Raw genomic sequence first — 144,179 nt, forward strand, 5'->3', positions numbered from 1 at the left:
CTTGTCCATGTTGATTGAGAACCCGTGGACTTGCAGGGCTCTCATAGTTATCTGGAGGTCTCTGACCACTTGCTGGCGGAATGGTGATTGTATGATGATGTCGTCCAGGTACGCTTGAAGTCTCACTGGACATGACCTCAGGGACGCCACCACAGCTGCTAGGACCTTTGTAAAAGTTCTGGGGGGCGATGACAGGCCGAACGGCAGGGCCCTGTATGTGTGTTCCTGCATAGTAGAAGTGTGTTCCTGCATAGTAAAATCCCAGGAACCTGCGATGCGTGACCCGTCAAAACCGCGCTCAACTAAGCTGCGCCCGATTAAACCGCGTTGCTGATGTCATCAACAGGGTGACAACAGCCAGCGCAGAGAAAGAAGGGCGCTTTAAATAGCGCTTTGAAAGCAAGCCGATTCAACTTAAGGTAAGGGTTAGGTTTAGGGTTAGGTTTAGGGTTAGGTTAAGGGTTAGGGTTAGGGTTAGGATTAGGTTTAGGGTTAGGTTAAGGGTTAGGTTTAGGGTTAGGTTTAGGGTTAGGTTAAGGGTTAGGTTTAGGGTTAGGTTTAGGAGTAGGTTTAGGGGGGTTAGGTTTAGGTTTAGGGGTTAATTTTAGGTTTAGGGTTTACAGCGTGCTTCTGTCTCCGTGCTGTTGTCGCCCTGTTGATGACGTCAGCAACGCGGTTTAGTCGGGCGTGGTTTAGTCGAGTGCGGTTTTGTGGTGGAACCCCTACGATGGGCTTTGCGAACAGGGATATGAAGATATGCGTCTCTGAGATCTATTGATGTTAGGAGATCCCCTTGCCTGATGCAGCTCAAGATAAACTGGAGGGACTGCATTTCAAAGCGTTTGTACGCTAGGTGGTAGTTTAACCTTCTTAGATCTAATATCCCCCTCCATCATCTGGAGTTTTTCGGGACTAGGAACAGGATTGAGTAAAAACCTGACCCTTCTTGACCTGCTGGTACGGGCTCTATTGCCTTTATCTCCCGAAGGTGCTGGATCTCTTGCTCCATTAAGGACCTCTTGGCTGGTGAGCAGGGAGTGGGACAGTGGATGAAGTGGTGGTGGGAGGGGAAATGAAGTATAGAGTCAGACCCAGACGGATTGTCTGAAGAACCCACTGGTCTGACGTTGTCTGCTCCCATCAGGCCTGAAATAGTTGCAGGCACCCTCCGATGGGAGCCATCAGCTGGCTGTCACTTATAGCGATGGAAAAGCCTAGAGCCTGATCCACCACGAAAGGGCCACTTGGAGAAGGGCTGTTGTCTGGCCCTGTCCCGAAAGGGTGATGGTCCTGTGACCGGTCCTGTCCCTGATTATACGGACGGTGGTACTGACCGGTGCTAGTGGATGGTTTTGAGGAATGAAAGGATTGCTTCCTGAAATAACCAGAACCTTTGCGCTCTGTCTTCTTAGTGAGAGACGGCATGACTTTCTTTTTGTCCTTATTTTTGACTAGGACAGGTTCTAGGGCCTCCCCGAAAAGCTTCCCCCCCTTAAAGGGGGCAGAGGCCAACTTCCACTTGGACTTTATGTCTGCATTCCAGTGACGAATCCACAAGAGCCGCCTGGTGGTGACATTAGAAGCCAGAGCCCTGGAAGTGAATTTGGCAGAATTGAGGGTGGCATCTGCAGTGTATTCTGCTACCTCTAGAACCTTGTTAAACTCCTCCCTCAATTTGGTGTCCCCTGCTGGAAACTGAGCCGAAATCTGTCTGAGCCAGAGGAGAGAGGGCCTGGACATAAAGGACGCTGAAGTGGCTGTCTTGATGGCCCAGGCAGCCGCCTGATGGGTCTTGTGACAGGTTCCACCACAAAACCGCGTTCGACTAAACCGCGCTCGACGAAACCGTGTAGCTGACGTCATCAACAGGGCGACAACAGCGCGGAGACAGAAGCACGCTGTAAACCCTAAACCTAAAATTAACCCCTAAACCTAAACCTAACCCCCCTAAACCTAATCCTAAACCTAACCCTTAACCTAACCCTAAACCTAACCCTAAACCTAACCCTTAACCTAACCCTAAACCTAACCCTAACCCTTAACCTAACCCTAACCCTAACCCTTAACGTAACCCTAAACCTAACCCTAAAGCTAACCCTAAACCTAACCCTTACCTTAAGTTGAATTGGCTTGCTTTCAAAGTGCTATTTAAAGCGCCCTTCTTTCTCCGCGCTCGCTGTTGTCGCCCTGTTGATGACGTCAGCGACGCGGTTTAATGGGCGCGGCTTAGTCGAGCGCGGTTTTGTTGTGCCACGCTTGTGACAAGCCCTTTCAGATCTCTTGTCCTCCGCTTTCAAGCCCTATAATAGGTCAGGAGGTAAGACTGAGGAGGATGTAAGGCCCTGTACCGGAGGATTTACCTGAGGCAATTTTAACAATTCCTCCAGGGAAGCATCCACCATATAGAGCTTTTTATCACTGCTACCAGCCTTGGCTAGAGTACCCGGTTGAACCCACTGGCGCTGCACAACGTTCAAAAATAATTTAGGAACTGGCACAATCTCCTGGGGAACTACCAGTTCCTCCAAGAGATCTTCGTTAGGGTCTGACGGGTCTACTGTCACCTGATCAATGGCAGTTACTCCCATACGGGTGGCTGTTTTAGCCTTATTCAAGATTGTCTTGAATGAAACATGTTTAAACAAGCCAGTGAAGGCTGGTTTATCTATGACTGTTCCCTCGTCCCCTTAGAACTCCTACTCTGGAAGGACTTCCTCATCTACAGCTGAATCTTCGCTTTCCAGTGAGGAATGGGGAGAGGCGGATCCCTGGGGAGCCTCTGAAGGAGCTGTCTTAGAGGAAGAAGACCTGGCCCTGCAATGTCACTTGACACATTGCTTGAGACCTTCTGCAATACCCTGGAATATGGCCTTGTGATAACCTCCTGCATTTCCGAGGAAAGGGCTGGCCTTTGGTCTTCCACAGGCCGCCTATGCTTAGTGGCCCGGCGGGGCAGAGGATGTTGTGGAGCCAGTGATAGAACTGGAGGAGAATCCTCTGCTTCCAAGAAGCACTGGAACAGATCAGCATTCTCACCCATGGATGGCCTGAGGGAGTTGGCTGGCTCAGAGTATTCATCTGAAGAAAATTCATGGCCCTCATCCTCACTATCTGACTGTGATGGGCCCTGATAAGTAGGAGCTGGGGCCTCTGGTAATTCCTCTGCAGGAATTGGAGGACTAGCCACCGGTTGTTGCTGGGCTTGTTCAGGTTGTTTCTCTGGTGCCCTTTGGCTTCTGGGGGCAACTTGATCCTGGGACTTTGATCTTTTCTTTCCCCCTGCCTGGCTCTGTTTGTAGATGGCCTCTGAGGCTGCTTTGCTAGCCTGTCTGGTAAGGCTCCTGCTGCTAGAGGGCCCTGGCTGCATTGCCTCCTGATGGTTGTCTGCCACTGTGTTGTGGGCAGGTGCATTCTGGTCACCACTCACCACCTGGAACACAGTTGGAGTAGCTGTAGCTGCTGGATCAGAAGCGGAGAGGTCACTGGCTAAGATGAGTCTTAAGGGCGCCTCCACGAGGCAAACTCTGGCACTAGATCAGATCCTCCAAGTGCCTGCAAATTGAACAGCTGGAGAGAGGCCTCAGGTATGGACTAACACCTCGTTGTTATTTAGTAATTGCCACTTTGTAGGGGGGGAGACAGAGAAGTCATGCTGCCACCACTCTCCAAGGCTCGCTCCAAAGTGCAGGGAAGAACGCGGCAAAATTGCAAAACAAAATGGCCACCAAAAGTTTTCCCTCACTCAAAATGGACGCCACGACTACTACAGCTGACAAAAAACAGCGCTAAATTCAAGCCTGCAGAAACACTGGCGTGAATGGTTGGGTCCTCGCACCACTGACTGTTGCACTGAACATTTCATTTAGTGACCGGCAATGGTGCAATGGCTGGGTCCTCGCATGACTCACCGTCATGCCACAACACTGAAACAAGTGCCAGTGGCTGGGCCCCCTCACCACTGACCGCTGCGCTAATACAAAAAGCGAATGCGGTGGCTCCCAAGCCGGCTCGCATAGCCCAGAGAGTCAGAGAAACCACACACGCCTGGAGAAGCCCGGAACAAGCGCCGGCAACAAGCAGAAGCCAGGAAATTAAAAGCAACTTTGACAGTCCTTATTTCCTTGCAGGATGAAAAAACATTTTTTCTGGTTGGAAAGTCCAACTAAAGGTTAAATTTCTGTTGATATGCTGGAACCACTGAAAACATGTCCTTTGGGCTAGAACTGAATTGAAAAATCTGAAGAAGCGGAAGAGGAGACGTGGCTAAAGATCTTTCAATTCAGTCCAGGGCAGTCAGACATAATTTAACCCTGCTTGGACTCTCCAAGCAGCGTACAGGAAAACAGTTGATTTCTGAAGCTATGAAATCTCCATCTTGCTAGAATCTCTACCAGTTTCTTCCCATCTAGATTTTTATAGCTTTCAGACTTCGAGACTCCCATTAATCTCCTAGGCACCCTAGGGTAAAGATGTATCACTGTGCATTACTAATGATACTTATCCCTAAACTGCTGGATGAGGATTTTGTTCTTTACCTCTAAGCCTCACCATATGTCATCAGTCATAGTGACCAATGCAGTTTCATGTCTGTGCTTGAACCCTGATTAAAAAAGATGAAGATACTCTGCTTCTTCTGTTCTTTTTGCAGTAGTCAGTTCTCCTCCTCCTCCTCCTCCTCTTCCTCTTTTACCGTTTCGGGTGGTGAGGGAGACACAAAGTTCTGGCTCTTGCTCTTCTGGCAGCCTCAACCATTCTTAATTCATGTTGTATTGTGTCTTTGATGTTGTCTCTTCATCTTCTTTTGGGTCTGCCTCATCTAATGTTCTTTGACCTTCTTCTCTTTTGGTATATGCCTTGTACGTTATGGAATGACATCACTTCCTATTTCCCTAAAGGAGCAGATTATAGACCTAGCAACAGTTGTCCAATATGGCTAGATTTAGGATCTATTGAGGAAAGGTCACACTAATATCCTCTTCAATCGTTCCACTACCTGTTCCTCTCATAAGATAAATCTAACTGGTACCATCTCCCTACAGAGGTTTGTGGTACCAGTCAATCCATAGTCACTAGAAAGTGATTTGTCCATGAAAAAGGTGAAATTGTTATATTTCCTACCACCAGGCCATATTTTAACCATTCCATGGTGTAAAATAAGTGTAATGTGTAGCCTGTTTTGTGTATTAGGGGTATGATGATTTGGGGCAAACCAAGGTTGCTATAAAATCCCAACTAGCCTAAGTAGCCCAGGCAGATTAAATAGAAATCACCCAGTATTATCAACCTAGATGTCTCACCTAAATCACCTTACAACTAGGTTGTTCTAATTATAATTCAAATCATATAATTGGAAGCAAAAAGATTTAAATTTTTCATTATTTGTTTATAAACACTAACAGAGCTGTCATCAACAACATCAACGGGAGTGAAATAATTGGAAATGGAGAAGGTAATGTTTTATATACGGTAAAACTCAAAAACAAGTTGATAAAAAGAAACAACATGGCTTGATGATGAGCCAAGGTGACACAGTGGTTAGAGTGCAGTACTGCAGGCTACTTCAGCTGACTGCTAGCTGCAGTTCAGCAGTTCAAATCGCATCGGTTCAAGGATGACTTTCATCCTTCCGAGGTGGGTAAAATGAGGACCCAGATTGTTGTGGGCAACATGCTAAGACTGTAAACCCGCTTAAAGAGGACTGTAAAAGCACTATGAAGCAATTTATAAGTCTAAGTGCTATTGCTATTCTTATTGATGCTAGCTCTTGTTTGTAAGGCACTGCATTGAACAACATGAAATACTGCTCTTGCGCGTAAACAAAAGCTGAGAACCATTTTCTGTATCACATGGATAATACTTAAGTCATTTGCAAATGCAGGAGCATTAAGTGGAAACAATTGTGGGCAGTAGGCTTAACACATAAGGTTCCACCACAAATGCGCGAATGACAAAAGCGTGCCTGACTAAACCGCGGTGACAAAACCGCGCCGACGAATGAGCGCTGAAGCGCGCCAACAACAGCGCGCCGACAGAAGCGCGCTGTAACCCTAACCCTTACCTTAACTTAAATCGCGCTTTTGTCGGCGCGCTTTTGACATCGCGGTTTTAGCGCCACGGTTTTGTCGGCGCGCTTTTGACGTTCGCGCATTTGTCGGGTCACGAACACATAATACCAAGGCACATCCTTTACAAAGCAATTCTAAAATCATTTCTTCACAATGAGAGATGAACAGAGCATTTTTACATGGCATTCTTATTGCTGTTTAATTTAAACCAGGGTTTGTGGAATTAACTATTTTGGGGTTAGCATGAAAGATTGAATCACCAACTAAGCACCAGGGTTGAAAGCCATTCTACAATACACAAGAAAATACGTGATTCAATTAGGCCTATGGAAATTCTCAGTCATCCGGGTCATGGTTGTCCCGAAAGTGCTTTTTACATCAGGGCTGAAGAAGCGTCATAGATGAGAAGACAAACGTCTTCAAAGAAAAACAAGGAAGTCCAGTTGCCTCTTGAAAAAAGCACCTTTGCCATTCAATGATCTTTGTCACAACTAGCTACTATTGTAGGGCTGACTTCCAGCAAACTAGCCAGCCACATTTTAACCTCAGGCATTGGGTGAACCCAGACCAAAGGTTAGCTACTAGTAGCTCTGATGTAAGCCTAGACCACTGTCTGAGCTAACCAGGAGTAACCACGCCAAGCCACACTTCAGCTTCTGTCCATTTCTCCTGCAGAGCCTTCGCGGGCACACGCGAGTCTTTTTAGCGGAAGAAACAGCAAGAGGGCCGAGTAACCTCTCTTTCTCAGGGCCCACCGTCGGCACATGAGCCGGCTTGTTTACCAGCGTTTCGATGCCTTTTCCCGCCCAAAGCCTAGGCGTCGCCCTAAGGACGCCTCCGGGCGGGCTCACGAGCGACTTGCCTTCCGGCAGGATGAAACCTCTCCGATCGGCTGAAGGTTGTCTCGGGCGGGGCCGATCAGAAACCAGCTCGGTGGGGGGGGTGGCTGTGGGGGGTGGCGGGGGGAGGCGAAAAAGGCGGAGTCTGACCGGCAGAGACCCCACCTCCGGAGAGATGCCAGAACCAGTCAGAAGGGCGCAGCGCGGGCTCCTCTGTTTCGCACCCGGCGTGGGGGGTGTAGGTCTTCCTCCGCCGGCCGTTCTTTGTGCCCGTAGCCGCTATGCGGGATTACGACGAGATCATCGCCTTCCTGGGCGAGTGGGGTCCCTACCAGCGGCTCATCTTCTTCTTGCTCAGCGCCAGCATCATTCCCAATGGCTTCAACGGCATGTCCGCCGTTTTCCTAGCCGGCACCCCCGAGCACCGGTGCCGGGTGCCCGCCAACGCCAACCTGAGCGCGGAGTGGCTGAACGCCAGCATTCCCCTGGAAGAGCGCGACGGGCGGCAGGTGCTGAGCCGGTGCAGCCGCTACAGCCTGCAGGCTCTCATCAATTTCTCTGCCTGGAACCTGGTGCCCGGCCGCGACATCAACCTCAGCCAGGTGAAGAGGGAGGAATGCCTGGATGGCTGGGAGTATAGCCGGGAGGTTTATCTTTCCACCATCGTCACGGAGGTAAGCGAGTTGCCCGAGGCTTCGGGACGGGGATGGCGGGGAGAGGAATCGGGAGGTCGCGGCCCGCTGTGTTGTTCCGGGGTTGAACCGCGAGGCGTCGGAGAGGTAGGTGGGTGGGCGGCCGCGTGGACCGGAAAAGCGGCGGCAGAGATGCAGATGCACGCATGGCCGTGTGAAAATAGGAAGCCGCCCAGGTGGAAAATGGAGTAGGTAAGGGTTGGGGTGCAAGGCGAAGGAAGGGAGGGGCTTTACTGGGGCCATGTTGGACGCGGGCTTCCCAGCAAGATGATGTCCCCGTCTCCAAAAAGGACCGCTTGGGCTTCTCCTATCTTTTCCTTTTGCAAGAGAGAGAGAGAGAAAGAGAACGCGGGGTTTGTTGCCAGAGTGTGTTTTGAGAGCACGTGGCACGCCTGCGATTGCGTAGCTACAGTGCTGTGGTTTTCAATTCGGCGGTGCCGATTAATTATTGCCAACTTCTCTGAAAAGGGAAGGGTTTCGGAACTAAGATCCTTACTTAATAGAACGGCTTTCTTGTGGTTTGGGGGGAAAAGTCCTCTCAGTTAGAAGCATTTGTTCTGGCATCGCTCGGCGGTTTTTTTTAAAAAAAAAATCTTGTAACTTAACGGGTTTTTCTCTCTCGCTCCTCCTTCAGGAATGGTGGGTTTGGAAATTGCGATGCTTTTGTAATGCCTGTTATGTATTTGAACATTAGCCTGATGAAGCCTGTCTGAATGAGGATTTCATACCTCAATGCTGGCAGATTGACGTTATACAATACACATAGTAATACCCGCATTTCTACTTACTTGGCCAATAAAAACATCAAAATTATTAATAGTTAGTATTTTTCTATTTAACCGTACCCATATGAGCAGAACTATATGATGCTTTTGCATATAACATACATATCCATATACAAACATGCTACTTATACAGAGAGAGAGAAATAAATACGGTAATCAAACATAGATCAATCAACTGTTCATAAATTTCCAGATGAACAGAGAAGTCTTGACCTTAACCAAGATATGCCAATTGTCAGTATTATGTCAGGGCCTTTTCTCACTTGACCACTGTTATTTCTAATGGTAGAAACAGCTCCGTGTGCAGGGGGAATCACCAGTGTCAAAATAGCAGTGTTAGTGGATAATTGCACCTTCATCTCTTTTTAACATGCATCAATCTGTTGTGCTTGCCATTTAAAAGTCATTGGCACAAACACATCCCATAAACATTCATGGTCCTGAGATGGACATGATATTGTTCTAGGTCCCATTTAAAGTAGAGCATAGTATTTGACATGGAAAGGTTGACCGCTATCATCCTTATGCTAACCAAATACATTTCAGTATTTTGAGTTTCTTTATATACTTCTTATTTATTGGACCATGACTTAAATAGACAAAGAAGTTACACTGATGTAAGATGTAGTAACAGGTAGCAACAGAGTGGGAACTTTGGCTGTTGGCAGAAGTTAAATAGTTAAATAGAAGTTAAAAGTTAAATGGTCTAATTACCATAATTCTTTGCAAGTAGACATTTCTGGAAAGCATATTATGGGACTTTAAAGATTCCTGATTGGATCAGTGAAGATGCTGCTAAGTTTCTTCAACGTCTTATTCCTATACAAGGGAAAACAATGATGGATGCAGCTCTGCAGTAGACGGGCTGTATCTTCACAGGTTACAGATTGACAAAGATATCAGAAGCATTGATGTTATCTCGTTCTGTGTAGGAAGAAAGGCGCTTGGTTAAAGCCAAAATATATGTCCTATTTGCAAAGTGCTTGATCAGAACGAAGTATAAATCATCTAGTAGATGCAATCCTTGATGATTTAGTATCTTCTCTTCTGACATTTTAATGTAAAATTATGGGCTTAATTGATAAGCGTAAGAGACTTTAAATCCGTCTCTATACCATTTTTTAAAAAAGGAATGTTATAAACAGTTTCTGTACTGTTGTTGCGAACTGGATATCTGGCTCATTTTCTAAGGTGTGATTCACTATCTGGAGACTTCCGAAGCAAGTTAATCTCATACACTACTTGCATGTCTCAAGGAATCAAGGAGTTTATTTTTTACTTCTTCTTACCTAATTTTGATTATGATTAAATGTTTCAGTAACATGAAATGATACAAATAAAAGCATATAGATTTCTAGCCCATGGCTATCCCTATAGTCATAGGAGAAGCTGGAAGGTTCAATTTCTTCTGACAGTAATGATCCCAACTGTAATTGCACTATATGCAATTCCAAATAGTGATGATGATAATAATAGAAAAAATTGACACACATGAAAATTTCTTTTTGTTTTATTTATAAGATTTGCATGTCTGCCACCCTCTGGACTTCTCACAACAACAATAAAAACCCTGAACCATAACATTACACACAAGCATAATGTTACACACAACCAAAACCTAGTACCTATCTTGTTGGTGCCCCAGCAACCAAGACCAATGACACTCACTCTACCCCAGCACCTAGTTAAAAATCCAGGTCTTGATGGCTTTTTGGAAGACTGCAAGAGTGGGGACTGGTGGATTACTAGTAAGAAGCTGTTCCATGAATAAAGGGAATCTCAGAAAAATCCTGCTTCAGAGATCCAATGAGATGGCAACATTTTAAGGAGGAGACCTACAGCTTGCCTACCCTATTCAATCTGATATTACAAATAACCTGATTCCATTCCTGGTAGTGCTTTAAAGCTGATAATTAGCAGCTTGAATTACAACTGAAATTAATAGCTAAATATATGTCAACCTTTCAAGGTACGTCAGGTAAACAGATTATAATAGATTCTTGAAACCTATCAGAATTTCTCTCTGTCTCATATATCAAAGATAATCAAGGGAGGGTCACCTTGAGTTTCTTTCTCACCGCCTCCACTTTCTCTGAATTGAATTAGTATTTTCATAATTGCTCTCGCATTCCTTCTTCAAGGTTATGTCCACACTATCACATAGCTTTACATGTTTTTTAAGAAGATGACTCTAAACAATATCTCTAAAACATTTGCTTTTCAGTAAGATTGAGAAGAGGTAAACTCTTACCAGCCGTAGGTGTATCTATCCCCTTACAATACTCTCTCTAACAGTAAAGACAGCATTGCTCAGTTTTAGCACATTGGGTCAGTGTGCTACAAACATAACCAAAGCTCAGTTGTCGCTCAGGAATGCAGGTAGTCCTTGACTTACAGCTGTTTATTTGTTTAATAATGGTCCAGAATTATGATGGCCACCCAAAACATAGCATTACTATCCCCATGATCATGTGTTCATGATCTGGATGCTTGGCAACCTGTTCGCACTTGCGACTGGCTGCCAAATGTCCTGGAATCGTGTGATCGCCACACGATCTTTTCTGCCAGCTTCCCTAGAAAGTCAATGGGGAAGCCAGCAATGAAGGTTGTAATATGCTACTGCCTGCTGATAGGATTTCCTCTTGTCTCTGGGGGCTGACTGAAAGAAGTGCCTGTCAAGGGGAAGTGAACTCTTTTGATAGAGTGAGAAATGGAGCTGAAATCCTGAAGATATTCAGCCGTGTTTTTGCACCGTGCTTAAGGAGTTCCCTTCGATGCACAGAGGGGAACTGGACTCTCAGGAGGCAGCTCTTATCAGCCCAGCCCCCAGGGATGAGATGGAGCCAAAATTCAAGCAGAGAGGCAGCATGATAAGGAGTGCAGGATGCCTCAGGCGGACTTAGGAAGCCTAGTACAGGCCACACAGAAGTGCCTCTTCGTTCACGGACTGAAAGTCCTACTTGGATTTTGGCAAGGAGAATTTTCATCTCCTGAGTGGATCTTCCTAGGATTTCCCCCATCTCTGAGGCACCCTATGCTCCTTACCTTGCCATTTGCTTCATGACTCTTGGAATCATTTAATGGCCACAACTGGTGCCAGGATTGTGTTTGTTGAATAGCAGTCACATGGGCATTGTCAGCACCTCTCCATTAATTAATTAGGAAAGAAAGACCACCAGACTCCATGTGTGGAAATCAAGTGTACTTTTACTAATTAAGAATGATTAAAGGCATAGCAAAGCGAAATCTGAATATTTAGGCGCGAAAGCGATTGATATATAGAATAGCCCATTCCCCACCCCTTGGCATCACAGTCCCAGTCCAATCATAATTCTTCCAAGTGTCAGGTGTGAGATAACTTAAAAAGGCATCACAAAGATGGAATGTCGGTGCCGTTAGTCCTGGCGGGAAACACCCACGCATGCGTAGTCCGATCAGCCGGTGAACTCCAGAACCTTCCTCCAGCACAATGAGTAACCCCTCCCAGCACAATGAGTAACCCCTCCCAAATACCATGCCCTCCCTCCCCGTTTCATGGCAACCGAAGCAACAACAAAGGAGAGGCTGATAGGCATGGAAAGGAAAGGAAAGGAAGCTAAAATGAAAGTACACATCAAGGTATATATGTATCAAGAGATTCATAGATCATATTTTTAATTTTTTTAATACTCATTTTATATGTTAACTACTTTATAATAGAGTCACTTTTCATGAGATGGGGCAGCCATATAAATTTGATGAATGAATAAATGATCAGGTAGCACAGAAATGATTGTAGTTGGTATTCTAGCTATAATTGAAACAGCTCTGATTAAGGAATCTGCAATTCCATCCAAAACAGGCTTCAGCTTAATCCCTGACTCTAGTGTTGTCTTTTCCAACAGCAGCTCTATCTTGCATGAGTTTATTTCCAAGATAACGAGTTTAAACAACAGAGTACTGATTGTCTGAACTTAGGCAGTAGGGAGCAGTAATGTGTATCAGAATACTATTAGATCCCACTTTGAAACTTTGGATGAACTTCTCCAGTAGTTTTAGATAGTTGTTTAATAACATAGGAGACAAGGTAGACCCTCTCTGAATGCTCAATGATTTAGGTGAGAAATTGCAGTTCCCTAACAGTACCATCCAAGCACATCCTGATAGAAAGGACCAGAACTGCTCAAATTGGAAACTATTTCTTTGGAAACCTGTCCTATTTTTAGACAAATATGCATCCAAATAACATCAAGATTTATGCCTTTGGTCATCTTTAGTGTTTCAAATTTGTTTAGCTATTCAGTCAAATTATAAGGATATAATAATAAGGCAGTGGTGGGTTGCAGGCGGTATGCCCCGGTACGGGCATATCGGAGCCTGCCTGGAGCACCAGATACTGTTCTGGTACGATGCTCTTCCTTAATTCTTTGCTCATATGCACTTGATGGTCCCTTGAAGATTATCTGGAAATTATAACCAGTATAGAATGCAACAGCATGTGCAGTTTGGGGTGTCCCTCAGTTTGCCAATAGATATGATCAGGTGCTGCCTTTTGCTGTTGCAAGTTACAATGGAATGTAAATTTCTGTGCTATGAAAGGACTTTAGTATTAAGAAAGAAATGTTGACATAAAATCAATGTCTATGGTGACTATCTTAAAAAGATAAAGGTAAAAGCTCCCCTTACACATATGTGCTAGTTGTTCCCGACTCTAGGGGACAGTGCTCATCTCCATTTCAAAGCCAAAGAGCCAGCGCTGTCCAAAGACGCCTCTGTGGTCATTTGGCTGGCATGACTAAACGCCGAAAGTGCACGGAACACTGTTACCTTCCCACCAAAGGGGTTTCCTATTTTTCTACTTGCATTTTTACATCCTTTCGAACTGCTAGGTTGGGAGCAGCTGGAACAAGTAAGGGGAGCTCATTCTGTTATGCGGCACTAAGGATTTGAACCGCCAAACTGCCAACCTTTCTGATCAACAAGGTCAGCATCTTAGCCACTGAGCCACTGCATACTATGTGACTATCTTAGGTTGTGATATAAAAGCTAAATATTTATTTACCTTTCTATATTTACATTAAATATACATATTTATATTTATTTTCAGCTGCATTGTTTCAGTATTTAATAATATTTGATCTAGAGTCCCGAAAACAGGATCAACACTATTGTATTGGCTAAGTGCACAGTAACTTAAACAAGTATTTTTAAAGTCATTTGGACTGTTTATAATGGTCTGGTTTCTACAATGATGCAAATAGATAAATTTTTGTTCCCACTTGCAAAATCTACTAAAAGTTCTGCTGAACTGAAAGAAATACCTAAAATACATGAAACTCTGTTTTTTGACTGATTTGAATGAGTAGCAAACTCTGGATTTTAGATGGCACCCTTTGTACTAGCCTGCATGGTGTTTAGGATTCTCCTTAAAACAGGTATGTTGGAAGCACCTTTTGGTGATTTATTAAAGCACTTTTTCAGAAACAGAAATCCAACTGTTTAGTGGAATCCCGTATGGTTGCAAATCATTTCATAGATTCAAAGACCAGAAGCATGAAAGCAAGTGCCTTTCCAGGTTCATGAATCCAGTTCTACTTTGTCTTGAAACTAATCATTATCTTCATTGCTGCAACTACAACACATTCTTTTTAATTTTAAACAAATGGATTCATAATTCTTAATTGTCACGGTTCTTACTGAAATCATCTATGCAAGACCTGTCAAACTGATACGGCCCATGGAGCGCCCCCCCCCCCGCTCCACAAAGGCAAAAGTCGTTGCGATCCAGCCCATGATGCGATCGAGTTTGACACCCCTGATCTATGGTACATCACTAATAGTGTATGCAAAGCATAATGTGCTTTATTCACTGTAAATAAAATAAAATAAAATCGTTATTCATACACGTGGATGCAAAAAAAAGTGAGAAAAGCTCTATGTGAACCTTCCACCTCACACGGATGTTTTAATAATGTGCACAGATGCCTCATTCATACTCCTTCACATTGTGAAGCTCTCCATTTGAATACTTTGCACAATGCTATTTATAATTATTGTACAAAGCAAGAATTGTTTGCACAATACCAAAAAGAAACCAACTTGCAAGAACTCAGTACAGTGGTTTCCTATTATACAATAGTCTTTTAAGCAACCCAGAAATTATTTGGTTGACTTGGGATTTTGGGAGTTATGTTCCACTGTTGCTGGAGGGCACAAAGTTGCGAAAACTGTCTTTACCTAACTGCATTTAACCATCATTTTGATAAATGTATTTGCACTTTTGAAAGAATAAGAATACTAAGCCTATGCGGCTTGCTTGGCTAAGTATTCTTTGATGAATTGTTGAAATAATGTTCAGGACATACAAAATTGGAAATGGATTAATGTTAGGGCATGTCAGTCAAAAGACAAGAATCTGCTATATAGAGGTTTTTATAATAACAATAAAAGCCTCTAAGTAATGATGGGGGAGTTGGAGTGCATTGCTTTCCAATAAGAATAGTGTTTGTGTGTGTGTGTACAAAATATCCTTAGAGAATCGATATAAATTCTGTTGAAAGGGTAGAACAGTAAATACTATGTTTATAGGAGTCATTTTGTCAAAATGAGTATAAAATCTAACAACATGACTGTGAGTTAAGCAGATCATGGCCATACATTCAAGGACTGGTCATAATTACCATTAATTCAACATCATGGTAAGTTCAAATAATCACTGAATAAGTGATCAGTAATCAAGGACCCTGTACAACTGCTGCATGCTGTGTTGACATGTTAATTAAACTACTGGTAATCTGTGATGAAATTTTGGAATGCTAATCAGAAAAATATTAGTCACTTGCAGTTGCAATATTTGGCACAAATATCAATCGGATGTAGGAATATGCTGTTACCCACCCAAATAAAATGCTTAGGGCAGGGGTGGGTTCCGGCAGAGACGCAATACAACTAAAATTGCTCTGCACATGCGCAGAAGTAAAAAAAAAAAAAGCTGTAAGGGCCGCCGGAAGAACTGGTTCGGAGGCATGGCAGGCCTGGGTCGCTGCCAGTTCCAGCCACTGGCAGTTCCACCACTGGTTTAGGGTAACATTTGATACAGAGAAAGAAATCAGGGAGGCATGAAAACAGACACTATGAAGGGTGTTGAGTGGTTGCCATCATAAGCAAAAAAGCATTGGGAGAAGGAATTGTTAGCAACCAGTCATATTGCTATTTAACATTGGATAATCACTAAATAAGTGATCATGTAAAAGTATATGGGAAAGACCTTGGGAGACTCAGCCAAGAGACAGAGTAGCCTTCATCTGGATAATATGCCAGGCAAGAGGCTTAGAAGCTACTCTCTAGAGTTCACTGGGCTGTCAAAGGAGATGGGTGGGGTGGAGGGGAGATTGTACTTTCAGAAGCAAGATTCTGTCAATATAGCATTACAATAATGTGGAATTAGCTCATCTGGTTGTGATTCTTATCTGGTTTATCTCATAAGCCTGACAAGTCATAACCCAAGGATTACCAGTAATCCTGAGTGGTAACTACGGCCTAGTATAAGACGTAAGTGTTGTGGAACCAATAGCAATCAGTGACCATACTATTGTTAAATTGAGCATGCATGTGGGTCAGAGGGAAGTAGCTGATGGAACCTATTATTACACAGTCACATTTTATTACAAAAGGGAAATTTCCAAAATGTGGATGGGATTGATAAAAAAATACTGAAAGGTTAAATCAAGAAAGACATTTCCCTCTATAATGCATGTATAATTCTATGCAAAAGGAGGACAAAAGGAAAAAAAAAACTATAATATGCCTATGTAATACATAACAAGCAGAATCGCAGTGCACGTATAAAATGGTAGAGGTTATGCTGGATGCCCCAATACACATTTTGTCATTTTGATGTCATTATAGTTAGGAATGTCATTATAGTTAGGAATCGTCATGCTGGCCACATGATTATGAAATGTCTTCGAACAGCACTGGCTCAAAGGCCTCAAAATGGAGATGAGCCCCCCCCCCCCCTATAGTCAGCAATGACAGAACAAAATCCATAGGGACTTTTTATAGTTAGGGATGGATGCCTATTTTTAGAAAGTAAGAACATAATCTAAAGATCAGATGTTTCTTTGCTAAGAAAGCTGTAAAATCTAACAAACTTTTCTTTGGTAAACAGAACTTGCTATAATAAGAGAACAAAAAAAGCACTAATTTTGGCATAAGCATTTTAAGGTGAGCAAAAGGAATGATAAAACTGAGCAGATGGTAAGTACCATTTCAGGAAGCAAGTATAACTTTTTAAAATATATCTTTTATCTTCTTCACAAGAAATATTTAGAATGCTGTGGGAGTCTTGTGCAGAAAAATAGATGTGGAAATGGAGATACTCAAAACAAAATTAAGGAATCATCCAATGAAGTTGGCTAGTCCCTTCCAAACAGTCAAATCACAATGCTCAATTCACCTATTAAAAAGATGACGATAGCCACAAACTTGATGTCATTAAAGGGAGACCGGACATATTCATAAAGGACAGATATGACTATTGGTCTTAAAGAATCATGTTATATATTTAGATTGGGGCCGCATTCCTCTAATTGCTGATTGCAAGAATATTAGCAAGAGAGAGGTATCTAGTCAGGGAGAATATTTCTGTCTTACACATCCCCCACTTCTGAGCTGGTCTGCCTCATCCCTCATCCCTCACCCCTTGAAATCCCCTTCCTCCTGGTTTCCAGCAGCTGCTCCATGCCATTAATAAATGAATGCAGAAGGATATTTTACTGAAATGATCTGCACACGTTAAAAATAGTATTGTAAAATACTGTCACGTTTATATCCACTTACATTTGCTCTACATGCTTCTCACTGTATGTATGCATGCATGCATGCATGTATGTATGTAGAATTCACTGGTAAAATATCCCTCTAAGATAATGCTTTGAGCCAATGATACACAAAAACAGTTAACATTGGACATGTCCTCCTCCTAGTTCCCCCCCAAAACAATATTGTTTAGAGTAGGTGGGAGGAGCTACCATTCCAAAAATTTGGGGTCCAACATGAGTGTCCTTGCTTCTTATTTTTGAGTTGGGGTGGCTGCACTCAGATCAAAGTCATAATCACGAGATTGGACAAAATCACTTAGCAAACACTAGAAGGTATGGAACTCTGGAATAACCTTGCAACTATACTGACTCTATAAGGAAACAAGGAAATTTCAGTTTCAATATCTAAATTATCTTATTACAAATACTCTCTAGAGCAGGGGGAGCCCAACCCCCAGTTCGTGGACCTGCACTGGTCTGCAGCATGCCAGCAACTGGGCCTTGCGAACAAGGGAAGCCCCTTTTGCAGGATGCAGGCAGTATGCGAAACCATGCCGCCTCTGCTCTGTAGAAAAACATCTCCCAACCGAACCTGTTCCTGGTGCCCAAAATATTGAGGGCACACATCAGGTGTCCTTGTCTCTGCAATATGCTCTATTTGCACAAATGACCCTGTGCCCTTGATGAAATTGAAACTAAAGCATAACTTTCTGTGGTGTAGATTTTATAACAAATAGCACTTCCAAGTCAAGCCTTAAGATATAGATTGCCTAGTCATTTAAACCAGGCATGTACAGCCCGCAGGCTACATGTGGCCCTAGACAGCTAGTAAATTGGACAGGTTCATAAACTTTTAACGTTATTGTATGCATTTATATACATCAACTAAATAATATATTTTATATACTGCCAAAGACAATTCCTCTGCACTCAGGCCCAGGCAGGTCAAAAAGATTGGACCTACCTGGTTTAAATCAATCATATTTCATTTTTTTCCTAAAAGATAAGCGTGAGGAAATTACTCATACAATAGCTAAACTCTGTGCCCAAGTCCTAATATTTCACTGGGTTCAGACCCAAAAATAGCATAGGTTATTTATATAAATAATGATATTTTATTATATTCTCAAATTGTATTTGGTTGTTTTAACTTCTTTAACTGTAAGAATTTTTTTTCATTCCTCCTTTTATAACCTATACAGATTCATGAGCTTTGAGGTTTCTTTAGTGCTTGTCATTCCAAAAATGGGAAATTAGTTTGTTTCTCCCATTGGAAGCATGATCAATACATGTTCTTACCGCAAGAGCAAGTAGCGAGATAGATCCACTGTAGGATGACCCATCTTTACTGTAGCAACATTTGCAATCAATCCCATGTACCATTTCTGTATCAATTTTCAGAACAGAAAAAGGACCGTTGGCCATTCCATCAATAGTTAAAAGTTTCAGAGGATCTAAAAAATAGATCATTCTAATGTTTGGGGATATACATTAGCACTAATCTTGGGATAATGATGTTAACAGTATTAGATTACCAACTAATTTTCAAGAAGTATCTTTTGCAAAATTTTATAACTACAGAAATTTCCAATAGGAAAAAAAGAATTTGATCAAATTTATTTCGCAGCTTCTCCCCTTTTTAATAATTCAATTAGAGTATCTTAATTATAAGTTGTAGTTAGGCAGCAACCAACATTGAGATGAAGATCCAGAGAATATTGTAGTTTCCAATGCAGTCTTGTGTTTTCTGCAAGATAATATTTCAAGTGAGCTTTGAAACTTACAGGATAATTAGTTTTCTAACATGTCATGCAAATCATTTTTTTTAAACTGACAAATCCCATAGAGCTAATGATAAGACTTAAATTCTTCTAAAGTACAGTTAGTCCTCACCTTATGACCACAGTTGGGGAATTTTGGTCACTAAGTGATGCAACCATAGAATAGGACCACATTGCTTAATAGTCGCAATCCCAGTAATCCCTGTTGCTGTTGTTAATCAATTTTTACCAGTTTTTAACCAAGCACTTACCTCAATCCAAACTATTCTAGACTTGGGCCTCACTCTCCACTTCAACTCATCTTTACCGTCTTCTCTCAACCCTGAGCTTCGGTAAGCTGTTTCCCCACTTGCCTATCTCACCATGTCCATCTCTGCCCTTTTGGCCACCAAAGCCCTATCCACGGGATTCAGGCATCATGTGAAACCACACCCCCTCCAGTCCATGGAAAAACCTCTCTTCACAAAACTGGTCCCCAGTGCCCAAAAGGTTGGTGGGCACTGGTTTAGACAGTTACTGAATGAATGGTCATAAGTTGAGGATACCTGTCCTATCAGTTTTGTCCCCAGAACATTGAGTATATATGCTGTGTAATGTAAAAGTGTAGTTAACTTTGGATTTCATTTGTCCTTTCAATTCCCATTAATTTTCAATATATAGTCCAAACATGCTGTATTTTGAAACTAGAATTTCTGCAAAGTTACATTATTCATCCTGATAAGACGTCAAGCTTGTAAAAATGTTTTTGCAGGTCAAGCTTGTAAAAATGTTTTATTGAATTCAGTGAACTTTAGCAAGTTTGTGTAGGATTGTTGCAGATGGCAATATTTGAGAGGTAGGAGCTGTAACTCAACTTCCCAAATTTCAGGAAACCATCTGGCAGCCAAGAAAGAGCAGGCCCATCACTGGTGATGGTGAGATAAGAGTAAGGGTAAGATAAGAGTAAGAGGCCCAAGCAGGGTAAATCATTACTATGAGCACCTTTAAAACACGTAAAAACAACCTGAAAACAGATACTCAGTGGCCATTCTCCCCCTTACTTCTACAAAATAACAACAAGGAAAAAATGCACTCCATTTGTAAAGCAGAGAGAGCTTCAGTCTTTCTGAAGCTAAATTACATTCCTGGTGATTTCATTGATACAATTATATTTTCTTGGCAGCAATACAGAAATAGTGTGCCACTGGATTCTCCAGGTTGTTATTCCATCTTTCCAGTCTAGCCTATAAACTGCGGTACCTTGCGGTCTCCCATTCAAGTCCAAATAAAATTCAACCTGGCTTTATTTTTAGAGATAGCTCCTCCTATAGACAACATGATTTGGAAAAAAATCATATTCAGTTGGGAACTGATGTTGACAGCAAAATATGCAATGCACAGAGGGCTCGTAATTCTGGGCTGGCCTAGAATCTGGATCAAGTTTCTGTTCCACAGTGATATCATATCCCTCACATCTCTCCACATTTTTAAAATCTTGCTACTGCCTTCTGTGGTTCATTGTCGAAGTTCAAACTGTCTATCAAGGAGAAGAAAGGCTTTTCCTCAGCTTTGGATCAGATGAGGAGAGGATAGAGGTTGTCATTCTTCCCTTTAGCTTCAGATATTAAAATACCGTATTTTCACGACTATAAGCCGCACTGAAAATCCTAAAATTTGATCCAAAACCGGCAGTGCGGCTTATAACCCGGTGCGCTTTATATGTGGAAAAAGATCTCCCAGCTGCTTTCGCGGCTTCCTGGAGCGCCAAGAACCTTCGCGCTCTTCTCCGCTCCTCGCGACTGCAATAGATGTCCAGAAGCGGCTTTTGGGGCTAATGGGGATTGGATTTCCAGCTCGATAGCCCCTGCCGCTTCTGGACGTCTATTGCAGTTGTGAGGAGCCGAGGAGAGTGTGGAGAAGAGCGCGAAGGTTCTTGGCACTCCAGGAAGCCGCGAAAGCAGTTGGGAGAGGCGCACGGCTTGGTTTCTCCTCCCTGGACGTCGCAGCAGCAGCCCCAAGCGCACCGATCTCTGTGTTTTTCGCATTGGGGCATGCTCTTGCAGCACACCCCGATGCGAAAAACACAGAGATTGGTGAGTTTGGGGCTGCTACTGTGACATCCAGGGAGGAGAAACCAAACCGCGCGCCTCTCCCAGCTGCTTTCGCGGTTTCCTGGAGCGCCAAGAACCTTCGCGCTCTTCTCCACACACTCCTCGGCTCCTCACAACTGCAATAGACGTCCAGAAGCGGCAGGGGCTATCGAGCTGGAAATCCAATCCCCATTAGCCCCAAAAGCCGCTTCTGGACATCTATTGCAGTCGCGAGGAGCCGAGGAGAGTGTGGAGAAGAGTGCGAAGGTTCTTGGCGCTCCAGGAAGCTGCGAAAGCAGCTGGGAGAGACGCGCGGTTTGGTTTCTCCTCCCTGGATGTCGCAGTAGCAGCCCCAAACTCACCGATCTCAGTGTTTTTCGCATCGGGGTGTGCTGCAAGAGCACGCCCCGATGCGAAAAACACAGAGATCGGTGCGCTTGGGGCTGCTGCTGCGACGTCCAGGGAGGAGAAACCAAGCCGTGCGCCTCTCCCAGCTGCTTTCGCGGCTTCCTGGAGCGCCAAGAACCTTCGCGCTCTTCTCCGCTCCTCGCGACTGCAACAGATGTCCAGAAGCGTCGGGAAACATGCGGCTTATAACCCGGTGCGCTTTATATGTGGAAAAAGTTTGAAAAATTAACGTTAATTGATACTGCGGCTTATAATCCGGTGCGGCTTTTGGTCGTGAAAATACGGTACCATTTGGCTTTGTCACATATCCCAGTAACTGACTGAATAGTCATCATGGCTGTTGAGATTGTCAAATATATCTTTTTTTGTATTTCTGTCAATTTCATTTGACAATTCAAACTTATAATTAGAACTACTCTTCCCAAGCATAGCTGAATATTTGCCTGAAACCTTAATACATATAATAAAAAGCATTGAGTTTATTTCTCTCAAAGATCTGTATCACTCTATAAATTATACTATTTTTACTTTATTATTATATTTTACAATATTGTGTTTCTTAAATAAGGCTGCGTCTTATTTTCTTTTGACCCCTGAAATAAGTACTTGGCCTTGTTATTTTTGATGTGCAGGAGGCGGCGAACGTGGTGACCTCATGGCTGCTGCTGTGTTGCAATATTTTCGGGGAGGGCTTATTTTAGCGCATGCGCTGAAAAGCCCGATTGGGCTCATTATCAAGGGAGGTCTTATCTTCGGGAAAACAGGGTATACTAATATTTTACTTATATTATTATATAAATAGTGATTAAATTATATTTGTAGAATGGCAGAACTTGAAACTTTAAATACTTTGAATTGGAAAAATATACATTTTTATTTATTTTTCATTTGGTAAGCTTTGAATATATCCAAGTTGTTAAACTTGATCCAGATGGAAATATTAGTACAAACTTCAGGAGATCTCCTTTCTCCTATTAGAAATTAAGCACTCATTCTCCTGAGTCAGTGGATACAGCATCCATGTGTGGATTATTCTCATGTACCATCCAATAGAGTCTGCAACGTTTAAGTCCCACCTCTTCCTGCTGACTTCCCCAGTTTTTGTGACTCAGCTACCAATTGAAGCAGACATGCTTTCAATTTCTCCTTGAATATTGTTATTTCTTGTCCTTTTTCCTTTCCCTTACCTTGTTTTTCCTTTAATCCTAGGTTTTTCTAGTTTTTCCTTTGGTTTGGTTTCTCTTCAGTCAAGGAATTTGTTTCCTATGGCTGCCGATTGGAGGCTGCTGATCACAGGAGTGGATCTGCGGCTGCAGATACCCCATTATGTCTTTTAGCAAGTTCCGGGGAACGTGGATAGCCGGGGGAGGCTTCTTTTTGGCGTTTGGAGCCTCCGGGGCCCCTTTAGAGACATGGATGCCATTTTGGTTACAGTTTGGGCACGAAGGGGCCACGGCTGCCATTTTGGATTTTGTAAGAGTGGCGGCTGCCATTTTGGGGACCTATTCAACCTCCCAGTGCTGCAGTTCCCTATAGGGGCCCTTCCACAGTATTCCTCAGACCACCAGGCTTCTGGCAGGACCCAGGGAGGACTAGACACCCAGCTTCACTTTACCACCAGCGTGGCTTTTGGCACAGGGCCCTTCCTCTGTATTCACCAGGCTTCAGGCAGGACCCAGGGAGGGATAGACAGATCTCCTTCAGGTCAGGAAGTAGTCAGCCCAGACTTGCCTTATCACCTGTGCCTGTCTATAACAGGGGCCACCTCTACTCTTTCATTTACCCAAAATCTGGGCCCTGGTGTGCTCTTTAATTGGGTTAGCCACCTCTATAGCCTTGCTCCTCAGTATACCTTCAGTTGCTACCTTGGAATTTTAACTGCAGACAGGCAGCTGGAATCCAGGATGGAAGGAGGTGATAGGGAGGTCACATCCCCTTTGTCGGATAACCTTCTTGAAGGACCTTGCAGGAGCAAATCCCCTCGCTCCAAAAAGGGGGGTAGAACCAAGGGCAAGTCAAAGGCCACGCAGAGAGCAGAACTCACGAGACAAAAGACGCTAGGCCTAGACAAACAATTCACTAAGGGCCAGAAAGAGGCACAAAACAATCAGAGGCTGTGGCCCAGCTGGGGGCAGAACTCTTTCCTTTTGAGACTCCTGTCCAGGCCGAAAGCCCCTGCCCTGCTCAGAGGAGGACCTATCACCAGACAGCGAGGGCTCTGAGTTAGGGGACCAGGACATGGAGGAGGCTCAACAGCCCTCTGTTCTGTAAGGGATGGACAGCCCGGACCCGGCAGGTTCTGCCGTCTCCCCTATGGCACGGGTCGCTGCTGGTCTGCGTAGTGGTTCATCTCCTCCTGACATGGCGTCCATTGTATCTGAGGCCATTAGGCAGGGAATTGCTGCAGACCTGCAACAAAAGACTTCCTCTGGCTCCAAAAAACACAAGAAACGAAAGAAGTTTGTTTCTAGGGAACAAACCAGGGGGAATCCTGTCCAAGAGGAAAAGGATTCCGAACTATCTCAGGGCGAGGATTCCACCTAGATCAAACTCCCTTAGCCGGCCTTTTCAAGCCTTCTATCTTTAGGTCTTCTTGATTAAAGCCCCAAAAATAGCCAATCTCAAGGCAGCCCAAGCCACTAAATCCCCGACAGCCAAGAGGGACTCGGCCGGTCTAGTATTCACCAAACTCACTTCAGAAGGAGGTGGTTCCTTCTCCTCATCTATTTCTGGATATAGTCCAACAGGGAGAGCAGCCATGTTGACGTCACCATCCACCTTTATTAGGCACTATCGGATTGATAGGTACGCATCATCCGATGCAGCCTTTGGGAGGCGAGTCTTACAACAGGTCAGTATCAGTTAGGTGGCTTCGTCCCGGACAGTTTCCCACCCGTAATTCTGGACAAACTTGGATATGTCCTACACATGGATGCTGTCTCCACTGACTCAGGAAAATGGAGCATTAGCTTACCTGATACGCCCATTCTCTGGAAGAGTGGAGACAGCATCTAGCCCCACCCTTCAGGCCTGGTCTGTTATTTAGGGAGAGATCATTTCTATTTGAGCACGTCTGTCTGCATATTAGTCTTCGTCGAAAAAGCTGGGGAAGTCAGCAGGAAGTGGCGGGACTTAAACTTTGCAGACTCAGTTCTATTGGATAGTACATGAGAATAACCCACACATGGATGCTGTTTCCTCTCTTTCAGAAAATGGGCGTATCAGGTAAGCCAACACTCCATTTCTTGGGAAATTGTTTTGGAAATTCATCTGGGGAGAATGTTATTGTGGAATAAATCCCTGTTTTTGCTTCTTAGTTTTCTTTGTCAACAAATGCTTGTAAAAGTTGAAGGCTAGCTACTTCTTGGAATTTGTCCTTCCTTGCCATAAACTAATTAAATTCTTACCAGATAGAGAGCCTCTCAGAAACCGAAGAACTTCCTAGAACCCTTTTGTGAAATATTAATAAATAGTTTAATGATGTAACACCTTAAACTTTGCCAACATGCATATGCCTATGTAACTAATGTTAATAAATAGAAACATCTCCCTTCTGTTGTGTTTGAACATGTGTATGTATGGAAACAGACAGAAAGAGAGAGAATGAGAATGTTTTCATGGTACATAATGCAATGTTTATTATGTAAATATATTTGGTAATATTTTTTTCTTCTTCCCTGACAACTGACTACTATTAAGAGTTTCATGTTGCCTACATCACAACTGCTGCTTTCTTAGACACTGGATGTTAACATTATGTTTCTCCCGTGAGCACAGGTTGAATGCAGGGGTGAAATCGACTTACCTTCGCTACCAGTTCCCAAATGTGAGTGTGCGTGTTGGCTTCACTAGCACGTGCCAACCTCCACACATGCGTAGAGCGTCAAAAGCAGGATGTGATGATGTGCAGGTGGGCGGAGCCTCCCACCACCACCATTACCATTTCGCCAGAACCGGATAGAACTGTCTGAATAGCACCTCTGGATGAATGATTATTGATCAGTCACTCTCTCACAGCCCAGCCTACCTCATAAGGTTGTTGTGGGGAAAGTTAAGAGGAGGGAGCACTATGAATGCCACCTTGTAAAAAAAAGTTGTAAAAAAGTAAAGGCAGGATAAAAATCAAATGATAAAATAAAAACAGGGTTTTGACAATTCACTGGCTAATTGGAATTTTCAGAGTTATATTTAAGTTTTACCTTTTTTGTGCATGTAGTAATTTAATTTGAATATATAAATTTAGAAACTTATTTATTATTAACAGTATTTTGCAACTGCGGCTTGTGAGATCCTTGGGCAAAGAAGTGGGCTAATTAGTAACATTTGCTTGAGAAGCAAAATGCTGTGCTAAATAGATTGAGTCGAAAGTAGAAATACTGTGCTAAGTAGAATGAAGTAGAAATACTGTTAGAAATAGATTGCGCTATATTGAACATGGTGCTAGTGGAGAAACTTCTGTTTGTTCAAAAGAATGATAACATATTCTGGTTATCTCCCATACAATGTAAGAACCCATGGCACAGTTCTTACAGTCAATTCAATTCAATTTATTAGACTAGTATGCTGCCCTATTCCGAAAGGGACTCAGTCGTCTATCTCCTGTCAGTGCCATCTTCATGGCTAATAATCTCACATGCAGCTGAAACAAACTTTTTTCTTTCAATTTCCCAGTCCTCACAATGAATGCATAAAGGCATATATAAGACACCCCAGCAACTTGTCAAGATACTCTGAGCAATTGGGAGTTATTAAAAATATCTCTTGCTTACATGCAGTCCTTCTCTGCTCACTCAGGCTAGTTAAATTCCATAACTTGAATAATTTGAATGAATGATGAAAGGGGAATTATGGGACATACGTGGTACTCTCCTGTTCCTGAAAGAAAGAAGACACAAACAGCTTGCCGGTTTGGGGGAGGGGGGGTGGAATCAGACCTATTATTTGCAAATCTGAATCGTTTTTTTCTAAGAAATGCCACAGCTGTATAAGTGCAGGTCTAAAACTGCATGGATTACTTCAGGAGTCCAGATTGGAATCTTTTATCTGTTATCCAAAATACAGTAAACAGGCAATGTTCTACTTTTCATGTTTCTGTGCTGGCTTTCATATATATATGTATGTATGTATGTATGTATGTATGTATGTATGTATGTATGTAAGTAAGATATTAGTTTGTGTGGATTCCATTATTGTACCCTAAACAATTAGATTTTTTGAAGTTAGTACTCCATAATTAAGTTCATATTACCCAAGCTGTAAATAACTCCATCCTTTTCATAATGTGAGGTGTACGCTGAACAATGTGAAAATTAAAGTTAGTCTTCAGGGTGCCCACAAGTGTTGTTTCCTTTTGCTCTGACTGAGCTACTGGTCTCAGAAAATACTGTAATTCTATAAACAGACCAATTCCAGCCCTGCTTCCACTTTAATAAGGGTACAGTATCTTTATTTCAGATTTCTAAAGACTTTGCCCTATGATAATAAAAGAAATCTTCTGGTTAATGACTAACACACACAAAACTCTGATACTTCACAGGAGCAGTTTACAAGTGCACTGTAAAAAAGTAAAACTTTTACAATTTGTATGAGATAATCATTTGAAGATTTACAATGAGCTGGATGGGATGCACATATTAAGAATTCATTTATAAATTGGTAATTTAGAGAAGTCTTAAACTGGATGCGGTAAACTATTGCTTCTAAGGCTAGCTGGCTGATTCTAGATAGAGCAGGAGGTGACAAGGTAATTTTGTTGAACTTTTCAGCCTAACTCAGAGTGGTAAATTTGAGGTCAAAGGGCTGTAGATCTTCCCAGTCCCTACTGTTTGCATTCCTTTGAGTCTTCTGAATATCACTGGCAGAATTTCCAGATATTTTTAGCAGCAAACAAACCAAAAACTGTAGCATAAGTTCTGAAATAGTGTCACCATAATTAAAGTGCAAAAATGTCCCCTTAAATTCCTCCCAAAATCATTTTTAAAAACCCTCAAAGCCATGACCTTGGCTCCCCAACCTGCTTAATGGCTCAATCCTCATCCTTTTTAACATAGGTTAACTGCCACTCTAGCTACCAAAAAAATGTTTGTCTTCAATTTTACCGATGGAATATGGAATTATTCTGTCTGTCTGTGGATACATATAGCTACCTGCATCTGTATGGGAAAACTAGCTATCCATGGGTATATTTGGGTAATGAATATACTTTTCAATAGAGCAGCTTCAATCCTTTTACTACCCATAGAAGCATGCAAATTGGGGGCTTAATACAGTACCACAAAAATACTTTTGGAAATTGCTACAAGTTTTCAATGGGATCCCTGGGTTTTGACATGTCATTAACACTGGTGGAAACCCTGTCTACTAGCAGGCAGGTGCCGGTCTGTCATCATACCCAGTTCCAACAAGTCGGAAGTTAAAATTACTGTACCTTTTGTTCAATTGGTCTTGTTCAGTTTTTGTTTTATTTTTGTGGGAGATTGCACTTCATCAGGGCAAACTATTAAAAACCAGCAGCATTGACAAATTCAAGTTCTAGATTTGCAGGTTTAAACCACAGAAGTAATTAAGGACATAGTTATGTGAATTGTTCCAGAGGCCTGGCCCAATCCTAGGAGTTCAGGAAGATGCCAACAAAGAACTCACAGATTGAAAATAAGTAAGGTAGCACCTTCTCATCTAGGTTTCTTAGTAATTACTATTGAGGTGCTTATTGTTTCTGCTGTAACAGCCATGCTTATATGACAACCCATATACACAGTTTGTTGACCTCTTTGCTAGCTTCCATTTTCCTCCAAGCAGCACCACAAAGAAAATCACCATTTAGTCCTATTGTAATACTTGATGTGTTCATCTGGGCAAAGATAACTGGTCATCATCTTGGGAATAAGTCCATAGTAAAACTATAGTTAGTAAAAGCTGTAATTAATCTACAGGCAATGTAAACTAAAAACAAGTTTCCTAGACAGAATACAGAGGGGGTGAGTAAAGACTTAACTTGAAAGTGATGCTTATCATTTGTCTTTCTGTCATGGGTGCATTTCAAGTATATAGTATATGAGGAGAAAGGTCCTCCTAGATCCGTCACCTTATGGTTTCATTGAATGATTCTAGCTTCTAATTATGGGTTTTCCATTTTCTTGTTTTTATGGGGCTATACAGTATTCACTTTTTCATTACATTATTTTTCCACAAGGTAAAGCTTCTCAAACCTTAAAGTCTTGTAAGAGAAATACTCTAGATTAAATTTTGGTTTCCTTTTATTTACCTTGTTTAAAGTTTAACTGTGGCTAAGGTATACTGACCAAAATTATTCAAAGCATTTCCACTGCTCTGAGAACATAGATTTTTATGAACAATTCTTTTGTTAGCAGCTTTTTTTCTGATTTATTTTGTAATGCTCACTAAGATTGCCTTTTCACAATAGCTATACACTTGTTCAGAACTATTCACCACTTGGAGCTATTCACTGCCAAACATCAAACCACTGAATAGAGTTCCTTTAATTCATTATTACCAGCTCAGTTCTTATGTACATAGAAGTAGTTTTGGATTTTTTGCTATAACTGGTTTACAAATTGAGCCATTCTATTTTTCATCCAAATTCAGATTGTTTATGGACAAATGAAAATACATGGTCGGTAGACTCTTAAGTGATTCCACTGGTTCTGTTCTCCATTATGAAACCTATATTTTTATTGATATTTATTCCTACCTTATGTTTTCTATGCTTGAATTTATTAGCAATATGGAAGAGATTTTCTCCTCTTATTCCATGACTGTTATGGACAATCAAGAATCTTGAGTGAGGGACTTCATCAAAAGCCTTTGAAAGTTCAGGAAAACTGTGTGCAGTTTTTTCTATTCAAGGAGTGTTGGCAGTCCAAGAAGGAAGAATTTATATTTGCATTAGCCATGTTGATTCTTTAGAAAAAAAGTTGAATTGGATACTATACTAACAGAAATATAATACTTTAGATTCCCTCAGTTCCTTTTAAAATAACAAGTGCACTCCTCTGCTGTTGACGCAAATCTTGGGCAAAGGTTTTTTGAAACATGCTAATTTTTAAAGGACCAGATTTTGAAAACAATTTGGTTTTAGTTGGAATTATTGTCACCAGTTATTGCGTTAAGCATTAAATCACTAGGATATGTAATAAACTAAAAATAGTCACAGTTTCTTTCAAGAAAAGGTTTTTGAAATGTGTCGGCATATTATTTTATGAAACCCGGATGCATATTATCTTGTGTTGATGGCACTTATGCTCATTCTACAGATAGGCCTTGTTTAAAAATTCTGGGACCAATATTTTTGTTGTAACAGTGCGGTCACGAAGCCCTGTGCTCTGAAGCCTCTGCTGCCCAACTGACCTTCGCTGTCATTTTCCACTGCTGATGTGGCATGCCTTCTTGCCAAGGCTGTGCCCGGCCGTCTCGAAGTTGCTGGTGGCCTCCCTGAAGCATCTTCTTATGAAGGTCAGATGGGGCAGCAGGAGCAGCAGAGCTCTAGGCATCTTGCACACCCTCCTACCTTGGCAGCAGCAACTCCCAGCCCAATTGTACTCCTAAAGGGCCGGGCCAATGCATTCCTTCAGTAATGGGAGATACAAGACAGCAAAGCGACAGCAAGGGCAGCAGAGCATAGGGCAAAAAGTGATGGGGACGTATAGGGCAGCCAAAAGAGAGATAGAGGGAAATTGAAGCATGCACACTCAGTTGTAAATGGAGCTGGGTTGCCAAGCACCCAAATTTTGATCATATTGCCCTAACTTTGAGAATCGGTCATAAATACCATTTGTTCAGTGCCGTTGTAACTTCAAACAGTCATTGAACCAGTAGTCATTGAACACGGGTTGTCTGATAGCATCATGACCCTAAACTTTTACAATTGATCCCTGGTATCAGATGCAAGTAGTTAAGTCTTGTAGTTGTATTGCACTCTTGGTCATTTGTCTCTCCAATTCCACTTTATCTCACTCCGACCCCATGGCAGAAGTTTATGACTAAGCCAGGAAACTCACAAGGAGCCAAGAAGCTGTGTGATCCAGATGTCAGCCTTGCGAAGTAGACCAGACAGGAAGAATTTCATAAACTAATTCTACTTTATTGAAAGGTTACGTTAATGGAATCTTGCAAGTCTAAATTACATTTCTCCCCCACCCATCCCCCTCTTTCAGTCTTCTCAAATATACCAGACAGGAAACACACTGGATTTAATAATTATATTTTATCACAAGGCTACATTAACAAAATCTTGCAAGTTTGAACATTAGATACTTTTACGCAATTAGAACTTCCTGATGTCTGTAAGAAAGTTACTTATTTATCCAAAGCTTGCCCTTGAATCTCTTGCTAAGGCCATTAATAAATATTCTATGTTCCATCAGTTTCCACAAAGTAAATGGCTTCATTTTAAGTTATCAATCTGGCCAAATAAACCTACAAAATAGGGTGGACACTTGTTTGCTTTGCATGTTTTCTATTTCAGCCTTCATCTTGGCAACAATCAGATCTAGAATAGGGATAATTAAGTGTTTTTAGTTCAATTGATTATATATTTCTTGTCTCCTGCTGGCTGCAAGGGCACAGGTATGGACATGTAAATGCTTTGGATTATTTTTTTTGTGTGTGATGGGAGTGTCAGTAAATAGTAGGATGCCAAAAATACCACTTAGATTTGAGTAGTTGTAAGCCTATAAACAATTTTCATTGCTAGTTGTATTATTAACACAGTATTTAATAGGCTTTTCCATTCATCCTTGACAATGTAAGCCAACTTCAATTTGGTCAGCTGTTTATTTGAAACTTTCACTGTTTAAAGAATTAAAACCTTGTTTCATTTTCAGATTAATGCTGCTTAATGTACAGTTCATTTGTTTGTTTTTCTGAGATGGAAATATATGTGAAAAATACTGTTCGTTATGGGACAAATCAACCTTAAACAACTAAGGGGAAACATTTTAAATGTACAGTACTGGGATGCACTCATTTTAGATAGTGACACACATCTCTTTTAGCCAGACACTTGATAACCTGATAGAAAGTTAGGAGTTGATTCGAAAGTCTATATGTCTTTACTACGAGAAGTAGTAATATAGTCAACGTTTATGCCTCCTTAAAAGTGAAAACAAACTACATGGGTGGTAGCCAAGGCTACATGCAAGCTATTGCTACTTTACTGAGAACTAGCCAATAACCCGGCATTTATAGAGGGAAAATGACCAGACCAAACATAATTTCTAATGTTGGATTTTCCCCATTACCAGAGTGAGCCCCTTTGTGGAATACTGTGAATGCATTACGATGGCAACTCCACTGCGCTGTACAGTAGAAGCCAATATGGCAGTACAGCACAACAGGCTGTAGCTTAACAAAACACACACACCAGTATTTTTCTCTAGCGAAAAAGTTTTTCTTTGTGTCAAGTTTGGTTGAAATTGATCGAGGCGTTCCAGAGTTATGCTGGAACACACACCAGGGGTGAATTGCTGCCGGTCCCCACCGGTTCTCGTGAACTGGTTGGTGACTGGACTCGGAAGTAAACCTGCCCTGCCCCCAGCCCTGTATACCTGCCCGGCTGGCCGGTTTTTTGTTCCTTCTGTCTCCCGTTACACAGAAAAGCAACTTCAGGAAGGTCCTTTGCTAGCAGGCAGGTTCTAGGACGCCTGCTGCCACGAAAGACCTTCCCGGAGTTGCTTTTCTGAGCAATGGGGAGACAGAAGGGACAAAATACCAGGAAGTCGAGGAACGTGAGGGGGATCCCTCCCCCCGCAGATGGGCTCTGGACCAGCAGAGCCGCCTCCTCCTTTTTAACCAGGCGGCTATCAGAAGACAGCAGCGTGTGCCCGTGGGCTAGTGCAGCAGCCGAAGAACAGGAGGCAAGGATTCGGCTGCTGCAGAAACCCACATGGCGTGCGCTGCCCTCTTCCCTCTGATAGCCGCCTGGTTAAAAAGGAAGAGGCGGCTCTGCTGGTCCGGAGCCCATCCGGGAAGACGAGGAATGCGAGGGGGATCCCTCCCCCCGCGGATGGGCTCCAGACCAGCAGAGCCTTCTCCTCCTTTTTAACCAGGCAGGCAGCTAGCTATCAGAAGAGGGCAGCGCGTGCCCATGGGCTTGTGCAGCAGCGGAAGAACAGGAGGCGAGGATTCGGCTGCTGCACAAGCCCACATGGCATGCGCTGAACTCTTCTCTCTTGACAGCAGCCTGGTTAAAAAGAAGGATGAGGCTCTGCTGGTCTGAAGCCCATCCAGCAGTAGCAGTAGTGAACCCGTCCTCCGCCCAGTTCACTGCCCCCTCCTTTGCTTAGACTCCCCGCTGGGTTTGGGGACTTATGCCCCTCCTGACGTGCTTTGCAACCGCTGGAGCCCACACGGACCTCTTCATGGTGCTGGCTGGGCAACCTGGTTCTGGGGATACCCCCCCCCCCAAAAAAAAGACCGGCTGCCCATCTCTCCAGATTGGTCTTTTCAGGATTTTCTTTTTAAAAAACGCCTCTCCGGGTGATCTTGAAAACCTGCGAGGTTGCTTTGGAAGGGGAGAGATGGGCAGCATTTCCCCCTGCCCCCCCTCCCTGGGTGCCTGCAGCCTCGGAGCCTGCAGCCTTACAGCTAGCCTTGCACAGTAAAGAAAATCTTCTCATGAGCGAGAGAAGTTCTTAATTGCCTTTACTGTGCAAGTTGCTGCAGGCACCCAGGGATGGGGTGGGGGGAATGCTGCCTGTCTTCCCCCTCCTAAAGCAACCTCACAGGTTTTCAAGATCGTCTGCAGAGGCGTTTTTAAAAAGAAAACGGTCTTCTTGGGAGGGGGAATGGGCTGTGCTCAGAGGAGCCGGCACCTGGGGCACCCTGAAGCAGCACCAGCCAACATGTCCATAAGAAAAGCACCAAGGGCAAGTGCGGCAGCGCCGCACCCACCTCCGGCTGCCCAGCAACGCATCCCTGCCGCCTCCTTCTACTCAGCAGGCGGGCCGGGTAGGGGCGCAGGCATGGCCCAGGAAAGGGTGGTTAACGGGGGGCACTGCCCAGCCAGTCCTCACTCAGCAGCAGTGGCGAGTTCCACGATGTTGCCTTCAAGGTGAGTGGTGGGCACCACGTGGCCAGGGCAGCGGGGCTCGCCTGGTGCCCACCCAGCCACCACTCAGTGGGCGGGCGGGTGGGTGGAAGGTTGCCCTGGCACGACCGAGGTGGCACGTCGTGTGGAGGCTTGGTGGGCATGAAGGGCTCCTGTCTTCCCTGGCCAGGCTGGAGCATGGAACGGCCTTGGAACAGGCGCGTCTGCCACTTGTGGAGCGAAGATGTGGCACTCGGAAGTGGCGGTGGGCTTGTTTTCCAGTCGTTCCTGGCCCTGCAAAGGTTCCAAAAGTGCCTGGGCTCTGGGACATCCCGTGCTGTGCCTGCTTCCGCTGCCGCCGCTCCCAAACACAACTATCAGCTGCGAGCAAGTGCCTGAAGCTGCTGCTTGCAGTCATTTACAGCTGCAGATAGATTGCACCTGTAACGGGAAGCTCTTCGCCCTGTGAGAGCTCCTCTCCAGCACTCCTAGTTTGGTAACATCATCAGTGCTAGAAGGGAGTGGGGTTGGGGGGGAAGGAGGAGAAAGGACAAAAAGGAGAAAGAGAGGGAAAAAGAGGAGGTGGGGGATAGTGTGATCCTTGCTGCTTTCTGAGCTTGGTGGTTTTCTTACAGACATTTCATTACCAAACTAGGTAACATCATCAGTGCTAGAAGGGAGTGGGGTTGGGGGGAAGGAGGAGAAAGTTAGGACAAAAAAGATACGGAGGGAGAGGACTGTGGGGTCCTTTGGTGTTCTCTGAACGTGATGGTTTTTAATTATTTTTAGGGAAATTGTATTTATTTATTGTTTGTAGAATGTTTATTACAAGAAATGTTATTCCTTTTTGCAAATGTTTTATTTGTGATGCAATATGTTGCTTTTAAGTGTACAGCTTGGTGCATAGTTTATGTGTCTCAAGGTGGCTGCTTTTCTATGGGCAGGCCAAGTTGATGCAAGGCAACTTTGCCAGATTTTGTGTGTTTCTGTGTGATACCTGGTTCATTGTTTAGGTAATTGTGAGGTGGTTGCTGGTTCTGTGAGTTTCCTGGCGCTGTCCTTTATAATTTCCCACAATGCCTTGATGGTTTTTATTCCAGTGGCTTTGTCTTTCCTGTTCTTAGGGTTAGGGAAAAAACTGGTTTCATCAGCAGTCTTTGCAAAGTCCCCCACTCGGTCACATGGCCGGCAAGCCACTCCCACTCAATCACATGGCCGGCAAGCCACTCCCACCTGGTCACATGGCCGGCAAGCCACTCCCACAAAGGAAGCCACACCCACAAAGTAGGTTCCAATTTTTTTGGAAACCCACCACTTTCATTTTTTTTCATTTTCATTTTCCCTTTATTTGTATGCCGCCCTTTTCCCTGGGGGGACTCAGGGTGGCTCACAGTTCAAAAAAGGAGGGGGGAGGACAAACAATGTTCCAACATGAAGACAATACAACATATTAAAAAGAAAACACAACAGTCACACAATTCGAGTGGGGTTAGAATCTTAACCCCAGGCCAGCCGGGACAGCCAGATCTTTAAAGCGGCGCGGAAGGATTGGAGGGTGGTGAGGGTCCGAATCTCCACGGGGAGTTCACTGACACACACACACACATTTTTAAATGTATAGATGTCGAAAGTGGACTTGTGATGCAACCTGCACATTTTGAGGAATACATGCAATGTCTTGATGCCTGTATAAAAGGAAGGAGGCCTATAGGAGACGTTATGATGCTGACACAATGCAACTATTCTTGCCTAGAAGCCATCTGCTATAAACAGGTTGTGCTGGGTTTTTTTAAACAATAGGACTAAAGCAGCAAATGGAAATTATTTTGTTCTAATGCTTTCTTTCCTCCCCACCATTTCTTGAGAATGAAGCAACTTACGTAGATTCATAACAAACTGTCCACCTGCACTGATAACTCTTTGTAGAAGTTCATACAATAATATCCTTTTAAAACTTTAACACAAAGTAAGAAGGGAGTCTTAACACGCCATTTACCCATTCTATGGTAGTCTCTTTTATAATACTCACCCGAGAATGCGATCTGCTTGGAAGATAAGAGATCATCCTTACGTATGCAGGTAGTTTCTTCATCTTGGTTGATAAAATCAGCTACATACTGTACATACTAGTTGTATGAATTTACGTAATGTCTCTGTAAAAAAGCGGGGGGGTATCACTCAGTTTGGAAAGAAATAATGTATGTGTGTGTATAAGATATGTACCCAGATAATACTTACTCAAGCCAGTTTAAAGGGCTAGCGTTCACCTTAAACAGCCTAAAGGACTATAAGCTTTGGATTGTTTTAAAGGCAGGTCTCCTGGTATGAATCCATCCAACACGTAAGATGAGAATGATCACAGCTTCTGATCCTTTTCATAGTAGCGTGCCGATAAGCGGTTGCCCCATGATTGTAGAATTCCATTTCTGCTATGCTCCCTCTTTAAATATTTTTAGAAAACACTAAAGACTTGTTCCAGACAATACTGGTTTTAATTTCCTGTTGTTGGCTTTAAAATGTTTATCATTGTCCAGTCTGCTTCTCATGTGTACTTTGCTTTTTTCCTGTTTTCTGGTCCCTTAATTGTTTTCATCTTGATAGGATTTTTTTTTTTTTTTTTGCTACGTGTTTTTAGGTTTGGGAATCAATTCCCAGCCTCCCAAAGGCAAGAAGTTTTCTTCCAGTCTACTGAGTTGATTTCAACTAAAAGAGACATTTTGTAAAGAAAGGCAGAGACTACTTAACACTTGCTGCCCTGCACAATCTTTTTTCATAAATAGCCGTTTGTTAGTTTTATAGAACATGAATATGAAATTCATGTGTAAGACCTAGATCTCTACCTGATTCCCTAGCACAGATTGATTCTTCTTCTTCCACATCTGGGTCAAACTTTAAACTGCTAAAACCACCATCCTGGTTTTGTTGTTGGTCAAAAATCAGTCATTATCGGTACATGTTTCTGGTAGAAGCCAACATATCAGCAGATGGGCTGGAGTCTTTGTCTCTCCACATTCATACAGCATATTGTTACCTGCAAAGAGCCTCCACTTGAGCATATTGGTTTTATACGTAGGTATACCAACTCTCAAACTATCCATGTGTCAGTATAAGAGAGGGCAGATGGGTTAACAAAACATTAATTTAAATAATTTGACATGAGAATTAATATGTAAGACCCTCCCCTTTCTTTTCCTTTGAGTGATATCCTCCATCCTGAGATCAGATATAGATTGATATCTATATCTGGGTTTCTGCCTGGATGGTCTTTTGTGACAAGCTGAAGGACAGAGAATGGAAGTAGTGATCTTCCTCCCATATTTGGGCATACCGGGGGTTGTAAAATCTAATATATGCAAGCATATATTTGCAAGCAAGCAAAGTATGTATGTATGTATGTATGTATATATATATATATGTAAGTCTCTAGTTGTTCGGGTTTTCTCCCGCGTAGAATTGGAGATGTCTTGGCGACGTTTCGACGAAGTCTCATTCGTCATCTTCAGGCTGCTTCAGGCTACTTCAGGCTTGGTGTTTCCAGGAGTAGTGTGAGATCTCAGCTGTTTCTTCCTTTTAACTGCCAGAGGGGGTTTGAATTGATTGGGTGGGGGCTTGGCTGTGTCTTGATTGGGTGGAGGTGTGTTCTGTTCTGATTGTTTGGGGTTTTTTGTTTCATGTTCATGTATGTGTGTGTGTATGTATATACACACACACACACACACACACACACACACCAATAACTAAGAAAGAAAACTCCCAACTTCATTGTTTGTGGAATTAATGATACTTTTACTGGTCATGAAAAGATAGCAGCGAAAAAAAAGCAAGATCTGAGCCACAAAGACACGAACAAGTGCATATCAAACTTATACCCAGCACCCTCCCCCCACGCACCCCAACCCAATAAGCAATATGCAACCCCCTAAGCTGTCATGTGAGTTGCATCTTCAAAACTTCTCATTCAATTGGTATGCAGAGACGGTTGACCTTGACCAAGTCCAAACACAGGCCATCAGCATGCGCAAAACATGGTGAGACCCAATTTTCCCTCTGATAACTCCTCCAGCACCAATCCCAAATGCCTCAAGCCCCCACCCTTCCCGTTTCTATGGCAGTCGATAGCAAGCAAGCAAAGTAGAAGTTGACAATATATTTATTCTGATTACATTTCTGACTTTTTAAAAAAAATTGATCTGGAATCTGTGAGGTTGTGGAAATTGGAAGCAAACCCATACTTTTTCCTCCTACAGTACTTTTTATTGCATCTGCGGAAAATTCTGCAGGTGGAATATCCAAGCAGGATATTTATCCAAAATAGAAAGGAGTGGATATTTTCCACTTTGTTCCAAGTTGACCTCTGGTTGATATTTCCAGCTGTATATATTCTGCAAACAAGATTCATGAAAGGTTGTAATCCAAGCTCTATGGGAGTAAAATCTGTGGGTCAGCATTTCTCTACTTACTCTACTCCTATTGAAATACATTTGGCCCAGATTCCTGAAATATTGATTTCATCTTCACGGATGTAAAACAGGCAAATAAATGTTAATAAGGAACTCTCTTTAAAAAAAACATTTAGGTGCTGATTATAAAATGCAGCAATAATCAAATTATTTATCTGTTCAGCATGATATCTTTATTTCAATAACATTATTTTCCCTAGCTTTCTACTGCCAATTCATACTCTATTATTGTACTTTTTAAATAATTTCAACCATTGCAAAATGACATTAAGTTTGCTTTGTTTTGTTTTCTTACAGTGGAATCTCGTATGTGACAATGACTGGAAAGCTCCTCTAACTACATCTTTGTTCTTTGTGGGTGTGCTGCTTGGATCCTTTATATCTGGACAACTCTCAGACAAGTAAAGTACACATACTTAAAAATAGCATTGGGGTGTGTGGGTTTTAAACATATTTTTGTAATGCTCTTGATGCAGAACCATACTTAACTTGATGGTTAATTCCAACTTTGAAAAAAAGGATCTGAAATCAAACATTCATGGGAATATAAATTAGTAGACAACCAAATTATATATGCATCTTCATAAACTAGTAGCATTCTACACATTTATAAAAGTGTGAGATATTTGTACATCTGTATGAGATATGTGTGCTCCTATGTGGGAAATAAATGCATGCATTTCAATATTAGTACTAGCAATTAAGATCAAATAAAAGAGATTGCTATAAGCCATTGTCAGAAATTTTTCACAATCTGCTTGTCACTTTTTATAGGGAAGCTGTGAGGATAAAAAAGCATTAAACATTTCTGATGTTTTTTGTTCCGATTGAAGAAGAATCTTGGAATACTGGTTTTGGACAGATGATTAAATAAGAAATATATGCTTAACCTTTTCCCTATTGCACATTTTCTTTTTTTAAAAAAAAAGCTGTTTTCCTCTGGGACATTAGTACATTTATTTCAATATAAAATATAGTTTTCCCTTTAGGTTTCTGGTAGAGGGGACAATCAGTTTGCAATTCTAATACAAATGAAGCAAATACATTATATGCTATTTATTTCTAAGTTCCAACCAGTTCTTTGTAAGACTGCCTAGCACAGAACAGTCTTATCAGAAGTAATGGACTACAGCTTTAATCTTTCCCATCTAACATAGAGATGGGAGTTCCAGTACAATGCTTCGGGAGGTTAGATTAGTTTGACTGTTGGAAGTGCTGGATGATTGAACCCTCTACCTAAAAAACTAATCATGTGAACAGTGAAAGTAATATACTGCCACCATGTGTTCATCTCAATACATTTCAGGTAGTCCTCGAGTTACGAATGTAATGGAGCCTGCCCATTCCATTCGTACCTCGGAGGATTCATGGGAGTGAATCTCATGCCTTGAATGAGATCACTCCCTGCTTTCGTCCATGCATTTAATTTAATGCGTGGGTGAATGCACAGTTCGTTAAGTGCACATGAGCTATCTCAGGGTGGGGAAGACCATGGGGGGGGGGGCTAGTGAGGGAACAGGCCCCCAAGGCCTACCCAACTCACTAAGATACCCCATGCTTCCCACTCCCTGCTGCACCAGATTCATCTTGCAGAAATCTGTTTTGTTGCTAAAGTAGAAATCTGTTCACCTAATAATGGGAATATATCTCTTTGAGATCTATTGTCTACTGAAAATAAAGGGGAGATTGGGTGGACCTATTTGCTCTCCCTAAAAGCAAACAACAATTATATTCTGATTTCATTTATAATCTTTTGGCTTGCTTGTTTTTTCCCCCCAAAAGGTTTGGCAGAAAAGCTATTCTATTTGCAACCATGGGTGTACAGACAGGTTTCAGCTTCCTCCAGATCTTCTCAACCAGCTGGGAAATGTTCACAGTGCTTTTTCTTATAGTTGGCATGGGGCAGATTTCAAATTACGTTGTGGCCTTCATATTAGGTAAGATTTTTTTCACTCTTAAACTTTACTTGCCTGTTTCAATATGTTGGAGCAATCACATTTCACAAGAAACAATATTCCCACATATAAGTATCAAAACTATATTTAGGAAAAATAGCTAAATTAAAAGAAAGGCTGATAGAACCTGGGAAAATCTAGAAGTTAAAAGAGAATAAAATTTGCCAAGTGAAATAAAATATTTTGTCAGTTTAGCTAGTTGATTCAATGACTTAAATGACCCATTCCCATTGTATAGTTATATTGTTTTTGAGGTTTAACATAACTTAACAGAATATAACAGAATAACAGAATTGGAAAGGATGTTGGATGTCTTCTAGTCCAACCCCCTGCTCAGACAAGAAACCCTTTACCATTTCAGACAAATGGTTGTCCAATCTCTTCTTAAAAACTTCCAGTGCTGGAGTATCCACAACATCTGGAGGCAAGTTGTGACTTGTCTGGACAAACATAGACATTTCAAAAATTGATTTCAGATTGCTACAGAAGTAACTTTCACTAGCTATTCTGAAACCTTTGTTAATTCATCAGCAGCCCGAACTTGCTTAACAGGGAAAGCAGAGGGAATATTTGAGAAATGGGTGAGTAGACTGAGGGATATCATAAATATGAAAAGGGGGCACTTGTAGCATAAGCAGCAGGATTCTTCTGAACTCCCTTAGCCATCTTGCCATGCTTTTTTTCAAGTAGCGCCCCCCCCCCCCCATCTTGAATAACATGAATGGTTGACATATACTGGAACTCCCATCTTTCAGCAATCATGGTTAAGAAATTCTTTCTTTGCTAGTATGATATTGAAGGCTGCCAAGAGACTAATGTTGAAATCAATAGTGGCACTACTTAGAAAATCTTGGTGGCCCAGCAAGGGGAGGAGAGGAACCGACTTACGCAAATTGAACTGCACATGTGCACGTCAGACCACTGCTTACGCAAGTTGGTTGTATGTATGCACATGCGCCGACCAGCCGCTTGCAAGGCCTGGTTCCAAAAAGACCACAGTAGTAGGCCACGGCCTGGGGATTGGGGACCCCTGTCATAAAGTCTGAGGTAAAGTATATCCCCATCATACTTTTTATGCAGGCAGATCTACATAGTATCATACTAAGCTGTATGCAGGTCACCAGTTTCCGATTGTTGCCTTCCTGGAGCCTGATGATAATTATTTGGCTTCATGGTGGTTTGTGAGTTCAGAGTTATGTTTAGATACAATAGGGAGTTAATTTCTTGCTGTTTTAGCTGGATCTAAAACATGCTCCTGGGAGTTGAATTGGCTCACTAGTTTTACTACAGCTATTTCTTTACTATGGCATTGCTTTTTTTAACGCTCTCCTTATCAGATACACTTAATCCTCTAAATTTATGCCTAGTCATCAAAATAATGCAGTTTCTTTCCCTTGCCATTGATAGAGAGAACTTTGAATCTCAGCAGGAGCATTTTTTTGTTTTTTGTTTAAAAAGCAACAACTACCAATTTGGCCATGAACTAATTAAGCAGCTACTTATTAAAATAGAAATATTTTAGTAACTTATATTTTGTATTACTTTACGTATTGATATTTAATAATGGAATATTTTAAAGATATTGTTTGTCCTGGAAAATTTGAATGACTTTTTTTTAAATCAAATTTTCCCTTCTTGTTTATGGATTTTTAAGCTATAAATATTTACCAAAATGTGTCAGCCCTGTTCATGAAGTTCTACAGAATTATGTAACTATAATGGTGAGGAGCCAGAGAGGAGGTGAAGGGAGGACATTGAGAGGATAGTGAAATCAATGGCTTACTATGCAGAATAAGTGTCCTATGAAGTAATCTGCAGGTGGCTACCAGATTGTGGTTGTTTACAAGCGATTACCCTCAGACTGGGTTATTTGGAAGTGTTTGAGAAAAGTTTTTAATTGTAAACAATATTGGCCTTATGAACTTGGTCATAGTTTTGCTAGTAATTCATTTAAACTTGCAATTAAAAAAATATATCTTGTATTTTAGAAACTTTGACAGAAAATATATTTAAATACATTAATCCTTTTGGGATGAATAAACATGTTGGATTTATAATATAGAAAGGGCAAACTGATGATTTTTCTTTTTCAAGTGCAATAGCCAAATTTTATCTTCTTGAACTGTATGACACTATTTTTTTCCACAGGAATAGATTGCAAAGAAAAGGCAATGTAAACATTTCTAGAATACTTTAATGAATTTTAGCACCTTCTGAAAATATACATATTAACACACTTTATATTTGTTTAAGTAAAATGTTTATTTGGAGACATTTTTAAAGTGTTCTCAGTGAATTTAAATAAAATATATTTAAACTATTTTTTATTCTCTAATTATGAAATAAACTGTAAAACAATACACTTCTCTTAATAACAAATCCCTTGTATGGATTTTTCATATATTTTTGATGACCTTAAATACCAAGCATCGTAATCAATAATCAAACAGATGTGTGATATCCTTTCCCCAAATGGGAGAAAATACATATATAGAATAAAATCCCAAGCAAACAGGCCATCATATTAATACTTTTCCCTACCATTTCTTATAATAATGAATCATATAATAATTTACAGTGCCTTGCCTCAACACCTCTGATATGCCTGCTGGGCTGTACACAAACATGAGTCATAAGTAATTAGTATACAATAGGGTGCAGCAATGTTTAAAGGAAGGTGTGTCTATAAACAGATTAGTAGTGCTGGGACAAGAGCAAGATCAATACAAGTCAGTGAAAACTAATAAGGAAATTATGCCACTTTCAGAAGTTTGGAATTTTTGGTATACAGTATAGGTCAAATTGTGCAATTTTATAAGCATGTTAAGTAGACAAGAATTATCTTTAGTTTCTTTTATTTGGATCATACATAAATTTATGACTGAACTGGCTCATAAACTTTATTATGCTAATTTCTTTAACACTGTACCGTATCTGAAAAGTATATTGTACTGTGGTGTTTTTCCAAGAAATCATTTCCAGAAATTATGAAGTTTGTACTCTGTAATGCAAAATAATATCTTTCATAATGAGAATGAGTGAGAACATTCAATATCCCTTTATCATAGTTGAACAGAGGACAATCCTGATGTTTTTCCTGCTGCCCTGCCATATAGGAATGTTTTTCCCTATACATGAACAAAGTGCATTGTACAGTTTAGGAAAAAAAACAACTGAAAGGTTTCCAGGAAAGGGAATCATGACACCAAGCGCGCTATTGTTTAGTTGGCTTAAGTATGTTGCAGTAAATTATGTAAGATTTTGATTACTTTGATTTGTTTCCAAGTCCAAAACCACATTATTTTCTGATGGGTTAAACATACAATAAAATAAGGGAAGCAATATCTATATTCCTGGAAATGCTTCATGAAAATTAAATGGAATTCTAAAATATTTTAAAAATACTATCCAGTGAATGTAACATCTCACGTATTCTGCATGGTTGTTCATGGCTTTCCAGTACAACCATATGATTATGTTTGTAGATACTGTAAATTATTAATTACTTAGTTTAATACTTAATCGTATTTTTCGGAGTATAAGATGCACCAGAGTATAAGACGCATCAAGGTTTTGAAGAGGCATTTTTTTAAAAAAAGTAGATAGGTAGATAGAGAGGGAGAGAAAGAGAGATAAATACAGTAAGTAGCTAGGTAGGGAGAAAGAGAGAGTAGTTAGGTAGATAAAGGGAAAGAGAGAGAGATAAATAGAGATAGAGAGATAGCGAAATACAGTAGGTAGGGGGAGAGAAAGAGGGTAGGTAGGTAGTGGGATAGAGAGAGAAATAGAAATACAGTAGATAGGGAGAGAGAGAGTAGGTAAGTTGGTAGGTAGTGGGATAGAGAGAGAGAGAGTAGGTAGGTTGGTAAATAGAGGGGGGAGAGAGAAATACAGTAGATAAGTAGGGAGAGAGGGAGTAGGTAGATAGGTACATAGGTAGAGGGGGAGAGAGAGGGAGAGAGAAATACAGTAGGTAGGTAGGGAGAGGGATAGAGAGAGAAATAGAAAGAGATAGAGAGAGAAATACAGTAGATTGGTAGGGAGAGAGAGAGAGTAGGTTGGTTGGTAGGGAGAGGGATAGAGAGAAATAGAGAGAGAGAAATACAGTAGCTAGTAGGGAGAGAGAGAGTAGGTAGGTAGATGTTTCCAGGTGTATTTATCCATGTGCTGGAGAAGGAAATCGCTGGAGCATCTAAGACTTTTGTTTCTGCTGGCAAACACTTGATCAATGTAATTCTCATCAATCAGTTAAAGAGCTTTCCAAAAGGGAAAAAAAGGGTTTTGCATTCTGCAAACCTCCCCCAAATGGCCCGTTTTTCACGAAAATGGGTGTGTTTTTTTAAAAATAAAAGACATGAATAGCCTTGGGGGGGCTTGCAGAGTGCTCCGGGGGGGGGGGGGGCAAAAACTAGCAAAAAAAATGGCCCGTTTTTGTCAAAAAAATGCATGTATAGCCTTATGTAGGCTTATAGAGTGCTGCTGGGGGCTGGGTGGGCAAAAAAAGCCCATTATTTGCTAATTTCTACCCTCTCCAACCCCCAGGAACTCTGAAACCTTCCATAAGGGTATGCATGGCCATTTTGGTGAAGGGGCGGGGCTTCCAGAAGCCAAAAAATAATAATGCTGTATTCAGTGTATAAGACGCACCCAGATTTTCAGCTTCTTTTTTGAGGAAAAATGGTGTGTCTTATACTCCGAAAAATACGGTATGGAATATTCCCTAAATAACTGGTCCAAGTGAGCATTCTCCTTCAAAGAACTCAGGTTTAGTATAGATAGTCATTGACATATTTCTGTGAAATGATCTGATATGAACATTGTTTTATTGGAAGGAGTTAATTTCTTTTCCTAAAGATGGACGGACGGACGGACAGACAGACAGACAGACAGACAGACAGACAGATAGACAGACAGATAGATAGATAGAATGAAAACATATGAGTACATCATTTAGGCTCAGAAAACATTCTCTTGTTGCTGAGATTATTATTTTGTACAGCTTTCTATAGAGATAATGCTCTCTTCTAATTAGTCATAAGATGGCTAACTAAACAGTTTAATCAGTCAACTTAAACATGCATGAAAGTACATAGAAATGAAAGCAGTATTTTTTTTAAAAAAACAGTATTTTTTACTAAAAATAATTAAACAATTAAGAGTGAATGAAAATAAAGATGTCCTATCCCTAATTATAGAATGAATGCATTCTTGAATGCAAGTTTTTTTCAAAGAAAGTTTTTGGCTTATTGGTTGTAGGTTTTTTAGCACAAATTTAATAATGAAGTTGATCCCTCAGTGATTCTTAGCAGGGCTGGAGTAAGGCATGTAATGCCCTAAGTATAGCTCAATAATGGTGTCCCTTGGCCCTCCCATTGCTTAACTGGCTTAAGACACTTAATAAGTGCTGAAAACCAAAGTCAAATGTAGCAGTGAATGTGTTACGGGCATGTCGCGTGGGGAATAAAACTCTGTGGTACCTTTCTTCAAGTCATATCGTAAGGGTATGCTTATTTTGCTTAATAGTTAATCCAGGGCTGATTGTTAGCTAAAACGAGTACTTTGGCCTTTCATTTATGCAAGCTAATGCTTGAGTTGGATATTTTTGTTGTTTGTTTATTAGATTTATACCCCACTTTAATTTTGTGCTACTTAAGGTGAGGCACATAACGCTTGCTTCTTTATTTTCCTACAACAACAACAACAATATGGTTGAGAGAAAGTGAGTGGATCTAAGTCACTCAGGTGGCTTATATAGAGAGGGCTAGCAATCTAGCATCTTAACCATTACATTTGGCAGTAACATCAGACTGTGTAGTGATTGCCTAAAAAGATAAAAACTCCAGTTGTGGGACTTCTCTTTCTGGCAGCCCCAGTCAGTATGGTCAGTAGTCAGTAACTACAAAAGTTGTACTCTTAACAGTCTCCAGGAGACTGCAGTTCCATACGCCAATGTAGAATTAAAACTGATGGTTATTGAAAGTGCAACCATGGACTAATTGAACCACTGACCTGCTCAAGCTAAAGCAGTTCTAATATTACAATGTATTTTCAGTTGTGACATGGCTATATTTCAATAACCTCTCTTATTTCTCTCCAAAATATAATTGAAATGTATCAATCCGCTAAATATATCAATTCTGATGCACAGTATGTATTGGTGTGTAATTTAAATTAAGTTAAAGTTAAATCACGCATCATATTATGCCTCAGAATTCCCTGCTAGTCTTGTTCAACTTTAGGCAAATTAGTGCCATAACCTCTCTTGAAAACTAGGACATGGCTCCATTTAAAAGACTGTATTTATTTTTCAAGCTGCAAAATAACATATTTTGGGTAAATAGAGTTAAATGCTAACCGCACTCCTTGTTTTAAACAGGCACAGAAATTCTTGGCAAATCAGTTCGTATTATATTCTCTACGTTAGGAGTTTGCATATTTTTTGCAATTGGCTACATGTTGCTGCCACTATTTGCTTACTTCATCAGAGACTGGCGGATGCTACTACTGGCTCTTACTGTCCCTGGGGTGTGCTGCATTCCACTGTGGTGGTGAGTTTAACTGTTCTGAAAGTTGTTCAGCTTCAGAAATGTCCTCTCTGTAGCTGATAACCTTCACCCTACACTATTATATAACCAGTGGGCATTTTACAGCCTTGAGTTGATGTAGATAACATTTTCCCACCTTTGCCATTTGATTGCAGAGAGCAGTGGATTGTTTTGAATGTTCTTTCAAATTATCTTTATTTTGACTCTGAGTTGGCTGGTTCTATGGGACGTACCCTGTGCGAGTTCTGGATTGTGTTATTCGGACCTCCAACTTTTAAAAAATAGTGTTTTTTTTTAATGCAAGTCATTAGATGAGTTCTCCTGTTCAAATTTTCCCTTCTTGGTTATTTTTGATTCCACTTTTTTCTGTTGAGGCACCAACATAATTTTTTGATAATCGAAAACAGCCCATGATGTTTTTAAGAGCAGCTGCAGAAAGCAATACTACTGTATGGCTAAATCTCTGCATTTTTTTCTAGTTAGTTGTTTATGCATCGAATGTTCACAGTCATGTTTATATTTTTAAGAGGAAAAATTCTAATAAATTAACTTCATGAAACTTAAAACAAATTACTGCTTCAAGAGAACCCACTTCCAATTGCTAGTACCAAAAAATATTGAAGCTATGAAATTATATGCATTTTTTCTTGTAAAACATTCTGAAGAAGAACTATATTACCTTATGATAACTAAAACCTGGAAAGTATATGATAGGATCTATTAAAACTAATCAATTTTATTATAAGTATAAGTATAATCTTTATTGTCATTGTACTTAAATACAACGAAATTGGTTAAAGCCTAAGCATCTGTTAAACTGGGATCCACTTGCAAAATTTTATGCCCTATAATAAAATTTTATTAGACTTAAAAAGTAGTTCCAGTCTTCTATGTTTTGTACAGCACTTGTATCTTAAAAATCTGGCACTTGCTCACACATCTCCCTCAACATTCAAGTCTCAACAAGTTTTGACTTGTTGGTCTGAAAGAATGATTCAATAGTAAATTCTGATATCATATTACTATTGGTATTTAATATGTCATTTTAAAGAATTTGTTTGCAATTTAAAAGATTGCTTGCAAAGGTATAGTTCACTAATACTTACATATCAGGTTTTAGAGATTAAAAACATTGGAAAGTTACCCATTTTACAACATTCTTAAGGAATTTAAGAATATAATCCTTGTTTCTGTATAAGTGTTATACAATTTTAACTCAAATGAAATACTGTGGTTTCTAATATGAATATGCAATCTCCCACAGTTTATTTGATATTAAAATAACTATGTTTTAGATCTCAGTTCTTGTTTTCCAATGTGTCAGTCATTTTGTTCAAATGTTTATATTGAATTTGCTCTAAAATATATTAGAAGTGTATTTGGGAATTTATAATGTTAAATGTCTTTGTGATTTAGGCTATGTTCTGCAGAAATAGTTGCAAATTACTTTAATCAAAAACTTGATTAATTCCTACATGCATTGTTTCAAATATCAGTTCTGTAGAGACGATTTCTCCTTTTTAAAAATTTCTTCCTATATTTTATTGGCCTCTTTATTGCTTAACTATCTTCACAGTTAGCCCGGGAACCATATTTTTGTGATCAATGGTATCAATAGAAAGACACAAAAGTAGAAATGTTTAGCTTTCCGTTCCAATTTTGCATGCAGAGTGCCAAAAAGATAATGCAGCTAAAATCTTTTTTTTATTTTATCTGAGACAGATGGGAAATATTTCTTTGGATCAGAATAAGAAAATTTTATTTCAGAATATTTACTTCCTAATAATGGCAGGAGCTACTTTTTAATTAATATTTCAAAGAATAGTTGTTGCCACATCAGTATGCTTTGAATAATGTAAATAGAGATATTAATATGAATAGAATGTAAGGTATTATCTTTCCTCCTTTCCTTTTAAAATGGATTATATTTGTCTTGCTTGGCCTCGGCCCTCCTATTCAGCTCTTGCTCTATTCAGTTTTAGAATTATGCACTCAACACTTCTTTGCAATAACCCTATTCTTTCTCTCTCTCTCTCTCCCCCCCCCCCCTTCTCTGTTCTTGGTCATTGTACTTCTGGCTTTTAATTGAATTTTCTTCTTAAGAATTTAGCTCACTTCTAAAGTTGGTTTACATGGTTGCAGTATGGAGCAAAAACAAATATTACAAACTTTTAATGGTGGGATGAAGGGGAGACCTAGAAGGTAGGGACCTATTTTTCTTAGCTAGAGCTACCAGCTGTAATTTGCAAAAATTCCATACAACAACTAGATTGATAGCAAAACAATACAGAACTTTCCCTCCTGCCCCTATTGTTTGCTTCTGTCTAGCAATTTTTTGGATTGTTCCAGCCCAGCAATTATCTACTAACCCTAATATACTTTAATTCTACAAGTTACTTAGTCTGTAAAGATCCTAACCAGTAAATATTCTCTTTTTCCTAGTATAGTTATAGATACTGGTTTATAGATCAAGGAGATTATAATTTAGTGAAATCCATTGTAATATATTGTTCCTTTCTGTGAGTAAAAAGCTGCATACAAAGGACATATGTATCGCTACAAACAACCCTATGGTTCATGAATATTAAAATATTTAGATGAAATAGGAGTTTAGGGTTTGTAGGCTCTTCTGTTTTGGTCAATTAATGAATCAAAGGTTGCTTTCCTTGAAAATTCAAATAAGAAAGGTTCAGGTATTTTAAACATAGGTTATAAGAACAGGGCCATACCACAAGCTTCTGTTTCTGGCTGCTATTATTGAACAAGAAAAAATCAGGTTCATAAATATAAAGTTTTAAATTTCTTCCATTCTAGCCTGTTTGAAAATTGATAGTATTAAATAAATTATATGTAAATTTGGTAGCTAAATAAATATGCCTCATAATATATTGTAGGAACTTAGTGGAACACATCTGGATCCTCATACATACCATAGGATACTGTGTTTTGTACTGATTATTTCAATAGGTTGTCTTAGGACTTGGGTAGTTATTTTATTAAATTGCGGGGACACAATTTAGACATAAACATTGGCATATATATTAAAAAAATTTTAAAAAAAGATATTCCCATGGGTTTAAATCCTTGCAGGAAATAGAGCGATTTTAAAAATAGCGAACAAAATCTGTGGCTTGAAATCAGATCAGAAGCGTGGACAGTTAGATTTTCCATGTGCGACAGGGATGGATATGTTCTCTTTTAGAAAGCCTCAGATGATAGATGCATTTATAGCGTTATAATTTGTTGGTATCCCTCTTAACATTCATTAAATCAATTTAATATTTAAATCTGATATTTTACAACACTGTGTTTATGTTATGTTGTAGTGGCAAAACTGAGCTGTTAAGATGGAAGTCGGGAGGTCTTAAACTTGCTTTCCTAGCAAATCCTAGCTCTGCCCACCTGTCTTTTGGGCAGTGCTTTGGTAATTCCTGCAGCTGCCCCGTTGTTTCCTGGGAACATCTTATTTGGCGTTATCTCCTTAATCCTATTTATGGAATAGAGGCCTCCCACAATCTGTGCTGACTTATTGGCAACTAAAAGAGTTTGGGGGAAAAAACTATACTGTAAGCCCTGAATGTGTGGTGTAGTGACTTGAGGTTTCATCAACAATATCACCCAAAAAAGGACCAGTTTTATCAGACTTATACTTTTTTTTAAAAAAGAAATGCTAAAAATGTAACTTCTTTAGATTTTAAAATTATACCCAGTTTAGAGATGCCTCAATTATACATGGTTCAGACATGCCTTCCGAATTATTAAGAAGAGAACTGCTGTAAATTAAGATGCAAGCCAGAACACACGATGGCACTGGTTAACAACAAATACTATTGCTGTTCTTATAATGGCTAACAAATGGATTTTAGAGGCAAAACATTACATTTATGGCCAGTCTGAATTATAAATGAATGAAAGTTGACACTGAACACACAACTTCCTATAGTCATCCAACAAAACAAAGTTATTTAGGAACCCATTAAACAAATAAAAGAATCATAATTTGTGTACTTCTACAAAAACAGAGATCTTGAAACTTCTGTTCCTTTTGCTTCATTTTACCTGGGAAATTCCTTTCTCTCTGAAGGCCCACTTTTTATTCAAAGGCTGCAAACTTCTTGCTCACTCCTGTTCCTAGTCCTCCCTAATGCCTTCCTCATTCTCTGTTCCTTTTTGAAGTCATTTTCTTCTGAAAATCCCTCAAAGTTTATAAGGTAGTCCTCGACTTACAACAGTTCATTTAGTGACCATTCAAAGTTACAATGGCACTCAAAAATGTGACTTATGACCATTTTTCACATTTATAGTCATTGCAACATTTCCATGGTCACATGATCAAAATCCAGATGCTTGGCAAGAGGTTCATATTTATGATAGTTGCAATGTCCCAGAAACATAGCTTTTGTGACCTTTTGACAAGTAAAATCAAGGGGGAATCCAGATTCACTTAAGAACCGTGTTACTAACTTAACAAATGCAGTGATTGATTTTAACAACTCAGGCAAGAAAAGTCGCAATATGGGGCAAACTCACTTGTCTAATGTTTCACGTAGCAACATAAATTTTGGGCTCAATTGTGGTTGTAATTTGAGGACTACTTGTATCTCTAGTTGAGGTAGGGATTGTGAGTTCTCTCCAAATTTGCCTCACAAAAGGGAGGGCAATACTCCTGATACTGATTATACATTTGTCAAGCATATAAATTGAAAATATTTTTCCTTGCTAATTTTTCAGTAAAATCAGAAGACCCTATAAAATTTTGTTAATATTTCTCAACATTTTGAAAAAGTAAGTAGGCATTGAAATCTTTAGAGGCCCTAGATTATTAGATTCATGATTTATTTTTCTGGACATTTTAATAATTTCTTTTCTAAGAAAATACTCTTATGAAGAAACAAACTATCATCAAGAAGACACGCAGATTGATTGACCCTAAAGAAAGACCTTGCTAATCAAATTCTTCAGGTGCAATCAACACATGGCTCCTAATGTATCAATTTGCATAAAATAAATTGTGATATGTTTAGTGTGGATTTACTGTATATAACAGATTTTATTCAAATGAGTGTGATGTCACCTGTTATTTTAGTAAACCAAATCTTCTTTGAAGCTTTGAATATTCACAGCAGAGAATTAGTATTACAGGTTTTTATATATATATTTCAACTTTCTCCAAATAATAGAAAGCAGCTAGATCTATACAATGTGTCTGAATTGTTTATGGAATTATTAATCAAGGAAAGAAATTGGGATGCAAAGAAGAACATTATATTAATATATGTTAGCTCTTATGCAGCTTTTATATAGGTCCCAGTTGACTTACAGTCTAAACTACTGTCATGTCAAAGATACACTATCTGTATTGTACTCACTTCCAAGCAAATATATTTATTACAAACACATTCATAGTCCACCTGTCCAGTTCAGTAGATTATACACACATTAACATAAATTGTTCTATTAGAATTAGCAAGTATTTACTCAAATGTTTGTCTGTTTATATCGAAAGTGAAGTCTTTTTTTAAAAAAAGTTACCTTGAAATTATAAAAATGCAGCAACTACATATTATATGTTTTTCTGAATTTAGTTCCCCAATCATTAAAAAACAGCAGAATGCAGTGAGTGACACATTCCTTTCCATGCTTCCTATAAGCAAATGGACCAAACCTTTGGCTTCTCATATCACACTTAAGTGAAAATCCTTTTTGTCACCATGATGGAATTTATGAAAAAAAAGAGCAATGATATAATTTGGACTTGTTACAGGTTTATTCCTGAGTCTCCTCGGTGGCTGATTTCTCAAGGAAGATTCACAGAAGCTGAAGCAATTATTCGGAAGGCGGCAAAAAGAAACAAGATTCCAGCTCCAGAAATAATTTTAGATCCAGTGGATGTAAGTATTAGGAGTTGGTGTAGTTGTTAAGGTACCTGGCTAGAAAGCTTAAGTTCTAGTCCCACTTTAGGCATAAACCCCCAGCCTAGACATTCACTCTCCGCCCTAGAAAGCAGGCAAGAACAAACCATTTGTCCAGGCAGTCACCAGTCATCAACAATGACTTGAAGCCATAAGACTCAAAAAATTGTATGTTTATGTTTTTGTTGTACTTGCTGTAGCCTACTATTATAATAGCGACTGAGCTGATGACTTTGGGCCAGTCAACATCTCGCAGCCCAACCCACCTCAGGATTAGAAAATAGGAGAAGGACATATTACATATGATCACAGCTTTGAATTACTTATAAAGTAATAAAAGTGGGATAAAATCATATAGACTAAAGACAGACAAATAGATAGATAGCAGGTCTCACTTGTACCACTAGTCATGTTAAGAAAACAAAACTCTTAAGGTAGAGCAAGTGATAGTTTGCATGCACCAGTACTTATATCTGAGTTAATTATTACTTATTATTAGTAAGAACCATTAGTGAGTCAGATATTCAGAAGCATTAACACTTTTTCCAGGTGAACTTCACTATAAACCCAATTATATGTGCAATAAAACACTATGTCCTTGAAAAGAACAAGAGCAGACAATATACCATGGACGTTGGCCTGAAAATACTAAAAAAGTATATAAATCTAGCTAGCTCAGTAACACAGCCAAGATCACCAACAAACCTTCCTGATTCTAAATACAATATTGTCTCTCTTGCTTTCTGCTTATGTTCTGCTTCTATCCCCCACAGCAAGCATTTTAATATATTTCAGAGACAGCTTGGAGCTTGTTCAACTTCTATTATTCTATTGTCAGTAGTAGTTCTATCCTTGCCCAAATGTTGTGGTTTAATTACATCGGCAGGGTTTATCATTCAACCATAAATTATTATAGATTGTGGCTTGGACAAGCATGCTGCCCATTTGTCTTAAAAGTTTCAGGATGGCTTTATACCGTCTACCGGGGGAGGGGGGAATCATATCCCTCCCCTTTTGAGCTGTAGACAAATAATGAATCACACATATCTGAACTTGATCGGGCCACCGACATAGTTGTAAAATGGACATTGGACAAATTGCATTTTCCCTGCTTCCCAAACATTGTAACAATAGAAAAAGTTGAGAAAATGTGCAGTCCGCTAGTGTAGCTCATTTTCATCTTAGTCTTGGAATAAAGTTTGCTATATATGTGTGCTATCAGTTTATTCCCCTGTAGCATTTTTTTAAAAAGGCTCTGGTCACATGGTGTGTCTCAGTTTATTTTTTTTCAAAAACTTGGGAAGGGTAATGATTTTTGGAGTCAAATGGAACAAAGGTTGAGCAACCATCTCCAATGTAATTATTTACCAGCTAATGTGTGAAGTTGTTTTCTCTCCCAATTATACATTCTTGGTGGTAGGTGGCGATAAAGCAGAAAATTGTGCTAAGAGAAAGTAAAGATTGGCAATGCATTGGTCGGCTGTTGTGTGTTTCTCTGTGGTTCAGTTTGCAAAGAGTTTTAACTCCATTTAACTTTGATATGCCTTTTCTCCGAACCCAGTCCAATCAGCGCTTTTAAAATAAAGATTATAGAAGGAAACAGAAATGAACTCTTGTAGAAGGCCCAAACTCAGTTTTTATAGTTAAAGAAAACTCTTGACTTTGTACTCAGAAGTCCTTTAATTTTACCAGACACATGCAAAAAACAAAGGATTTTTTAAAAATTATAGCTTAGGGACACACTTTACACTGGCACTCCCCAACCAAATTCTGGAATGGAAAATTCCAGGAGAATGTTAATTCCGCTCTAAAACTGAAATCAAATAGTTGTACCACATTACTACAGTAGTTGAGTATCTAGTCATCTCTCCTTGTTGATTGCTCTGGTTTGGTGGACACTATCTGTTTTCTCTAAGGAGCTAATAATGACTTGCAGTTGTAGTAATTAATGAAGAAAAGAAGCTAATCTTTCAGTTATTTTTCTTTTAATTTGGTCTGAGCTTATTTTAAGGACAAGTTTTCCCTGGACAGTTTACAAACATATATCTGTTGTAGGAAGTTACAGTAGTCCTTGCTTTGCGACTACAGTTGGGATTGGGCCTTTCATTGGTAAGGGTAGTGGTCATTAAATGAGTCATGCCCAATTTTATGGCTTTTTTGCTGTTATTAAGTAAATCATAGTCATTAAGTGAATCAAGTTTCAGTTTAATTTTATTTATAGGCCGCCCAATCCCGGAGGACTCTGGACGGCTTACAGAGAGGGGAAAGAAAAGAAAATAAAGAAAATAAAAATAAAATAGGCAAGTTAAAAAACAACACAGATACATTCATTTCAGTCGGGGCTGGACCTCAACGATGAAGTCAACAGCACCAGGCCTGCCGGAATAGCCAGGTCTTGACAGCTTTTCTGAAGGCCATGAGAGTGGGTGAGGTCCGGATTTCTGGGGGTAGTTCATTCCAAAGGGTCGGGGCAGCCACAGAGAAGGCCCTCCTCCGGGGAGCCGCCAGCCAACATTGTCTGGCTGACGGCATCTGAAGGAGGCCCATCCTGTGGGATCTTACCGGCCGCTGGGAGGAGTGTGGCAGTAGGCGGTCTCGCAGGTATGCTGGTCCTTAGCCATGCAGGGCTTTAAAGATAATAACCAACAGCTTGAATTGCGTCTGGAGACCAATAGGTAGCCAGTGCAGCTCGCGGAGGATAGGTGTGACATGGGTGTACCTAGGTACACCCAATATCGCTCGCGCGGCTGCATTCTAGACTAGTTGCAGTCTCCGAACGCTTTTCAAGGGTAGCCCCATGTAGAGCGCTGAATACAGCTTTCTCCATTGACTTTGTTTGTTGGAAGCCAACTGGAAAGATTGCTGAATACCCCTAAATACATGGTGGTTGCCAAACACTCAAATTTGGATCACATGACCATGGAGATCCTGCAACAGTCATAAGTGTGGGGATCAGTTGTAAGTGCAAGACCCAGATCTTTTTCAGCACCATAATTTTGAATGGCCATAAGTCTAGGGCTATAGTAGCTGTACTTCCTAAGGAAACTCACCCTGAAACTGGGAACCACATCAACTTATTGACTATTTTATTTCATATCTGGCCAATTTTTATTATGGAACTCTTGTTGCTTAAGTACGTGTCATGTGTTCATCAATAAACATAATTCATTAGACTTCTTTTCCCAACAATCCTTGTTAATTGATTGTTACTAATTTAGGCTAATTCTCAAACATAGACTGTTTGTCATAAAGAATTTTGAAAAATAATTCAGTTTTGAACTGGTCTCCCAAACAGGTTAAAATCTGTGCAGAATGAGAATGAAAATACATAAAATTGTCAGAATGGAAGCAACCAATAAGTCTCCATTTTCTTTAAATGGCTTGATTTTTCTTTTCTTTGCCTAGTATGCTATCCAGGACATTTATGTTTGTTTACTTGCTTGGTTTTGGAATGTTCCCTTTTTCCTTTTTTTTCCTCCTAAGGTAGAAGATTTGAAAGCCAAGCAACATCAGGGTGTGTTTTTGGACTTGTTCAGAACACGAAACATTGCAATTATGACTTTTATGTCTCTTCTTTTATGGTAAGGTTCCGACAGCAGGCTCATGAAATGCAGAGGCCCATTAAATGCAGAGACCCGATGATCTGTTTTTTTGTTCGGGGCAAATTAGGCTGTTTGGGACATTCCAATCCTTATTTATCAAATGAGATTTTATTTTAGATTTTTAATTGATCATTTTATGTCACTGCCCTGCTTGGCGTATTCAGCTGCCCTTAACATGTGAAGTGCCATTAAAATGTGATGTAGGTCAGAAAATTGTGACTGTTTTTATAAAGAATTTTCTATAGCTAGAGGACCTTTGTTAGGTTGCTTGCTGATGCGTGTAAGTATGAAGGGATTTTGGAGTTGTGAGCAATGGAGTTCATGCAATCAGAAGCACTTCAGTAACTAAACTGCATCAGAACACTTTTGCCTACTTCTTTACCATAGCATTTTAACCAGACAAGGCTAATTACTAACAGGATTAGATGTAACCCCAGACTAAACTAAATCACACTATTATTGTTTCCAGCCCTAAAGATCTGATAGAAAAATAATAATAATAAACAATTTAACCAAACAATGAAAAGTCAAGGAAAAAGGAAACAATTTACATTTAAGCACCAGAGATGTCCTAGTCCAGTGAATTTTTTGCATGATTTTCTTTTTAATAATTTTATATTATTGAAAATACTGAACTTTATCAGCAAAGGTAAAATACAAAAAGAAAGTCTGCCTATTTAAATAGCCATTTGGACATTAGTTTTTAAAGGCTACTATTAATGCAAGCACTTTTGGCACCAGATAATAACGAACATTGTTCACTATACTGTAGATTATCAGGAGATTCAGATACAAGCTATTGCATAGGCACCATTTATTGTATTACACTTTCCGCAATCATATACATTTCTTGAACAGAAGGAATCAATATCTAACTCTCAGTTCAATTAAATCTTTAGCATTTCATATACTGTATTAGATAATTGAGAGTCCTAAGAAGCTGCTTGTCTTCCCATATGAGCAATCAGCATTTAAAATTAGATAGTTTCATTGAATGGCTTGCCTCTAACAGGTACATGCCATAAAACAGCCCTAAAGATATTTTAGGGCAGCAATGTCAATCTCAAGGCCCAGGAGTCTGATCCAACACAAGTGATGTTGAGCTGGCCACACACCTCCTGCCCTTCCCTCCGCCCTCCCCCCCTGCAGGAGGTCAAATACAATCCTGTGGGCAACCCTCCCAAGCTCCGTTTTTGCTGGCAGAGGGTTGCAGTGAAAAACAGACATCACCATGCCCACCTGAGGTCAAACAAAACCCTGATTTTGAGGGTTTTGAAATTGAGTTTGACACTCCTGCTTTAGGGCAAACAGTCAGCTTTTCCCTGTTGTGATTAGAAGGACTAGGTTGTAATTCATCCAGGGATTTTATGAATTTAGCCCTGTTTGTTTAAGATACCTGTTTACATAAATTATTGAAGAACAGAAATGCAGCATCGAAACATAAATGTCCAGAAGGTTGTATGTGTAATTTCCCAATGTATATTTTACTCCATTCCAATCCAAAAAAGGGCCATCTAAAATAGTAAAATAGGAAATAAGCCTGTTCTGCTATTGGGCTGATTGTGCCAGATTATGGTTACCGGTATTTATATTTGCTAATTTCTCTTTTATCTCAGGATGTTTACATCTATTGGCTATTTTGGCTTGTCACTCAGCACCCCCAATCTGCATGGAGATGCCTACTTCAATTGTTTTCTGTCAGCAGTCATAGAGGTCCCAGCCTATGTGATTGCTTGGCTCCTCCTACGGGTCTTCCCTCGACGTTATACAATATCTGGCACCCTTTTCTTGGGAGGAGGAGTTATTTTGTTCATACAGTTGGTACCGCCAGGTAAGATCATTCATTTCGTTTCATTTGTGCTGTAGTAATTGACAATACTATATGAGGAGATGGAACAAGTGTTAAACAATTATTTTTTACACCTATATCTTACGAATTCTCAATTTTCTATTCCAGGAAAATTCATTAATATTATGTGTAGATAGAGATCTGCATTCACAGAACATTGCAGGACTGTTTTATCAGTTTATTTTTGTGACCTCTCTGTACCACACATCTAACAAAATACACCCGTGCAAAAAAAATTTGAGAAAATGTCCAAATGGTAGGGCGAATTTGGTGGAAAGCCAAACATAGTTGCTCAACTTTTGCATGCTGTGATCTTTTTACTGACCTTCGTTGGATTTAAGGCTGGGCAAAAGAATAAATATATAATTGACTTTTAATGATTACATTTGAATCTCTAAAAGATTCTTAAACTTTGCAATTCTGCAGCTGCCCACTAAAGGGCAGTACAATCCAGTTCTGGTATCAATAGCATGATTTTAGTATATATGTATGTGTATGTATAAAACTTTTTATTTTATCAATGTATTAAATACAATGAGAAATAAAAATAGGAAATTAAGGGTAGGAAAAAAAGAAAGGAGGAAAGAAAATATGAGGTATAAGGGAAGAAAGAAAAAGGCATTGAATTCTGACTCTTTTCAGCACAGTACAAGATAACATTACAAACTTTACTACATGGCAATAATATTCTAACATACCCATTTTCCCTGTGAAAGAGCCCTTTAATGCTCCAACACTGGAAGTTTTTAAGAAGATGTTGGCTAACCATTTGTCTGAAGTGGTGTGGGGTTTCCTGCCTAAACGGGGATGGACTAGAAGACCTCCAAGGTCCCTTCCAACTCTATTATTCTATTCTATTCTAATTACCCAAGGCTCTCCAAGTGACTTCAACTCACGTTTGAGATGCCTCAGTAATACTCATGCAGTACCTTCAATTATTCTGCAGCTGCCATACAAGCAGTCCCTACTTATAACTATTTGTTTAACCACTATTCATAGTCACAATGGCACTGTAAAAATTGACTTATGAACAGCCCTCACATGTGCCTCTGTGAGTTTTTAATTTTTTAATAATTGCATTTTTGAAGGGCATTAAGTGTGGAAGTGATTTGCTTCTAACCAGTGGGCATAAATTTCTTTACAGAAAGGAAATTACAACTACCCTTCAAGTTCTTGTTTCTTTCCCAAGTTCCAGAGTTATTGAGACATAATTCAGATTGCCACCAGAATGCCTGTTTTTTCCGATCCTTCTTTAATTCTTGCTTCATGCTCAGCTCCAATAGTATTTTCAGATACAGTGTCGAATTTTATTTATTTATTTATTTGCATTGCCATTACCTGAGATCCCAATGGCCATGACTTTCTTGGTCTTCCAGAAGGCTGTGAAAACCTGACTTTTCCTCCAGGTGTTGGGCCAGGAGAATAGATAAACCCAAAATAGATATGATTGTGTAATTCAGGTTATTCTATGGTTTCTTGGTTTCTTAAATATGTAATTATTTTACCTTGTTTGCTTTTAACTACCCAGCGGTTTTTTTTATGTTAGAACAGGGATGTCAAACTCCATTTCATTGAGGTCCCCATCAGGGTTGTGTTCGGCCTTGGGGGCCAGGTGGGTGTGGCCAGAGTGGGTGTGGCCAGCTCAACATCACTCATATTGGGGGCATCCTTCCCAGGCTCCATTTTCGGCTGTTATGGTCTCCTGCAGTGGTCTGCCAGTGAAAACGGGCGGCCCTCCTGAGCTCCCTTTTCACTGGCAGAGGCATTGTGGGCCAGTCCCTCACTGTTTCCAGATCTAAGCACCCTGTGGGCTGGATCTGCCCTGTGAGCCTTGAGTTTGATACCCGTGTGCTAGAGCAACTATGCACATTTTCTAAGTACTGTATTTTTCAGACTATAAGATGCACCTTTTTCCCTCAGAAAAGAGGCTGGAAATCTGGGTGCGTTATACACTGAATACAGCATTTTTTTGCCTCACAAAACCCCGTCCCCTTCATCAAAATGGCTGTGCATAGCTTTTAGGAGGTTTTCAGAGAGCTCCTTGGGGGCTGGGGAGGGCAGAAATGAGAGAAAAACTGGTTTTTTGCTCATTTTTGCCTCCCCCCCACCCCCCAGGAGCACTCTACAAGCCTCCTAAAGACTATTCATGCCCTTTGGGGGGGGGAGAACGGGCCCGTTTTCATGAAAACCCGGCCATTTTTGGGAGGTTTGCAGAATGCAAAAACTTTTTTTTTTAATTTGCCTCTTCAAAACCTTGGTGTGTTTTATACTCCAAAAAATGTGGTAAATAAATAATTTTACAGCATCATTGTAGATACCAACTTTCATGTGGCCTGAGTCTTGACAGTATCTCTAGCCAAATGTCTTCTCCTTCATATCTATCTGACTATACTTTGGAGTTGAAAGATTCTTTCTTTGCATGCCTATAATTTTCATTTTCAGGCCCAACAAGCCATTCCTTCAGACGAAAAGCAGAAAAAGAAAGAAATCAAATCGAACAATATTATGGTCATATTGAGCTAGCAACATATTGAGCAATTATTTTGCATGGCTTCTACTTTATGGTGCATGAAATCTGTTTACTTTTTGAAAAATGGTTTTTGGATCTGTGATAGATTGAACAGATTCTGTTAAATCTATCAACAATTCCAGTGACCTGGTTTATTAATGGCAGATGTATGGCAAAAAAAAAGCTAGAAAGACTACTAGTGAGTTATATGAGACCATCATGCCTGCAGTTTCACATAGCTACAGTTGTACTTTCACCTGAGTAGCATCCAGTGGTGCGTTCTGGATCCCATTCTAACTAGTACAGTTGGAACGGTGTCCATATGGATGCACACGCATGCATCTTAGCACTTCCGCGACGCTCCAGCTGCTCTGCAGAGCGTCGCACAGGTGCTATACGCACCGTGCACGGAAGCGCAGAAGCCTTAAAAGAGAGGTAAGGAGCTCAGGCGGGCCAGAGCACTGTACCGGAACGGGAAGGCTCTGGTATGCCCATACTGGGGGGTACCACCTGCAACCCACCACTGGTAGCACCTTTATGAAGCAATATTGTTTGGATAGCTATATTATATGTCCAATACGTGCATTAATTAGGTAATTTTAGACAGTAGTGATTTTTCTCCCTAGCTCTGATAGATTGCTCTAGTACCTTTTTTTGTGATGTACAGCCATGAAGACATAAGGCTATTTGTGATTGAACAAGTGATCTTTCACCCTTGCACAGTCATCTTTGCATGCATAGCCACTTCTTTCTGGAGATGTCTATATTAGTATCACGATTCTCAAATATTTTATATCATTTTCTGAGAATTCATGGGTTGATATGAATTAGGCCTTAAAAGCATGCCTGAGTTTTCTCAGCTTTGCATGGTAGGTGGACCAAGGCAGTCATAGAATGGTTCCCACTTGATAAAAAAGCATCTGCAGAAGAGGCCTTCATCCTGCAGTGCATAGACAATGGATAAAATGATGGTGATGACGATGACAATTATAAACTGAAGTAAAAGTAGGAGGACTTGTGCAAAGTTGGTAATAAAAGAAGCACTGAAGTTTTGTTTCTTAACTTCTTTCCACAGATCTCCACATTCTGTCTCTCATCTTAGTGATGCTGGGGAAATTTGGGATCACATCAGCCTTCTCCATGCTTTATGTCTATACTGCAGAACTCTATCCAACGATAGTAAGAAACATGGCGGTGGGTTCTACTTCCATGTCATCCCGGGTGGGCAGCATTATTGCGCCATACTTTGTTTTCCTGGGTAAGAAATTTATCATTTTAAATGTGCTCAAAATAAAATGCTCCCTAGTTTAGCTTTTAGACGATGGAGAAAAGCTCAGTAAGCTTTTCTGTGGTCTCATTAATCCTGTGTTTATTTTGTAGGCTTAACTCGCATTGTCTTTCAAAAGACCTAGATATACAGTGCAAGCCATCATTATTCTTCTAGAAGCACTTGATTCCTAGTTCTTTTCAAATGGTGGATTATAATTCATGACCAGTAATTATTACTGGTAGTAAAGAACTATTTGGGGATAGTGGTTAAAGGTGCCAGGCTCAGAAAGGAGGAGTTCGAATCCTTCCTTAGGCACAAAGCCAGCCTGGTGACCTTAGGCCAGTAACTCTCTCAGCCCTAGGAAGCAGGCAATGGCAAACCATCTCTAAAACATTGCCAAGAAATCAACACTGATTTAAAGGCACAACAAAAAACTATTCTTAATAAGATTACAAGAAAGATTTTGTTGCATAGTATGCAACACTGAAAAATGGATTTCAAACATATATACATTCATTGCCAATCATTCATAAATCTTACTTAATAAATCACTCTCTAAATGTCTGACTTCTTTAAATCATACTTTCTATCTAATACTGAGGTAATGTGCAGTAAAAACATCGATTAAAACATCATAAAATGTGATTCAAAGGAATAAAATCACAAAACAAAACACTGTGCACATTGGATAGTGTAAAATAATATAATTTTAAATAAAAATCATGAAAGATTGCTGTTATTAAGGTTAAAAGGAATACATCCAGATAAAATCCAGGAGGAAAGAACAGGAATCAAATAGATATAGTGATTATGAATTAATATTATAATATGTAATAAATCTACTTTTCATGTTTTACCAGGTGCCTATGGTAAATTTCTGCCTTACATCCTCATGGGCAGCCTAACGTTATTGATAGGGGTTCTCACCCTCTTCTTACCAGAAAGTTTTGGGAAACCGCTGCCAGAGACATTTGATGAGATGCAACAAATTAAAGGGTAACTTGATTTTACTAAAACAGAATTCCTTACTGTATTTCATACTAGCTGAATCCCCATGCTCTGCTACGAAACTATGTGATCAGGCTTGATAAATTGACACTAACAGCTTGAAAATTAATGAGTAGTTGCAATCAGCCTCTCCTCTCCCCTTCTCTCCTCAGGCTTGCCCCACAGAAGTCTCTCCTCTCCTATCCCCCTTCCCTGCCTCAGGCTGGCCACATTGATTCTGTCCTACTCCCTTCTCTCCCTCAGGCTTGCCCCACAGAGGTCTCTCCTCTCCTATCGCCTTCTCTCCCTCCGGCGTGCCCCACAGAGACGTTTCCTATCATCCCTTCCTCTCCCTCAAGCTGGCCCCATTGATCCTCTCCAAACTCCCAGCCCGCAGGCCGGATGAGTCACGCACTGGCCACGCCCAAGTGGCAGTTGGAACAGAGATCTTTTCAGGTGGGGAGGGGGGAGTATAACATCTTAACTCCTTAGCATCAGAGCGTGTTAATAATAATATAAGAAATACTAATGATCTGATGGTCATTTTGAAAAATCCTTTCTTAGCGAGCACCTAGAAGCCAAGAGGAGCATACGTGCCACATTTCAAGTTTGTAGGCTTTACGGTTCTGGAGATTTCGTGATGCGGTGTGAGTGGTTTTTGTTTTTATATATATAGATAAACGCATTGTGAATGGAAACAACTGGTAATTCATTCAAAAGATCTTGAGTTTCCAACCTCAAATTAGTATGCTAAAGAATGCTAGTGGACAAATAGTAAGTGATTCAGAGGGATCAAGCAAAAATGGAAGATTAAAATGCTGAATGCTATGCTAATTACCAAGATATTTTAAAAATAATTTTCTATTTAAAAGATATGCTTTTTCCAAAAGATAATTAGTTCAACATTCTGTCCATTATGAAAATCAAAAGATTATAGGAACTGATGGAATATCTATATAAATATTGTAAACAACAGAAGAATCAGTAAACATTCTAATCAAACTATGCCACCCAATCTGGATATTGACACATTGATCCAACAAATGGGAAGAGATCATTCTACCAATAACAAGGAAAGGAAGCTTAACAGAGATTACAAACTATTGCAAAAAATATCCTTGATTTCACATATTACCAAAACGGTGTTAAAGATTGTGACATTATAGGCCAACTTGGAAAGAGAAATATCAGATATTGAAGCTGCTTTGAGAGACATTACTATTACTCAAGCAATTGGATAATTAAGAATGACAAAGAATACCAAAAAGAAGTCAATAAGTGTTTTATTGATTATAGAAAGCTTTTTGATCATTCAACTACATGAAGCTATGGAGTGCCCTTAGGAAAATGGGAATCACAGAACATTTAGAGCCACTGAAGTTGTTAGGTAGATAGCCAAATGAACCTATTGAAAAAAAATAAACTCATTGTCCTCATGAGAAACATACACAGGAAAGGACCAGACTGTATGGAACAGGGTGAAACAGGAGTGAATATACTTTCTCCTTATTTATTCAAACTTATATGGCATATATGTTGAGAGCCAGATGAAAGAAGATTAATATGATTTTAAAACTGGAGGAAGATATATCAATCTCTGCTGATGACAGGACTCTGATAACTGAAAATCAAATGATTGTAAGCTCTAATAATGAAAATAAAGGCACATAATGAAAAAATAAAGTGGATCAAACTAATGACAACAGATGCCATAGAATAGAATTGACAAGCCATTGAAGTGATAAACAGCTTCTTCCTTTTAAAATCTATTAGCACCAACAGCGAGTGAACCAACAGTCGGAAAATACATCACAGGCCACTACTTGATAGGGGGAAAAAAGTATCTTGGAGAAAATAATCAGATATCACAATATGTACAAAAGTTCAGAAATGTATAGGCAATGTTTTTTTCCCCTGTGATACCATATGGAAGCAAAAGTTTTGCTCTGAAGAAACAGTATATAAAGAACATTGAAGATTGATAATTTTGAACTTTTAAACTTTGGGAAAATTCCTGAGGATATAATGGTAACAAAGAAAGCAAAAGTTAGCATACGGATAGACCTTGACTTAACAATCATTCATTCAGTGAGCATTTGAAATTAGGATAGTATTGAATGAAAGGATTTATGACTCGTGCTTAACTTATGGCTATTGCACTGCTCCCATGGTTACATGATCAAAAAGTCAGGCACTTGTCTGACTGTATGGTCACGGGGTACTGCAACTTTCCTATTCCCTCCCTCCCAGTTTATGACCTTTTGATTGCCCTGTAGAATAGCACATTCATTGGCAGCAGCACGGGGGCTGAAGTAGAGACTTGAGGCTTTTAGCAGTGTCAGACAACTGCCCCCCCCCCCTCCTCCGGCCTGGACTTTTCATGGTATTTGGAGAAGAACATGCAGAGTTTATAGAATGAGGCTTCCATTTTAGCACTCCATTCTTGCGAGGCCAGGTTCTCCAAAGTAAGTATTTCATTCAGTTTACTGGAAATAATTTCCTACTACCTGTCTTTGAGATTGATTTAATTAATCAGAGCCACTCCTTCCTTAATAGGTTCACTTTTATACCAGAGGATATTTTGATAAGACAACATTAGTCTTATCAGTAAGTAAACTAATTGTTTGCTGCCGTCATTTCTAATGTACACAATTTCCTATTTGTTTTTAGGTTAAGCAAAAAAAAACATCTCTACAAGGTAGAGATATCAGAGCAAAATGAACTTCCCATCAAGAATATGACATCATTTTGATCATATCAATTGAATGGAGGAGTTTGTTGTTAAGTATATTTCTAAAGATATATGAAAATCAATAACACTATTACAGAGACTTTTCCTAATGATCCTGCGGTTCTCAAAACACTGATGTACCAAATATGTGGAATTGTTTTAAATTGCTGTGTTGGCACAAGTTACTTTTATCAGTAACTATTTCTATTCCTTGGTTTGGGATTTGCATTTTTGTGAGGTCTTGAATATTTTCATCTCTTCTTGAGGTGCAGGTATTGTTATTGTTATATGTGTATTTATACGTTATATAACTTTTTAGTTTTGTGTTTCTTGAACTCCAAACATTATTTTTAAGTATTCTAAAGTCTGGAATAAGATCTATAATGTTTCGCTTTAGAAAATAAATGGCAGAATTTTTGTGGATAGGGCTGTATCTTCTAAGGCTCACTTGAAAAATCTTTAAAGGAAAAATTAACTATAATAAAATGTAACTTTAAACTTTAAAAAGATATTTTTGAAAGTGAAGCACATGTTTTGAAATTAGTTTATCTATTAGAAATAAATTATAACCATATTTTCCTCTGTCAACTAGAAAACAACTCTGAAAATCCAAAATTTAAAATTCACTATCATTGGTTTCTACCTTTTAGGAAATTCGCCTGTCAATGCACACAATATGTAGTTTTCTCCACACTTTTGCATTCTACTTATTTATATGATCAATTAATTCACTGGGCCAAGTAAAACTCTTTATTTTCTTCAATGAGAAATATAAGTCAGGTGTTGTGTTGGATTAAGTCAGCCTGCCAGAAGAAACTGTTTTATGAAACTGGATTTTTAAAACATTTTAGGTGATAAAGTATTAAAGATGACGGTGTGCATGAGCTTGTCAGCAAATCCATTGCTGAGAAAGTCATATGATAAGATAGTGATTTAAATCAAGTATTCAGACAATTGGGTCTTTATGTATAGATCACAATTTATTGTACATTAAATACTGAAATTCTTTATCTTTTGTCCACAAAATCATATGCCTGTATCTATTACTTGTTTGAAAAGCTTAAAATGGCATTTTATGAAAATGTAAACTTCTGTAATTCAGATTTTGCCTGCATCATGGGAGGAAACTGGCTTTCCTGCTTTTACTGCCCAAGTAACATTCCTAGTAATATATTAATCAGATTTAATTCATTAAAAAGTATGCAACCTGCTAACTGTAGCAAAACCGCAGAATATGCTGTGTTTCTGTACCATTAATCTGAACACAGCATGCTTTGTTATAATACTACTAGTCCAGAACAATTTGTTTTATGACCTTAGATGAATCTTCTCCAATGTGATGATCCCAAGAAAATGCTGACTATTTATGAGACTGATGGAGTTTATATTCTAATATATCTGATGGACAAGACTATCTTGGACATTATCTGTGAAGGTTTTGTGAAGGCTGCTTTAAATTTTACTTAGCAACAGTTTTAAATATGGCAAAGAAAGTCTTTATAAAAGCAGCTTTTTCTAACCGCTCCTTTGAAAACTAAAGATTAATAACTTCACATTCTATATGAAACATCTGTATCTACCTTGAAAAAGAATGGCAAAAGAGCAAAGCAGCATTTAAATCAACTCCTTACTTTCAAGTGACAAATTCAGGACTAGTACCTCTTGTTCCTTGTAGGAGAACACTTTGCCTTATGAAGCCTGTGCAGTGATGCTAGCATTATATGAATGTATGCTATGTTCATTTTTTTTTCTATTTTTTATGGTTCTGGTACAAAACATTACCAGTCTTTAACATGACTCTTCTAATATTCAAGTTATTTGCAAGATTGCCAGGTTCTGAATTGCAAGCTATCGCTGTGGATCCACAGTGTTTTCTCAGGTTTTTACCTATGGCAAACAGGCAGGATACTGAAACACCATGGGGGGGAGGGAGAGTTCACGCTAATGACTCTCAATAAAACTTTCAAATAAAATTGTTTAATAATGTATTGTAATCTGGCAATATATTATGTATAAATATATTATGTATAAATATTTTGAACAAAATAATGGATTCCTATACAGTTTTACCCTGTTGTAATTGTAACTGTTTCTAAGACAATATTTGTGGTACTTTTTTGGAGAATCTAGTTTTTCTAGAGTTTTTTCATTGTTTGAGAGTCTCTTGATTTTTAGTTCAACACTGTCCAGTTTAGAAAGCTGCACTTTCTAGAAGATTGTGACTTTGCAATTTTGTTTTTAATTTTTGGAGGGATCACTTCTCAAAGACTATTACAGTATTACCTGACCTAGTGCAAGTTGTAAAGACATTTTAACCTCCTGATATATCCATAATTTCTTATAATATAGTTGCTTTCATCTGAGGTCCAATTTAGTAATTGAAGAAAGTCTACTAAAGAAAGCAACAATTGTAATTTTTTTGTCTTTCATTGCTAAGTAGCTGAAGATTTATAACTTCCAGGCATGGTTTTTTGACATATTATGTTCTGTAGTATTAATAATTACTGCATAAAAATATTTTTCAGTAAAATGTACATTCTTTGCCAAAATAGATCTTTCTCAGGGATTTTTCATATAATGATTGCAATCTTCCAAAGACAGGAAATGGAAGGACCATTTGGAATGGAGGAAGGCAAGTCATTGTCACATTTTAGTCCTTCCTTTACTTTGTTTTTTTTCTGTAAAACAATTGTGGTGCTAGCCAAAGTTTTAATTATGTCTCCTGGTAAGCAGTATGCACAATTTTGCATTCGGTGAAAAACATTCATCAGACATGCAAGTAGGGAATCAGTACTTCAATAGAGCTCCATTTTTTGCTACTGCCTTGAAAGACACTAAAAAGGAAGGAATCTGGCTCCTATTAGGTTGCAATAAAAGGCTACAAGTTATAAATCAGGCTGAGCAAATTCCATTCAATTGTTAATTTTGTAAAGTGCCTTGTAGTCATGTTTGGTGTTCCTTATTTAAAAAAAAGACGGAAGTTTCTCAGTTAACCAAAGTGTGAGTTATCTATTCCATATATCTCCTCTAACAGCTCTTTTAGATGTGTTTTGGATTGCACTTATACTGTATCTGATAATGTATTGAATATTGATTGGAATCAGGTTCTCCAATTGAAAGAACTGGTTTTGTGATTAGAAGGGGGAAGGAAGTGCAGTGGTCTTTCCTATTGGAGGATCCTCAGAGCAGATCGAGACAAAGGTGTAAGGCAGAGAGGAATTCCTATCTTACAAATTTATGTTCTATGTTGGACTCTTCACTGTTCATTTGGATTGTGCCGATTTGTATAAAGTTTATGGAATCTGTCATGTATCACCCTGTAACAGTATCTCTTTATTTTCTTCATTGCGAGTAAAACATAAACAAAACCTTCAAAACATATGCTGAGTTGTTTTCTGTGCTTGAAGAGTAAAAAAGGGAAATCCCACGTGTATAGTAATATAAAAAATACATTTCCTTCAGGTGCTGATGACATTGTTCTTATTTAGTCAAAGAACTAACAATATGAAACATGAATATATACTGTAATATATGGAGGTTGGGGAACCAATGAAACTTAGCCTGAGAGTTGATGCTGATTTAGTATTAAATAACGCAGATATCAATAAATATGAATCACTTTAGGACAATTATGAGGACATTACAATCAATACTGCATTATAGTTTCAAATTTGGGATAGGGTATCTTAATAACAAAACAAAGTAGCCATGATATCCCGAAGCAGACAAATACTTTGAACAATTATCAAAGCTGTTAAATTTTTTTGGTTCACATCACTACTTTTAATAATAATAATTTGTCAATGCACAACATGTACAATGAATGAGACACCCAATCCTATTGCATCAGTGTGAACAATTAGGGTTATATGCAAAATTAAAATTATATGCAACTGATTTGAGGACTGGGTCTCTTTAAAACAGCACACAGATCTGTGTCACAAATAGAGATGCAATATATTACTGAATGTGGAAGTATTTTAAAAAGCACAAATAATTGGAAATAAATTATCATTTAATTTATAAAAGTCTTCACAAAGTTAATATTTAAATATCTTCCACTTGGAAAGACTTCAAGTTATAGTTTTGGAGACAATTATGAGGGCCTCTTGGTGATCTCAAAATGATAAGCAGGTGTGGATCTAGTTGGCTTTAGGTTACGATACTTCGAAATTTCAACATGGGTGCAAATTTCCTGGGTTTCTGCAAACAGATTTTACATTTCTTTTCATATATCAAGACAACATATTTTGAACATGTTCCTCTAACGTTTTATTAAACAATTCAATTCAAATCTTTCTCCAAGTTAGCTAGATGTAAGTTTAATATTTGTTTAGAGATACATCTGCAGCTTCAGGCCTTCTGAATGATCTCTTGCTAACTGAAGTAGATGAATACTAACTAGTTCATCTGTTTCCTATCCAAGCAAACGTGCAATAAGGAATCGTTCTCCATTTAATTGGGAAACACTATAAAGCCTTTTTAAAGACTTCATTTGCAAGCTCTGTCATTATTCAGTAGCTATAAAAGAAATAAAACAAGGCAATGGCAACTATATCTGTTATTGTTTCAAGGAAATCCAAAGTCATCTCCATAAAGTCATCAGCTGAACTCAACTTGAGAGGCTTTATCTTTTACCCTATGAGCACTGTCCTTCACAGGCATATTTGAGGTTTGTGATAAATTGCTTCTGAATTGAAGAATTTTTATTTTAATGATTCGTGTGCCATGGCACATTCCCTTCCTGGAGTATGTTCAAAGAAAAAATCTGTACATGCATGAAGAAGCCTCAAATATTGGTCTCTGTACAGGCTTGTATGAAGCCTCAAGTAATCGCAAAGTGCAAGATAGCAAGCAAGAGTTAGATTTAACTGAAGTATAGTAATATATTTCATTCCTTAATGCAATACATTTTGAGTCCCTCCTAGTATATAATTAAAACACACACACCACACACACACACCGTATGTACGTATGTATGTATGTATGTATGTATGTAAAGGTGACAACAGTACAATTGGCTAGATGAATAGAACAGTCTGATGTTACATAGTAAATATGGTTGCATATATAGGTATATTTTGAATGCATATTTATCTATTGGTAGGGAGCTAAATCTGAAATATTACTGTCAGTCTTGGAAAAGTGACTTTGGGCCAGTCACTCTCTCTCAGCCCAACGGTTGTGTGGAAAATAGAAGAAGCTGTGTTGGAGATTTTTCAGTGTCTCGAGTTATTTGTAAAAATAAAGGACATAAATAAGTTAAAAAAAAACTATTCAAAGTATGATTTTCTTCTCTGATTTATTTTCAATTAAAATATCTAGAAGTCTTGGGTTTTAATGAGACTAGTAAATTCTTTTCACCTTTTAAAAAAACCTTCCTTATTCCTCTCCCAGCCACTATTTGCTTTACAGATAAGCACAAGTATTTAATTATTTTTGTTTACAAGGCTGCCTCATGCTTCATGCCTCATACTCAGTGACAATATAACTTGATTTTGGTTTTACATGTTAATTTAATCAAGCCATTGAGTTTTGCAAAACATGATATAAAGCTGTGTATATTGTTTGAATTCAGTCTTATCACATTTTTCACTTGTTATGTCAGGATTATATTTTGAGGTAGAAACTAAGGTTTTCTCCCATTAAATTTCTGCTTGATAAAACTCAAGGTTGAAGGAAAATGAGGATCCAGTATAGGAAAAGTCTTCTTCAGCAGGATCCACAGATTTTGCTGCTTTTGCTAAGAATGATAAAAGCACAAATGCAAACTCTGCCCCTTTAGGGTGTACATACATGTGAAGCTATAGAAAAAGGCTTGTAAAAGGGACAGGGCTTGAGTGATGGAGCTGCCATACTGTTCATATCATTCTCATCACCTTTGTTCCAGTAAAAATACACAGTCTATCTCAAGCTTGATCCCTCACCTATTCATGAACATGTCTACATAGGGTTTCCTGGAATAGCATCAAAGTGATTTGCCTTTGTTTTCTAAGAAGGTTTTTTTTTGAGATCCCATTCATGGATAACAAAACTAGGCCTACCTAGTTTAACTTCTGAAATCAGAAAACAACTCCAAGCTAAAAGAAATCGCACACATTTTTAATTATCTAGAATAATGTTCTCACCCCCATTCCTGATTATTCCTGACTACACACACCCTTATTGCGCATACTTAACCTTTGGTCAAGTAACTAAGAGAAACATCTTAGCTTTTGCTAGATATGTGGTACTCCAAGATTTGACAGTTGGTTTTATGGAAGCTCATTACATTCAGTTGCTACTTGTATTTACAATTAATTCACCCTGTTATTTGCCTATTATGTAGTAGAATCTGCAATTAGATTTACTTATATTGTTCAATTTTATGTTCTGTCACTAGATTTATATAATCCACCAGGAGTCCTGATGGAGTTGAGAATACAGGTGGTCCTCGATTTACAACAGTTCATTTAGTGACCAAACTCACTGAAAAAAAAGTGATTTTTTTCACACTTACCATTGCAATATGCCCATGGTCACATGATCAAACTTCAGACATTTGGCAACTGATTCATATTCATGATGGTTGCAGTGTCCCAGGGGTCATGTGACCCCCTTTTGCGACCTTTTGACAAATGAAGTCAATAGGGAAACCAGATTCACTTAACAATTGTGTTATTAATTTAACATCTGCAGTGATTCACATAACAATTGTGGCAAGAAAGATTGTAAAATGGGGCAAAACTCACTTAACAAATGTCTCAGCAACATACATTTTGGGCTCAATTGTGGTCTTCAGTTGAGGACCATCTGTATACAACATTTATAACATATAAAGAAATAATCTTCCTGGATCATTTTAGGTTCTGAAATTTTAAGAACTAATCTATGTCTATTCAAAATATTTTTGATAATGAGGATGCTAGGCTTATTTTACACTTCTACTTAGTTGTTTGAGGGGAAAAATGTTTACCCTGTTGTTTTTTAAATACCTTGTATCAAAATGCTTGACCATACTAACTTCAGTGCTTTGGAATTTGAAGTAACTCAGCTGGAACATTTTACCTGATGCTTCACCATATTGGGGAGAAAGGTCACATAAATTGTGACATGGATCATTTCAGTAGTAATCATCATCACAGATAACATTGCGCCAAACAAATTTTGTATAGCAACTGGCAAATCTGAGTAACAAAAGTGCATTAAGAATTGAAAATATAAACAATTTTGTAAGTATTTATGGCACCCAATCTAAACTTTTGGAAATCTGATAGCAATTTGTGAACCAGAATCAATCTTTGAGTACAATGTTTTGTTTGTGTTTAAATGTATATTTTTTAAAATAAACCTGCAGTAAATAAACCTCAGAACAGTCATTTTAAAGCTACTTTAAAAGCTACGGAATGATTGGATTGGGTAGTACCAAATGCTTTTAGAATAATCCATTTTGCTTGTTGCATTGCTTTCTAATAAAAAATAAAGGTTTATATCAATGTTCAGTATTGGAGTATGGTAATAGATAGAGGAAATATTGTCTATTCCAAAATATTTGGAGGGGGGCTATAATTAGGTTGAGAAAGGCTGCCATAAGGTTGAATTCCATATAACCGATAATTTAAATATGATTTGGTGAACATAATACAGTGGTCATAGTACAAAACCATAATCGATTTATATTTTATGAAATTCTGGAAATAAACAAAACAAACACCATGGCTTCGTACTAAGTCTACAGAAATTGGTGTGAGCATTTCATTAGCCTAACTAAAATAAATCAAAATGGAATAATGTGTGGGACTGGGCAAGCAAGGAAATTGGGTAACTTCTGTATTGTTCTTTGAAATCCAGAGCTTAACAGTACAGAGGCAGAGTGGCAGATGAGGCAAAGCTGGTTCGGATCTATTAGTCTACTAGTTTTGTACATGTTAAGCAAATACTGTTGACTATGCCCTACATAAACAATGTGGTTTTTTTTTAAGTAATACATTTCAAACCACGCTGCCTGTCACTCTCTCTTGCGCTGCTCGTTTCTGCATCCGTTTTACACAACCGCCTGTCAGAGTAAAGGCTTAAGAAAAAACGTTTAAAAAGTTTGCTTTCCATCTCAAGAGAGAAACCTGAACCCAACAGACTCCACCGGTACTGCAATGTTCTTTTTTTAAATTTACATTCAAAGCAAAATTTTCCCTGGGCGGAGCTTAATAATAAACTCAAAGCCCTTCAGCCTAAAAAGAAAAAAAAAAAGGAGGCGGGAGGTGATTCCCTCTCTTCCGCGCGGGAACTTGCAGACCGACGCGGGCCTGGTTTCGTCGGCGGGCCGAGCGCAGCGCTCCAGCCCTTTGTGTACAAACCACACCCACAACCAGCCTCCTGAGCCGGCCGGCCGGCCCCTGCTTCGTCCCATGTACTGCCGGCGGCCGGCTGGGTTTACTTTCGCCCTTCCTTTCGCCCGGGCCAGCAGCAGCTGCTGCCTGTGCTAGCGAGAGCGAGCGTCTCGGGCCATAACCGTCCTTTGCCAGCCGTTCTGCATTGGTCTTGCTTGCCTTCTGTCAGTTATGTTCAACTACGAGGAGGCCACCGCCTTTCTGGGCGAATGGGGCCCCTTCCAGCGCCTCATTTTCTTCCTGCTCAGCGCCAGCATCATCCCTAATGGTTACACGGGGCTGTCCGCTGTCTTCTTGGCCGCCACCCCCGAGCACTGGTGTCGGATACCTGCTAACGTCAACCTGAGCTCGGCGTGGCTCAATGCCAGCATCCCTCTGGTGAAGCGCGGCGGGCGGCAGGTGCGGAGCCAGTGCAACCGCTACAATCTCGAGGCCCTGCTCAACTTCTCGGCCGGCAACCTGGAGCCCGGCCGCGATGTCAATCTCAGCCAGGTGGGGCAGGAGAAGTGCCTGGACGGCTGGGAGTTCAGTCGAGAGTACTACGACAACACCATTGTCACCGAGGTAGGCAGGTGCGTGCTGACTTGGGGGCTGGGTGGGTGGGGGAGAGGGAGAGGAAAGGGGGTTCGCAGCGCGACGGCCTCCCAAGAGATCAAGATCAAACGGGGTGATGTTGGGAGATGTTAGGCTGAAATGTGTAGGGTAACTTCGAGGCTGTTTCGCAGGGCAGACGTGGGCGTCTTGGGAAGTGGGGGAAGAGATCGAAAAAGTGATCGCCGCCTCGAGCTTCTTAAAAACGGGATGGAATAAAAATCGGATCTTAAGATGGGTGTGACTTTCCCTTCTCCATTCAGCTTTTTTGCACCCTCGTCTGATCTTGACATGGTTGCAAGCCTGACTGGTAGTTTTGTGCAACTTCCTATTATCCTCAGGCTGAGGTATACTGACTTAGTTTGGTTTCCCCCCACCCCTCCCGTGTCTTGCACAAACCTATAGAATGCAGTAAAGGATTATCAAATATCTAAAAAAATTCTAATAAAATCCACACATTCTGAACATTACACTTTCCCTTGGAATTCATCATTACTTTTCTCAAATTGTATTCTTAACAAATCAGACAAATTCCATTCCACAGTATTAATGCACCCATTGCCTCTCAGTTGTTGTTGCCTGTTATTTTTCCTCTTCTATACATGGTATAAATCTCATACTACTTCAGGAGTAGTATGGGAAGGTTTTGCCTCATCTTTTAATGTCTTTCCAGTTTTACCCCATAAAGCAGCAGAAAACTATTTTTATAGAGTTGTGAATTTTAGGGGGAGGGGAGTACATTATCATAATCCTGTGAGTGCTGTGGAATAATGGAAATACTATATTTGTCATCTGGGCTTCCTTATGACTTCTGTATTTACATTACATTGTAGAATACATTAAGCATGTATTAAGATATCTTTTTATTTATCAAAGAGAAACAAGTTATAGTTCAATTACAATTGTTGTATGTTTGCAATTAATATTGGACTTAAAAGTAATTGTTATACTTCTGACAAAACACATTATGAAGATTTATGGCAGAAGATTGGAATTCACACTGCATTTTGGACATTAAAACATTAGATAGGGTCCAGAGGTATTTTACAAGACGGGTACTTAACTCCTCTGCTCTAATAAAATTTTGTATACCACCAGGCTTGACATTTTAGGCCTAGATTACCTTGAACTACACCATCTACATTGGACCTGACCTTAGTGCAAAAGATAATCTGCCATAAAGTCCTACCTGTTAACGACTACATTTACTTCAACTGCAATAACACGAGGGCTATCAATAGATACAAACTAAATGTAATCCATTCTAATTTTGATTGCAGGAAAAACGATTTCAGCAATAGAGTAGTAAATGTGTGGAACACCCTACCTGATCCTGTTGTTAGTTCTTCTAACCCCCATCCCTTTTACCTTAAACTGTCTATTATGGACCTTACGCGTTTCTTAAGAGGTCCCTAAGGGGGCGTGCATAAACGCACCAGCATGCCTATCAACCTTGTCCTACTGTCCCATTTATATGTACTCTTTTTATGTGTATATGGCTATGTTTTGCTTATTTATATCCATTTATTTGTGCCATTTTTTCATGTTTTCATACTTGTTTCCTTGTACTTGTTGACAAATAAAAATAAACAAATAAATAATTAAAAGGTTGTATTAGTAGTTTGTCTGGAACTTCAAGATAACTAAGGTCAAGATTACACAAACACACGCCTTTCTCCCTTGATGGGTGTTTGGAAATGAAGGCTACTAGATAAATACTAGATTTCAGTGAATGCATTAAACTTCCAATTATTAGTAGAGTAACTGATTATTCATAGATATTTTTAAAGAAAATAGTGATTCTGCGACAATGAAAATATAGTTCTTTGTCATATTTCACTTGCCTGGGACGATTGCTCAGAAGAAATTACTTCGGACAGATGAAATTCAATAACTATTGTTATTAAAGTACAGTATTTTTAAAATTAATCTGATAACAGCAGCCACCTAATTATAATGTTTCTATCTTTTTGTGAACATATTTTTGACAAATTCCAATTAAAAAACTAAAGCTCCCCCCCAGCCTTTTCACTTAAAGAGACTCACAGTATTAATTGTTACATTCAACATCTGGCCCACATTTTTGAAGCCTTTATTTTTGTTTAGAATTTCAGGTAATGTTCAAACAAGCCTTGTTGCATACATTTCTCCAGGAAGTTGCACAGATTGAATACTTCATAGAATTGCCACAACTCCACCCTGAATGTAGATTTAAATCTGAGACTTAAATATTTCACCTTCCTTTATCAAAATAATCCTTTTAGGCTGTAATCCCATTTATGGTTACCAATTAGTAAGCTCAACTTTCAGTCTATGTGAGCCCCTAAATTGCAGAGAGCCAGTTTGTATAGTGATTAAGATGCTGGCCCAGAAACTAGAATACTTTGGGAGTTCTAGTATTGCTTAAAGCATGAGAGCCAGATGTGGCTCTCATGCTCTCAGCCCAACCTACTTCAGAGAGTTGTTGTGGGGAAAATAGGGTGAGGAAAGAGTATTAGGTATGTTCACCGCCTTAAGTTACTTATAAAGTGATAAGGATCGGATAAAAATCTAAATATTATGTATTGGGGCAGTCAGAAGCTTTGTTGTACATGGGAGATGAACGTAATGCCTGTTTGCTGCTCTTTAAAGAGCTGTATCTTTTGCCAGAATCAAGTGGCAGCTGCAAAGGGGAAGAATTCAGCTCTTTAAAGAATTACAAACAAGTGCTATGTTTGTGCACTGTTTTTTCTGAATTAGTTCCAAAATGCTCCACAGTCAGTTAGGTATTCCATTAGATGTAGAAGATGTGTCAACCTATTTATTTTTAAAGATCAGATGCTGGGTATCTCAGCTTTATTGAATACGAGACAACCCATGACCAGCTGGGTGATTATTTTCACATTCTGTGTTAGACCATTTGAGGCATATTGATTAAAAAAGTGCTCCTTATAGCACACAATTTCACTGAATTGAAGGTTTGCACACAATCAAATGGATACAAAAGTTTTAGTAGTATATAGATGATGGGCTGAGATATGAACGACTCACAATTTCAATAACTAAGAGGTAGGATTTGATGTGTGTATGTACGTGTACATATGTGTACATGTACATGTACATTATGGCACCATTTTTCTTCCTGCCAAACAGTATTTTTGCTTTTAATTAATAAAACTATTTTGTTCAATTTTCTAAAATCTCTTTACGTGGTTCTGACTTCACACAAAAAGACAAAAAGAGAAGCAATGTAAAATATAATAAAGCAATAATAGACACTACCAATTAATCCTCAGTGGTTTAGATTAAAAGCTAATAAATAGCTCTGAAGCTATTAAAATAATAGCTTCAGACATAAAGAGTGTCCTCACCAGTCACAGGTTTGGCAGAAGTTTATTTGCCCCTTGTCTGACTTTCTAAAAGCCTGTTATAATTGGTGTTTCATTGGCAAAGTTTTATTGACTCTAACAACTTTTAAAATATAACCTGTTATGTTCCTGAAACAATTGTGTAAGTTGTACATATAACCTTTCACCCACTTTTTCAATTCTAGTCTTAAGTTTGTTTAACTCCTAATCTGTTGGTTCATTCTTGCCAATTTGTTTCCAGCTGAGCTGCATGTTTTGGCTTCTCTTGTCATTTTATCAGAGGGTGATCTCTCCTTGAGAATGAGCCTTCCATGACATCTAGGGGGAAAATGCTTATGTTTGGTGTGAATTGCATTCCATTTCTTAAAGCCCCATGCTATATTTTCTAGCCCTTATTTAGAAATCCCTCCTTTTTGGGAATGAATTAGGTGACAAATGGAGTATCAGGTTCACACATTGTTCTAAGCCAGTGTTTTTCAACCACTGTGCCGTGGCACACTAGTGTGCCGTGACATAGTGTAAGGTGTGCCGTGGGAGAATTACTTTATATATAGTCAATATAGGCACAGAGTTAATTTTTTTTAACATTTTCTAATGGTGGTGTGCCTCGTGATTTTTTTCATGAAAAAAGTGTGCCTTTGCACAAAAAAGGTTGTAAGCCACTGTTCACTTAACCACAGTACATTGAATAAACCACAATACCTGGATTCATACAATATATACAATTATCCTGACCACATCACATTATGTCTTGCTTTCTTATATGAACCTAGAATTTTGATTTGTAAACTGGTTTATAGTTTTGCATGTTCTGTGAAGCTAGCCTATTGTGGTTTATTCAGTAAACTGTCATTAACTAAAACATGACCAAAACATACAAATCAGATCAGTGTTCATCAACTCATCAGCCTTCAATTTCTAAAGACTAAATGTTTTTGTACTGCAGTTCTATAACAAACCCCACCTGAATCTCTCTTAAAACGTATGTTTCAAAAGTACTGAACATTATAGAAATGTAATTTTTGTGAGAAAAGCAGTTGTAATTCCTTCTCATTACGTATTCAACAAGAGTTTCTTAGGTACCAAATTAAAACACATTTCTAATTAGAATTTTGCATTTAAATTCATATTAGAAATTCACATTTCTAATATGAATTTTGCATTTAAATGTAAGATCACCAATTTCCTAGTCATTTCAACTGCATCTCCAATGTATTATGAAATGAATAGTCCCATCCTTGAATTAAGGAACATTGTTTAACTTCTAATAAGCTCCTCTACAGTTGCTGTTATTGATTATAGCCTCACAAGCATCTATCTAATCACTGTAAATATCCATTAGTTCTGAAAGATAAGTGATAGGAATCTGAAATTCTTCCAAACATATAGTATAAGATGTCACCCCAGTTTTTCAAGTTCTTTCCATCTTAACATCACAGGGTTTAGAGAAAGGATATGTACATTGGATCTCAGGGATTCCAGTCATCTTCCAGTCATCTTGTGTTGAGGCTTCCACTTAGATTCCCTACAACCCATCTTTGCCTGGTCACTGAACTCCCCCCAAAAACATTTCCAACAGAGACCAGCAGATATTTTTATTTTACTTCTTATTTAAAAACAAATTTGTAAAACTTTGAAAAATCCTCATCGTTCAACGATGAAGGTTGGCAGAAACAACAAATACTGTATAATGTCCCAAAGGTTGTTACTTTTCAGTTTCTGTTTGTCTTTTGTCAGGAATTTCATCATGTTTATCCCATCTGTTTTGTAAGATGAAGATAAGAAAGTTATCCAAATCATTCTCCTGGTTTATTGTTCGCATTTCTCTTTTAATTAAAATCTTAACTGGTTTCATTTTAAATCTAGTTCCTTTGGGTTCCCTCTAGTGTCAAAATATCAAAGTCCCATCTTATCAATTTTTTTGTTTAATTGTTTAATCCACAATCTTTTCCCAGGAAATATTCTCCTAGTTAATTTTAAATTCTGATTTCAAATCCATCTGGTTCCTTAATCTGTTTATAACTGTTCAGATCAACATTCTAATCCACTTTTTCTGTTTATTTTAAAATAATTTTTTAAGGTCCTTGCATAAAACTTGCTTTCGTCAAGGATTGAAAGAGATTCACCCCATGTGATGAGATCTGCCTTTCCAAACGTTCTTTTTATTATTCTATTCTACTCTATTTATTATATTATACTATACTATCAGGGGTGGATTCCGGCCGCAAATACTACCAGTTCGGCGCCCGAAAATTTTTACTATGCTATACCATACCATACCATACCATACTTATGTACACACATACACAGTTAACAAGCAATTTCCAGAAGTGATTAAGAACAGAAGTATGTGAACCCAGTGTCTTTTGATGACTCCAATCCATGATGATCCCTCAGTTCCCAGTGCTCTAAAACCCTTAACTGTCTTCTTGTCTTCTCCCACGGAACCATGGTATGGAGCACTTGTAGGTAATCCAATCCTCTCCTTTATCAGAAAGGAATTCTTAAAGAACTGATCCATTCACTGACTTCTCATTGTGCTGTAGTTGTTCGGCTCCATTCTCAGCAGAGTTATCTTCAGACCACCATTGCTTCCCCAGAAATCCCAAGACAGATCTTTCTGTCACTGAATATTCTTCTCATAGGATTTTGTTGAGAATTCAGTCTTGTTGCCTGAACCAAGAATTTGCAATACATCTCCTTCATTATCTGGCATTCTTCTGAAATGATATGAAGTCTGTTTAGGATTTAGAAATGTTAACATTAACACAATCTCAAGGTTAAAAAAGACTCCAATCTATAGAATTACCATTTTTCAAAGAAATCCATGGTTTGGGGATTAAGAGACTTTCTAAATAATTCCAGGGCTAGATTCACTCGTAGAATAATATGTAAACTTCTCAGTGGAATGAAGCTGTTAATATTTTCCTAACAGAGATCTACTTCATACTTTCCTTTAATGAACAACTAATAATATATCATGTGTTAGTTACCTTCATATACCCTATATTTATTTAGCTTCTATTTTTTCAGTATTGCAAAACCTGGGATTTATTCAAGAAAATAAATGTTATATATTTAGTTAAGTATACTGCTGATTCCAACTGGATATTGTTACCTCATTTTTTTCTGTTAATCAATTAATACTAATCCAGAATCCTTAAAGCAATATTCTACACATTTTCAAAATGAATTTCGCAGATTAATTATTGGCATCATTGGTAGTCTTAATAAATATTAATGAAACACAAAGATCCACATTTTTAAAAATAATGCAAATAATGCAGTTCTTGTAAACTGCCTTTGACTATTATTCTGGTTCTGGCCTTTTGATTTTCACCTTCCTGTCCCAAATATTTATGTTGATTCTAATTAACCTGTGATTTCTCTAGCCCATCTTACTAGCTCTTACCCTGTGGAGACTGTGACTCTAGCTGGGTTATTAAAATATATTGGTTGTTTTCTCACTAATAGCATATTGCAGTGCATTTTCTACATTCATATTAAAGCAACAATATTCAGACAGGTTTTATATTACTTAAAAGTAAGATAAAGCCTACAATAAATCAATACAAATAACTTTGAACTGTCACTAAATGGACTGTTGTAAATCAAGGACTACCTGTACCAGGATTAAGACTTTTACATTTATTTCATTTCTTTTACCTGTCTTGCTTATTAACATATTCAACTGGATTTTTGTTTGTTTTGTTTTTTACCTTTTCTGATGTTTCTTTTTTTTTTAATGTTCTTGAAAAATTTCAAACAGCGGGTAGATAGAAAATATAGTTTAAAAAATTAACTATATTTATTGAAAAGCAGCTGCAATTGTTTCTGGTATCCATTTGAAAAGATTTGGATTTTGTTTTGGTTTGCTCTTCGTAATAATTTATCTTTGTAAGAAATCCGTAGTTCTGAGACAGTGCTCATCTCATGAGTGTACTCTTTAATGCCAGGACCCGCAAGATCATTAATCATAAGTGCCTCTGTAGGTTAGAGCCCTGATGTACATTGTGATTCCTACAACTTTCCAGTATAGGGTGCAAGTGATGCATCCCACTGTTTTACTAATAACAGTAAACAAATGTTGTTCATTACCCCCATGGAAAGTTTGCCATTCTGTAGTTAGAATTATAACTACCGCATTTTTGGACTATAGAAGATGCACCACAATTTCGAAGAGATAAGTAAGAAAAAAGATTTTGCCTCCCCTCGGCCCCCAGCAGCACTCTGCATACTTCAGCAGGGCTGGGACAAGGCAAAAATATCCCTGTTATGGCAAAAAATGGGCCATTTTTCACAAAAAATGAGGGTTTTTTGCTTTCCCTCAACACTGCAGGCTTCAACAGGATCTGGGTAAGGCATAAAAGCCTCCATTTTTGTGAAAAACAGCCCGTTTTTTACAAAAACAGAGACATTTTTGTCTTGTCCCAGCCCCGCTGAAGCCTGCAGAGTGCTGCTAGGGCCTGAGGGAAGGCAAAAAGCCTCAGTTTTTGCAATACGGGTCATTTTTCACACATTTCACACAAAAATGGGATACGGGGGCAGGGCTTTGGGAGGTCAAAAATGGCTGTATTCAGTGTATAAGACACACCAACATTTCCATGTTCTTTTTTGGGGGGGGGAAGGTGCGTCTTATACTCCAAAAAATACGGTAATAGTTAATTAACTGAAACATTCTGAAGATTTGTTGAAAACTAAAAGACTATTGTTTGTTTTAAATTTAATGTCATTTAATCCTGGAACTATTAATTTTTCATCTTGGGTGCCCATTATATCTTTGATTTTGATCAAATAAGTGTTCTGTCAAGTTCCTGTTAACTTCAAAAGTATTCATGATGTACCCATATTACATAATACTTGTTCATCAGTTAATTTAAAAATATCAACTAGTTGAACATTGAATAAAACACAGTGGATATAAATGTTGACCCAATAAGACGGATAGCGTGTCCATATTTTAGGTTTCCTATGAGCATGTTTGTGAGAGTGGCCAATTAAGTTCAATCGTATTTAACACTGAAATCATTGGTTTGTGTTGTTGTTAGTACAATCTACACACACACACACTTCTTTATTTGGTCATAGACCAGCATGTGTACAATCTACATTATCCACATGAACCTGACAGTTCTTAACCTAAAACATTTATATCTGCTAGTCACTCAAGAATTTTACGAGATTCTTTGAAGATGTTTGATAAGTAAGAAAAATAATGTTGAATACTAAAATCTTAGCAGGCATCTCCAGTTGACCACTGTTTTCATTTCTCAGTTTGCTCCAAAAGGGTTTGAAAGCAATTTACAATCATTCTGCAGTCAGAATGGGACTGTTCTCCTCCTACCCTTTGCTGCCCCTTTTTCGCCCCCAGGTTTTCGCCCCCAGCCATTAACCTCTGCCATCTTGCCTCCGCTGTTAGGACTCTAGCTGTTCGTATGGGCCAATGGGACCCAGCATCTTTAGTCCCAGGCCCTTCCTCACAGGCTTATGGAAGAAACAGTGTTCACCCTGGGCTTTTGGGCTCAGGTGACAGTTCACTGCCAGGCAATCAGAGGAAGGGAAGGGAGAAAGAGAGAGAGAGGAGGGAGAAAGTGTTCCGTGTGGAGTTTCCTCTGGGGGGCGGCGTTTGTTTCTCCGCCCAGTTGCCTAGAAAAGCTAGAAAATCCTTTGCTTCCCCCCCTCCCAATGGCCACAGGAAAGTTAAAATCCTGACTTTCTACTTGTCACAATTCCTCAGACTCCTCTTACTTTTACGCCAAACCTCTTAATATTATAATTACTTTAGTCATATAATCTAACTACATTGTAAAACTCAGTCATATACCCTAACATAGACAGATTCCTTTCTGGAAGTGTTTATCTTTTGTTATTCCTGATTGGCCTATTAATAGCACAAAAGGTGTGAAGATTGCTCTGGTAGTTTGAGTTACATGCCAATTCCTGGAGGGAATGGGGATGGCATTTAAAAGGACTCATGAAGGATCCAGATCCCAATGCAGAAAGAATACAACTGACTGCAGGCACATGCTTTCTCAGAGGCACATGTGCCACAAATGCCCAACAACCAAATGCTCAAAAGAAAAACACCTTTACAGCAGCACAACACATATACATATTATGCATATTATGTCACTGTTTGTTTGTTTGTCTCTGATAGCTGCCTTTGGAGAATTTGCTTCCATCTGAATGGAATCTGATATTTTGGAGTGTTGACTCAAAGTACCTCTTTTTGGATTGATTGTTTTATTTTTTTGAAGCTGTTCTTCCCTCCCTCCTTTACCTCTGAGTGCATTTTTAAATGCTTATGAGTCAAGGTGCCCCACTGTTTTGTTTGTTTGTATGTTTGCAACACAAGTTGCTGGCCTTTTGGGATGGCATTCGTCGCATCCTCCATGCCTGCCACCCCTCATAATAAGCCTGCAAATATCATGGTCCTCCAAACTATCCGTGCTAAATATGCACCTCCAAACTATCCGTGCTAAATATTCATCATGATAGAAAGAATTCTATCGTTTGAGAAAAATTAAGGAAATGGTAATAAATAAAAAGTAATACGTATTATCACATGAAGTAGAAACTTGTTACGTTAAAGGAATTTGTTCTATTGTAATATGTATATGTGTTGTGCTGCTGTAAAGATGTTTTCCTTTTGAGCATTTGGTTGTTGGGCACTTGTTTCATCTTCAGTTCCAAAAGGTGAATTTTATTTTAAAGGCATTTTTCATTGCAGAAGCAATATTCAAGTACAGCTGTGTCAAATTTGATTTCATTGAGGGCCACATCAGGGTTGTGTTTGACCTCGGGAGGATGGGGGGGTGGGCAGGGTGTGTGTGGCCAGGGTGGGCATGGCCAGCTCAATGTCACTCATGTCAGGCGTGGCTGTAGTGGCCCAAGCATTCTGCCAGTGAAAAAAGGCTCCCGAGCTCTATTTTCAGCTGCCACAGCCTCCTGCATTCATCTGCCAGTGAAAACGGAGAGAGAGAGGGCCACATGCAGCCCTCCCGATTTCCATTTTCACTGGCAGAGAGTTGCCGGAGGCTGTGACATCCAAAAACACAGCTTGGGAGCCCATTTTCCCAGACAAAAGCACCACTGGCCTGTCCTTCGCTGTTTCCAGGGCAGCCCCACAGGCCAGATCTAAGTACCCCATGGGACGAATCCGGCCCCCAAGCCTTGAGTTTAACACCCCTGTTCTAGTAGATAGTATTATTAACTGAGCTATAGATGAACATGTTTCAGTCCATTATCATATAGTATGTTGTCAAATGTAAGCAAGTCAAAAAATATTTCTCCAAAATCTAAATGAGGCCATAGTTTCATAAAATGCAAGTGAGTACATACAAAGTATTTTTCTCTAGTTTTTTGGGGAGGGGGTGGGGGAGGGGGCAACTATCATTTGAATAAAAAAACACCTTAGTGGAATTTTTAAAAGGTTATAATAAAGCAAAGTTAAACTCACTTTTTCTTTCACCAAATATTATTGGATATATTTTACTTCATTTGAATGTGGTTGGAGGTTATAAATATGATCCCCAAGTATTTGCTAGGCTAAGTGAATATCACACGCTGAGTAATCTACCTCACATTTTGGTATCAAGCCATTGCATACTATGATCTCATCTGTTCAGTGTCCTCCTCCTTCTCTGTCATTATTGAATTCCTGACCCAGAAGATGAATCTTGTGTTCTAATTGGCCCTGAAACCGCAATAAAATTGATTGATGGACTAACTGACTGTTCTGCGTGTATGTGTTATCTCTGAATTTAGCCCCTTTGAATGGTTAGTTTATTTATTAAATTTGTGTACCATCCAACTTCCATCATGTCTAGACAATTCACAAGTAAAACCATTTTTAAACAATTACAACAACCAAAGAAAAAGTAATAGATAGCAAATATGACAGAAATTGGATAGGAACAGAAAAAAACAAACCAGATTATCCAAGGGGGCTTCACTCACCCTTGCTAAATGCCAGGGAAAGAGCCAGATCAGAACACCAGTAGTGTTAGTAATGGAAGGTTTGAGAAATATTGGCTTAAGTTTTCTTTTATTACAATCTTCTATAACTTGTGTATTGTGTATAAAAAAGTAATATTAAATATAGTACTATAAGAGGTGGGCAGCCTAGGTCGGTGAACTTCAGTAACCTATCTTGGACAGCATTAGAGAATGAAAATAATTCTTGCCTGAGCTGATATGCTATACACTACTGTATTCAGTCCAAGCAACATTTCTCTGTCTGCATTTGCATGGTAGTGGTAGAACCTACTTACTCATAGTTACCAGCAGGCTATATAATTTATGTGTGTGACATCTACATAAATAGCAGTCTTGCTTCTCCAAATGTTGCCCCTTACGTAGTCAAAATAACCAGTTATAGTTGTACCAGTGGCTCTCCAAAATAAAAATAAAAATTCAAATAAACCAATCAATCCTGGGAGGCTGAAATATATAGCCTAATGAAGTTTGAACTTGCTCATTGTTTGCAAAGTGTTAGTTGACTGAAGTGGGGAGAAATGGGGAAAAAAGGCAGATGGTGGTAAAGTGGAATACTGTGGTTAAATAACTGCCTCTAAAGATGAGTGAAAAAACTTCACACTATAGTAGTTGTTGCAGTTTTTATGGGGCCGATCAACATTGTTTTACTCTAATATTTTGGTCAGTATACCTACTAAACATTTTTAAAGCAACCAGAGGTTAAAAGCCAAGGCCTTGTATGAATAACCAATATGGCTGATTTGTCCCCTCCAAAATTCTGATGAATATTTGTTTAACTATTTAAATAATTGCTCTTTCTACTTTGTAAAGGCATAATATAAGGACTTAACAGATAAGAATTTAAGAGAATTGTTTTTATATAACAATGAGAATAATAAATAATTGTAAACATTTTTAATAATGTAATAGATTATGGAATGGTTATTGGGAAAATAATGTTATAATAAATTAAAAACTGATATTTTAAAACAAGTTAAAATGCTAACCCTCTTTTTTCCCCAGTGGAAACTTGTTTGTGACAATGACTGGAAAGCACCACTAACTGTCTCCTTATTGTTCGTGGGTGTGCTGTTGGGATCCTTTATATCTGGACAGCTCTCAGACAGGTAAAGAGTATATATGATAAGCTCTGTATTTATTATTTTCATGCACAACTCATTCAGGATCACATTTCAGGATGTCATTTTTTCCAGCACTATATATTTATCTCTAATTAGATAATATTTATTTATTTATAATTATTGGTATGCCGTTTTACATCAGCAGTTCACAATATTTTTTGTATTATTAAAATAAAATGTTAAAATCTTTTTTAAAAAAATCTTTAAAATCTGGTACTGTTTTGTAACTCAGTCCACAAAAGTTCACACAAGACTTGAAGAAAAGGTTAGTATTTCTTGTCCCAAAGGTGCTTTTTCCATTTTTTTTCCTCTGTTCTTTGAGAACGTTTTACTTTTCATTAAAGTAGCTGCTGAATTGCCTTTTAGAAAAAGCACCTTTGGGACAATCATGATATGGATGATTGAGAATCTCCCTAGATATTGGTATTTCTTCTGTTTTCCAAACAATCAAGCAGGGAGAATAGCCTTACCTCAGAGTGTGACCTGTTTCCAGGGTGAAGAGGCTGCCACTAGGAATGTCATTTTTCCTTTTCTTACTCCTTTGGTAGGAAAGGGGTTAAAGGGGCTAAAATCCAACCATCTGTTTGTTTTCTCATGTTTTTGTGTATGCATTAGGTTTACACTTGTACAAAGAATCTTTATCATCATCTTTCTTCTTTTAAAACTTTATTGAAATTTTATAAGTTTTCACTGCTGGCTTCATGTATTTGAACTCTAGCATATGTTTGAAAGTTGGCATCTCCCTGATGCTAATTAGCTAGTCTCTGCTAGTTCATTATTTTCATAAACTCTTCTTTAATACCCGTCTGATTTGCTTTTATTATTATTTTTGTCTCACTGCAGATTTGGTCGGAAGAATGTGCTGTTTATAACAATGGGGATGCAGACTGCCTTCAGCTTTATCCAGATCTTCTCAACAAGCTGGGAGATGTTTTCTGTTCTCTTTCTTATTGTTGGAATGGGTCAAATATCTAATTATGTGGCAGCGTTTGTTCTTGGTATGTGATTGTCTTTATGTAAACAGACATTCTCAATAACCTGACCCCCTAGCTCAGTGAGGGGCATCTTTAATTTTTTTCTGTGTTCTCCACAGCAGTATTTCCAACATTGCTAACCAGAATATAATTTTAAAATATATCTGATAAAGGCAGAACTGGTAGCCAACCTCCTTCTTTTAAACTTGCATTTAACATGTATGTTTGTTGTATACAACTAGAATAAGCATCTGATATGAGATACCCTTCAACTCTTCTGATGTTTTCCCTATGCACTATCTTTCCAGCAAGGGCATTAACCACATTCATACAACATACGTCATCTGGAAGAAGCAATTTTAATCCTCACTAATGACCCTGATGATTGTAATACACTTGCCAATTGGTGAGCTTCTCAACCCTCCCCAGTCATTTTTTTCAGCAATGGTAGATTATTTCTCCTTATTTAAATAGTACTATTTTTTTAACAGCTGGCTCAATAATCTTGCAGGAGAGGAGGAATTCTTCTCCCATTGGAAAATGCTTTTTATCTTAGTGATTCAATCTTCTCTCCTCCATCTCTTTCCGGTGATTGTGTTTGTAGGTTGTACCTGAGTCTCCTTTCTTCCTCTATTCCCATGTCTGAATCTTCCTATAGGGTGTTTTAATTTCTCTGAATGTCTTATCCCTCTCTTTATTTGTCCCTATATAAGTGTGTGAGTGCATGTATCTGTGGGAAAACATGCTTCAAATCCAGCACTGGTGGTATCACTATATCTGTCAGCAACTGCTTAAATAACCTTTTCCTGGGCTTATACAGTAGCTGTGCAGGTTCTAGAGAATCTGCATTTAGTTAAGATAGTGACAGCATGGTGGAAGTACATGCTCATACCCTGCTGTCACTGCATACCATCTTCTGAACACAAAACACATAGTTTTTCTGTGTACCTATAATGCAAACTACCAAAAAGTTGTGCCTTGAAAGAGCAACTGACAGGTAGAGCAAGAGTGTTCAGTCTGGCTCCAAAGAACCAATTCAGATCTGATTCCGCATTCCTTCAAGTAAGAATGGTTGACATACATATAGTCTTCGACTTACAACAATTCATTTAATGACCGTTCAAAGTTAGAACAGCACTGAAAAAAAGTGACATGACTATTTTTTTCACACTTACAACTGTTGCAGCATCCCCATGGTCACGTTTTTTACATTTGGATGCTTGACAACTGACTACATTTATGACAGTTGCAATGTCCCAGACAGTTGCAATGTCCCAGTTGCAGTGATCCCCTTTTGTGACCTTCTGACAAAGTCAATGGGAAAATCAGATTTCACTTAACAACCACGTTACTAATTTAAGAACTGCAATGATTCACTTATACAAACGGGAAAGAAAAATCGTAAAATGAGCCAAAAGTCACTAAACAAATTTCTCACTTAGCAACATATTGGGCTCAATTCTGGTTGAATGCTACCTGTACCTACTTCTTCTGCTCACAGAAGAAACAACAATTCAATGTATTTTTTTATCAGTTTTTTCCCCATATAGTACATAAAATAATTGGTTTATATATTACATAAATATGTGGATTCATTGTCCCTTGTTTGAACAGGTGCAGAAATTCTTGGCAAATCCATCCGCATTATATATGGCACATTAGGTGTCTGCATATTTTATGCAATTGGTTACATGATGCTGCCACTAGGTGCTTACTTCATTCGAGACTGGCGATTGCTGTTAGTGGCTCTTACTATTCCTGGACTCTTATATTTTCCATTGTGGTGGTGAGTGTTTACCAAATTAATGGCAACTAATATACTCTTTGTTTTTAATTGTGATAATTGACATAATTAAGGTTGAATGGTACTAGCTAATCTTGATAATTGGTTTTTGGTTTATTAATAAGTAATACAGTGATCATTTTGCTATTTATTTGCTAATAAGTAACCTGTTTCAAAAAGAAATGGCAAGATTTGGTTCATGCTCACCTTATTAGCAGCATTCTTTTTACAATAATAAGCAATAGTCATGCTCTAGGATATTCAATCCTCATTCGCTGCATATTTTAAAAGTATAAAAGTCCTGCTGAAATACTGTATTTTCTGATATACAGTTCGTTTTTATTATCCATCTATAATAAAACAGTATTCTTCATTTAATTTTTGTATCTAATAGTAACCTTTGTATTAATGTATTTTTACAGTATATACTGGTTGGTGACATTAAAAAAAAATCTCATAGGATCTATTTTGAAATTAAAATACAACCGTGGGGACGCTGCAACTCCCCCCTACCCGTGAGTCTCTTCCCCCCAATCTCAGCCGCTCACCCATCCTGCCAGCACTCCTAAAGCTGCGGTGACACTCCAGCATATCCAGAAAGCTCAGGCCCTCTTCCTGCCCCAGATCCAGATCCAATTACTTTCTGTGCAGCTGCTAAGAGGTGTGCCAAACTCCAAGATGCGAGGTGCAGACAGACAGCTAGCACACGATGTTTCTGAAGGATAGAAGGATAGAAAGAGGATTGGTTTACCTTTCATAATAATCACAATAAGAGTGCCATCTCTCATTATGTGTCTGGCTAGAAAGCTAGCGAATGCGATGTTTCAAAAGAGTAGAAAGGCTAGCACATAGAGGGGAAGGCCTGTGGTAGGCTGGACAAAAGAAGCTCAAATCTTTGGGATCTGAGCTTTATTTCTCTGTCCCACCACAGATGTTCCCTTCCCCTTGTGGAGGCAAGCTGCCTACCCTCTTTCAGCTGACAGTTCTTTCACTCCATGTGCTTAACAACCCATGTGATTGCTTAATGACAACAACTGAGAGAGCAAGGATTATGGTCATTGAACAAAGCAGTCGTGTGGGCCTTTAATTAAATGTTGAAGAATACGTATATAATGAATTGGAAACTAACCAAATGTGTCCACATTCCCAAATAGTCTAAAAAGAAACCAAGCTATGTTTTTAATGCATTGTAGGTTGTAGCTAATTATGTGAATACACATTTGGATGACCTTTTGAGATCTCTTGCAGTTCTATGGTTTTATATCTTGATTTGTTTATTATTTGGCAGTGGTCTGATGTAGGAAGATACATTGTAATAATGTTTATTTATCAGGATCTTCAATCAAATCATTCTTCTGGGTTTAAAGTTAATTCCAAAAAACAGAATTAAAAGAAAAACAGAAAAAAAAGTATTGTGTAACAATTCTGCCATTAAAGAACTGTGCAGACAATTTGTTAAAAGCATATAAAATATTACACCACAAGATGGTGCCACTGTACTCTTAAATATTGGAGAAGATACATCAACTATCAAATATTTCTAGAGTCTTGCTCCCCTGCCCCAGATAATCCATAGTTATTTTATTTCTAGAACAAGTTTAAATATATTTAGCCACCCCATCTCAAATGCTTGAATGCAGCTAATTCCCTCAATCAGAGCCAATGCATTGGAGGAGCACCCCGACAGGCCTGGTCAGAGTTTCTATTATTATATTAGCCTTTTATCAGAGAACTCGTTTTTTTTCTCCAAACTCATAAATGTAACATTTCCATCACATCATATTTAAAAATAAGAGCAAGTAATGCTATGTTACTTGCGCTCCTGTTTCTTTACTTTTGTTGTTGTTCTTGCCCACTCTGTATGGGGAGTCATTTTCATGTCTCCATTAAGAACAGCCAGTCCTTTCAGTAATTTTTGGACCAGAAAAAGGAACATTGACATTGTAGGAAAACTTCCTGGATGCCCAGTTAATCAGTTTTCCCTGGCAGTCAAAACAGAAATAGCCCCAGTGGTACAGAGCCCTGTAGCTGGATAGAAGAGGCAATCCTTCAGTGAGCCAGTTGGAGCTGTGTAACTCTCTCAGGATCTTCTTCTTCTATGTGGCATAAAACAATCACTCAGAAGAGGACTTAATGCAGTTGCTGATGAAAAATACTAGTTTCCTTCCAGGACACCTTGATCCAGCCTCAGCCTCCTTCAGCAGCAGAGCAGCCTGAAGATGGAGTTCTGATGTGAGAGTATATGCATTTTTAACCCAAGCATTCATAGCTCACTGCAGGCTTTCTTAATGGACATATTTTTTCCTGAAATAGTACTTGATTGGTAATGTGGGAAAAATATTTGGTAATATGTGTATCGTGAAGATTTGCAATTCTAGTTATTCTATTGATGTTGTATTAAAATACTTCAGGTATATTCCAGAATCTCCTCGCTGGCTACTCTCTCAAGGAAGAATTCAAGAAGCAGAAGATATCATTCGTAAGGCTGCAAAAAAGAACCATGTTGTAGCCCCAGAAGTAATATTTGATCTTGATGAGGTAACCATGTGTATTGAATCTGTGAATAATTTATTGCTACGCTCCTGTGCTTGGAGAAAAATAACATGAATTAAAATACTCTGTCCTATAAGTCCAAAGCCTTCTAGACCCTTTTCATGAAATTGGTTATTGATTCTATAACAGGATACTGGGACATGATTCTAAAATAGGTACTTCTTATGTGAAAATTATTCGATGCCATTTGTTATAATTTTGCAGCAGTTTACTTAACATACTGTATTTTTCAAATAAGTAATGTTTGCAGGTTATCTGCTTATAAGCCAACATGTGTTTCTTGATTCTCATATGTATGTATTATTTTATATAGCTGCAAGAGTTGAATTGCCAAGTTCAGCAGTCCTGCAGCATTTTGGACCTAGTGAGAACCCAAAATATACGAACAATCACAATCATGTGTGTGATTCTATGGTAAGCAACTGATAAATTGATTCCTAGAAAATCCTCACATTTCCAAAGTCCAGAAACCATATTTCAAGAAGTCAATGTTTTGGAATTACTTTATTTACTTGCAGATAAATAAAGGCATGGGGCACTTCATAGACTTGCTCATGGAAATCTATATATCAGTCTAAATCTTAAGTTTTATTAGCCCAGGTACCATTGCTTTTGAAAATTAGCTTTCAAAATCATCCGCTCTAGAGATTTCATATCTCTTTGCCTAATATGACTATGTCAGTCTCAAATGATTTCCTAGTAGTTGAACTGTTTCCAGGAGCAAGTTTAAATTCTCCACATGCAAATTATTATATAAGGCTGTCTTGATTAGCTAATTATGGGTATTCTGAACGACTTGGAACTTGAAAGAACACTAAAACTCATTCTGCTTTTACAGTTGCACTATTTCAGCATGTAAATTGTAAATGTGGCTGGCCTCTAGAAATCACCTTTTTCTGTTGTTCATTTAATGCCCACAACCTTCCATTTTATACCTCAGCTGACATTTAGGCTAAGGATTTCTTGAAGATATGGATCTTCAAGGATCTTATGGATGTGTAATTACTGTTTAGTTATTTATGCTGATTTATGATTGTAATAAAGAATGATTTATATTCTCTCCCTCACACACACACACACCAATTTATGTTATCTCTTCTCAAAAGTTATACATGTCCAATACTCTGTTGTGTGCTCACCTTGGATTTTATGCATGACAAAGGGAGAAAGGCGCTTTCCTATTCTGTATGAATGGTGTGCGGTCCTGGAAATAAATTTTAATAATATTTGCTCTATGAAATTTACTAACAATTGTTTTGCCACTTATAAAAAATGGTATCAATAGTCCAAAGTAAAGCATACAAGTGCATAAATTGAAAATTGCCTCGTAGTGTGTGTAACATAATAAATATTCTGTCATTTCAACACTCTAGTAGAGATGCAGGTAGTTCTTACTTAACAGCCACAATTGGGACTGACAATTCCATCACTAATTGATGCAGTCATTAGCAAAACATCACATATCCACAACAGACTTACAAACTCTCTTCCCCCATGATCATTAAGCAAATTACTTATGGTTGGTAAGACATCATGTGGACATGACTTGCAATTTCACTGCTTGCTTCTCCATTGACTCTGCTTTTTGGAAGCTGACTGTGAAGTGCGCAAGAATAACTTATGTGGCCATAGGACACTGCAACAATCATAAGTGCCCACTTGCAAAGTCTACCTCTATGTCATAGTTCAAGTTCCATGCAGAATAGTGTCATTGCCTCTATATGTTTATTATCACTTAGATCTGTCTTTCAGGATGGTGATTTCCATAGGCTACTTTGGCCTCTCTCTGGATACCCCTAACTTGCATGGAGACATCTACCTCAATTGTTTCCTTTCAGCAGTAATTGAAATCCCAGCTTATACTATCTCTTGGCTGCTCCTTCAGTATCTGCCGCGGCGGTATTCAATGGCAGGAGTCTTGTTCTTAGGAGGCTGTGTTCTTCTTTTCATTCAGTTCGTGCCTGCACGTAAGACTGCTTTCCTTGACACTTTATAGCTATAATCTATGGGGATAGCCAACTTGGTTTTTTTTTTTAAAGCAAAATTCCATAATAATGCTATGATACACAGAGATATGTTGCCGATCTATTTCATTTTGTGTTCATTTTGTTTCTCTTATTGCAGGGTATCAAACTCGGGATGACAAATTGTTGTCACATGATGTATCGTAACTTTTTCTCCCTTTGCTAAAACGGGGGTTGGGGTGGCCAGTGCATGACGCATCTGGCCCGCAGGCCGCGAGTTTGACACTCCTGCTCTAGTGATATAAAAAAGATGTGCTGTAATTCTGATTTTTGATTTATTTGTTCTTTACTGTAATGACAATTAAACACTAATATATTAGTTTTTCATTTGATATACCAGTTCACAATTAGAAAAAAAAATAGGAAATCTAATTCAGTAGATGTATCTTGTAAAGTAGGTTCTTGCCTAAAGCAGAACAAAATAGTTAATATATCATAGTTATAATAAAATACAGACATTCCTCATTAACTGTCACCAATTGGGACTGATAACTCCATTACTAAGCTAAATGACCATTAAGTGGAAAGTCATATGACTGAATATGCTTTCTTTCCTCCCCCCCCTCCACCCACAGCACTGAGATGGCTGGCTCAAAACTAATCAGTTTCTAGCTTAAAACTAATCAGGCTCCTAATCACTTCCCTGCCCTTTGGAATGCTTACTTGGGCACTGGGCTAATTAGCAATAAGGGAATTAATGTTTGTATTTACATTCATTGGAGAAAAAGAGATTATAAGAGAGTAAGCAGACTCACAGAGGAGAATACACATTGAAAGCAATGCGATGGCACTGGCAACAAGTGAGCATGCTCAGCAAACAGCCAGTATTTTCCTCAGTGTGTGCCAGCTTACTCTCTTGTAATCCTTTTCTCTCCACACTCCGCTCTGCAGTGAACAGGAAAAAGAAAAACAGCGTCAGGCACAAGGCAATGTGTGCTGACTGTAATGGCATTCATGTGATTGTGGTGATTGGGTTACTTAGGGACAGCAGCACCATCTTAATTTTGAACCATTGCTGAATGAGGCACTTGGTAAGTGAGGATTATCTATAAATGAAGAAGAATAAAAAGGCAGGCAATTGTTTTATTATTTTACTGGCAGCTTTAATTTCATTTTGTTTGGCTCTTGCTTATAGACCTCTATGTTCTGACCATCATCTTCGTGATGATTGGAAAATTTGGGATCACAGCCTCCTTCTCAATGGTTTATGTATACACTGCTGAGCTGTACCCAACTATTGTGAGAAACATGGGAGTTGGAGCCTGTTCAATGGCCTCCAGAATTGGCAGCATTCTCTCGCCTTATTTTGTTTATCTTGGTAAGTTGCCTATTTTCTCCTAATTCAAGATCATATGTCCTGCTTTTTAGTATTACAGCAAATGCTTACTGGTTCTGATGTACACGCTTATAACATGTTGCTGCTAGGAAAGATGTATAGAGATGGAGAAGCTGATCCTCATTTCTGATCTTCATTTTGAGGAAGTCATGTTCATCTTCCAGATCAGATCCAAACAAATCTATAAATATAAACAATACCTCAAAGTCACAATATTAGGAAATGTAAATTGTTAAGCAATCTGAACATGAATAACCTATTACTACTTGTCCTTTCTACTAGGTGCTTATGATAGATTTCTTCCCTACAGCTTAATGGGAAGTTTAACAGTGCTTGCTGGAATCCTGACCCTGTTTCTCCCGGAAAGTTATGGCACTCCTCTCCCAGACACTATTGAACAGATGCTAAGAGTTAAAGGGTAAGGATGTTGCAGAATGGAAATAAGCAGATATCCCAGCTAGTATTGCAGCAGATCGTTTTGGAAAAGCATTTAAAATTTATTACAGAAAATACTAGAATATTGTAATATTAGGATACTTAAAAGAATTGCAAGAAGAAGAATATAATGGAAGAAATATTTGAGTCTAAATTCATGGAATCATTGAGAGTTAGCAGCATACAAGTTTAGTAAATTATAAATTATTAACATTTAAGAAATTATTATTAAATTCCTGAGGAACAGAGACATTCCAATTGTCCCCTTTCTAACTTTTTGAGACCAAATCACAGTCCTGTTAAGTTAAAGCTGTACAACAATTTCACAACATTTTCAGTAATTAGTACCACTCAGTACCACCTCTGACTGGCCCCCATCTATTTGCTGCCTCCCGAGTCCCAGCTGATCGGAGTCCCAGCTAATCAGCTGGGACTTCTTCTGTTGCCCTGCACAGGAGAATGGAGCTGAAAAGCAGGTTAGTGGGATGGAAATGGTTACAGTATCCTTGCCCTGGAGCAGGGTGGAAATGAAGATTTACAGTATTCTTCCGCTGCCACACCAGCCAAGCCACACCCATCAAGCCATGCCCATAGAACCAGTAGTAAAAAAATTTGAATCCCACCACTGAAACTACAGTAAGTTTCCCAAGTGACACAACCATAGATTTCCATAGAGGGGTGAAAATAGAGTTTAATGAAATTACACCACAGCCCAATTTTACTCCTTATGTACTTGAACAAAGTGTTGCAGCATAAATATGATAAGGATGGCTATCTTTCTGACCTCATAATGCACATTTTGTCATTTATGACTTTGTGCACTGGTTGGTTTGAAGCTAGGCATCTAGACACATTTACTGCATATTAAAGAACAACCATATTTCTTAAAAATGAAGTTGAAATATGCTTAAATTATTCTGGAGGCTATGTTATGAGAATGTTTTTTTCCCCATTTTCTTTTTTACAGAATTAAAAATATAAAACCACTGAAACATCAAAATAGAATAGAGTATACGGAAGAGAATTCAGTTAATCTAAAGACCACAACATTGTGATGAAGCTGCATTGCTCACAGTATTATACCTTGAACATTTCCTTTAATTTGCTTCCAGAAAAGACTAACCACTTTTTTCCTAGGATGGTAAATATATTTATTAAAAATGCATTCATTTTGAGAATGTAGATACAATCTATCCCAGTATGGGATTTTTGCCAACGACTGTTCATGGAACAGTGTTGGATATGGAATTTTGTTCACTTTTAGGACACGTTAACAACTATCCTTTTTGTGAGAATGCATTTTTAAAAGATGCTTCAAGGTGCAAGCTATATGTCTTAATATCATTTTTTCCACGCATAGTGGCAAAAAATTAAATAGGTAACAGAGTTTGGATATTGTCCTTCCAATGAGATTCTGCACCTCTTGAGAGAAAAAATAAGCTTGAAATGATATAGAGAAACTGGCAAAGTACACCTTAAAATAATTATGCAAATAACTGAATATAATAAAAGGAGAAAAAACTGAAGCTGATTCTTTTTTACAAACACATTTGACATAGAAATGGAAAAATAAATGTTCTAATGCAAAACACTGGCAAATTAGTTTTGTTTTCAGAATTATTTTCTTTACTGCAGATTTAAATAATAGTTATATACAGTTGTTTACTTCTGGGAATAATGTTTTGCCTTATTTAGACATGTTTATTTTTATCAAAAATTGCATTTTTTAACTTTTTCATTTTACTGTTCATTGAAATTACTCTGATACTAAAAGACTATGGAAACATATGCTCATCTGTATTTCCAATTTTTTTTAGTTTTGTCCTGTTTCTGCATAAAATAGATGATATAGGTATATAATAAAGATATTTTATAACACAGAATGTGTTAATTTAATGGGAATGTCCCAATCTGGGTTCTTCAATTTACCTGATTGTTGTCCTTGGAGTAAACAGAGAACTATTTTAAATAAGTATCATGGCATTTATAAACAAGGTTGTTGCTCATACAGTTGGAACAAATCTACACAAAAATATTAACCATAGATTACGGGAACTATAAACCACATCTATATGCTTTTCTTTTAAATCAGGACTCTGATTTGCATATTATATTAATAAAAGAATTAAATGAATTTTATGATGCATAGTGCAATGAATTTTACACAGATTAATAAATCTGATGTAATATCAAGCTGTACTTCTGCTGTGATAATTTGTTGGTTGCTTTAAAACTCTATCAAAAGTGGCATATAAATATATTGAAATATATAAGCATCTTTCCTTCTGGTAGATACAGAGGATATAAATATTTCAAATAAATGTATGGAAGCATTAAGGATTGTCCGTACTCTAATTGCTACACCCAATTCCTTGAACTTGCTGTTTTCCTAGTAAGAATATGCATAGCATCTTACCATGGCAATAACTATTGCGTTAATTTTAAAGGAATCTCCTAGATGATGTTGTAGCACCATGCAGAGCATGCTTGCTCAGCAATACGTGATAGGTGTTCAGCATTATTATTCTAAAAGTCTTTCCTACCTTAGTTTTCCTCAGAGACTATTGGATTTCATCTCTTCAGAAATGTATCCTGCAATGTTTCTTTGAAAACCAGATTGTCAGCCTTACAGCTTGGCAGACTATTAACTGGAATCAATAGAGTTTATAAAGAAAATAATAGCATACTCTTTTTAAAAGATAGCAGAATATAAACAAACCTCTTGACAGATTCATGTGCCTAAAAATATTCCCAGGTCTGTGGCCTTTGTATGTGAAATTGCATTTTATCAGATGTTTTTTCTTCAAATCCTGAATAGTAATTTTGAAATGGTTTATTTATAAAATATTTTAATATTGCAATGTCACATTGATTCCAAATAAAAATGAATTTATTTCTTATTGGAAAAATGTGTTACTCTTTTGAAAGTGTTTTCTACATCTCTCACATTTGCTCTAAACAAACAAATAAAAATCCCAAACTTGAAAACCTCATAGGAGAGTTTTCCAAAGTTCTTGATCATTTTCACTGTTCTTTTCTGTATCAATTTTTAGCGGTCAAGTAGCCAGAACTGTAATGCAATAACATTGTAAATGCAATAACATTGTAAACATTATGATGGTGTTGGTTTTGTGAGTCTTATTCGTACCTGGGGATTTATACTTTTCACTGTGGTGGTGGATCCTGCACTCGCACTGATGATGTTACCTAGTTTAGGTAATGAAACTTCTGTAAGAAAACAGCCAAGCTCACCGAGCACCAAGGACCCCTCATTTCAGTCCTGAACTACAAATATTCTCCACTATCATTTTCCATCGAACTTTATGGGTCACATGGTGATTTACATCATGGGTGATTGAAGACAAATAAGCAAGATGAGTTATTTTCCAGCTCTGGATTCCCAATGTACAGTGCTTGTTTTAGTGGAGAGTGTTAGTGGGGAATTCGGGGAAGAGGGTGGAGGCCTGGAGCAGGACTGATTTATCCAGATGTTGCTAGCAGTTCATCTTCCAGTACTGTGCAATGCTGAGAGTTCTTTTCAGACTTTCTGTAAAAGCATAGATTCTACATCTGGTTTGGAGAAACCTTTTAAAATGACTATAGAACTGCAGATATGGAAATACGGTATGAAGATTGATTTTTCTTTTAATATTTGCTTGTTTGGGTAGAATATAGAATAACATTTCTGAATTGTCAATGCCTTTTGTTGTAAATTATGGAAATGAATAATCTACATTCATGCAGTAAACTTCTATGCAAGATTAGTGCCTATAATGGTACAATTGAACGAGTTCCAATTATAGCAGAGAATCAAGAAATTAAATAATAGCTTTGGCCTGCCAAGAATGATTTCTGCAAACACAGTTTTCTTTTTGATCTCAATATATATATATCATAATATTAAAATTAAGTTCAGAGTTGTAGCTCATATTAACGCAGGTTCCTCAAACATTCACCTCTCTGTGAACATCCTTTTTATTTTCTCTTTCTGAACCCGGACATAAAACAGTGCAGAAATAAAAGTGAAAGCAATCGTAGTCTTGTTTTGATTTAGGAATCGGAGGCTTGCAGTTGACAGAATTGAACGTGGAAGAGAGCCAAATAGAAAAAGGGTTGTTTTAAACATTTAGAAGTAATCAAACATGCCAGCAACACCTGGATTAGGATTGCTAGTTCTTCCTTGTTCCTGCATGACCATTTGAAGACTCCTGAAGAAAAGAAGCAATGCACTGGAGGTAACTGGATAATTTCGTGAGGCAACAAGTTGGAAACCATCTTGAAAAGTGCCTGAAGAAACTCGGAAAAGATAAGTTGTTTAGACCCTGGAATAATGAAAAATAGAAAGGAGAGGAGAGGCCAAAGGGTAGGGACCTATTTGTTATAATTAAAAGGCTTTTATTTCCTTCCTGCTTTTCCCACCCTAATTTTGTTCAAGCCCAAATAACCCTTTTGTGGAACACTGGAGTTGACTTTCTGGTTTTTAATTGGTCCTAATCACTATAAGTGAAACTTTTTCATCTGCATTTTTCATTTTATAAGTCTAAAATTAGTTCTAAAGGAAGATATTTGGTGTATTGTTTTGTGAAACTAGACCTCAGTTCTTTAGTCTACTTTTTATTTGCAGTGTTTTTTGTGATAACAGGGATAGACGGTTTGTGGACTGACCAAACGGTAGAAATATTTTTATAAAGGACCATTAGATACTTTTAACTTGTACAGATGATGTAGCTATGATTAATGTTTCCTTATCTATCTGGCTCTTGGGAGCAATGTCCTGTTACAGAAAATTTTTCACTGTATCTGTTTGAAAGAGCTATGTTTTCACTTAGAACAAAGAATGCAGGGGAAAGAGAAGCTTGTAAGAGGAAAATGTTGACATTTGTGTCACGACCAACCAGAACAGATGTGAACAAGAATAACTAGCAATTCTCCCCCTTCTCTTCCTCTCCCCTGCATTTGTTTTGTTTTTTAAATATAAACATAGCTGCCTGGAGACTCCTTTTGGTTAGTGAAGGGACAAAGCAATTTGTTTCCTAGTGCAAGCTGTGCATAACTTATTTTACACTATAAGCTAAAGCTGCTGCTACATTTTGATAAATATTTCACCCAGGCATATAAGCATGCGGGTGAAAAGCTCAGCCTTGATTATTGACAGCAAAGGAAGGATACCTCCTGTGTAGCCCATGAGAAAGTTTCTGATCTTTATTTTCAAAGAAGTTTACAGCAGGCTATTTATCAGTAAATAGAAGCAAATGAGAGCAAAGTTCAGTTGTTCTGATCTGTTAGGTCAGTGTTTTTCAACCACTCTGCCGCGGCACACTAGTGTGCTGTGACATAGTGTAAGGTGTGCTGTGGGAAAAACACTTTATATATAGTCAATATAGGCACAGAGTTAAAAAAATTTAACATTTTCTAATGGTGGTGTGCCTCGTGATTTTTTTCATGAAAAAAAGTGTGCCTTTGCACAAAAAAGGTTGAAAAACACTGTGTTAGGTTAATGTTCTCTTTAACAAAGGTCAAACAAGTCCTTCACACTTTAGGGAATGCCTTATAGCATTGCAATATGCCTTGAAATTTACAGTATGATACCTAGGGTCCTGTTTATAATTTTATTTTCTTTAGAAAAAAGATATTGCATTATTGTTACGTTTGGTGAAGTTGGCAGACTGGATTTGGCATTTTATCCACCTATCCTAAGCACCTGCAATAGGCAGATGTTTGATTGTATTAAAAGGTACCCATCGCAAAATGTAAGCTGTTCCAAGTAAAGCTACCTTTTGCAATTGACCGATGGTGGGTTTGTTAATGCCAATGGTGTTCGAGAGGTGCCGTAGTTGTTTTGGGATTATTATTACTAATCAGCACATTTCTTAAATTTTGAGAGAATATTGGGAATATGATATTGGAAATATATTGATTTAATTGAAGCATCACACCAAACCATGATTTGCATTTAGAAATGATCAGGTTGTAGCTCCAGAGCCATATGCCACTTAATGAATTCTTGTGGTGACTCCAATCCACTCCCTTATTCCCAGAAGTCAATAGCAATGCAATTTATAAATGTGCCAGAAGGGAGAAATTGTTATATAATATACCTGAGGAACAACAGTATTACGTCTATATTTAAATACTTTAGCTTTCACAAAATGAATCACACAAAACTGTTCTCCACTTTTGGGAGTGTGGCTCCCAGTACACCACAGAACAAAGCAATTCTTCACTTGGAACAGTTTTATTCTGCTAAGGTTTACCTTTCTTAAAAACCTAATTGAGTATACAGTGGCAGGACTGTACTTGCCTGTGTATTATCCTAATCAAGGAAACATCCATACAAAGGCAAGAACTTGCACAAGTTACAGTCAGAAATCGAATGAGAACTATTCTTTCAGTTATGTGGCCCTCTACTGATTAAGTTATTATTAAGTTATTATTCACTACTGAGACATCATTATCAAGAGCTGCAGTTGTATTTGTGATATTTGAATTTAACTACTATTTTTGTGATCCTGGATAATTATTCTTCCTTTCCTTTATTTATTATATGTCCCACTGAGTTTATAAATAGACAGTATAGCTGGGTTTTCAAAAGGGATATAGTTGGCGTTGATGGAAGTATAGCAATGACAATAGTAAAAAAAAAACAGTTTTGGTTCTATCAATAAGAGTAAACATATGATGCAATTTTAAAAAAAATTCTCTCAAATTCATAGCTCTCTAAGACTTTTAGAAATAGAAAATTATTTGCAAACATACCCAGCTTCAGCAGCTTCATCAATCAATAACCCTATTAATTCTGCATTTTAGAAATGTTGGTCTGTCCTTGTTCTTTTTTAAAGAGATGTTTAGCATTGATGCAATCATGACTGTAATGGAATCTGCCCATTATGACCTCAAGTGATGGTTAAGCGAGGTCACCATGTGATCGCTTTGCTTAATGAACTCTACCCCTGCTTTCCCCAATGAAGTTGTTAAGCATCTATGTGGGTTGTTAACCCACTGAGCCATGGTGGCACAATGGTTAGAAAGCTGTACTATAGGCTACTTCTGCTGACTGCCGGCTGACTGCAATTTGGCAGTTTGAATCTCACCAGGCTCAAGATTGACTCAGCCTTCCATCCTTCGGAAGTGGGTAAAATGAGCCAGATTGTTGGGGGCAAGTATGCTTACTCAGTAAACGGCTTAGAGAGGGCTGTAAAGCACTGTGAAGTGGTATATAAGTCTTAAGTGCTATTGCTAGCTATTTTGTATGAAATAACTCAATATGGGGAAAAATAAAAATCTTGGTTTAACAGAAATACAAAAACAACCCTCAGAATAACAGAGTTGGGAGGAGCCTTGGAGATCTTCTAGTCCAGGGATGTCAAATTCAAGGCCCAGGGGCCAGATCCGGCCCACGGGGTGCTTAGATCTGGCTACAGGGTTGCTCTGGAAATATTGAAGGACTGGCCCATGGTGCATCTGCCAGCAAAAATCAAGCTCACAAGGGCCACGTCCGGCTCTTCCAAACTCCATTTTTGCTGGCAGATGGTTGCAGAAGGCCATTGCAGCCAAAAACGAAGCTCGGGAGCCCATTTTTGCTGACAGAGCATTTGAGGCACCACAAATGCCCCTGACACGAGTGATGTCAAGCTGGTCACTCCCACCCTGGCCACACCTACTTCAGCCCGCCAAGATCAAACACAATCCTGATGCAGCCCTCAATGAAATCGAATTTGACACCCCTGTTCTAGTCCAATGCTTTGCTCAAGCAGGAGACCCTATACCATTCCAAGTGGCTGTCAAGTCGCTTCTTAAAAGCCTCCAATGATGGAGCACTCACAACTTCTGAAGGCAAGCTGTTTCACTAGTTAATTGTTCCCACTATTAGGAAATTTCTCTTTACTTCTAGGTTGCTTCTCCCCTTAATTAGTTCCCATCCATTGCTTCTTGTTCTGCCTTCAGGTGCTTTGGAAAATAGGTTGACCCCCTCTTCTTTGTGGCTGCCCCTCAAATATTGGAACACTGCTATCCTGTCGTGCCCCCCCTCCACCAGCACTTTTTTTCACTAGACTAGATATACACAATTTCTGCAACCATTCTTCACATGTTGTAGCCACAGTTATTCGGTTTTACCAACAATTTGGTTATTCTGCTAATATATTAAAACAACCACAAAGCATGAAATAGGGAGGGAGATTGGGAGATAGATTAACACTTTGTGAAATATACCCAGCTATTTAAAGTCACCCCTCTTCTAAGAGCATTAAGCTAAGGAATTAATATAACTTACGGTAATTACAATTTGACTGGATATATACTGGAGTAAGCTACAAACAGAATTACTATAGTTGCTCCATGCTACTTGGAACACTTTGCTTCCTTTAAAAATTTATATAATATATATAAATAAAGATTCTGTAAAATTCAGAAATATCAACTTCTACAGAAAACTGTTTGCATCTTTGTCTTTACCATAGTACATTTTATATATGAACAAATTAATTTTAGTTTATGTGCATTTTGAACCAAAAGATGGCAGCATTCTTCCAGAAGAACAACTTTCTGAAGGTGTTTTAGGAATAGGATGAAAATATTCAGAGAGAAAAAAATCAAAACCCTTAACCCTAATTAGTTTTGTAGTTTAATCTGAGTACCATATAATATTTATAATCAAAGCAGGGCAATTGTATACATGTTTGCTTAAAAGTGAGCCTGGTTGTTACCTGTCATCTTGAAAACACACAGAGAAGAATGTTCAAGATTGCAATATAAGAAAATATAGATTAGATAAAACAGATTGTCACTATAGTTCAATGTCTTATCTCATAGTTAATTGTACCTTTCAAAAACTTCTCATACATATTGGGTTATTGATATTTAATGACATTACAGGAGTTCTCATAATTATTAACCATATCAAGTATGTAGTAGTATTTTGTTGCAAGGGGCCCAGTCATTTTTGGGGTATTAGCAGCTGTCTCTGTCTCTCTCAGTTTTCAGACCTAAAAATGTAATTAGCAGTGTCATTTTCAGTCTGAAATGTTTTCCCAAAATACTATTGGGTCTTTGTGCTTCTATATATTGTAGCAGGAATAGGTAATTTTGGGAGCTGCTCACACACTGTTAATGTAAATGGCCTCAACATTGTAAATTATTTTTCTACCGAATACAGAAGTGTATGTTCTGAATGAGTTGTTTTCTGCATGATCATATTTAAAGGAATAGAGTCTCTTGCAAAGGGGGAAAACAGCACAAGAAGGATGTAAATTTGATGAATAATTTGCAATCTCTTTAACTGAAATTTCTGGGATGGGACATGGGTTAGATAAGAGTATTGTCCTTAAAACTGCACCCACATTTGCACAGTCGAGCAAGATTTCTCTTCAACTTTCATATGGACAGTATGATTTATTTTCTTATGCTTCCTATTAACTGATCTTGAGAAGCAGGAAGTTCTGCAGGAAGAAAGAAGCAACAAATAACTGAAGAATCCAAGCATTGCATTATTTAGAGCAAATTACTGAGTGAAGGAAAGCACAAATCAGTCAAAATATAATTAAAATGTTTGTACACTAAAATATGCAGCTGATAAAGAAAACTTTTTAAAAAATATATACCCACTTTAGAGGGTATATTTAAAACCGGATTGGAGCTCATGGTATTTACTACATTTATTTTCCACCTTTCTCTGAATTCCAAGGCTCATCGCAGCTTACACTGACAAAATGTTTAATAGATAATTAAAGCAATTAAAATCAAACCCAAATCTAAAATCAATCATTATAAGAATTAATAATGAAAAGCTTGGAGGAAAATGGAATTTTAACCACAAATACATCTTTCTTAAGCATATATGCCTTCCATAGCCTGGAGCTACAGAGAAGGCCCTTTCCTTTATGGTTAATAATCAAACCATGTTGGGAAATCTTCAGAAGGGATTTTCTGCTCTCCAGGCAGGTTCAGGCAGGTTCAGGGTGGGAGAGGCAATCCCTAAGGCCAATCCCTAAGCCATTTAAGATCGGCAGTAGCATTTTAAATTGTACATGGTAGACAATTGCTAGCCAGAGCAGATTATTTCAATATAAAGGTAAAGGTAGAGATTCCCCTTGCACATACGTGCTAGTATGTGCTAGTCATTCCCGTCTCTAGTAGTGCTCATCTCCATTTCAAAGGCGAAGAGCCAGCGCTACCCAAAGAGGCCTCCGTGGTCATGTAGCTGGCATGACTAAATGCTGAAGGCGCACGGAATGCTGTTACCTTCCCATCAAAGCTGGTCCCTATTTTTCTACTTGCATTTTTACATGCTTTCAAACTGCTAGGTTAGCAGAAGCTGGGACAAGTAATGGGAGCTCACTCCATTATGCGGCACTAGGGATATATATATATATATATATATATATATATATATATATATATATATATATATATATATATATATATATATATATATATATATATATATATATATATATATATTCATATATCGATATGAAAATATTGCATTGTTCAGCAGTTTGGCCACTACATGTGGCACGAGTTGGAATTTCCTGAAACCTTTCAAGAATAGCTCCATATATATCATGCTAGAGTAGCTGAGATGGACTGTAATTGTAACCAATCTGTAAAGCATGGATAATTGTAGCTAAGTCTGACCAGCTTTTAGAAAGGTTGGAATTAGTGCACTAGCTATAATTGTGTGAATGTACTCACAATGGATGCTACCACAAGAAATCCCAAATGGTAAACCTGCTGTCCTCTCTAAAACAGACTTCACTTTAAAGTCTAAATTTAGCTTTTGTCCTTACCAATAACAATTCTATCTTGTCTGATTTTAATTTCATCTTATTTCCCTTTATCTAGCCCATTATTAAGTATAGAAAATATTCAGGGAGAATAATTGATTGCTTCCCTTGAGTTAGAAAACAGAGATGATTGTCATCAGCATGCCTTCAGCATCTCAGTCTAAAGCTGTGGATGAATTTCTCCAAGGGTTTTATGTCAATGTTATGCAGCCTGGAGGGCAAGCTAAGAACTCCATAGGACTCCATAGTTACCTAAATGTCAAACAGTAGCACCTGACACAACCACCTGGCATAACCTGATCTAAAGAACTGTTATCATTGGGGAGACCAAGCCAATTCCTATATCAGACAGACCAGAGGGATACAATGGTAGATGGCTTTTGAAAGCTGTTGATGGATCCCAGAGAATTAGCAAGGTTGCAGATCCCATCTTGCTTCTGATGTAGGCTACCCATCATTAACCTAAGCAATCACAAAATTCAATCACTTCTAGGAAAATATCAATCAAGTGTGCCCTTAGTCAAAATCGTCTTCATTAAATAAAAAAAAACAATTTGCCTTTTGCAAACCTTTTCTCCAAACTCCAAAATAATTGAGACATCTTCTTCCCCCACCACCATCCTATTTGCCAAATAGACAAGAAAAGGGGTGTTTTTGCCTGCCCAGGTTGACTTTTTAAAAATTTGTCAATAAGCTATTTTGCTAAACTCTCAACTGGATACAAATAAGAACAGTTTATCCTGATGTTTTCCACAATACTCATTTGATGGTGGTCTTTTTCAGTCCATCTGGGTTTACATTCCAACATTTTCTTCACCTCCGTTGCAGAAATAACCCCTCATGACTTTTCAAGCTAATCTCAGAAAAGCAGATATTGATTAACACATCACTGTGTTGGATAGGCCTTGCATATTTCTCATTAGCTAGTAAAGTCATCATTGCCCAAATATATTGTGGACAAGCCTCTTTAACACTACTGTTCCTAGGAAAGAACATATTAATTACAGTTAAATGTGTCCAAACAATTGTGGAACAGGAATGGCAAATTGTACCCAAACACAGGCTTTTGTAAAGGCAATTGCATGAAAACACAGGACTTTGTGATCTACTTGCAAGCTTTATATAAAGAATACTTTTCAAGAGCCTGGTTTAATTCCTTGAAGCTTGCCTATATTAGCTGAAGCTTTCATGCTGAAACTTGTCCCACCCTTTCCTGTATCAAGAGGTCATCCTTCGTAGAGGAACAAAGCCTAGCATTTGGCAGTATTATTGCTTCGTTGCAGCTGGGTGAACTTATCTAGTGTTTCTAGCAATAGCTTTTTGGAGATCCATTTCTTTCATCCAAGCAACAATAGCTGCAGGAGTTCCATGTAGCAGCTGTAAAAGGCTTGGGTCACAGAACTCAACCTTGATAAATTGAGGAAAAGATGACAGTTTCTGTCTCTTCAGCGCTTCTAGTCATTTTGTTGCAGGCTCAATTGCTCCCACCTTCTTTTTAGCCAACCAAAGAAGCTGGCAGAAGCCCGTCTCTCCCGATGAGGACAAAATTGGAGACCGGTTTCTGCTAGCTTCTTTGGTTGGATAAAAGGGAGATGGGGGGAAAGCAATTGAGCCTACAACAAAATGACAGGTCTAGGACAACTTTCCACTCATCATGGCCAATTCACCACAGCCAACTCTCTGCAGCAAACTTGCCATGGCTAATTCACCATAGCCAAGCTGCTGCAGGACAACTCACCAAGGGACAATTTGCCGTGGAACAAGAGTTATACTAATATCAAAGAAATGGGGGAATGTAATCATTAAAGAAAGGATGCCATAGGACAGTGTTTCTCAACCTTGGCAACTTGAAGATGTCTGGACTTCAACTCCCAGAATCTCCCAGCCAGCAAATGCTGGCTGGGGAATTCTGGGAGTTGAAGTCCAGACATCTTCAAGTTGCCAAGGTTGAGAAACACTGCCATAGGAGGAACAAAACAAAATGTGAATGACAAAAATTAGAATACTTTTTAATTATTTTAAATAGTTAAATTGAATTGTTGAATTGCTTCACGGTGAGTTGTCCTATGGCGAATTGGATGTGATGAGTTAGCCATGGCAAATTGGTTGTGGTGAATTGGCCATGGTGGGTTGGGGTGACGAGTTGTCCCATTCCAGAAAAAACACCATTATTACCTCACTTCCACAGCAGTGGTGGGTTCCTACTGGTTCAGACCGGTTTGGTCAAATCAGTAGTGGTTTGGCAGCCTGGGTTGCTGGAACTGGCAGTGACCCAGGTCTGCCGCACCCCCAAACTGGTTCTCCAGGAGGCGCCATAGGAGCCGCCATCTTGTTTTTGTTAATAAGTTTTATTGTATAGCACCTGCACGCATATCATGCATCAAGCACACGTGCATGCAAAGTGCGCAGGGACACACAGCACACCAACAAGCAAAACCGGCAGTACTGACTGCCGGAACCCACCCCTGTTTCACAGATATTCAAAGTGGGAGCAGTTTTGAGTTACAAAATAAATTAACCACTAAATATGCATATTCGTTAACATGAAGATTTTATGCAAATCCTCCTTTCTCTAACTTCTTAACTCTGCCTAAATGATCACCTCTTTGGAGCTATGCTTAACATGCTGATTAGAGGGTTGGAAGAAAAAAATAGTGAAATGATTGGAAGCATTGGACATAATTGCCCTGGAAAACAGAAGACTGCAGAGGTACATGGTAGCTGTCTTGAAAGGCTTTCAGGAACAGATTAGGAAGAATTGTTCATAATTGTTCCAAAAAATTGGAAAATAGCAATAGCAATAGCAATAACAGTTAGACTTATATACCGCTTCATAGGGCTTTCAACCCTCTCTAAGCGGTTTACAGAGTCAGCATATCGCCCCAACAGTCTGGGTCCTCATTTCACCCACCTCGGAAGGATGGAAGACTGAGTCAACCTTGAGCCGGTGAGATTAGAACCGCTGAACTGCAGATAACAGTCATCTGAAGTGGCCTGCAGTACTGCACCCTAACCACTGCGCCACCTCGGCTCTTAAAGACACCATGGCTTTAAAGGACAAGGAAGCAGGTTTTGAAGAACATCAAGAAATCTCCTTAAGCTAAGTGCTGTTCAACTATGGAACAGATTGCCACAGGGAGTGCTAGATTCTCCATTGAACATGTTTAAACCAAGGTGGGTGGAAAATTGTTGGGGATGCTATAGTAATGAATTTCTGCACTGGAGTTCAAGTTCGACTGGGTCATCTCTATGATCTAGTCCAGCCTTTACATTCTTTAATTTTATTATTCCTGCAGGATTCATCTGCTAGCCTGGATTTCAAATACAGGTAGTCGTTGACTTAACAACAGTCCATTTAGTGACCATTCAAAGTTAAAATGACACTGAAAAGTCATAGGCTTATGACTATTTTTCACAGTTATGACCTTTGCAGCACCCCCATGCTCATGTGATCAAAGTGCTTGGTAACTGGTTCATGCTTATGGCCATTGCAGTGTCCCAGGGTCATGTTATTACTTTTTGCAACCTTCTGACACGCAAAGTCAACGGGGAAGCCAGATTAATTTAACAACCAGGTTACTAACATATCAGCTGCAGTAAATAACTGTGGCAAGAAATGTTGTAAAATGAGGCAAAACTCACTTAACAAATGTCTCATTTAACAACAGAGATTTTGGGCTCAATTGTGGTCATACATCGAGGGCTACCTGTAGTAATTACAGCAGTAGCATGGCAGTTTTGAGGAAACACATAATTTCTCTTGAGCAACTGTTGATTGGCTACTTTAAGAAAACTTGGAATGCTATGGATATAGTCTAAAGTGATTAATCCTTTGGCACATAGACAATTGCATTCCAACATTAATGATTTAAAAATGCAGCAAGAAACTTCCTGGATAAAGACTATGTATAAACATGTTGTATGTATTCATATTTTTGTCCAGTACAAGGTCTAATAATTCATTCCTTGTTTTGTGAAGTACAATAGATTCTTTGAGATTATGAATGCTATGTGAAGAAAGGAGATTGTAAATCAAAAGACTGTCTGTCTGCATACAGTGGTACCTGGGTACTCATCATTAATCTGTTCCAAGAGGTGGGATAAATACCAGAAATGATGATTACCCAATAATTTTTTCCCCATACAGAATAATGTAGTGACTCACAAGACATCTAACACTGACAAGTTGTAGCTTGTGCATTGAGTATCAAATAAATGATGAGTACCGGGACAAACTTTACATGTCAAAATGTGTTGAATACCAAATTCAATGAGTTTCAGAGCAGTTGAATACCAAGGTACCACTGTATATATAAGTATTGTGTTTATGTGTCTTTATGTAGAATTAAATCTAATTTGGTATGGAGTACATTCTGACCGATAGGTAGTTCTCACTGCTTACAATAAAACATAAACAAAACCCAAATGCTTTTATTTTGTTAGGTACTATGTTGTAAATATTTAAATGGGGAGAAGAGAAAATAATGGCAAAGAAGGCAGGGAAAGTCACAAAGTATCACCTTTCTCTCCACAGGGATAACTTTTCCTTGTGTCAGTCATATATTTTCCTTTATATGAAAATTGTTCTAATGTTGCAGCATTGCCCTCCTCAACAGATTTGAGAGAGAGAGAGGGAGAGGGAGAGGGAGAGGGAGAGAATGAATTAAAAAGCAATGCCTCTGTCAAGTTAGGTTTGACTGCCAGCAGCTATGTGGACACGTCCTGTCAGCCTTACCAGGTACAGAAGGCAGGAAATGCAACCAGATAAGATAATTCTGTTTTATTGTTAGGTAAGTTTACATTAACAGAATCTTGCAGGCCTGAAAGTGCAATTCTCCCTGTCTCCTTTACAGCCTGAAAGACTACAGAGGATCCTTCTGAGCCTCTTGCCCCACCCACTATCCAGCTGTGGGCTATGCTGTCTCTTATCTGACCATAGGCAGCATCCATGCCTCCCAAGGACTTTCTCACTTACCGTTACCCTTTCTTATTATATTCTTGGCCGCATTTTTGGAAGCAGCTTTCCAGTGCTAACCCTGTTTAATTTTTTAAGATTCCCAGTGTTGGTTGAGAGGATTTCAAATGGTAGCAAATATAATCTGGGCCTACACAAAATTGCTTTATAGTCCACATTTGAAAACACCTGTTATTATATAGTGATTATTTCAAGGTAATTCTGAAGAAAGTTATCTTCCTATTCCTCAGTTATTGACCTCTTATCATCCAATTTTATGTACTTTGTAACTGAAAACTTCCGGCTAATGCCTGGATCTATACAGGGCAGCTGATACTCTTTGCAACAACTACATGCTAGAGTCTAGACTGTGGCTTTTATGCCTGGGGAACTCAATTACCTTGGAGGAATTGAACCCTGGCCATGATGGGTGGGAGCAAACTTGCTTATTAGCCTCGATCCAGTTCCCAAACTAGCATATGACAAAACGCTCTGCCTTTTCTCCCTTTTGTACTGTATTGGTAATGGTGGTTGAATAGAAAAGTAGCCCAAACATTTTTATTAGTAGTATAACGGGCCACAACTGCTTAATTCTGATAATGCTGTCACAGTTGCAGGAATTTAGCTGGCTGTCCAGAACAAGGTGCATAGGTGCAACCTAATCACTTCACTTTAATACTTCAGTGTTAAAGTGACTGTATCTTGGGAAGTTTTCTTTGACTGTTGTAAATGTTGCCTCTGATTGTCTCCACATGAATATGCATGTGTACAAGCAGCTCTTCTGTATGCAAAAAGGCATGTGCACATAGGAAGACATGTTTACTGGAAGACATGTTAATGCAACTAAGCCAAAATTGTTGAAGTACATGGTTGCTTTAATGTTTCAAGAAGGGTTTCTTGGCTCATATAATGCTTTCCAAGGAATTCCCTCGAGAATTTTTCAATAGCTGTTATAAAAAGCTGTACATTAGAATTGTGCATTAGACATTGATATGTATGGGCTGAAATGGAAGGACAGTACCGGAAATATGGCTACATTGAAATGGAATTCCATTGGCCAAAACCATGGATACATCTGCTTCATTGAATAAAGAATTTCTTTCTTCAAGAATATCCACGGATGGTCACCTGAAATATTGCTCTTTATCATAATTCACCGCATTTAGAAATCTAGACTGTTTAAAATGTTTGAAATAAAACGGCAAAGGAGCTTTTTTGATTAATATTCCTTCTTCCCACCAATCTGAGAGCGTTTTGGACTTCAAATTTCCAAAATTCATCATTGGTATTAGAATGGGAAAGATTATATTAAACATCACACCATTCTGTAGACTTTCATATTAAGATAACAAATACAGTATATTCTACATACAGTGGCAGTGGTGGGATTCAAAATTTTTTACTATCGGTTCTGTGGGCATGGCTTGGTGAGCGTGGCAGAAGAAGAATACTGCAAAATCCCCATTCCCCCCCCCCCCCGATCAGCTGTGACTTGGGAGGCAGAGAATAGATGGGGGTGAGGCCAGTCAGAGGTGGTATTTACCGGTTCTCTGAACTACTCCAAATTTCTGCTACTGATTCTCCAGAAATGGACAGAACCTGCTGAATACCACCTAAGTGGCCTTTAGACTCCAGATGTAGTATTGTAGCCTAACATATCTAGAAAAAAAATGTCACATTCCATATAAATGCATAAAGCTTTTATAAAAAGTTACTTGTGCCACACCTATCCAGATTACTGCACTGCTGTACAGGGAGCGTCCTCCAACCCAAAGACCCATAGGAAAGTATACAGTAGCTGTCCAGAATGTAACAATGTAAGTAGCATCTTAGTATGCCTATACTAGACTGGTTACCAATTCCCTTCCAAGTGCAATTCAACTAGCTGTTATTCCTTTACAAAGCCATTCATGGCTTGTGGCCTGGATCATTATGGAAGCCACTTACCTCCAATTGTTCTGCATGCCATATATAAGAGCTGGCTCAATTGGCATGCAGGGTGCCAGAAGTCAGCCTTCCCTGTTACCATAGGTCCGAAGGTCCATTTGGCTCCAACACACTTTGTCAGGAAAGTGGACCATCAGGAACATTTGCTCTTTCCCACAGACATTTTGTGAATCCACATGAATGTCTGTTATTTTAGTTCTTGTATTCCCAATGGGCTGCTACTCTTGTATTGGTTCCTGTACACTTCCATTTTTATGGTGTTTTGAAGTGTGGTATACACTGCTTTTGGTCAGTACCAATACTATAATATAGGGCCAATTAATAAAATGCAGGTGCATCTTCAGCAACAAATGCAGGCTTCAAAATTGTGGGCACTCGACAATCAAAGCCCCCTGCCCCATTTTACATTCATGCAAAATGTGGGTCACATGTTAAAAAGGAGCACTTGCCTTGTTGCATCTGCCTTTTTGAAGGCAGTTACTGTCATAGCAAATGGTTATAACCTTATAAATTTATTTATTTATTTATTTATATGTCTATATGGAATATTACAGTTGCGTGACTTTTGCACAAAAGCCTGTTGGCATAGGAATCCTGGTGTACTGGAGTGGCAGGAAGTATAAATTAACCATATTGCGTGTAGAGTACCAGCAATCATATCTTACCACCAGCACTTTGTTGTATTTGTTAGCGTGGGTGGTAGTCATTACCAAACACCCATAGTATCATAAAGTGGACTTTTGTTAGTAAGTTAATGATTGCTGGGGACAATAAAGATAGGGTTAGGGTGGAAAATTGTGTATTCAAAGGCATATGTTAATCCATCCATTTCTGGAGAATGATTAAAATAACCTCACTAAATTCAGAAGGAAGATAAATATTTGGAATTGTATCCTTTCGTGCTTTCTTTCTGAGATATGCAGAGACACATCTCAGAAATATTCCTTACATTTCCATAACCTTCTCCAAGTTGTTACTTTTCATATGCCTTTGAAATGCTGTTTGGGTATAGCAGTGGTGGGTTGCAGGCAGTATGCCCCGGTACGGGTGTACCAGAGCCTGCCTGGAGCACCAGACACCATTCCAGTATGGTGCTCCAGAGGGTCCACAATACCCGCCCGAGCTCCTTACCGGTCTTTTAAGTCTTCAGCGCTTCTGCGCACATGCATGGTATGTACAGCGCCTGTGCAACGCGACACTGAGCATCTGGAGCGTCATGGAGACTGATTCACTTAACAGCTAAGGAAAGAAAGGTTGTAAAATGGGGTAAATTTCACTGAACAACTGTTTTGCTTAACATAGGAAATTTTGGGTTCAGTTGTGGTCGTAAGTCAAGTACTATCTGTATTGCAGTCAGTCTGATATCAAATGAACGTGTTACTTCAACTTGTAACAACTGCCTCTGTCAAGTTTCTCACTCGAGAATTAACAATTCACTTGAGGTTAATAGAGGAGGTTATCTGTTTCCCTTTTCATAATCCCTTTTTGGTCACAGTCCTGATATTGCAAGAGTTAAACTTTGAAGCAACAGATGGAATCCATTTCTTTAGTGGATTGATTTATTATGGTTAAATGGTAACACTTCTATCTGGGCTTTGATCAAAAGATAGACTTATTCTGGAAACTGAATCTATTATATTTAATTAAACAATGAATAAGAGATGGCATAAGAAGCAAACATGGAGATTTGATCCAGGAAAAATCATTTATATTTGGGGTGATTTGGTATAGATAAGGCACAATGATAAACTTTCTACAACTGGATTACAGTAACAGTTTGTTAACAGAGTTTAGAAATTTTAATTTTGTTTTGCTTTAGTATTATTATTCTTCCTGTTAATTACTTTGTCACTAATATAACATATAGAAGAGAGGTCAATAATTTGCAAATAGATTTAGTAGTTTAAAGAGAGCCTGTTTCACAAGGGGTGGGAATTAATGTTGTAGTAATATATTAATTGATATTCACCTACCGGTAGGTGGGATAATATGTATACACGTAGTGGGGAGTTTTTGATGCAACTTTTTAAATGTTTTGATATATATAAATATAAATATGATATATAAATAATCTTTATAAGGATTTTACAAAGATTTTTAAAAGCTATAGAAGCATAGAAGAAGAAATAGAAAGAAAAAAGAGATTGCAGAAGGCCAAAAGAAAAAGTGAATAACAAGAAGCAAGAAAAGGGGAAATATCTAAAGAAGCAACTTTCTATTTTCTTTGCAATAGTTACAAACACATCAATTGCCATGCCCCCCTCCCATATTACACAACATAGTTCCCTTCTTCCCACAAACAAATCTTTTTAATCAAAGGATTAAGGGGAAAAAAAGATAAAAATCATTTTTAAGGATTTGCTGTTATTCAACTTGTTATAAAAAGTGCAGTGGTTGTTTTTTTTTTTTTAAATGGGAAAAATAATGGAGATGATCCATATTATCTAAACCAGTGTTTTTCAACCTTTTTTGTGCAAAGGCACACTTTTTTCATGAAAAAAATCACGAGGCACACCACCATTAGAAATTGTTTAAAAAATTTAACTCTGTGCCTATATTTACTATATATAAAGTGTTTTTCCCACAGCACACCTTACACTATGTCACGGCACACTAGTGTGCCACGGCACAGTGGTTGAAAAACACTGATCTAAACTACATCCAACACCACTTTCCTTTGGCTGGAAGTAAAGCAGAGAGAAAAGAAGGCGACAGAGGTTCTAGGAAATACTACTGAGTGTATAACATTGTCCAAATATAACGAAAGACATAGAGGACTGTAGCACTCCCAACAGATTCTGGAGTATTTTTAGTCCAAGCTGCTCACTGCTTATTGCAGCTGCAAGGATGATATCAGCTCGTCTGACTCAGGATTTGACTTGGCAGCATGCCTCTTTGAAGGCAAGTCATGTGATTTGAAGGAATAGCTAAGCCGCAGCAGCATTGGTGGGTGTGATTGGTTTCTATTGAGAGAAAGGGAGAAAAAAAATGCAGACACAAAACAAACAGTATTCAACAGTTGGCAAATAAGTGTGCGACTGTGTTATTGTCTTTATTCAAAGTACCTGTGATTAGCTAATCAATTCCTTGAGTTTCCTGGAGGGGAAGAAAAGTACCTGGGTGGGGTAAAAAAGATCAGAAACCACAACAAGGTGATGGTTTTGACTTGGAGTAAGTGTGGGAGCTTACAGCTGAAAACATGCAGTGCAAATAAAGAACAGTAGTGAGATCTAATATTTGCTCATGCACAGAGGCACTGCCCAGACCTGAAATGGTGAAAGATTCAAGGCAGAACAGGAAACAACTAAGGTCAATAGAAAGAAGTTGCTTGCCATGTGACCTGACAAGAATTAAAATGCAACCCTGGTCAGCCAATAGAAAGTTGAGTGGGTGCCTTCCTTAGATTAGATTAACAGAGTTGGAAGGGACCTTATAGATCATCTAGTCCAGTGGTTCCCAAACTTGGCAACTTTAAGATTTGTGGACTTCAACTCCCAGAATTCTCCAGCCAGCAGAGCTCCACAAGTCTTAAAGTTGCCAAGTTTGGGAACCACTGATCTAGTCCAACTCCTCACCCCCAACCACCCAAGCAGGAGATCCTACACTATTTCTGACAAATGGCAGTCCAATCTCTTCCTGAAAGCCTCCAGTGATGAAGCTCCCACAACTTCCAAAGGCAAGTTGATCCATTGGTTGATTGTGACATTTTAGGAAACCCGTTTTAGATAAAATCCTGTGTGTTGATCATGTGATTCCAGAAAGCTTTTCCTATTGAGTGGACATTTTCTTGTTGGGGTTCCCACTGGAAGAAAGCAAAACCTGAATTCCTCATGAGGGAAGGGAAGATCCTAATGTGAGTTTCCTTAGCTTGCACAGATGTAACTGAAACAACCAATGTACCCATTTGTGATTTTGATCTGCTGTGACAAAAGATCACTTTAAAAAAAAATGAAATTTGAACATTTTAATTCCTTGAAGATTCCTCAGTTATGAAAAATACAAACTTAAAACACTAGGCAGAGCTGTGTGTTTGTGTTTTTCCTTCATTCAAACTCAACCCTGTGTGTTTAACCATGGTTTTTTTTTAAAAAAAAAAAAGAGGCACAAGGTTGAGAGGGCTTCCCACCCAGAAAAAAGACCTACTATCATGACTCTGAGCAAATTCTCTTTCTCCTTTAATAAAACAGATAAAACACAAGACAGGAATGAAAAACACAGTGTTGAAAGATTAACCAAAAGCTGAAAACAGGAAAAAAAAAAAAAAACAGGAAACTCATTTGGAAGCATTTAAAAAAAACTTTAAATTTCCATCTTCAATATTTCAATCAAAAATGACATTTGTTTACAAGAAGGGAAATTAAAATAGCTAAGGAATGGTGATTTAATGTGAGAAAATGTCTCCTAAATGATAGGATTCTTTAAAAACATTTGCATGCATTTATTTCTTTAGGCCAAAGTATGCTGGGCCTATCTTAGATGATCTCAAAAATTTTAAAACAAAACAAAACCAATCATAAGCAGGGTTGGGTTTTGTTAGTACTTGGAAAGAGAATTACTTGGAAATTCCCAGGTTGTAGGAAGTTGAATTTGAAAAACAAACAAATCCTCAGCCAGGTAATCACAATTCTGCAACTATGTTTGATTATTTTCATCTAATTTCCATGTATTTTGGTGTGCTGAAAACAAATAAAATATTGAAAAAACTCCTAGATGTCATGATTTGCCACAACGTGCAAAATTGTCTTCAAATCTATCATTTTTTAAAAAGTTTTGGTATTTTTTTTATATTATGGGTTTTTAACCAAATGTAAAGTCCAAATTACTATTAATTAATTAATTTACATAAGTGCATTTAAGATATAAAATACCAAAAAAACCTTAAAGGGGGTTTATCTGAGTTATGTAAAAAAAAATATAGCACTGTAAATCTGATGGTCAGCAATATATACATACAGTAAGCTAAGCAAGTTTTAAGTCTGTGCTTCGAATGGTAGAAGGGGTTAATCTTTCCTGAATAATCCAGTGGTAGGGAGACACAGGGCAGATAGCAGCATCTCCGGTCAGTGCAGGGGGCGTGGCCAGCACTGTGATGTCTCGTGTACAGACACAGAGCTGCTCTCTCCTGCATGTCACACTTGTGCACGAATCATCATCAGGTTCTTGGTTCTAGGCTGTTCACACTTTTTTATTGCAATTCATGTTAGCTCGTCATTCTTCAACCGTTATGTTATGGCTCTGCGAAAGTGTATTAATTCGCCAGACAGTTTCTGTTTCATCTGTGGTGAATATACAGTGTTGAAGCAACAGCAGAATATTACAGACTTTGTGAAAAAAGTATACTTTGCATACTTTGGACTAAAAATTGGAGATCAAGATAAAGTTTAGGTGCCTCATAAAGTGTGCAAACGGTGTGTTGAGGACCTCCGAAACTGGTTCAAGGGTAAGAAAAAATCTTTCCATTATGGTATTCCTATGGTATGGCGAGAGCAAATGAACCATAGTGATGACTGTTACTTTTGTTCATGCGATGTGAAAGGATTTAATTCCAAATGGAAGCATTCCATTTCATACCCCAATCTTCACTCAGCAATTCATCCCATCCCCCGTGGCACAGATATACCAGTACCCAAGCCCCCTGCTACCTTGGAAGAGATACCTAGCTTCGATGAAGGTGAAGTCATACCTGAACCAGATGACGAATCAAGTTCTGACTTTGAAGATGATACAAGACCAAAATTGTTTTCTCTGGAGGAGATGAATGATTTGGTAAGAGACTTGACTCTTCCCAAAGATGCCGCTGAGTTACTCGGATCAAGGCTGAAAAGCAGGAATTTATTGTTGCCAGGAGTGTCATCTTCACGGTTCAGACATGAAGGAGTTCGTTCCTTACTTCGCCCAGGAAGACAAGTTGGTTTATTGCATCGATGTCGAAGGTCTGATGGGTCAATTTAAAATCCAATATGATTCAGAGCAATGGCGTCTTTTTATAGATTCTTCAAAAAGAAGTCTCAAAGCAGTTTTACTCCACAACGGTTTTTACACTTCCATATCTGTAGGTCATTCCGTACACTTGAAGGAAACCTACGAGAACTTGGAATTGGTTCTTTATAAACTTAAATAGGAAGACCATGGTTGGCAAGTGTGTGGGGACTTGAAGGTCTTGTGCATGCTGTTTGGGCAACAAGCTGGGTATACTAAATACCCATGTTTTCTGTGTCTATGGGACAGTCGAGACCGACAAAGTCACAGGACCAAGAAGAGTTGGCAGCCGAAGATGCTAACATTTGGTGAAAAAAATGTCCTCCATGAAACTTTGGTACCTTCCAATAAAGTTCTACCACCTCTCCACATAAAATTGGGATTGATGAAGCAATTCATAAAGTCAATTCCAAGAGATGGAGAATGCTTCAAATACTTGATCAGCAAGTTTCCATGCCTGTCGGAGGCAAAATTGAAGGAAGGTGTGTTCGTCGGACCAAATATTAGAAGGCTTATAGTTGATCAAGAGTTTGTCAATACCATGACTGATACTCAAAAAGAAGGGTGGATTGCATTTAAAGAAGTTGTACAGAATTTTTTAGGCAATAACAAAGATCCTCACTACAAAAAGATCATCGGAAGAATACTGAAAGCATTTCAAGCTTTAGGTTGCCTGATGAGTTTGAAAGTGCATTTTTCCAGGGTGCTGCTCAGGAGAGTCTAAGCAAGGGTTAAATACAGCCAAACTGCCCAGAACTGAATTGAAACTTTAAGCCACACCTCTGGTGCTGATTATCTTCAGCTTTTTTCAATTCAGCTAGCCCAGTAGGACGCGCTTAGAGTTTTTCTTCATTCTATTGCTTTGCTTGGAGTCTCTTGAGCCTTTTATTGTAGGTAAGGTTTAGTTTAGGGTGTGAGCAGGCTGAGTGAGCGTGTTTGAGGTTTATTTAATTCATTTACGATCTGAGCTCACTCCTCGTTTCCCCGGCGTCCTGCTTATCTCCCAGGCACCGCTCGGAATGCAGGCAGCTGCTGGGGGAAGCGCGTGGGTCGGAGTGCTGACGCCAGTGCTGTAATGACCCCCGCTGGGGGGGGAAGTCCCTGCTGAGGCTCCTGTGGTTGGCAAACGTGCCTTTGGTGGCCGATGTGCAGGTGCGGTGCCTCAAGCTCCGGTTTGCTTGGCGGCAACTTTTATATTGGTTAGTTTATTCCCGTCGCCATTTTGGAGCTATTTGCTGTTTCGGTTTCCTATTCAACTGCGTGCTGCAGCTGCCTGCAGCCTGACTCGCGGCAGAAGCCACATGGAGCTATTCCTTTTCCGGCCTGGCTGGCAAATTTGGTTTGTGTCTTTACCACCTAAGCAGCTAAGATTGGTCACAAGCCTTGTTTCCTGCTGGGAGCTATTAACATTGTGTTTTATTCCACCTGGCTTCATATTGGTGCTGTGATCCCTCCACGTCTCTTCAGAGCGTCTGTTTGGTCTGCAGGGCCTTTGCAAGGTGGTGAGTGGAGGTAGCTCCTGGTTATCAATTGGGCCTTAATTTCACAGGGATTCCACCCAGGCATGGGGTTCTTCCAGGGCTTTCTCCAGGCTGGCCAGCATTGTTGCCAGGGAGGCCATCAGGGGCTCCAAGCCTTACTCCAGGCCCGGGCCTAAGCAGGGATCAGGGGCAGACAAGGACACATTGCGTTGCCAAAAGGCCCTTGAGAAACAGTTCTCCAAGGTCCAGCACCAAGCACAATCCTCTCATTCGGTGTCTCCTGAGGAGCCCACCATGGAGGTGCCTCCGGCCCAGCCTAGGCCTGTTTCAGACAGTGAGGATGAGGGCTGGGAATTTTCACCCACAGGCTCCATGTCTAGGGCAGTATCTCTAGGGCCCTCTATGGTAGATCAGGCTGATCTGTTCGCTTGCCCTTCGGATCTAGAGGAAGGCCCTGCCCCGGGTCCCTTGGCTCCTCAACACCCACCTCACAGGACCAAGCCCAGGGCTCACCCCCAGGGAGGATCTTGGGCCTGACCTTTCAGTTGAGATGCAGGAGGTTATTTACAAGGCCATTTCCCAGGGCATAAAGGCAGACATGCTGCATAAAGGCAAATGCACCCGCAAGACTAAGCATCTGGAGCCTCAGCCAGTTACCAGGGTTGCATCTCCTCCATGTATCTTGCAGTCCCCCCATTCCTCTTCGGGTTCCAAGGCTTCGGATTGGGAGGAGGGGGAAGATATTCTTCCTGTTCAGGAGGCTGAATTCTCGGGGGAAGAAGGCGCGGCGGCTCAAAAGCCCACTTCTTCAGGGCTATTTAACATTGCCAATTTCAAAACCATTTTGGACAAGGCCAAACTGGCTACCCGCATGGGGTCCACTCCACCTGTTCAGGCTCCTGCTGAACTGGATGACTTGTCTGGGGATTTGTTTGAGGAACCTGTCTCGGTCCAGGAAATTATCCCTATTCCCAAAATGTTTCTTAATTTGGTTCAGAAACAGGGGGCCCAGCCAGCTACCTTGGCTACTCCCTCTAGCAATGATAAGAAGCTGTACACTGTAGATGCCAGTCTGGAGGATTTGCTTAAGCTGCCACCTATCAATCCTCCGGTTGCGGCCCTCACCTCAACATCAGTGCTTCCACCTGATCTATTAGAGGATCTTAAAGCTGAGAATGTCTGTCATAAAACGCACCAGGTGGCTTCCTTTCTTTCCAGGGCTGCTCTCCTCTGGTTGAGGCAGTTAATGGCGAGGGTTTTGGTCAGGGATGCCAAGTTGAGGCAGAGATTAACAAGATCATGGTGGCTACTGAGTATACAGCTAATGCCACCCTCAGTGCAGCTAAGTTCGCTTCTAGGGCCCTGGCTTCAAATGTTACCACCAGGTGTCTCTTGTGGCTGAGGCACTGGAACATAGACATGCATTCCAAGTGGAAGTTAATTTCTGCCCCTTTCAAAGGGGTTAAGCTTTTCAGGGAGGTCCTGGACAATGTTCCCTCTAATTTTTTTTCAGTGTGAGCAGAAAAGTATAGTGTTTGAGCAGCACATTTTCATGCCTGAGCACCTGAATTTTTTTCACAGATGTTCCACCGAGGAGTATGAAGGAGAGAATAAAGGTGAAAGAACAGGGAGACCATGATTTTTTTTATGCACTCTTCAAAGCAGTGGTGATGACCTTTAAACAGATAAAGCAATAGCTATGGGAGTAGACCAAATCCAAAGGTCATTATGGGCCAGTGTTTTTATCTGAGCCAGTCAAAATGACATACATGAATATACAACCACCCGCATTCTCCGGAATTTGTCAGTATGTTTTTTTTTTAGTATCTTCTTTCCTTGATGAAGAATTCTGAAGAACTCGAAAGCTTGAACGTAGCTGTGGTGGAATTTTGTTTCCTCCTGAGAGATGGGGAGTGGCGTACGGTAACCCACCCACCCCTGCATGATTAAAAAATATTTGAAAAACAAAAACCCAAGAGTGTTGTGGCTTCTGTCTCCTCTTTACACCGATCTGTTTAAATCGCCTTCAGTATTGGGGGGGAGCATAGAAAGTATTCCCGTTTCAACCACACTTTGTGGCAAAGACACGCGTTAGTTGCGCTCTTCCCTGGCTCCTGTGTGCAAAGAGGCCAGCCTCAAAACGACTCCGAAAGCGGCAAGTGGTGAAGGGCAGCCACTTCCCTCTTCCAAAAGCTCCTCCCCCCTCTCCGGGAAAGTGGCTTTTTGGCGGTTGCCTTGAGAAATGCCGGAGGTTGCTTCAGTAGAAAGGAAAGCAAATTCAGAGCTATGCCTGGCGTCGGGCCGGCAAAGACTTTCCCCTGACCCCCCCCCTTCAGCTCTGATTTCCTGATAGATCGAATTATTTCAGCAACATCTCCCCCCACCACAGCATCTCACCTCCCCTCGCACATCACCTCCACTCGGTTCTCTAGCACGCCTCATCCTTTGTTTTTGGCTTTAGGAATAAGAATGCTCCAAAGGCTTTTTTTTATAATTTGGTTTTTAAAAAAAAGATTCTGCAAGAGCGAATCTCGGTCGCACGGCTGCGATTGTTATTCCTCCAAATAATGGTCACCGCTGGTTGTATGAGTCAGCCTCCTAACTTCAGTCCAAGTAGAGGGCAAAGTGGATTGTGGACCTTTCGCCTTCTCTCTTTGCATTGCTAGATGGCAGTGCACGGACGGGTGGGGGGAGACCCCATCTTTGCTCTCTTCCCATTTTTCCTTCTTTTAATTTGTCTTTCCTCTTCCCCGTTTTTTTTAACTGCTCCTTCTTGGATGTGCAGATAATTGCGCAGAGAAGAAGAAGCTTTGTTTTGGGGAATGGATCACAGCAGAATGCGTCTCGTGTGAAAAATGGCCCTACCGTCAAACTGGAAGTCAAGGAGGTGTCGTTTTGAGGCTGGCTTCTTTGCACACAGAGGCCAGGAAAGAGCGCAACTAACGCGTGTCCTTGCCACAAAGTGCCATTGAAACGGCAATACTTTCAATGCCACCCCTCCCCCCAATATTGAAGGAGATTTAAACAGATGGATGTAAAGAGGAGACAGAAGGAGATAAAGCGAAAATACAGTTAGAGAGTCAACATCCTCCCACCCCCCACCACCATGCCTCTCTCATTAAAACCCCTCGGGGGATACAACTCTTCTCCCAATCCCCCGTAGGAACTTGATCTCTAGGTCATCGCAAAAAATCCACGGGGGAGGAGGGAGGGAGGTGAGGAGGCTGCATTCTTCTTTCCCTCTCCCCTGTCTCTGTCTCTCTGTCTCTCAATCCGCAGCACCGGGCAGCAAATCCAGCGCCTGCAAAGGACCTCCTCCCCAGCTTTCGGAACCTGTGGCAGTAGAAATCACTGCGTGGGAGTTGAAAAGTCCTGTGCGGTGTTTTCTTGCCATGTGCGCGCCCGCGCAGCCGCGCACCTTAGAGGGAACAGTGGTCCTGGATCCAGTCCTAGTTGAAAATAAGGACAAAAAGAAGGTGATGCCATCGGTTTCTAAGAAATCCAACAAGAAGGGCTTCTACTCCTACAGGAGGCAGCCTTTTTGGAACACAGAACCTTCCTCCAGTTCTACTCCCTTGCATCAGCCATTCAACCAGCAGGCGGACAGGTCCCAGGACCATCAGTCCTTTCAGGACAGAGGTCGCCAACAGTATTACTCCAGATGTCCCTTTCGAGGGGGATCTGGTTCCCGCCCTTTCAGAAAGTATAAGTGACTGTCGGGGGTCAGCTCCCATAGGAGGGTGGCTCCAATTGTTTTACAACCAATGAGAGCAGGTCACATCGGACCAGTGGGTCTTACAAATGATCTGGCTAGGTCTCACCCTGGAGTTCCTCTCTCTTCCTCCCCATCATTTCGTCAGGTGCCCCGTTCCCTCATGTCCAGTCAAAAGGTCCCTCATGGAACAGGAAGTAAGACATCTCAGGGAGATCAGGGCCATAGAACCGGTTCCTCCTGGTCAGGAGAGGTCAGGGTTCTACTCCATCCTGTTTCTGGTCCCCAAAAACTCCGGAGGGTGGAGGGGGATCCTAGATCTAAAGAGGCTAAATTATCATGTCACCTATCAGAGGTTCAAGTTGCAGTCCCTCCAGTTTATCCTGGGCTGCATCAGGCCGGGGGACATCTTAACCTCCATAGACCTAAAAGAGGCCTACCTCCACATACCCATCCGCAAAGCCCACCGCAGATACCTGAGGTTCACTTACGCCGGTCAGCACTATCAGTACTGGGCCATGCCGTTCGGCCTATCATCAGCCCCCAGGACTTTCACCAAGGTCCTCGCAGCTGTGGCGGCTTTCCTCATATCGCGACCGGTGTGGCTGCACAGTTACCTAGACGATGTGCTTATCCAGAAATCATCACCCCAGCAGGTGGTTGGGGATCTGCATTGCAAGATGCATGTTCTTCCGAGTCACGAGTTCTCCATCAACTTGCAGAAGAGCCACCTTCACCCAACGACCAGGCTCCAGCATCTAGGGGCCATCATCAACACCGTCGCCTGCCAGGTCTTCCTATCACTGGAGCAGGTGACGACCCTCAGGGACATGATCATACAGGTATGGCGGTCTCCTCATGCCAAGATCATTCAGCTGTCACAGCTCCTGGGCAAGATGATCTCATGCCTGTTCATCGTTCCGTGGGCCCATCTTCACTCTCGTCCCCTCCAGTGACTCCTTCTGCCCTATCAAAGAGCCAATGAGAGCAGCTCGCCGAGGCTCGTAACGGTCTCCGTGACAATGAGTCACTCACTCAGGTGGTGGTTGTCTCCTGCCCTGAAGAAGGGGTTTCAGTTCAAGGAACAGACCCGGCTCACCATCACGACGGATGCCAGTCTGTAGAGTTGGGGGGGGGTCACTTCCGCAACCAGATAGCCCAGGCAGGTGGTCCTTGGCCGAGGCATCGCACAGCATCAACTGGCTGGAGCTGAGAGCGATCCAGTTGGCCCTGCTTTGATTTCAAATGGGCATTCAGGGTCGTCACGTGAGGGTACTGATGGACAACATTGTGATGAAGGTGCACATCAACAACCAGGGGGGCACGCAGTCCAGGTCCTTGATATTGGAAGCCGACGACCTAGATCCATCTGCTGTCCATAGGCAGAGCACATCTCCGGCATGGTGAACACCCAGGCGGATTGGTTGAGCAGTGCGACTGTCAACCACTAGGAGTGGTACCTGCACCCACATCTGTTCCAACACATAGTTCAGAAGTTTGGTTCCCCCCAGGTGGATCTGTTCGCCACAGCGGCCAACTCTCATCTTCCCAGGTTTTTCACCAGATTTCACGACCCAAGGGCCAAAGGGGTAAACGCTCTGCACTGCCCTTGGCCAAAAGAGCTGCTCTATGCCTTTCCACCATTACCTCTCCTTCCCAGAGTCATCAGGAAGATCCTGGTGGAGGCAATGGAGATCCTTCTGGTAGCTCCCTTTTGGCCCAGGAGGACCTGGTTTGCCGGGTGAGTCTTTCCGTTCAAGATCCGTGGTGGATTCCTCCACACGAGATCTCTCTCTGTCAGGAGGCCCTTCTACATCCGGAGCCCCAGTGGCTACAACTAGCCGTCTGGCACTTGAGAGGGATCTCTTGAGCAAGGACATCCTTTCCACCAAAGTGATAGAGCCAAGGTGGCGCAGTGGTTAAATGCAGCATTGCAGGCTACTTCAGCTGACTGCAGTTCTGCAGTTTGGCTGTACAAATCTCACCGACTCAAGGTTGACTCAGCCTTCCATCCTTCCAAGGTGGGTAAAATGAGAACCCGGATTGTTGGGGGCAATATGCTGACTCTGTAAACTGCTTAGAGAGGGCTGAAAGCCCTATGAAGCGGTATATAAGTCTAACTGCTATTGCTATCTGCACCATCCAGGTGTCATGTTATCTTTCCACAGTTTGGATTTACAACGCTACCTAGAGGGCTTTCGTTGCCTGGTGTTCTTCCAGAGGTGTTTCAGCTTCTTCGGCTTCAGTTCCTATCATTCTGGACTTTCTGCAAGATGGCCTTAACACTCTTTGTTGTCAGGTGGCTCCGCTAACCACTATCCTGGCCCGTGTGGGTCAGTTTTCTCTCGGCCGTCATCCCACCATTCTCAGTTTTCTCAGGGGGGCGACTAACCTGAGTCCCCTGATAGTTCACAGATACCCGACTTGGGACCTTAATGTGGTTTTGCGGGCTCTGGTTGAACCACTGTTCGAGCCTATCCGAGCGGCCAGTTTGAAACACCTGACATTTAAGACCATTTTTCTCATTGCCATCACTTCAGCTAGACGTATCTCTGAGCTGGCTGCCTTGTCTGTTTGTGAGGACTTGTGTTTGATTCACCAGGACAGGGTGGTCCTTAGGCTGGATCCTTCTTTCGTGCCTAAAATTAATTCCTGGTGCCACCAAGCCCAGGAGGTCATCCTGCTTGACTTCGGTCTGCATCCAAGGCATCCTCGTGAGGAGCGCTGGCACAAGCTGGATGTTCGCAGGACGCTACACAGATACATCAAGCATACGGACAGTTTTTGACGTTCTGAGTTGTTATTTGTATCTTTCCAGCCATCGTCTCAGGACAAGAAGGTTTCCTTGTCTACAATTGGTGGGTGGCTTAGGGCCTGCATCGCTCTTGCTCACATTCTGCAGTCTCGGCCGGTACCCAGTCGCATCACGGCCCATTCGACCAGAAGTGCTACCACCACCATGGCCTGGGTGATGCGGGCTCCCATCGAGGAGATTTGCAGAGCAGCCACATGGACTTCCTTATCTCCGTTCATGCGGAATTATAAGTTGGACAAGTTTGCTTCAGCGGAAGGGGCCTTTGGGAGGCATGTGCTGCAGGGTATTCATTCCAGTAGAGAGACTCTGTCTGCTTCTGCTTCCCGCTCTAGTGACATTTAGCTTGAGTATGTCCCTTGCTTGGACTCTCCTGAGCAGTGCCCTGGAAAAGGACAATTGGACTTACCTAAAGGGTCGTTTTCAGGGCGCTGCGAAGGAGAGTCCACCCCACCCTGGGGTCTGGCTCCGCTGTTATCATGTTTTTCTCCTTGGATGTTCCGGTTGGACTTGTTCCAGTTATGTTTATTGTTGATCCAATGTTGGACTTCTCAGCGCGCAACAGTTCCACGTCTTCATTGAAAAATCTGAAGATAATCAGCACCAGAGTATGGCTTAAAGTTTCAATTCAGTTCTGGGCAGTTTGGCTGTATTTAACCCTTGCTTGGACTCTCCTTCACAGCACCCTGAAAACGACCCTTCAGGTAAGTCCAGTGGTCCTCCAGTCCCACCTTGACTACTTTCCTGAAAATTTGGGAGCTGTGAGTGAGGAACAAGGTGAACGATTCCACCAAGACATTAAAGAGATGGAAAGGAGATACCAGGGAAAATGGAAGATTACAATGATGTCAGACTACTGTTGGATGCTTCAGAGGGACATTCCAGATGCTACTCACAAGTGTAAATGCACCAAGAGGAGCCTCACAAGGAAGAAGAATCGAGTTTAGTGTGTGTAGGTGAGCTCATTTCAGTTCAAAAAAGCATTTTCATGAAAATATTGTAATAAAACTTTAATTTTATAAGTCTATTTCCATTTATTTTGAGGTATTGACTTATTTAACATAGTTACCTAAATTGTCAGGAAACGTGATGTCCTATGACAAAATGGAGGTCATTTTTGGATTCAGCGCACCAAAAAACATAAAGATTACATGGAATAACCAAAACAGCTCTCGAAATTTTTTTTTTGCAGACCTGTGTAATGGCAATTTATATAATTGTCAAGTAGATAATGATTTGTCCATATAATCACTGGGGGATCAAGGAAGCTATGCAAAGTACTATGTACTCTGGCTAGTACAGTATCAAGGCAACTGTATCCGTGGCAGTTGGTGGTGGTGGCTTTTGTATTACAGGATGTGGCCAAAGTCAGTGCACTGGAAAGTATCATGTTTCATGCTAACTGTGGTGTCTAAGGAAAAAGGATAATTACATTAGAACTCTATCCTTCCATATCATTCACTTGGCTGCAGCATCCCTGTAAGGGGATCCCCTTGGAAATGAGCCAGGTTAATTTTCAACCTGGGAATAACATCTGACAAAGCTGTTTTATGGACTTTATCCTGCTAACATTTGAACGACCAGCTGTAGACATATCGTTTGGTTCGACTGGACAACAGATTTTTTTAATCAAAAGTTTTGCTTCCTAAAAAACGTCTGGTGTTTATGTCAGACCTCTTCAAACTGAACAGAAATATAATTTCAGAATGACTGTATCACATAGGAATCTTGCGAAATATGAAATTAACATTTAATGTTTATAATATGTTTAGTCACATAACATTTCCAACATGTTGTAGGAGTTCAACAGGGCTAAAAGTGTTGTGCTGCTGATTTCTATTTGTACGGCACTGATGTATTCCATTTGGCCTGATGCTGTTTTTCCATTGTGGCAATGTCCTGCTAAAAGCATTCACCATGTATATCTCTGACTGCACCTAGATTTTGGGGGGAAAGGCCAAGTGTGAATCAGTGGTGGGTTCTGGCCGGTACGCCCCGATACGGGCGTACAGTAGCAGCTGGGAACAGTGGCCACCATACCGGAATGGTGTTTTCCACCCGCCTGCCCGCATTCATGCAAAAAATGAATCTTTGATGACATGTTGCAATTCATGGTCTTGTATGCTGTAAGAAGTTTATCAACCAGCTAAATGTAGTTTGGTGCTCTGTAGTCAACAAGAAAATTCTCAATAACATCCTTGAATGCTTTCCAGGTGATTTTCCCTGGCTCCACTAACGGATCTTTGAACCACTTGTGACATACCTAATCTGCAGAACAACAAAAATGCCTTCCTTGATCTTGGCATCAGTTATTATTGGAAACTTCAAATGACTAAAACTTCACTTTCCTTGTTCGTGGCTTTCACAAATTTTCTTATCAGTCCAAGTATTATGCGAAGCAGAGGCAAAAATAACTTTGTTGAGTGAATAAGTAATTCATCTGCCACATTTTTCTATCCTGGAACCAAATTCCTTTTAATGGAATGTGACTCTCTTGCCTGGTTCCCCATTCACATAAGTAACAACAATACTTGGTGTACCTGAGCTGCAGTCTAATTGCAGAACCACTACTTTTAAGCCTCCAGAGATACTCCAGTTGTACTTCTGTACTTTGTGCACTGGATGTGCTTCAATGACAGTTTCATGCTTTTGTATGTTTCTTTGATGTGTGCAACACAATCAACAGATACCAAAGAGCATACATTGCTACTGTTGAACAAGACAGTCTTGAGGCTTAACTCTGATGAATCAATAAAGAGATGCCATTCTCATGGATAGTAGTAATTAGTGAATTTAAAATGAGTCAACTAAGTCTACTGATGGCTAACCTTTTTTGGCTCCCGTGCCAAAAGCGGGTGGAGTGCAGGGGGTCATGTGTGGGCGTGCCTCACCCAAAGTGCTATGTGCGTGACACACACACACAAACACTTTTGGTGCCATTTTTTCACCTTCCCCAGGCTCCAAAGGCCTTCTAGGAGCCTGGAGAGGGCAAAAACAGCCCCAACAGAGGCCCTCCAGAGGCTTCAGGAGCTTCCCTGAAGACTCCAGAGGGTGAAAAATGGACCTATGGGGAATCCAGAAGTTCAGAAATTGTAGGGTCAATTTTTGATCTCTGGAGCCTTCAGGAAGCTTCATCAGAGTTCTGTTTGATCTTGCAGGGGAGGGACAGGGACCAGGGGGCATGGTCAGCTCAACGTCACTCATTGAGGCTTCATTTTCTATCGCAGCAGCCTCCTGCAGCCTCTGCTAGTGAAAACAAAGCATGCGGCTCCACAGGAACATGCAGGAGGCAGTCGTGGCCAAAAACGGAGCCTGGGCAGGCCTTGCGGGGCCTTCCTGAGCTCTGTTTTCATTGGCAGAGGTGCCACGGTTATTTGCTGTTTCCAGGGCAGCCCCACAGGCCAGATCTAAGCACCTTCCGGGCCGGCTCTGGCTCTCAGGCTTTGAATTTGATATCTCTGTGATAGATGAAATTACAGATTATTTTCGTGATTAACAACCAAAAATCTATAAGATACATCCAAAAGTGTCCAGGAAGAAAAATCTTTTTTTGTCCAGACAATTTAGTGGCTATTGTATTTAGGAAGCTGCTAGTAATGACCATGGGCCCTTCCCCACTGCCATATTGTGGTGTTAACCATCCGTTCTTGAAATCAGGATAAATATGAAGTGGACTGTCCCCATTGCTGATGACTCTCTTATTCTCTTGCCTCTCTTTCCATTCAGGGTGATCCCCTGACTTCTCTCCAAGGTTAAGGTGACAAGACCCAAGTGTTTTTATACACCCCATGGCTTTCCCTGTGCAGTTTTAGAGTAAAGGAGAAAATACTATTTAACAGCCCCCAAAGAGTTAAAATCATTTGTTTCATGGGCTGGCCCTGAAAGGAGGGATCAACAAAGAAAATAAAAATTGCAAAGATTATTGCACTGCCCCCAAGAAATTTTAGAGGGATTCTTAAATAGGAAAATAAAGAATCAGAATATTATACAGTGGTACCTTGGTACTCAATTGCTTTGGAAGTCATCAAATTTGGTACTCAATGCATTTTGAAGAGGAAAGTTTATCCTGATACTCATGGTTTGTTTGGTTCTCGACACACAAGCTAGAACATGTCAGTATCAGCTGTCTTATGACGCATTACATTATTCCTTATGGGAAAAATTTGACTGATAATCATTGCTTTTGGCACTCATCGTGCCTCCTAGAATCAATTAACAATGAGTACTGAGATACCACTGTAAATAAAATCAAATTCTACCAAGGAAGAAAGTCCCAAAAGGTGATGCCAGAAATGAATTATCATGTCTTCCCAAAGACTTTGAGGAAGGATCCCATGGTCTTCCAGCTGTTGCAGAACCACAACAACTCTACAGCAACCCATGTGGGATGGTCATCACGGCTGAGGGATGCTGGAAATTATACCAGCAGTGTTTAGTATGTGGGTTGGGGAAAGTTATGATTGATTTGAAGAGCAAACTGGATGTCTTCAGCACCAAACATTCACATTTAAAGAAGGTCCAAATATTTAATCTCTGGCCATTCAGTGGTGGCTCTGCCTTCTTTGGGAGCCACAAATAAGGTGCTGGAAGGCAGAAGTGGATCATAGGTTTTGCCTATCTCAACTCTAAGCAATCCCAGGGGGTCTTATAAAGCACTTGGAAGGACGAGAATCTACATTTTTCATCTCTTCAAGAAATTGAACAACATACGTCTTTTGAAAGCACACAGAGCACATGGTATTTCTCTGCAAAGAGAAATACGGTCTGCCTTGTTTGTCAATTATAAGTATATTTTTTGACAAAATGTTTAATGTAGAGGTTTTTCTTATCTGTCTGTCTTGTGGATTGGGTTAGGGCTTTGCTTTGTTTTGGGGGATTTTTGGCTTTCAAATCTCAAATCTCAACCAACTCAAAGCCAGAAGCATGAAGATAGGGCAAAGGCAGATAACAGAAGGATAAAAGATGAATCATGTAGACGTAGGGCCTCATTGAAAGGGAAGAGCAAGGGCAGAAGCTTCAAATCAAGTCAACGCATTAATTACACCCACAAGGCAAAAGAGCATGAATAAAACCTACAAAGTGAATGTGTGTGTTTGTGTGTATCTGTGCGAGTGTATCGATATATGTCTGTCTGTCTGTCCATCCATCCACCTATCCATCTTTCTTTCATTCAATCATGTCTGATTCATGGAGAGTGTCTTGACAAGTCCCTGAAGTTTTCTTGGCAATATTTTTTTTCAGAAATGATTTCATTCCTTCCTAGGACTGAGAGAGAGTGACTGACTCAAGGTCAGCCAGAGAGCTTTCTGTCCAAAATGAGATTAAAATTTACAATGTTCAAATTTTGAGCCTGATGCCTTACGCTCTATACGAAACAGGAAGATTAAATAGATGATAGATAGGTGATAGATAGCTAAACAGACAGACAGATGATAGATAGGTAGATGGATAACAGAGGTAGGTGATAGATAGATAGATAGATAGATAGATAGATAGATAGATAGATCTAGAGATAGACAGACAGACAGACAGACAGACAGATGATAGAGATAGAGAGATACACAGAAAGACAAAAAACAAAGATATATATAAACACACAAATCAATATGATAAATAATAGAACAATGGTGGAGTTCTGAGTAATGAATAAAGCAGAGAACATGGCTTCTGTTTGCTGTTCCTCTTGTTTGATAAGAATTCAGGTACTTCCTCCCAGGTTTGTCTTCACTTTGTTGTAGCATCTTACCTGGAGCTAAAAGTTTAGACTTGTATCTATTTACTAATATTGTATGTTACTCTGCTTTACAATTATTGTAGTATTTAGCCTGTATTTTTTATATTTTAATTCTTTGTTACATATCTTATATTTATGTTTATGCATACAAACAAACAAACACACACACACACACACACACACACACAGCCAGTTTGTTTAGTGGTTAAGGTGCCAAGGCTAGAAACCTGCGAGTTCTAGTTCTACCTTAGGCATGAAAGTCAGTTGGCTGATTTGGGCCAGTTACTCTCTCTCAGCTCAACTCAACTCAACTCACAAGTCTGCTGTGTGAAAAACAGGAGGAGAAAAGAATATTAGGTAAATTTGCCTTCTTGGGTTATTTATTAAACGAAATAATAAAGGAGGGTTTTTAAAAAAATGTAACACCTTAAGACCACTAACTGGCATTCAGGTTCCGTTCTCCTATGACTTCAAAATCTGACTAATTTTATTTCCATTCCAGTTCACTTTTACTTAAAAGAACTATAGGTTATAAACTGCAATATTTGCATAAAGGAAACTTGTGAAAATCCAAATTGACCGTGACTTTGTACTCAGATGAGAATGATGAATTCCATTTGCATTATTATTATACAATTGTATCACAGTGGCCAGTTGTTTTGCCGGATTTGGCATTGGTTACTAGTCGGGCCCCACCCAGGAGCCTAGGACGTTGTAACGTATTTTCGTAATATGCGTGCAGATCTAAGCAGTGCGGTTTTTTTGCATTTGACTGATGGTGATTTTGTCAATTTTTAACTGTTTTAAAGGTAATTCCAGTGCTTTTGGAATAGCACCCAGTGTGCCAATTATTCAGTTGCCTGGCCAATATTGCATGTAAACTGGTCAGATATTTGAGCCAGAATTGGACATCACCTGGAAAGGACCAATTACATGGTTTCTGGCTCAAATATCTGACCAGTTTACATGCAATATTGGCCAGGCAACTGAATGAAATTTTACAAAAGGGCCAAATTGATGAATGGTTGACAACTGGAAAAACATACTTGATTCAGAAAGATGCAACTAAAGGAACAACACCTGAAAACTACAGACCAATAACATGCTTGCCAACAACCTTCAAATTACTCACAGGCATTATTGCAGATAACATGATGGATTATTTGGAAACAAACAACATCTTGCCAGTAGAGCAAAAAGGCAACAAAAGAAGGAGCAGGGGCACAAAAGATCAGCTGATGATGATGATGATGATGATAATAATAATAATAATAATAATAATAATAATAATAATAATAATTTTTTCATTTTTCATTTTATTAGAATTTATAGGCCGCCCTTTTCCCTGAGGGGACTCAGGGCGGCTTACAATCATAGGGAAGGGGGTGCAATGCAAAAATAAACAATATGTGAACAAAATAAATTGATAAAAAACACAACATGCATTCAACACTCAACACTCGGGCGGGGTGAAATTCAAAACCTATCCCCAGGCCTGTTGGGATAGCCAGGTCTTGAGGGCTGTGCGGAAGGCCTGGACGGTGGTGAGGGTGCGTATCTCGACAGGGAGGTCATTCCACAGGGTCGGAGCTGCAACAGAAAAGGCTCTCCTCCGTGTAGTCGCCAGTCGGCATTGATAATTAAATAACAAATAATAATTTGCCATAAGTCAATTGAAGAAGGTGGTTTTACTTGGTACTGCTTCCATCCTGCGATGATATATGTAACACCATCAAACATCCAGATTTGCCTATCCCAGGTCCTTGAGAGGTAGACAAAAATGCTAAACCCAGATTGAGCCAAGGTGGCGCAGTGGTTAAATGCAGCACTGCAGGCTACTGCTAGATCAGCAGTTCAGCGGTTCAAATCCCACCGGCTCAGGGTTGACTCAGCCTTCCATCCTTCCGAGGTGGGTAAAATGAGGACCCAGATTGTTGGGGGCAATATGCTGACTCTCTGTAAACCGCTTAGAGAGGGCTGAAAGCCCTATGAAGTGGTATATAAGTCTACTGCTATTGAACATCTGGCTGACTGTGTGATGAAAAACAACAACAACAACAACAACAACAACAACAACACTAGAAATATGGCCTCTGCATTGTTATCTGGCAAAGATGAAAGAATGCTCCCAAATTGGTTTGGATTGACTGAGTTTTACATTTCTTGAGAAAGGTTGGCCTTGAAGAAAATCTAAGCTCTTAAATTTCATTCTTGCACATGTGGCCTGGGTGTCGGACAGCATCTTTTTTCTTCAAGATCCGTTTTCTTTGTCAAGTCAGTATCTGAAACAGGTTTGGATGTTAGCCATTTGGCAAAATAGCTCCTGATATTCTGCTGAAGAGCCTAGTCCCTAGTTTGGTTCCCATCCTTTGGAGACATGCTTTTAAATCCTTGAACATCAGAATTAAGTAATCTGTTGAGTGATGCTCAATCTTCTTCTGGGTAGTTATGTGACTTTCTGTGCAAAGATTAAGCATTTGTTTTACAAGATGATGGAACCTAGTGCATGTAACTATAATATAAGTACCATAACCACTGTCTACAGAGGGACAATTGAGAGTATCCTGCCTGGTTTGGAAGCATTACTGCTTCAGACAGGAAGGCGATGCAGAGAGTGGTGAGAATGACAGAAAAGATTATTGGCAGTTCACTCCGTTATATCCAGAACATAGAATATAACTGATGCTTGAGCAGAGTCTGCAGGATTGGCTGGGATGCTACACATCCTCTTCATGACCTGTTTTCCTTGTTATCTTCTGGGAGGAGGCTTCGTGCTATCCAAAGCAGAACATCCAAATTCAGCCACAGTTTTGTTCCATACAGTATCAACCTTGTGAACTCACAAGTTTCTTCTTTTCGCTATGTATTCAAAATGCACAGTGATTTTGTCTGTCTGTCTGTCTCTCTCTCTCTCTGTCTCTCTCTCTCTCTCTCTCTCTCTCTGTCTCTCTCTCTGTGTAGCATGTGTATGTGTGTTGTGTATAGATAGATGTATACTTTCTTTTGAGAGCAGGCAACAGAATTTCATTTTCATTGTGGTCCAGTGTGCTCACAGTAAAAAGTGATAATAAGGTTTACCTTATCTTAATAAAACTGTTTAGGCGGGCATTGAAGCATGGTTAGGTTGTATTTCAAGGAAATTGAAGCTAACTATGGAGGTTAGAGGTTAAACCACATAATGTTTAAATGAGGGTAAATTTGGGGGGTTTTCACCCCAAAAAACCTAACATTTATTTCTTCATGACTTAGTAGACTAAGTCCAAACAGGTTTTCAATGTGAAACAAAAACTAGCTCACTCAGATAGACTTCTTTAAAATAAAACATTAATCCATTATGTGTCTGTGCTGCCTTCCACCCCTCATGGAACTCAGTTTGAAATTCATAGTATGTCTAGTTGGCCTCCTATCCAGATATTAACTTGACCTAGAGATACTAAATATAACATTTAGGGAGCATCTTCTTCCCAGAAGGTCATCCTTGACTGTCTCGGATAATCTTTCTCCAGTCTCCAACCTTCCCTTTCTGGGGGTGGGGGAAGGTTGAGAGGGCGGTTGGATTTCAATTGCAGAGGGCTGCAGATTTTAGTCTGGATAGGACCAGGAGATGGTATGGAGATGGTATTGGTCATGCTTGTGGATGATTTGTGGAGGGCTTGGGATGGAGATGGTGCATTTGTCCCAGGCCTTCTGGATAGTCTTCTGAACTATCTGTGGGGATTTGGAGTAGGAGATACAGTCTTGCAGTGGTCTTCCTTCATGTTTTGTAGCATTCAGTTGGTATTGGTGGAGGGAGGAGGTCCAGATCTAGGCCTCTGCAATGTGGTATGCCTCGGAATTTCTCATCATTCCCTTTTAACATCAACTTGAAAACATGAGATGTGGAGGGGAGGTATCATCGGTGTGCTGATGACATTCAGTTGTACATCTCCACCATTGGCAAGTGATGCCATTTGAGTGCTAACCTTAAAGGCTTATTGTCTGGTTGGAGAAGAACCAGCTCCAGCTCAAGCCTAGCAAAAGATAGTGGCTTTGGGCTTCTGGTCACCCTACACTTTGACTCAGTGGGATAGCTCTTCCCCAGACAGAGTTATTGTGCAATTTGGAGATCCTCCTGGATATGTGATTCCTGCTCAAGGATCAGATAGTATCTGTTACTAAGGAGGCCTTTGCCCAGATGTATCCGATACATCAATTCATTGCACCCATTCTTAGATAAGGATACTTGCTAACAGTCACTCGTGTCTTGGTCACTTCCCAATTGGATTATTGTTTATTGTAACATGCTATCTATATAGGGCTGCCATTGTAGACCACTCTGAAGTTGCAACTGGTCCAGAACGCTGCAGGTTGCACAGAATTGGGGACGCCATTGTTATGGAAGCTGCACTGGCTCACAGCTTTTTGAGTGCAATTGAAGGTGCTGTCCCAAAGGTGCTTTTTTCAAGAGGCAACTGGACTTTCTGGTTGTTCTTTGAAGACGTTTTGCTTTTCATCCAAGGAGCTTCTTCAGCTCTGACTGGATGGTGGGGAATGGAAGGCTTTATACTCCTTGCAGACAGCTGGTCATTTGACTTCTTTTAGTAAGTTGGTAAGGTCACCTAGAGGTTTATCTGTGTCATCAGGTTCATCTTGACTGATTCCTTCTTTGTTGCCATCTAATGAGTCTTGGGAAGCCTTTTCTGTAACAGCCTGTGTCCTGGGAACTCTCTGCTCCTTGATATCTGCCAGGCCTCTACTCTTTTAACATTCAGAAAACCTGCAAAGAGCTGTTCCCCCTGCCCCAGGCACTGGGACAGTGAAGGTGGACCCTGGGGATGATGATAAATGGGTATAATGATGGATTGAGCATCTGGTTTCTCTTGATTTTTTTTCTTTTTTGTATTTTTGTTATTGCTTGTGTTTTTATTGTTCTTAGTTGCCAAGCATTGTAAGCCACAAGATGAGCAACTATATATGATGAATGAATGAATGAATGAATGAATGAATGAATGAATGAATGAATGAATGAATATGTGTTATGTACAGTGTAACAGCAAGAGGTCAGAACTCTCTTCAAAGTAGCATTTGAAAATTGGGCAACATGTCATGGACCTTAGGGGCCAAAGTCCATGTTACATTGTCCATATAAATCCAATAAACCAAACCAAACCAATACATTGTCATCCAAGTGGCATTGGCCTAATTTCTATTTGATTTTGGCAGAGTTTGACAAAACGTAGCAGGATTGGACCTGGTTAATATTTGGATGGGAGACATGACAAAATCCCAGGGCTGTACACTAGACTGGAAGACTGGGGGGTGCGGGGGAACCAACCTAGAAGAAGATAATGGCAAACTATTTCCATTTTGTTGAGGAAGAAAACTACAAATATGAGTTGATGAAGTCTGAGGGAGACTTTACTTGTTACAAGAGACTAAAGGAGCATGACTTTGCAGGGTACAGTGTCTAACTCGTTGACAGAATGGAACTGGAAGAAGTTCCAAATGGAGCCAGCAACCAAACTTTCCATGCTTTCAAATTCCTCTAGATCAGTGATGGCTAACCTTTTCAGCACCAAATGCCCAAAGTGTGCATACGCATCCCCAAAATGCAACGCATTCCCCCCCTAAATGTGCTCCATCATGCCTCCCATGACTCCCTACACCCCCGTGCATGTGCACACGACCCCCTGTGCATGCGTCCCACCCCCCACGCATGCTCAGCAGAGACCGAAAGACCATCTGGCTGGCAGGAGGCGTGCAGGCACATGCGTGGCACAGCTGAGCTGAGCTAGGGCAACAGCTCACGTTCCCAGAGAGAGGGCTCTGCGTGCTACCTCTGGCACGCATGCCATAGGTTCGCCATCACAGCTCTAGATCTTTACAACATCTTAGAGAGAGAAACATTTGGCTGATGCCAAGAGGATCATCAAGTTATTGGGGGACACAGCCATACAAACAACTTCTTGATGGCAGACACTATTGTACTGGAATTTGAAATGGAAGACACCAAAGGGAGGCAAAACCTCTCCGTCTGCTCAAAAAGAGGATTCTTAGCCTACGTCAGTGGTGGGTTCCAGATCCCGTTCCAACTGGTACAGTTGGAATGGGCCCGGCGGCATCCACATGGATGCACACAGCGTGCACATACATCTTAGTGTCTCCGTGAGCCTCCACGACGCTCCAGCTGCTCTGCGTAGCATAGCGCAGGCACTGTACAAGCCATGTGAGTGTGCGGAAGCCTTAAAAGACAGGTAAGGAGCTCGCGTGGGCAGGTGGACCCTCCAAAGCACCGTACCGGAACAGTATCCAGTGCTCCAGGCAGGCTCCGGTACACCCGTACTGGGGCATACTGTCTGCAACCCACTACTGGCCTACATGCACTTTGCTCTGGACTCATCAACTACAGGAGGTCCCTACTGATTTAAACACCATGAAATACTTGTTGGAAACAAAATATTGTCAGAATTCCAAATTTTGTTTTGATTGCTGCCCAAGATTATAGACGATGTTTAGCCTCTTGGGGAAGAGATGACGCAGTTCAACATTTGCTTGCCTGTCATTGCAGAAATGATTGCAATGATTTGCAGACACTGTAGAATTAAGCAAAACAAAAAAACACAGAAGCCCGCATTTCTTATGAACTATTTATCTGGACAACCTATTTGAAAAATCTTTCTTCATTGCTAACATATCCAACAGTATTTCGTTCTTCTGCCCCTGTGTTATCATTTTGGTATTTCCTTCTGCTCATTCTCACATCTTGGAAACAGATACAGAACCCCACCCAAGCAAGAAAACAAGGTTAGAACTTGTTGGGCTTGGTGCATGCTGAAGTTTTTTTTCCTCTCCCAATGATAAAAATGGTAAGCTGCCTTTTGGCACAATATCCACTTTAGCCTGTGGATTTAATAAATAGATTATTAAACATATCAAACAACAAACATATATTGTTAAACAGATTTTAAAAAACCTCCTTGGAATATAAATGTATTTGCCTAGAAGTAACTCTATTTGATTTTAATAGAAGATTCCATGTAAGGGAAAGGTACTTTCTGAGACTCCTTCTCTGTCCTCATTTCTTCATTTCTTCTTGGATTGAGATATATCTTGTCTGATCATTGTCTAGACTAGGGTCCCCAAACTTGACAACTTTAAGACTTGTGGATGTCAACTCCCAGCTATGCTGGCTGGAGAATTCTGGGAGTTGAAGTCCACACATCTTAAAGTTGCCAAGTTTGGGGATCCCTGGTATAGGCTCTAGCTCCTCCTCCTGTCTCTCAAGGTTTTAAGCCTATTGTCACAGGCTTAAAGTAAATCAAATAGGGATATATAGGCATGGGATCAGTGGTGGGATTCAAGTAATTTAATAACCGGTTCTCTGCCCTAATGATTTCTTCCAGCAACTTCACCAGCAATTTCTTCACCAAACTGTTCAGAGAGTTAACAACTGGTTCTCCCAAAGTGGTGCGAACTGGCTGGATCCCACCACTGCATGGGACACTAGGAGGACTCCACAGGCAATGATGGGTAGCTCTTATCTGGCTAGATCAGTGCTGGGTAGATCTGAAGGCAACAGAGGGAAGTAGGTGCAGGAATGTCTGGAGGTTGAAGTCAAAAAGATCAAGATGGTGGCTTCAATCATGAGGTCATAACAGCCTCTTTGATTTTTTTTTATTCCTACCCCTCCAGAAACCCCTAGACCAGATGGAGTAGTTCATCTATCAATGGAATTCCTTACTGAACTAGATGGAACTTTAGATGGAACTATTTAAAAAGATTAATACAGGAATATTTTGGAATCAACCCTACTAGTAGATCTATTGAAATCATGAAACTATGTAATTTCTTCTTCTCTTCCTCTTCCTCTTCCTCTTCCTCTTCCTCCTCCTCCTCCTCCTCCTCCTCCTCCTCCTCCTCCTCCTATTCTTTTCTTTATTTGGAGCTACTTCCAGCTAATTGATAGCTTGTGATTAATGTGATTAAATACAACATCTTGTGGGGCAGAAATACATAGACACAGATTCCTTACTTGGGGAAATTTTTGGATTCTATGGGTGCCAAATGTTGCTTAATCTGCCAGGATCAACACATTTTTTTTCTCTACGACTATCAGACTTTCCATGGCAAAGGCCTTTGAGAACACCACAGATTTCACTTACCTGCATGTAAGCTCCATCCCCCAATTGGAAGTTAGATTTGAATTTTATGCAGAATACTGAGAAATCTTCATATAATGGCAAGAGAGAGAGAGAAAGAAGAGAAGAGCCGCCCCCACCCGCCTTCGGTCGCGTAGAGTACGCGAGCTAGCGGCTTTCCCTGGAGGCCTTCCCTTGCAAAAGCTAGGACGCCGCCTCCCCACCTTTAGCTGCTAACGCAGCTACCACCACTACCACCGCTACTGCCCCCCACCGGTCGCGTGGCGTGCGCCAGCCCGCGGCTTATGCGAGGGAAGGCCTTCCCTCACGAAAGCTGGGCCACCGCCACCCATCCGAAGCCTCCCGAGTCCCGCCGCCAGGACTTAGTTGCTTACTTGAGGGGGGGATTGGAAAGGGGAGAGAGGAGAAGGGGAGAGGAAGGGGAAGTAGAGAAGAGAAGGATGACAGATGAAAGAAAGGAGGTAGGGAGGGGGAGGAGAAAGGGAGAAGAAAGGGATGGATAAGATACAAATATGGTGTATGGAGAGCAGAAGAGCCAATAATTATTTTTGGGAGTTGATGGTAAGATGAATTAATGTAAACATTTAATAATACAATACGTTGTTGGCTATATAATAGTATACATGTGATTATATGTTATGAAAATGAAAAAATAAAAAAAACTTTATAGAATTTTAAAAAAACCAACCGTGGCAAGAAATGTCATAAAATGGGCCAAAATTCATTTAACAAATGTCTCACTTAACAACAAAATGTTTGGGACTCAATTGTGGTCGTAAGTCAAGGACTACCTGTACTGCTGAGTAGTTATCCAGAGAATTTCCCTTTTACATCCTGGTTCTGGTTATATTACTCTGGTGAGGTCAAAAGGAAGGGGAAAGAGTTTATGAGATGTATGTTTTTGAGAAAAACACTGTCTGAACTAAAAATAGCTAATAGTTTGTTTTTGACTGTGATTTACATACAGTGAAGGAAGACTTCAAGTTTACAGCAAATCTATGCACTTCAGTACCAACTTACCTCTTGCATACTCTGCCTAACTTGGATCCATTGGATGTTTTTGATAAACTTTCTCACTGGGAGTTCTCATCTCCAGCTCAAAGTCCACAAGACCTGGATCCTTTGAGGCAATATCAAGTTGGAGAACTCTCCCCCACTTTGTTTCTAAGAGCAGCAACTCTGTAAAATATTTCAGGCAGACACTGAGCTACGCCTCTGCCCCAATAAATGGTGTGTGGGGGGGGATTCAAGGCTCTCTGAATATAGTAACAGTTTTATCTTCAACAGGAAGTGCTGCCAGATTTCCTTTCTGTTTTTAATAGTCATGTTATTAACAATTATATTTTTTTAAAAATAAAAACTAATGTGAAGTATAAAAACGTTAAACGTTCAGAAAAAAAATGATAAAGAAAAATAAAAGAAATATATAAAGAAAGGACTTCCACTCTCATTACGATTTTAATATTCCGTCTCTTATTTATAAATAAATCCTTAAAGTGTGATTGTTCAGTCCTGATCAGCAAAAGTCCATAATGCTTTTTCTTCACTTGCATTAGATGGTGGCACCAATATGCCTCGGTAATGCTTTTTTTCCTGTCATGTCCTCATGACACTGAAATGATTTAACACTGGGATCTCCAACCCCCCAGGCCACGTGAGTGGCAGGTGAGTGAGTGTACATGAGTGGCAGGCACTCATGCTCACACACGAAGCTTCACTTGTGCGAGCAACAGGCATGCAAGCTCATGCATAAAGCTCCATTTGTGTAAGTGTAAATGGAGCTGTTCACACTCACATGTACACCTGCCAATTGCACACAACTATCCCCTCTACCCCTACCTTGGCCGGGCTGCTAAGCCGGAGGGAAAGAAAGGACCACTGATCTAACACACAGTCCATAAAGCAGTACCAGCATCACGACTTAACAACTTAAATCAGTCTGAATAGCTGTTGACCATTGTGTATGTAGTGGGAGCCACATAGAGCTATTTGGTAAAAGTGCTAAATATCTATCCAAAAGGAACTCAATTATCGGCGACAATTATAGTTCTCTTTGAATGCACTCATTCAGAACACTTGTCTTCTAAAAGAACTGGAACTCCAGAGCTGTCTGGAGTGTGATAAAATATCTATTAATAAGAAAAGAACAACAGAAAATTCAGTGGTCCAGGAAAATCCTAAAATGCATGCAACAGGAAGAGCTGCCAGTGATCTGCTTCAGAGCATCCATCCATCTATCCATCTATCCATCTGTCTGTCTGTCTGTCTATTTATCTACCTACTTACCTACCATCTATCTACTGCAGTATCTATCTATCATCTATCAAATTTATATAGCTAACCATCTCACCAAAGGCAATTCTGGGTAATGCCCGGCTTGTGGCTTAGAGGCTAATACAACTGCCTAACATGTAAAAACAGCCCAGGTTCGAATCCCAGTAAGGGTATGGTTAGCTGATGAGAGTTAAAAAGCTTGAAATAGGTCTATACTAGTCTCCATTTATTTATCAGCACAAATGCAACACAAAAATGGTTTCCTGTCTGGAAGGAGGTGGAGGGTGGAGCTGAAAGGCAAAAGGGAAGCAGTATGGTCCCTCCCATATTTGCATACACCAGGTGCTTTGACATAGCACTATATAAAATATAGCGTTATGTCAAACTGGCATATGCAACTGGCAGCTCTCATATATATAGTGTCACAACCCCTGGTAAGCCCCAATTATGGGAGGAAGCTAACTGCTTCCATTCTCTGTCCATCGGCTCGTCACAAGAGACCATCCAGACAGAAAGCCCAATATTTTTAC

General features: G+C 39.7%; 2 protein-coding genes and 1 pseudogene across 4 annotated transcripts; 2 read left to right on the forward strand and 1 right to left on the reverse strand.

Annotated features, from left to right (window-relative positions):
* The first annotated feature begins 7,031 nt into the window (after window positions 1–7,031).
* SLC22A4 (solute carrier family 22 member 4) lies at window positions 7,032–68,685 on the forward strand. Of its 2 annotated transcripts, XM_087709557.1 has the most exons (10): window positions 7,039–7,578; window positions 38,244–38,347; window positions 39,729–39,883; window positions 46,278–46,449; window positions 52,211–52,337; window positions 55,842–55,939; window positions 57,577–57,791; window positions 61,394–61,576; window positions 62,449–62,584; window positions 65,246–68,685. In XM_087709557.1, exons 1-10 carry the CDS (start codon window positions 7,186–7,188, stop codon window positions 65,325–65,327), a joined length of 1,665 nt encoding a protein of 554 aa, XP_087565683.1. In that variant the 5' UTR covers window positions 7,039–7,185; the 3' UTR covers window positions 65,328–68,685. The 2 variants fall into 2 exon arrangements, 1 of the variants encoding a protein (XP_087565683.1); XR_015695963.1 differs by lacking the exon at window positions 55,842–55,939 and having other exon boundaries at window positions 7,032–7,578.
* A 5,001-nt stretch (window positions 68,686–73,686) lies between these two features.
* On the forward strand, window positions 73,687–97,725 carry LOC106542432 (organic cation/carnitine transporter 2). 2 transcript variants are annotated; one of them, XM_087709558.1, is made up of 10 exons: window positions 73,691–74,236; window positions 86,611–86,714; window positions 87,573–87,727; window positions 89,318–89,489; window positions 91,898–92,024; window positions 92,353–92,453; window positions 93,792–94,006; window positions 95,199–95,381; window positions 95,682–95,817; window positions 96,802–97,725. In XM_087709558.1, exons 1-10 carry the CDS (start codon window positions 73,844–73,846, stop codon window positions 96,887–96,889), a joined length of 1,674 nt encoding a protein of 557 aa, XP_087565684.1. In that variant the 5' UTR covers window positions 73,691–73,843; the 3' UTR covers window positions 96,890–97,725. The 2 variants fall into 2 exon arrangements, with proteins under 2 accessions (XP_087565685.1, XP_087565684.1); XM_087709559.1 differs by lacking the exon at window positions 96,802–97,725 and having other exon boundaries at window positions 73,687–74,236; window positions 95,710–95,814.
* LOC148048072 (transcription elongation factor 1 homolog pseudogene) lies at window positions 78,875–79,232 on the reverse strand (annotated as a pseudogene).
* Window positions 97,726–144,179: the final 46,454 nt, after the last annotated feature.

The sequence above is a fragment of the Thamnophis sirtalis genome, unplaced genomic scaffold (genome assembly GCF_051295495.1).
Source record: "Thamnophis sirtalis isolate CommonGarterSnake01/CBP01778 unplaced genomic scaffold, rThaSir2_p1.2 scaffold_3, whole genome shotgun sequence".
NCBI lineage: Eukaryota > Metazoa > Chordata > Lepidosauria > Squamata > Natricidae > Thamnophis > Thamnophis sirtalis.

What these genes read in the sequence shown, in the direction of transcription:
- SLC22A4 (XM_087709557.1), top strand. Translation starts at nt 7,186, where the DNA reads ATGCGGGATTACGACGAGATCATCGCCTTCCTGGGCGAGTGGGGTCCC. An exon ending in TGCTGCATTCCACTGTGGTG is followed by an intron (nt 46,450 to 52,210) that starts GTGAGTTTAACT and finishes GACTTGTTACAG; the next exon opens with GTTTATTCCTGAGTCTCCTC. An exon ending in CATACAGTTGGTACCGCCAG is followed by an intron (nt 57,792 to 61,393) that starts GTAAGATCATTC and finishes TTCTTTCCACAG; the next exon opens with ATCTCCACATTCTGTCTCTC.
- LOC106542432 (XM_087709558.1), top strand. Translation starts at nt 73,844, where the DNA reads ATGTTCAACTACGAGGAGGCCACCGCCTTTCTGGGCGAATGGGGCCCC. An exon ending in ACAACACCATTGTCACCGAG is followed by an intron (nt 74,237 to 86,610) that starts GTAGGCAGGTGC and finishes TTTTTTCCCCAG; the next exon opens with TGGAAACTTGTTTGTGACAA. An exon ending in GCCTTATTTTGTTTATCTTG is followed by an intron (nt 95,382 to 95,681) that starts GTAAGTTGCCTA and finishes CCTTTCTACTAG; the next exon opens with GTGCTTATGATAGATTTCTT.